Source organism: Lepidochelys kempii, chromosome 1 (assembly GCF_965140285.1).
Source record: "Lepidochelys kempii isolate rLepKem1 chromosome 1, rLepKem1.hap1, whole genome shotgun sequence".
NCBI lineage: Eukaryota > Metazoa > Chordata > Testudines > Cheloniidae > Lepidochelys > Lepidochelys kempii.
This window is the reverse complement of record NC_136380.1, coordinates 109,573,482-109,717,660: the sequence shown is the minus strand read 5'-3', so window position 1 is coordinate 109,717,660 and position 144,179 is coordinate 109,573,482. Positions and strand designations below refer to the sequence as shown.

At 43.7% G+C, this 144,179-nt stretch overlaps 1 protein-coding gene and 1 long non-coding RNA gene across 3 annotated transcripts; one reads left to right on the top strand and one right to left on the bottom strand.

The window, feature by feature from the left end:
• Window positions 1–82,683: 82,683 nt before the first annotated feature.
• Window positions 82,684–90,416, bottom strand: LOC144930714 (uncharacterized). The gene is made up of 3 exons (XR_013636031.1): window positions 89,552–90,416; window positions 84,599–84,690; window positions 82,684–82,814 (listed from the first exon to the last, which is right to left on the bottom strand). It is a non-coding gene; the product is annotated as an uncharacterized LOC144930714 (long non-coding RNA).
• ANKRD10 (ankyrin repeat domain 10) lies at window positions 89,516–141,047 on the top strand. Of its 2 annotated transcripts, none has more exons than XM_073349906.2 (6): window positions 89,516–89,822; window positions 97,562–97,714; window positions 104,622–104,713; window positions 122,036–122,256; window positions 136,344–136,439; window positions 139,341–141,047. In XM_073349906.2, the coding sequence occupies exons 1-6, from the start codon at window positions 89,622–89,624 to the stop codon at window positions 139,805–139,807; spliced, it is 1,230 nt and encodes a 409-aa protein (XP_073206007.1). In that variant the 5' UTR covers window positions 89,516–89,621; the 3' UTR covers window positions 139,808–141,047. The 2 variants fall into 2 exon arrangements, with proteins under 2 accessions (XP_073206007.1, XP_073206016.1); XM_073349915.2 differs by lacking the exon at window positions 89,516–89,822 and adding an exon at window positions 90,433–90,623.
• Window positions 141,048–144,179: the final 3,132 nt, after the last annotated feature.

Genomic DNA, 144,179 nt, shown 5'->3' with positions numbered 1-144,179 from the left:
CCTGAGCCCCCCTCACACCTTGCTCAAGACCCCAGCCCTGTGTACCAGTAAGTCCCTTAAATTACTTTCACCCCTGAATAACAGGATTGTCTTCACTTTGTTTTCCCTTTTGTGTTTAGAACACAGGATGCTCAGCCTGGATCCTTTGGGCCTAGACCTTTTTACAGAGACTACGGACCTCTTACCTTACCTTGTGGGGAACTGCTGGGTGAGTCTAGACAGTTTTGTGGGCTGCAGTGTTGTTTGGTTAACACTTACCATTTTTGATTGTTTTGTGCCTCTTTTATGTTTGCCACCCGCCAAAGGCTTACAACGAGAGGACTATATTCTGCACTCTAAGCTGGCTCTACAGCAATGCCTACAGCCAGCGAAGGATGTCTGTGGGGAGACAGATAGCCACCCTCACCCCCTGGGGTTGAACTAGACAAGGCAACCTATGACAGGGACCCTGGTACAGGAGAAGGGGGAATTGGGGTCACACAGCACCTCTAGTATGGGGGGATGACAATGAAATGGGGGAAGAGGACTGGGGCACACACAGAGTGCTTAGCATGTGGCAGAAGGGGGAATAGGGAGCACACAGAACCTCTGCCAGGGAGGGGAAAATGAGGAACCCATCTCTGGGGGGAGTACACAGAACCCCTGGCATGAGAGAGGAGATGGGGGTTGCAGAAATAAAGGGGGATCGGAGGGTGGCACACAGGGAGTTTATGTTGGGAATGGAGGAATGCAGGGAGCCTGTGGTGTGCAATGAGCTTCTTCAAATGTAACAAAGTGTGCAACACCCTAGTCAATGTGTTTATGGTGCAATAGCCAGTCTCTGTTCTCAGGCTTTTGCCTGTGATTGTGGATGGGTGGGAGGAGGGTTAATAGTATATTTGATAGGAATGTGGGGGTGTTTTGAATTGTCAGTGAGATTTCGAAAGGGTTTTTTATTAAAAAAAATGTATCTGTGCTCAATGACTGTGATATTTGGCATGTTTTACAAATTACAAAGGTGGAATGGGCCCCATCCTCACTCTCCCCATATCCCATAGCAACAGTTGTAATCTGCTGGGTCATTCTTGCTGTCAGCTCTTGGGTTGCATTCTCCAGGCCTGACAGCAGGACATTCTCAGGGGAGAGCCTGTGCTGTTGGAACCTGCTCCCTTTGGCAGTCGGCCAGGCACCATACTTGGCAAGCATTAGGGCCCACTGTAATATATCTTTGTTTAGTCAAGCTTTCATCTGATCTCTGGACTATTTTTGAAGCAGACCACGTGAGCGTATGGAGTCTCTATTTTTAGTGCTACAGAATAATTTGACAACTTTGTATTTATTTTTAATACACACAAGGCACTCAAGTGTTAAGGTGATAGAAACAGTTTACAGATTAGTCAATAAATATCACCATTTACCTTGGGATGAGTGTTTCGTGGATCACCACAAGTGCCTATGTTTAGACTATAGTCCTGTGTATCATCACTTAAGACCCACTTTTGCCACCTTTCCTCACATTCAGTAGCACCTTACTCCACAAGTACTGCTATTGAAATGAACTGAAAGCAGAGTAAGCGACACCTGTGCAAATCATGATTCATATCAGCTTTGCCTATCTACAGCACAGGTTTGCATTGCTCCTGCTATGCTAGCAGCTAGCCAGCAATGGCTGCCGTCAGGACAAATCCCCAGTGTACATAAGGCCTGAGAAAGGATCACATCCATGGTTCCCAAGAAGACTAAAAAAAACAGTTAAAGGTGGTCTGAAGTCAGTAAGAGTTTGCGTGACCAATGATGATTGGTCAGATCAGCCGTGCATCTTTATTTCCTTCATCTTTTCCTCCCTCTGTTTTCAAAGCCTTGCTAGAAACAACTGTCCATTTTGCTTCTCTTTAAATTCACTCAGTTAAAATGAAGAAACATGCACTGCTAAAGTAAGCAAATACATTGGGTACCTTGCACATTGGGTACCTTAAAAAAAGTCCTTACAAAGGCCTTGAGCCAATAACCCTACATGTTGTAGAAAGGCCAAAGAGAGCTTACTTCACAATTGTTAACAAAGGAGAAGCATGAGGGTTATTAAACATGTTGAATTTCCACACAGGACCCACACACAGTGACCCACCATCGGTGCTTCTGTCATTGTCATGCAACAGAGATGATTCACAGGGCCTGATTCTCATCTTACGCTGGCATAAGTCAAGAGTAACTCCACTGAAGTAAATGTAATTACACCAGTGGAAAATAATGCATGTGAGCAGGGAATTAACTCTTCAGCATTCAGTGGCCCTTAAGCCTCCCACTTCCATCAAAGCACTGGGGTACTATAGTTCATTTTTAAACACACTAGGCAGTATTATAAAGTCTTACAAGAACTGTGGTTGGCTCAAAAATGTTCATCTCCTTTTTCTATGTTTATCTAGGATTGTTTCTTTGGACAATTATGTGGGGGGGTTTTGTTTTGCTTTTATGTAAAGTGGACTTTAAAAGACAACCCTGCAGCCACAGCTTCCAAGTCTTTTGGTAGGTTTCCAGAAGTCATACTCCCGCTCCTTATGTGTAACACCTATGAAATGGAAATGCATTCTGCAGTTATAATGAGAAAGTCTACTTTAAAATGAGGCAAAATAGGTTTTATCGGGCTAGCTTTGAATTCAGGAGTTCCCAAACACTGCAGCCCTCTGAATCTTCAACACGCGACAGGTGCACACACAACCAGGATTAACTGGAGTGATGACAAAGTGAATTCATGAATCCTTTTATATTTAGGTATCTTTCAATTTGGTCCCTGGCCATTTCCCCCCCCCCTCCCAATAATCTCTGTCTGATCAGTGCAACATACCATTCTAATGGCTTCATAAGAAGGTTGCCTATAGGCACTGTAAGATTCCTACTTTACTGGTAGAAATAGGTTTGGAAACCAGAGGCTTTCCCAGTCATACTGTCTAGCTTTCTTTTAATTATTTGCATAGTCAATTCAATAGCATCAAGACAACAGATACTCTAACTGTTCGGTTTAGCAGTGACAAACCATTTAAATTACGTACCAAGTACTTTGGTCAGAAATCATCAAGTGATCCATCCCCAACAGGTCCACATGAACTGGTGCTTAACTTGAGTTGACTGAACATTTAGATGGAATCAAAAAAATGTTCAACATAACTTCAAATATCATGCTTTCGTCTTGAAACAAGAAGCTACACTGAATAGGACTCTTCAGAATGCTGCTTCCAATACCCCAGCAACAGAGTGGAAAGCAGGAACACAAAGCTCGTTTTTTCCAGGGTCATTTTGTTTTGTTTATACAGAACCTTTAAATCAAAGTATCTACATTTTGGGTTGCTGGAAGTGGTTGTAAATGAATTAGGGGGCTGAGGGACCCTAAACCAGCTAGAATTTCAGTTTGGACAAATTCTCCAAGTCTTCTGAATTTTCAAAGTTTACACCTCACCATCCTTCCCCTAACAGCCCTCACCAATCCCCTTCACAGTCATCTGAGACACTGCTGGGCTCACTGCAATGCTGTGACACAAGTTCTACTTGCCTAACCAGAGAGTAAAGATAACATAACCCCCCTGTTGGCATCCAGTACCCCAGCCCTATGGTCATGAAAATAACCCAAATTGCTCCCCACACATCCACCCATGTAGAGAACATGGATCGAAACAGCATCTAGATACCTGCCCTCAGCTCCCCCACCCAACACCTCTGATGGCTGCAACTCCCCCAACCACACAGCCATCCCTCCTTCACACAACTCCTGTCTTTCCCCTACGCCATCCCATTTCCTGTGCCACTCCCTGCCTCCAGCTACCTTCCCCTCATTACTTTCCTGACTCTCCTGCTTAACCCCTGGTCCCATGGCTCCGGCCTCCCCCCTGCAATCATCTTCTGGCTCCCCAGCTCTCGCCTCTTATCTCAACCCCTACCTCCAGCCCCTTGGCTCCCCAAGGTCATCTCCTGTCCAGGGCTCCTGGCTCCACCTCATCCCCCATCAGCTCCTGGCTCCCCAGCCCTCTTTCCACTGGCTCCCTGAAGCCAACTCCCACCTTTCAGTCCCCCAGAACCACCTCTTATGCTTCTGCCACTCAAACAGCTCATGTCCCCCAACTCCAGCCCTTCCCAGTCCCACTTCCTGGTTCTAGCCTCCCCCATCAGCACCTGCTCCCCAGAGCCTCCCATGCCCCTTCCCCAGCTCCCCATCTCATCCCCCCCAGGCTCCCAAACCCACCCTCCAGAGAGCCCCCATGTGCCCCTCCCCAACCCACCCCTGGATCCCCAGAACCTCCCCTCACGTCCCCCCACCCCCCTCCCTATCACCCCCTGGGCTCCCCAACCCCCTGCCTCCAGAGAACTGCCTATGTTCCCTACCCCCAGCTCCCCACAAAATGGGTATAAATGGTAAAGCAGAATAACCGGTACCAATTTGATAATCACCAGGTGTGCAAGACATGTTCAGAGGCAAAAAGGGTGTTGTAGGAAAAGAAACCTGACCCCTCTCTTACTTTATCTTGCATTCTCATATTAGTTGCTTTTCCAGCTGTACAACCTTTCCACTATTCAACATGTAAGTTACATTTGTTTTCTATACCCACTGCTTGTCCAATTTGGGTAAGCTATGCTGTTTTATCATTTATAACTGTCTTCTAACAAACTTGCATTTGGCATGCAAGTTCCAACAACGTTTACATCAACACTAAATTGGGTCACGAGAGAAAGACAGAGGCAAGGCCTAAGTGTGGGCCTTCTACTTTGCTGCCTGACATAACTATACAGAAGTCCCTAACTACTGCCTTGCTGAACTGCTTTGGCTTGAGTGTTACTGTTTAATGCCAGTGTGAAGAAACAGCACCACCAAAGCAACTTGATTTACTTATTTAACCTTGAGAAAGTGTCTGAGGATACACAGGGATAAGAGACCCGCAGCATAGCCACGGCTGGCCCTGGTTGGCTGATGGGGGCTCAGGCTGTGGGGCTAAAAATTACTGTGTAGACATTTGGGCTTGGGCTTGGGCTTGGGCTTGCAGGTTACCGGAGCTCACGCTCCAGCCGCAGCCTGAAAGTCTGGACAGCGATTTTTCAGCTCCAGAGTCCAAGCCCCCTGAGCCTGAGTCAGCTGACCCAAGGCAATCGCACATTTTTTATCCTTATATTGTCATAAGGTGACCATATTTCCCAAAGGGAAAATGGGACACAGCTCAGGGCTGGCCCAAGCCCTTTTCCCCTCTCCACAGGGCTGGCCTGAGCCGTTCACCCGAGCTTCCCAGGTGGGGCTGGCCCAAGCCGCTTGCCTGCCCCCTGTATGAGGCTGATGCTGGCACCACTGCTCGCTCAAACCCTGCCTTCCCCATGACCGAGTCTTTCTTCCTCCCCTGACGGGGCTGACATTGCTGCTTGCCCCCCCCCCACCAGCACATTCCTCCCCACCCCACTTTTTTGACAAAAGTGGGCATTTGTCCCACTTGCTCTTGCCGACTGATCAAGTTGGCAAGACCAAACAGGACAAATGCCCACTTTTGCCAAAAAAGTCAGGACAGCAGGGACAGGGCTTAAAAAAGGGACTGTCCTGGCCAAAACGGGACGTCTGGTCACCCTCTGTATTGACGTACTCTTAGGGTATATCTACGTTGCAGCTGGGAGTGAGCCTCCCAGCCTAGACAGACAGATGCCTGCTAGCACACTAAAAATAGCTGTGTGGATGTTGTGGCACCAGCAGAAGCTTGCTCTAGCCTAGTGGTTCTCAAACTTTTGTACTGGTGACCCCTTTCAACACAGCAAGACTCTGAATGCGACCTCCCCCCCCTTATAAATTAAAACCACTTTTATATATTTAACACCATTATAAATGCTGGAGGCAAAGCAGGGTTTGGGGTGGAGGCTGAGAGCTCGTGACCCCCCCCTCCCCGTAATAGCCTTGCAAACCCCTGAGGGGTCCCGACCCCCAGTTTGAGAACCCCTGGTCTAGCCATCTGAGCTCAGATCTGGGATTAGGGTAGGCGTGAGCTCGGGCAGCTAGACCGAGCCTCCGCTGGTGCTGCAACATCCACACCACTATTTTTAGCACATTACCTTGAGCCCCACGAGAACAAATCTGTCTTCCCAGGCTGGGAAGCTTGCTCCCAGCTGCAGTGTAGAATAGTTATCAGGACAATGCACTGCAAATGGTACCAAAAAATCCCTGTACAAATTGAGAACAATTCCTGCAAAATCAAACAAACACCCATTGTACAATTTCCTCATGATTTTCATAGAATGTCAGGGTTGGAAGGGACCTCAGGAGGTCATCTAGTCCAACCCCCTGCTCAAAGCAGGACCAAATGCCCAATTTTTGCCCCAGATCCCTAAATGGTCCCCTCAAGGGTTGAACTCACAACCCTGGATTTAGCAGGCCAATGCTCAAACCACTGAGCTATCCCTCCCTCCATTTTTTTCTGTTCTAGATCATACTATTAGCCAGACCAACTTCTACCCCAGTGATCAATATATACTTCTTTTTTAGCGTCATTACAGTCAGTATGTAAATCTGTGTCTACGGTTCAGGCACTTTTGGAAAACTGCATTATTAAATTAAAGTAGCTGACATGCAAAATAAATCTTGAGGTCATCTCTCAGGCAAAACTCCCATTTAAATCAGTAGGAGTTTTGCATGAGAGAATAGTGACTAAACATTCAGACACAACTTCAGGGTCTGCCCTTTTATTTTAACAAGAAACTAACAGCTTTTTTTGATTTCCTTATCAGATTTCTAGTTTTTCCTCTTAGCCATATATTGACACTCATAGGTGCTAGAGCTAGAGGTGCGGCTTGAAGTGGTTTCTATTCTGTACAGGGTTTACTGTTTGGTCCAATGGCTCTCAGCACCCTCACCATAAACATGGTTCCAGCCCCCCTGTTGGCATGACAGCTGTTCAAGAGAGGTTGCTAGTGGTAGGGTCTTGGTTTAGCATGGAGAAAAGTGTATTCCTCCCCTCAATGGCTGTACTACTTTAGCTCAGAGTTAAAAAGTAAGTCTCTTTGGCAGAGGCCATATATAGTATACTTCATCAGAAAAGGTGAGAGTTCCAGAAAGTTATGAGCAACTGGAAAAAGTGGATTATAAAGGAAACTCACAGGCACCTTTAACAACATCTGTTGCTACATCTGTTTCTCACTCCAGTTAGATACAGGGCCTATTTTTTTTATTTTTTGGAATATACACAGACAAATTCAGTTTCCTCTTTGCTTGAACATACTGTGTTCTTCTTATCGTATCCCTTTAGAGCCTGTGCGGAAGTAATAAAGTATATCTCTGCTTCCAAAGATATGTCTCGTGTAATCAGGAGTAATTCACTGAGTGGAATTACATCGGTCTTACACCAGTAAAGTGAGAAAACAGTCATGCTCATGGAGTGTTGGCCAACTTTTTCAGGGATCATCTCTCAAAATACTGATAGCATTCTTCAAGTAAGAATGTCTCTCCTCCTCCACCACAGCAGTGTCCCGCCTTCTTCTGTTGGCCCCTGCAGCGGCCTGTTCCAACAATTGAATTGGGTGTGGGGATCCACTGCTGTGGAGGCATAGATCCTCCATACAGATGGCCTGGCTTCCTACGGGACTCACATTCCATTCTACAGGACACTAGCCCTCCTTTCACCCCAAGGAGCAAAATGAAGGGAACCTTGTTGAGATTTTTCCCCTAGACCCGTCCTGTGGGTGTAATCGCAGGAGAGGATGATCTGGTCCCTGTGAGTGATGCTCTGCGCCTTTCCGGATTTTGCCTATTGAGGTCAATAAGGGTTTATCTTCAAAGAGACACTGCACAATTTTAAAATAGGTTTGGGCATCTGACCAGTCCAAAATAATTGGCCAATTGACCAGTCAAATATTGGTCAAATAATTTAAAGCACTAACTTATTAGAATAGTAACAACAGTAACACTACAGAGCAAGACTTTATGGTCTCCAATTGACTTAGCCATGGGCCTGGTCTACACTACAAAGTTGGGTTGATGTAAGTTGTCTTGCGTCAACCTATTTGTGCATGTGTTTACACTGAAATTGTCTCCAGACAACACAAGCACACTGTTACAGCAAGGCAGTAACCCCACCTGCCCAAGCAGCTTTGAGCCATGGTTGACCTACTGAGATTGACACCATGGGCGGCAGGTAGTATAGGCAGGGAAAGGCTGTGCCTCCCCAAACAGCCTTGCATGACCCTGCCCATGCTCAGCCCCGAAACCCCCTCCTGTTTGCTTCCAGTTCCCGTCCTGCTCTTCTGTGGCTGAGAGGCTGGGGCAGGTAGGTTGGGGCCAGTGCGAACAAGGCCTGGGGCTGGGGGCACTGGGGTTGGGGGCTGGGGCTGGGGCTGGGACCATGCCATGCCGCCTGTCCATCCGCCCAGTGCTGGGGGCACTGGGACCATGCTACCTGCCCAGCACTCCAGGGCTGGGAGCACTCCGGGGCTGGGGCTGGTCTAGCCACACCACCCGCCTGGCGCTCTGGGGCTAGGGCCACTTTGGCTGTGCTGCCTGCCCAGTGCTCCGGGACCAGTGGCTGCATGGGGGGTGGGTGTGCTCCAGTGGGGGGGGGGGGAGAAGGAGAGAAGAAAGAAGAAGGGGGCAGGGCCTCGGGCTGAGGGGGAGGAGCTGGGAGCTAACAACACTTTCACCTACTGCCCATGGTTGACGCAGCGCAAGTGTCAAAACTCTGTGACCTATGTTCACACTAACAGTCCTCCAGCAGCTGTCCAACAATGTCTGCTCAGGTCACAAATATGAACTCCATTGCCCAGAGGTCACAGAGATTTGAAGCCACCCTGCTCTTTAGAATCCCCACATATTTTTGAAATACCTTTTCTGGATTGTCCAGCTTAGTGAGCACACCTAGCAGCTCTTCACTGTTTTGAGCAACTGCCAAACCAATCATGCCCGCTCCGCACATTAGATGCCCTCCGGCCTGTGGGAATCTCCTGGGCCTGTGGGAAGAAGAGGCTGTGTGAGGCTTGTTCTGTGGACCAGCTGTAGAAATGTGGACATCTGTGAAAAAATTGTACAGGGGATGCAGGTGAAGGAGTAAGACAGGGATCAGCAGCTGTGCCATGTGAAAGTAAAGGAACTGTGGCAGGCATACCACAAGGCCAGGGAGACCTACAAGAGATCTCATGCTGAGCCCCAGACCTGCTGCTTTTACCAAGAGATGCATGCCATACCTGGTGGAGATCCCACCACCACCCTGCAGCTCCAGTACCTTTGAAGCGCCTGAGACACAGACCCCTGCAAGCCGGTGATGCATCAGACCATGAACAGAGAGCCTCGAGAGTGAATGTGGCAAACAGTATGGAGAAAGGCCCAGGAATCCCGCAGGAAAAGGAGCAGGATATGCACCAGGACATAATGGGGTTTCTCAGCCAGTAAACATAAATGCTTCAGATTCTTGTTGACCTACAGGTCCAACTATCATGAGCTTGTCTCCCTTTTCAGTCAATGGAGAACTCGATTTTAGCACTTCCTTATGCCCCCAATATTCCATTTGGCATTATGGCTGCATCCCTACTCATAACACTCTATACGGGGGATAGTAAGGACAACCACAGCTTCATATTCACTCACCTATGAGAGCTATGATTGGTGTATATGTAGCCAAAATGGAGAGGAATGTTTTCTACTGTTCTAATTTTAAAGTTCTGTTCTGTTAATTTATTTGAGAAGTTTGTATTGTATTTGCTTTTTAATTGCACATTAATGTTTTGCACTGCTTTCAGTACACAATACATTTCTAGTTTTGAAAATAAATTCACCTGTATCACATCATAATATACACTTCAGAGTGCCCAGCACTACTCAAAGTACCCACTACTTGTATTTCTACACGACCACAGAACTCATAGGTTCAGTGAAAAACTTATATACTGCAAGCACTGCATAATTCATAGGTGCATTAAAAGACAAAGCAGTGTGATATTCATAAATATACACCAAGCACTACACACTTCCTAAGAGTCCCAAAAACTGCAGGGCCAGGTAGCACTCCACACCACACTGCTGTGCTCTTTCAAGGCCTCCCTCAGCCACACAGCTCCCTGTTGAGCTCTTCTAACGCCCCTTGAATCTCTGGCTGTTCAAACTCAGCAGACTGCCGCTCCACTTCCATCCCAGTGGAACTTCCCCCACCTGTTCATCTCACATATCTTATACATGACACAACAAACAGCTATAACTAGGGCTGTCAATTAATCACAGTTAACTCATGCGATTAATTCAAAAAAATTAATTGCAATTAAAAAAATTAATTGTGTTTAATCATCTGTTAAACAATAGAATACCAATTGAAATTTATTAAATATTTTGGATGTTTTTCTACATTTTCAAATATATCAATTTCAATTACAACACAGAATATAACATGCACACTGCTCATTTTATATTACTTTTGATTACAAATATTTGCACTGTAAAATGATAAACAAAAGTAATAGTATTTTTCAATTCACCTCATACTAATACTGTAGTGCAATCTCTTTATTGTGAAAGTGCAAATTACAAATGTAGGTTTTTTTGGTTACATAACTGCACTCAAAAACAAAACAATGTAAAACTTTAGAACCTACAAGTCCACTCAGTCCTACTTCTTGTTCAGCCAATCGCTAAGAGAAACAAGTTTGTTTACATTTACGGGAGATAATGCTGCCCATTTCTTATTTACAATGTCACCTGAAAGTGAGAACAGCGGGTTTCGTGGCACTGTTGTAGCTGGCATCACAAGATATTTATGTGCCAGATGCGTTAAAGGTTCATATGCCTCTTCATGCTTTGGCCATAGTTCCAGAGGACATGCTTCCATGCTGCTGACACTTGTTAAAAAAAATTATGCGTTAATTAAATTTGTGACTGAACTCCTTGAGGAAGAATTGTATGTCTCCTGCTCTGTTTTACCCGCATTCTGCTATATATTTCATGTTATAGCAGTCTCGGATGATTATCCAGCACATGTTGTTTGTTTTAAGAATACTTTCACTGCAAATTTGACAAAATGCAAAGAAGATACCAATGAGAAACTTTTAAAGATAAACAACCCAAAGTTAAAGAATCTGAAGTGCCTTCCAAAATCTGAGAGGGACGAGGTGTGGAGCATGTTTTCAGAAGTCTTAAAAGAGCAACACTCCGATGCAGAAACTGCAGAACCAGAACCACCAAAAAAGAAAATCAACCTTCTGCTGGTGGCATCTGACTCAGCCAATGAAAATGAGCATGCGTCAGTCTGCACTGCCTTGGATCGTTATCAAGCAGAATCCATCATCAGCATGAACACATGTCCTCTGGAATGGTGGTTGAAGCATGAAGGGACATATGAATCTTTAGCGCATCTGGCATGTAAATATCTTGTGATGCTGGCTACAACAATGCCATACAAATGCTTGTTCTCACTTTCAGGTGACATTGTAATCAAGAAGTGGGCAGCATTATCTCCTGTAAATGTAAAAAAACGTGTTTGTCTGAGCGATTGGCTGAACAAGAAGTAGGACTGAGTGCACTTGTAGTCTCTAAAGTTTTACATTGTTTTATTTTTGAATGCAGTTATTTTGTACATAATTCTACATTTGTAAGTTCAACTTTCATGATTAAGAGATTGCACTACAGTACTTGTATTAGGTGAATTGAAAAATACTATTTATTTTGTTTTTTATAGTGCAAATGTTTGTAATAAAAAATAATAATATGAAGTGAGCACTATACACTTTGCATTCTGTGTTGTAATTGAAATAAATATATTTGAAAATGTAGAAAACATCCAAAAATATTTAAATAAATGGTATTCAATTAGTGTTTAACAGCATGATTAATTGTGATTAATTTTTTTAATCGGGCAATTAATTGTGATTAATTTTTTTAATCGCGTGAGAGCCCTAGCTATAACCATTGGAATATTGTTCTTATTGAGATCCAGTCTTGTGAGTAAACAGCGCCAGCATCCCTTCAACCTACCAAACGCACATTCAACTGTCATTCTGCACCTGCTGAGTTGGTAGTTGAAATCTTTTCTTGGTGCTGTCATGGTGGACAGCATATGGCTTCATGAGCCAGAGGGGCAAGGGGTAGGCTGGGTCCCCCAGGATCAATATTGGCATTTCAATTTCGCCAATGGTAATTGGCCAGCCGATGCAGCTTTCTGAACAGCCCGTGTTCTTAAAGATGCTCCTTCCCTTACTAGCCATCACTAATACTATTGAACCATCCCCAGTGATCCACCAATGCTTGCATAACCATAGAAAAGTAGATTTTTTTCTATTGATGTACTCTGTGGCAAGGTGGGCTGGTGACAAAATAGGGATATGTTTTCCATCTGTCACGCTATTGCAGTTTGGGAACCCCATTGCTGAAAATCCATCCACTATTTCCTGCACTTTGCTGAGAGTCATAGTCCTGTGTAGCAGGATATGATTAATGGCCCTACACATTTGCATGACAATAGCCCCCACCGTGGATTTTTCAACTCCAAAAGGATTGCCCACTGACCAGAAGCAACCCAGTGCTGCAAGTTTAAACAGTGAGGTCGCCATTGTGTTCTCCTTTGTCATTGTAGCACTCGTTCTGGTGTCCATGCACTAGATGATTCAGGTGAGCTTGGCACACAGATCCAGGAAGGTGGCCTTTTTCATCCGAAAGTTCTGCAGCCACTACTCATTGTCCCAAACCTGTTATTGCTCATTTCTCAGGCCCCGGATCAGCACTCCATGGTCTGCAACTGCTCCATTAATGCCAACAGCAACTTGGAATTGCTTTTCACTATGTCTCTCAACAACCTGTCCTCAAAAAATCATCATGCCTCCCCTGGCTGCAGTTTTTCCTGCAGCTCTGCAAATACTGGAGGATCATTCATGCTGTGTTTGCAACTTTCATTAAAATAGTGCCAGGCTTTGCAGGCTCCATGCTTCTGTCGGAGATGGTGAACAGCAAAAAGTGCTAAGCAGGTTTGTGGGATTTTTTTTTAAAGTGAAAAAATTATGGGATACAGGTGGCATTATGGGATGAAGAAAGTTGCATGATGGGAATTGGAGCCCTTGCACCCAGTCACTCCTTTGTGGCTCTTTTCCGCCAAAATTTCCCAAAAGACAATGAGTGCACCATATGGTGGCGAATGGCACACTGGGATACCTCCCCATGGTGAAATGCACTGTACATCAACACAGGCAGTCTCAGTGAGTATGCACAGTGCCAACACAAGCAGCCAAGTATGCACACAAATGAGCAATACAATTACTGTGGTGGCTTTACGTAACTTGTGCAACTTTCGCACCCTCGAGGCCAAGATGGAGTCTGCTCTGTAGGCAGCTCTGGCCAAGAGAAGGCACGTGCAGGAATGCAGCAGGGAAAGTCCCTTCCACCCCAAAGGCACCTGTTCCAAACCCCCCAAAGTGAACACACACACACTGGAAGAGTACAATGAATATAGGAAAGGGAAATATTTATTTACAGAGGGATCAAAGGAGAAAAATAACAGGGCGAAATATAGGTGGAGTGGTAAAACAGGGTTGCATTCAACACAAGGCCCCACAGGCCCAGTGGTACCACAGTCTGGAAGGGCAGACACCGAGCAATGTGTCTGCACACAAAGTTCAGGAGTCCTGGGCAAAGTTCCAATCTGGCAGTGAGTCTTGGGTGCTCCTGGTCATCTTCGGCACCAGTAAACTTTCCCCAACAAACCCCTCCGGTGCCCTCTTCTGCCCTTCTCTGCAAAGCCACACAGAGTGACCACGTCCCCACTTAACTAGCTAACAATGTCCTTCCTTATTCCCAATGCAAAGTCACAAGCCCCCGTACTTATGGCCCCATGCAGCTCTGGGCAGCAGTGAAACTGGGTCCAGCTCCAGCCTGTCCTTCTCGAGCGATTCCTCCCTGGCACAGTGCTCCTCCTGGCTCCTGTCCTGGGGTGCCCCTATTGGCCACTCTGTCCCTCCCAGGCTTCAGGCAGGTTCTTGGCTCCTTCGCTCTGTGAGAACCTGCTGGCTGCCGCCCTTCTGTCTGGAGCTTTAGACACACACATCCTTTCACTCTCCTCTCGCTCTCTGCTCCCCCCACCAGCATTTCCTCCTTCCAGAACTATCAGCCCTTCCCCGCTCAGGAAAAAGATTTAAAGGGGCCATGCTCTTTAAACCAAAGGGGTTACACTTGCATCACCCCACGTTTATGGCATGGACATAGCCTCACATTTTTCTGAGTTAAAATAATTCAGTTAAGTACCCTTGTTTTTTTGTAATTAGGCACAAATATCTCAACTGAAATGAAGTTCTAAAGCAGTGAAAGGATCATTATTCTGATTACCTTCTTAGCAATGTTAGGGTAGCATTTAAATGTGAACATTATTCAAGACTGAACAGCTGCAAAACAAAAATGAAGTTAAACAGAAATAAAACGAACACATAATAACTATAAAAGCAAAAGTTCGTTTTAAAATGCATTTATGCTAGGTAGCCAGCAGGCCAACTCTTGAAGCAGCTTAATGGCTGTGCATCAATTTGTGTTGGGGAAATAAGTTGAATGACTGTGAACCCTCTTCTCCCTCCCCACTCCATTCTGACTTCATTTCTGTATGTTTGTCTAATCGGTTTAGACTGTAAACTCTGAGACAGGGACTGTGTCTTCTAATCATATACATTGATGGCCTGGTATACAAATCAAGATATACATACATACAGTGTTTGTTCAAGAATATTTCAGCCAGGCAAGATAGTCAGCTTCCAATTAGTTCATCATTTTGTCAACCAGTGGCATCAGCATGTAGAAAAATGAGTGATCAAGACATTTAAGTAGGCTTGCTAACAAATGGCACCGTGATGCAATGAAAAAGGTAGGCGACCACCTACATCAGGGCATTCTTGCTGGAAAAATTGCCTGGTTATATAATAGATGGCCAATTTATAGTATTTGACCAGTGAACTGACTGGCTTTGCAAGCCCAGTTTAAAGTCACAAGTTTAAACTGGTACCGCTTTGTGTTTGGACCAGACCTAAGACTTCTATCAGACTAAAAACTAAGACCCAGACCCACAAAGGTATCTAGGCCTAAGAGATCACATCAGGATCCGGGCCTGGTCTACACTATGCAGTTTTGTTGGCAAAAGCCAGCTTTTGGTGACAAAACAGTGGAGGTGTACACTATACAAAGCTACTTTTGTCAGCAAAACTCTCCTGTTTTGCTGACAAAATAAAACCACAAGAGGCATAAAGCTTTTTGCGGCAAAGTTAAAGCAACGAAGTGTCAGTGTAGAAACTGCGGTTCCTTCGTTATGTTGCCATAACTGGTCTTCCCCAGTATCTCATAATGCCCACCGTGACCACTCTGCTCACTGTTGTGAACTCAACTATCCAGCTACACAGGCATGAGCTCCTCCCCTTTCAAAGCTCCATGAAGTTCTGACAGCTGAGCATGTCACTCCGCTCTGACAGCAAAGAGCAAATAATTAACGTGGAAATCCTGCTCTCTCTTGCAATGAGAAACCCACATCATGTGATGCTGTACCTGCCCCATGAGGCATTGCAAACCCTTCCCAAAGCAGCCTGCAGCCAATTGCACAGTGGGATAGCTACCCACAGTGCACTGCTCTCTGTGTCAATGCAAGAGCTGCTAGTGTGGATGTACTCTGCAGCCACAAGGACCATAGTGTGGACATGCAACAGTGGTTTAATTAAAGCATCATAAACTCTGCCTACCAAACTCTGTAGTGGAGACATGGCTTTAGCCTATGGTCTTTAAGCTAACACCCCAGTTTCTTTAAAGGTGTAGCAGGAATCATATCAGTGTGGCTCTGTCACAATATGACTTCAGATATGCTTATTTAAGCATGCAGTGAAAGTTGTGCAGTGTATCTGACTTGTAAATAATATGACAGGGTCGGGCCAGATGTCTACAGAAGAGTAATAGAAGGCAGATATATTAGCCCCATGCTAAGTAGGTCCCTTTTCCCTGGGTAAGGTAACAGGGAAGGTTACAGAACAATCAGGAACCTTCTGGAGACAATTAAGACAGACTGATTAGAACACCTGCAGCCAATCAAGAAGCTGCTAGAATCAATTAAGGCAGGCTAATCAGGGCACCTAGGTTTTAAAAAGGAGCTCACTTCAGTTTGTGGTGTGCGTGTGAGGAGCTGGGAGCAAGAGGCACTAGGAGCTGAGAGTGAGAATGCGGACTGTTGGAGGACTGAGGAATACAAGCATTATTGGACACCAGGAGGAAGGTCCTATGGTGAGGATAAAGAAGGTGTTGGGAGGAGGCCATGGGGAAGTAGCCCAGGGAGTTGTAGCTGTCATGCAGCTATTACAGGAGCCACTGTAGACAGCTGCATTCCACAGGGCCATGGGCTGGAACCCGGAGTAGAGGGTGGGCCCGGGTTCCCCCCCAAATCCTCCCAACTCCTGTTCAGACACAGGAGGAGTCGACCTGGACTGTGGGTTCAGAAAAACGGCCAAGCTGAGGACTGCCGTGAAGCTCCAAGGTGAGCAAATCCGCCAATAAGCGCAAGACCCACCAAGGTAGAGGAGGAACTTTGTCACAATAACTATTGCTCAATCCTTCAGTTCTTTCTCAGGCAAAGTCCCTATTAAACTCAATGGAATTTTTGCCAGCATAACAACTGTCAAAGTAGACCTTAATTAGTAATGTATTCAGTATTATTAAATATTAAGGACCAGATTTCCATATTCTTACTGACATGGAGGAGTGCCTTACTCATCAAGAAGACCCTCGGAAGTCAGTGGGATTACTCAAGGAGTAGGTACTACTCTATGCAAGTAATAGTATCAGAATCTGATCTCAAGACATTAATATTTTCCATTTTTTATGTATCCTTGTAACTTAAAAAACACAAGGCTGTTTTGAAAGTGTACTCCAGGGCTGATATGCAGAGCTGTATCTCAGAACAAATGTTTAAAGCAAAATAACCACAGGGAGAAGCTCTTCCGCCAACATAACTCTGTCCACACTAGCGCTTAGGCCCGTGTAACTTATGTTGCTCAGGGGGGTTGGGGGGTTATTCACACCTCTGAGCGACATAAGTTATACCAACATAAGTGCTAGTGTAGACATAGCCTAAGGAACTTTTGAGGAGTTCAATATTTTTGTGTTCAAATCGACTTCTCCCATTATGTTTGAGAGCATTGGTATGTAGTCCCAGGAAGAGCACAGGCGTTTTACAGAGGTCATTCTTCCACTGATTTAAATAGAAATAGCTTCTTTTTTTGAAAAAAAATTTATAGAGTCAGCCCCCTTAAGCCTCAAACCTTAAACATTTTGTAAGCTGAAAATTAGTTAAAACAAACAAACAACCGCCCCCCCCCATGCATCTCACAGTCCATTTCACCTTAATTAAAATGGTACATATCGCTGTGGCACGGATACTTAATTGTGCATGTCATAGCGGTGTGTATGTACAGTACAAGAAATGTTTTTTTCTGAAAGTTCAGACCTGAAAATAAGATGACTGTCAAGAAATGTTAATTTTCAGACTCACCAACACTGACTGTGCCCTTTAGTCATAAGTCTAAGGAAAAAAGGAGACTACGTGCTACACCATATTTCCTGTAACATATGTTTATGATTAAGGCGTTTAACTAACACAGGATGTGCTCAGATGAAGAGGAAGCTGCTCCTCCGAAGCAGCCAGTTGTGCTCCCAAAATCAAGCATAAATGAGTTTGCCAATGAGGAGCTTGTCATTAAGTCTGAATTCTTAACCCAGGCAGAGAGATATTAATATGTTGCCAGTAGGAGTGCAGAACTCCTTCACCTAGCCAAATAATCTGAATATACCACAAATTTTAAAAAATCCCTGCATATATAAAGAGGAAAATATCTCTGCAGCATGTTATTCCTTTGAAGTTTTGAATACTAAGCAGTTGTGCTGATGGATTGATTTCCTGGTAATTAAAGACTAGCCCTCTGATTGTTTTAAAAACATAGGAAGTGTGCAGCATTGGCAGGAAAAGGAGTGAAGGAGAAGCCTATACTGAGAAGGGTCTATCTGAAAGTATTCAACAAGTTCTGAACTGTAAACAAGAATACAGATGCCTTGTTGTGGGGAGGGAATATGTGACATATTCTGCTGAAAATCCATAAGGGCGGCCTACAGCAAGAGACAGCATAAAGCACCAGACTTTTAGAAGTTGGGCAGCAATTTTAGGTCAGCTTCATTACTCCATTTCTGCCCAGTGCACTTGGTACATGAAGCAAAACACAGGCCAGAACTAAGGTTGCCAGATGTCCAGTTTTCGACCAGAACACCCGGTCAAAAAGGGACCCAGGCATCTCCGGTCAGCGGTGCTGTCTGGGCTCTTAAAAGTCCAGTTAGTGCAGGGCTGGCAGGCTCCCTACCTGGTTCCGTGCATCTCCCAGGAAGTAGCCGGCATGTCCTTCTGGCTCCTAGGTGTAGAAGCTTCCAAGGAGGCTCCATGAGCTCCCCCCACCTCAAGCACCGGCTCTGCAGCTCCCGTTGGCCCTAGGAACCAGAGGGACATGTCGCTGCTTCTCGGAGCAGTCTGAGGTAAGCACCACCCAGGGCCTACACCCCTCACCCCCTCCTGCACCCCAACTCCCTGCCCCAGCCCATAGCCCCCTTCTGCACCCAAACTCCGTCCTGGAGTCTACACCCCACACCCGCTCCAGCACCCCAATCCACTGCCTCAGCCCTGAGCCCCCTCCCACACTCTGAACCCCTCAGCCCCAGCCTGGAGCCCCCACCTACACCCCAAACCTCTCATCCCTGGCCTCACCCCAGAGCCTGCACTTCCCTCCGGAGCCCTCACCCCCAACGCCTCAACCCCCTGCCCTAGCCCAGAGCCCCCTCCCTCACTCTGAACCCCTCATTTCTGGCCCCACCCCACAGCCCTCACCCTCAGCAATGATTTATGCATCATGGTGATTCTAAATAGAGGCATGAAGTTTTTAAAGTTCAAAATGAAAGACGATTAAGAAGAGTAAAATGTATTAGAACCTCAGAATTACAAATACCAGAGGTACGAACTGACTGGTCAACCACACACCTCATTTGAAACCGGAAGTACACATTCAGGCAGCAGCAGAGGGGGGAAAAAAGGAAATACACCACAGTACTGAGTTAAACGTAAACTACTAAAAAAATAAAGGCAAAGTTTAAATTTTTTTTTACAAGATAAGAAAACCGTTTCTGTGCTTGTCATTTAAATTAAGATGGTTAAAAGCAGCATTTTTCTTCTGCATGGTAAAGTTTCAAAGCGGTTCTAAGTCAATGGTCCGTTGTAAACTTTTGAAGGAAGAACCATAATGTTTTGTTCAGAGTTACGAACATTTCAGAGTTACGAACAACCTCCAATCCTGAGGTGTTTGTAACTCTGAGGTTCTACTGCATGTGGGTTACAGAACCTATTTGATAAAACAAGGGGAAAGTGATACAATACAAAGAGGGAACAAGAGAGGATCACATAGATGAAGAAAATTTTTTCAATATCATCTGTGGAGGGAGGAGGGAGCTGCAGCTGAATCTAAAATACAGACGAAAAGGAATTACAGATATCAAATGTCAGAGGCCAATGGTTTTAGAAAGAAAAGCTAATCTTTTCTGTTATTTAAGTCAATTCACAGTAGTCACTTTGACACACACTCAAACAAAGTGCGGAAAAGAGGCCTCAGATTTTATTTGTGTCTGTCATAAATATAAAGGGAAGGGTAAACCCCTTTGAAATCCCTCCTGGCCAGGGGAAAGCGCCTCTCACCTGTAAAGGGTTAAGAAGCTAAAGGTAACCTCGCTGGCACCTGACCAAAATGACCAATGAGGAGACAAGATACTTTCAAAAGCTGGGAGGAGGGAGAGAAACAAAGGGTCTGTGTGTCTGTCTATATGCTGGTTTCTGCCGGGGATAGACCAGGAATGGAGTCTTAGAACTTTTAGTAAGTAATCTAGCTAGGTATGTGTTAGATTATGATTTCTTTAAATGGCTGAGAAAAGAATTGTGCTGAATAGAATAACTATTTCTGTCTGTGTATCTTTTTTGTAACTTAAGGTTTTGCCTAGAGGGGTTCTCTATGTTTTTGAATCTAATTACCCTGTAAGATATCTACCATCCTGATTTTACAGGGGGGATTTCTTTATTTCTATTTACTTCTATTTTTTATTAAAAGTCTTCTTGTAAAACACTGAATGCTTTTTCATTATTTTCAGATCCAAGGGTTTGGGTCTGTGGTCACCTATGCAAATTGGTGAGGCTTTTTATCGAACATTTCCCAGGAAAGGGGGAGTGCAAGTGTTGGGAGGATTGTTCATTGTTCTTAAGATCCAAGGGTCTGGGTCTGTAGTCACCTAGGCAAATTGGTGAGGCTTTTTACCAAACCTTGTCCAGGAAGTGGGGTGCAAGGTTTTGGGAAGTATTTTGGGGGGAAGGACGCGTCCAAACAGCTCTTCCCCAGTAACCAGTATCAGTTTGGTGGTGGTAGCGGCCAGTCCAAGGATAACGGGGGTAATATTTTGTACCTTGGGGAAGTTTTGACCTAAGCTGGTAAAGATAAGCTTAGGAGGTTTTTCATGCAGGTCCCCACATCTGTACCCTAGAGTTCAGAGTGGGGGAGGAACCGTGACAGTGTCAATGCTGGATCAGCAGATGAGACAGTAGACAATTACCAGAGGTTGCTATAAACAAAGACATGGTGTGTGTTTTGCAGAACATCAGACTAGGTAATCATAACTCTCACTTCTGGCCTTAAAAATCTATGAATTGCACACAACCTCTGGTTAATCACCCAAACCCAGACAAACCATGATTTACCAGTATTTGATTCTGATTTACCAGTGTTTGAGTTTGAAAAAGACAAATCCGAAGGGCATTGCTGAATTGTAATCAGTCTTACTAGCATTTTTGACTAACCAAAAAACACAAGAATCCTCAACTGTTAAAATGAAATATTTTTGCAAACTGTGGAAACTGGTAGCAGAAGTTGTGTCAGCAAGAAGTGTCACGATTTTTGAAAGAGGTATCATTTTAGGCCCCCTACACCTTTATTGAAGTCAGATGTTTCATAAGACGGCTCACGCCTCAGTATGCAAGCACTAACAAAATTACAAAAGCTTACTAGACTAACAGTATAGACCATGAGGTCCTGTGGCAGGGCTGGTCTGTTCCATTAAGTGTAATAGGACCTAGGGGTCATCGCACCCCATATTTGTAGTATGTCCCCTTTTAAGGTTTTTTTTTGGGGGGGGTGTCTCAGTGGTCTAGGAAAATGAAAGGCAAATGTGGGGGGATAGGAAGAAATCCCAGGGGAATGGTCTGCATTAAGGTAATAGAAGCACACGTTTTCCCCTACAGGCCTGGGACCAGGAACCTTGTATAGAAAGCAGGGTTCCCCTCTCCCACCCAAGGAGAAGAAGCAGCTCTGGGACAGAGGGATAGACCAGCAAGAGAGGGCTTGCCTGCTCATGGAACTCTCTGAGCCTGGGAACGGCTGGGAGACAGGGACCAGGTGAATGAGAAGCTGATTGAAAGTCACAGCTAGCCTGAGGTCACTAACCAGCCCAACTAGGGGAGCTGTGGGCCTCCTGTTCCAAGGAGGAAGAAGCCCAACAGAAAACACCAGCCCTGAGAAGGAGGGCTGGGAAGATTTGCAAACTTGAAGAGAAGATCTATGGAGCAGGACTAAAACCCCAAGAGGGAGGGCTAAGACCCCTGGTCATAAAGGAGTGATATCTTGGGGAAGCTCAATGATCTAAACAAAATAGACTCCAGGATAAGGGGGGAATAGTGTTTAAAGACTCTGGAGGCGAGCTTCTTATTTCTGAACCCCAAGGGAGGGTGTTGAGGGAAAAGTTGCAGGTCCTTGCTTAACCAGCAGGGGGTCTATAGAGCAGGCATCGCACTATGACAGCCTTAGATTTCCTAGAGCAGTGGTCACCAACTGGTAGATCGCGATCAACTGGTCAATCGTGGAGCCTCTGACAGTCGGTTTCAGTCTCAGCCCCTGAGATTGTCAGATGGTCCAAACAGGGAGACTGGCTGCTGACAGTCCAGCGGTGCAGCAGAGCTAAGGCCAGCTCCCTGCTTACCCTGGCTCCGCGCTGCTCCCAGAAGTGGCCGGCATGTCCGGCAGCGGCTCCTGGAATGGGGGGAGGAGCAGGGGGTCTCCACATGCTGCCCTTGCCTGCAGGCACTGCCCCCACAGCTCCCATTGGTTGGGAACAGGAAACCATGGCCAGTGGGGGCGGTGCCTGCAGACGGGGGCAGTGTGCGGAGCCACCTGCCCCCCCCCACCGCCAGACATGCCGGCCGCTTCCAGGAGCAGCACAGGGCCAGGGCAGGCAGGGAGCCTGCCTTAGCCCCTCTGCACTGCCACCCAGGAGCTGCCTGAAGTAAGTGGAGCCCGGTTGGAGCCCGCACCCTGAACCCCTCCCACACCGCAACCCCGTGCCCCAGCCCCCCCACACCCAAACTCCCTCCCAGAGCCCTCACCCCCTCCTTCACCCCAACCCCTGGCCCCAGCCCTGAGCCCCCTCCCATACCCCCTTCTGCATCCCAACCCCCTGCCCCAGCCCCTTCCCAGAGCCTGGACCCCAACCCGCTGCCTAAGCCCTGAGCCCCCTCCTGGAGCCTGCACCTGCTTCCCAATCCTGAGCCACCTTCTGCACCCAAACTCCCTCCCAGAGCCTGCACCCTGAACCCCCTCCTGAACCCCAACCCCCTGTCCCAGGCTCAGCCTGGAGCCCCTCCTAGACTCTGAACCCCTCGGCTCCAGCCCAGAGCCTGCACCCCCTCCCCTTGTCCCAGCCCAGTGAAAGTGAGTGAAGGTAGGGGAGAGTGAGCGATGGAGGGAGTGGGAATGGAGTGAGTGAGGTGTGGCCTCAGAGAAGGGGTGGGGTAGGAGGTGTGGCAAGGTTGTTTGGGTTTGCGTGATTATTGTTATTTTCTTTGAGGTAGATCCTGAGTTGCACTTAAATTCAAAAAGTGATCTTGTGCTTTAAAAGGTTGGAGACCACTGTCCTAGAATAATGTAAAGGGGCTTATTAGCATTAACTCCTGTGACAGATATTGCAATCCCAATATAGTCTCTTTGGGGACCATTGTATTACATTTATGAACGGCTTATGTATGGCAGTATTCTTTTCCATGGGAGAAGGTTACTACAGCTCCTCCAAGAACTAAAACCTCTGGGGCGGGGGGGAGTGCTTCTAAGATGTGCTACTGAGACTAAACAACTCTCAAGAGGTACCATTCCGGGCAGTAGTTTGGATATACTGGTTCAAACTGGTTTTCCAGAGACTAGAAGACAAACAAAGGGCTTACGGTACAAAAGGATGGGTTTGAACTGACACAGGGCATTCTTCTGATTCAGCAAATGAGGGGCCCCAATCCTGTGGAAGGGTTGGAAAGACTTTGACTGACTAGGGCTTCATAAGACTGATGGGTGACTTCTGGAATGTTTGGTGAGTGCTTCAGCCTGTTTTTTATTTTTATGTTTTTTGGTAATGTTTCACCTTAAGAATAAATGTGATTATGTAACCTTCGGGTGGGCTAGAGTTTACTTCACTGCCCTTCCTCTAAGTGCCATAAAACAACTCCCATAGAAAAGCACAGGAGACCCAGAATTCAGTCACTGAGGATTTTCAGCAAGGATTGCACAGGGTCAACCTCCCCACCATCAAGTCCAAAAGCAATTAACTTAATTCTTAAGTACCAACTTTATGAAATCTTATAATTGTAAAGAAACATAATTAATAACAATAACAACTTAATTTTTGCAACATAACATGGCTACTTTATAACATACATCATTTTCACAGGTTTAGTCTGTATCAGCAAAAACAACAAGGAGTCACAAAGTTCAGGCACCAGGTTTGCCGAGATGGTATCGGGGATGCTATTCCTGATGGCTTGTGGTCCATCTTTGTGTGGAATGTTGGTGTAGAGGACTTCTACATCCATAGTGGCTAGGATGGTGTTTTCTGGAAGATCACCAAAGGATTGTAGTTTCTTCAGGAAGTCAGTAATGTCTTGAAGATAGCTGGGAGTGCTGGTAGCGTAGGGCCTGAGGAGAGAGTCTACATAGCCAGACAATCCTGCTATCAGGGTTCCAATGCCTGAGATGATGGGGCGTCCAGGATTCCCAGGTTTATGGATTTTGGGTAGCAGGTAGAATACCCCTTGTTGGGGGTCTAGGGATGTGTCAGTGTAGATTTGTTCCTGTGCTTCTTTAGGGAGTTTCTTGAGCAGATGGTGTAGTTTCTTTTGGTAATCCTCAGTGGGATCAGAGGGTAATGGCCTGTAGAATGTGGTGTCAGAGAGTTGTCCAGCAGCCTCTTGTTCATATTCCGACCTATTCATGATGACTACAGCACCTCCTTTGGCAGCCTTTTTTATTATGATGTCAGAGTTGCTTCTGAGACTGTGGATGGCATTGTGTTCTGAGGTTATGGAGCAAGTGATGCTGCTTTTCCACAATTTCAGCTTGTGCATGTCAACAGAAGCACTCTATGTAGAAGTCCAGTCTGTTGTTTCGACCTTCAGGAGGAGTCCACGCAGAATCCTTCTTTTTGTAGTGTTGGTAGGAAGCTTCCTGTGTGTTAGTGTGCTGTTCAGTGGTGTGTTGGAAATATTCCTTGAGTCAGAGACGTCGAAAGGAGGATTCTAGGTCACTGCAGAACTTTGTGACTTTGTCCTCACCCATAACTATTTCAGATTTGGGGACAATTTATACCTTCAAGTTAACAGGACTGCTATGGGTACTCGCATGGCCCCACAGTATGCCAACATTTTTATGGCTGACTTGGAACAACGCTTCCTCAGCTCTCGTCCCCTCACACCCCTAGTCTACTTGCGCTACATTGATGACATCTTCATCATCTGGACCCATGGAAAGGAGGCCCTCGAGGAATTCCACCAAGATTTCAACGATTTCCACCATACCATCAACCTCAGCCTGGACCAGCCCACACAAGAGGTCCACTTCCTAGACACTACAGTGCCAAGAAGCGATAGTCATATAAACACCACCCTATACCAGAAACCTACTGACTGCTATACTTACCTACATGCCTCCATCTTTCATCCAGACCACATCACACAATCCATTGTCTATAGCCAAGCTCTAAGATACAACTGCATTTGCTCCAACCCCTCAGACAGAGACAAACACCTACAGGATCTCTATCAAGTATTCTTAAATCTACAATACCCACCTGCTGACATGAAGAAACAGATTGACAGAGCCAGAAGAATACCCAGAAGTCACGTACTACAGGACAGGCCCAACAAAAAAAGTAAGAGAACGCCACTAGCTGTCACCTTCAGCCCCCAACTAAAACCTCTCCAGCGCCTCATCAAGGATCTACAACCTATCCTGAAGGATGATCCTTCACTCTCACAGACCTTGGGAGACAGGCCAGTCCTCACTTACAGACAGCTCCCCAACCTGAAGCAAATACTCACCAGCAACTACATACCACACAACAAAAACACCAACCCAGAAACCAAACCCTGCTACAAACCCTGGTGCCAACTCTGTCCATATATCTATTCAAGGGACACCATCATAGGACCTAACCACATCAGCCATACCATCAAGGACTCGTTCACCTGCACATCTACCAATGTGATATATGCCATCAAGTGCCAGCAATGCCCCTCTGCCATGTACATTGGCCAAACCGCACAGTCTCTACGCAAAAGAAGAAATGGACACAAATGTGATATCAGGAATCATAACATTCAAAAACCAGTGGGAGAACACTTCAATCTCTCTGGTCACTCAATAACAGACCTAAAAGTGGCAATTCTTCAACAAAAAAACTTCAAAAACAGACTCCAACGTGAAGCTGCAGAACTGGAATTAATTTGCAAACTGGATACCATCAGATTAGGCCTGAATAGAGACTGAGAGTGGTTGGGTCATTAGAAAACCTAAACTTAATTTCCCCAATACTAATTTCTCCCTACTGTTAATCACACCTTCTTGTCAACTGTCTGTAATGGGCCACTCTCTTACCACTGCAAAAGTTATTTTCCTCCCTTGGTATCTTGCTGTTAATTGCTTTAACTCATTAGACTGACCTCACACTTGGTAAAGCAACCTCCCATCCTTTCATGTATTTATACCTGCTCCTGTATTTTCACTCCATGCATCTGATGAAGTGGGTTCTAGCCCACGAAAGCTTATGCCCAAATAAATTTGTTAGTCTCTAAGGTGCCACAAGGACTCCTCATTATTTTCAGTTATACATAAACATAAAGAAAACAAATTAAATCTAAACAGGTCAGTTCCCACAAAAACATAGTGTGAAGTACCTCAGAGGTCCCCAAAGCTTAGGAAGAGTTCACTCGAGTCTCAGTTACTGTCTTTGGTCACCAAAATCTATATAGTCTGCTGAGTCAAAAGCACTGCAACAACATATTCCCTCCACTTGCTTATAGAAATCAATGCAGAGTCTTTCGCCTCCTCTGCTGAAATCACTCAGTTAGCTAACTAATTAACCAACCACTCAGTTAAGTCTATAGATTTAAAAAACCCTGCTGCAAAATGGCCTTTCTTAGTCTCTTTTGCTCCAATGCACAGGGAAGAATGGGACCCAGTAGTATTTTCTATTGCAATGTGCAATTCGATTAAACAACACTAGTGTATGCTGGGTGCATCCTTATGCCATACTGAGCTCAATGAGAGTTTTGCCTAAATAAGGACTGGATTTATCCCACAGGGCATTCTTTTTCTTCTGTCTCCCAACAATCACTTTTCCAGTCCTTCCCCATAGGCCCCGTGCAGGGAGAGGAGCAAGATGAGTTCAGCTGAAGCCCCAAATCCCGGCAGCTGACTCCCGTGGGGCCAAAGCTGAGAGACCCCACTCCCCACAGTGCAGAAGCCCCTAGCCGCACCACACCGCCATAGGGCAAAAGGCCCAAGCCCCCCTCCTCCCCCTAGTGTGGTAGACAGAGAATGGGGGGCAACTTCAAAAGAGCCACATGCCGTTTGCGAGCCAGTTTGGATGCCCCTGGAAGTTAACCCCAATTGCACATCAAGTGCCAGAAAATGCTCCTGTTCTCTGTCACACATTCATTGGAGTTTTTGCTGAAATAAGGCCTTATCTACCCCAGGATTTTAGCCACTGGCATAGCTGCATGAGTGCAAGCCCCTAGAGAAGACATTATTTACACCCATAGAGTGCAATTTTCCCCACTGGACAAACACTAGGGGTTTGCAACAGTGTATCCATATTGATGGCTAAAACCCAATGTAGACATGGCCCAGCTATCTTCACTCTCTTTTCTGTAGAAAACGGAAACTGCCTTTGTTATCTCAGCTTTCTTGGCTTCAATACATTTTAGCATACTTCTGTCTCTGACTGAGACACTTAGCAAAGCATAGAAGAGAAGGAGCTGTATAAGTACTAAAAAGTCATTTTGGGAGCTAGCCAAGAGTGAAGTAATAATAAAAAATAATAAACTAAAAATACATTTATACAGCTGCCTTTATAAAATGGCCCCAGGTAACTAGCAGTTCAGACACAAAAGCTGCCTCTAACATACACTCCACTTCATTTTTTTATTTAAAAATTAAAACAGATTCATTTCCTCAAATATCAAGAAACTTATCTCAACTTTGTTGTATAAACATTAAAAAGCACAAGCCCCACACAAATGAGTTATATTTAAGATCAGCCAACCAATTCACAGACTGACCAGAGTACTACACAATTAGGTACCCTATGTACAATAGGCCAGTGATCCCCAAACTGTGGGGTGCACCTCCCAGCAGAGCACGGAGGAACATTCAGGTGGGCGCGGTGGGGCACAGGCCAGTCCCCCACAGGGAGTGGGGAGGAAGCCCTACCCCAGCCCTCTTCTGCCCCCAGCTCTGCTCTGGACCCAGCTCCCAGACATGGTTCCACTTCCAGCCCCACCCCCCAGCTGCCCAGCTGTGGCTCCACACCTGTCCACAGCCCCGGCTGCCAGCATGGCTGCGGCTCAGCTCCCAGCCCCAGTCTTGCCCCTAGACTCCAACCCCGACCACGGCCCAGCCACGGCTCTGCTCCTGGCCCAGCCCTGCTCCCAGCCACAGATCCATCCCCAGCTGTGGCCCCGGCCTCAGTCCCTGGATCCCAGCTCAACCATGACTTCAGCTCCAGCCTCAGTCCCCGGCCCCAACCATGGCCCTGCTCCCAGTCACAGCCCCGACCCCAACCATGGCCCCAGTCCTGACTCCCAAACATCACTGGGTGCGCGTGTATGTGTGTGGACAGAAATAAGGAGGGGTGCAAAGTAAAAAGTTTGGGGATCACTGCAACAGGAGCTCTAGCTGCCGCATGTCAGCTTCAGTCTCTTAGCCCTGTCTGTAAACTCAGGCAATAGTGGTGTACACTCAATGATAATCTCTCCTAGATATCTCAAATCCGTTGGTCTGTCTTTCTCTTGGTAATCTGAGAGTATTATAAAGACAGACAAAAACAAAATGCTTGCAGGATAAATCTAAAATGTGGGTAATATCCCAGGATATTATCTTCTTCTGGCACCTGTGTCCCATTCCAATACCAGCATTACCCATCTGCCCAAGAGCAGCAGATTCCAGTGACTTGCAGGTTAGCTTCCCAGTGCAAGAGACATCAATGATGTGGATGTGACATTATATCCCATATTCGTCATAATAATATTATTGATATGATTATGGCATAATTATGATGCTGTAGTGGGGCAGTTGCCCCACTTTGGCAGACAAGGGGTTAATAGCAGCCCTTGGTGCTGCTGAGCATAACCCAGCCAATCAGAGAGGGGCAGAAAGGCAGCCAATCAGAGCCAGGCTGGGCCCAATATAAAGGCTGCAAAGCAGCAGACATCAGTCTCTCCTTGACAAGCAAGGGAGACGGACTGGCTCCTAGGAATAGTACCTTAGATAGAGCAGTGCTGGGCAGGCTCAGGGGAGCAGAGGGAAAGCTCCAGCCTGATAGCTGCTGGGCTGAGAAGGGGCAAGGGCCAAAGGGGAAGTGGGCCAGGGAGCATGAGCAGTAGAGGGGAGAGAAGTGGGTCAGGATATGGCTGCAGCCAGAGGGTCCCTGGGCTGGGACCCAGAGTGGTGGGTGAGTGGACCTAGGTCTGCCCCTTACACTGTACCTGGCTGTGGAGGAGCATGGCCTGATACAGACTGTGGCATTCCCTGAGGCAAGGGTCTAGACTTTGGGGCTGCAGTTGGCCATGAAGGCAGGTGCAGACTGAGGACTGTGTATACCCCCTGGAAGGGGAGAGCTCCAAGTGGAGCATAGCTGGAGGACTGTGTCCAGAAGAGGATGTTTCTTGACTTTAGCAAAGCTTTTGACACGGTCTCCCATAGTATTCTTGTCAGCAAGTTAAGGAAGTATGGGCTGGATGAATGCACTATAAGGTGGGTAGAAAGCTGGCTAAATTGTCGGGCTCAACGGGTAGTGATCAATGGCTCCATGTCTAGTTGGCAGCCGGTATCAAGTGGAGTGCCCCAAGGGTCGGTCTTGGGGCCGGTTTTATTCAATATCTTCATAAATGATCTGGAGGATGGTGTGGATTGCACTCTCAGCAAATTTGCGGATGATACTAAACTGGGAGGAGTGGTAGATACGCTGGAGGGGAGGGATAGGATACAGAAGGACCTAGACCAATTGGAAGATTGGGCCAAAAGGAATCTGATGAGGTTCAATAAGGATAAGTGCAGGGTCCTGCACTTAGGACGGAAGAACCCAATGCACAGCTACAGACTAGGGACCAAATGGCTAGGCAGCAGTTCTGCAGAAAAGGACCTAGGGGTGACAGTGGACGAGAAGCTGGATATGAGACAGCAGTGTGCCCTTGTTGCCAAGAAGGCCAATGGCATTTTGGGATGTATAAGTAGGGGCATAGCGAGCAGATCGAGGGACGTGATCGTTCCCCTCTATTCGACATTGGTGAGGCCTCATCTGGAGTACTGTGTGCAGTTTTGGGCCCCACACTTCAAGAAGGATGTGGATAAATTGGAGAGAGTCCAGCGAAGGGCAACAAAAATGATTAGGGGTCTGGAACACATGAGTTATGAGGAGAGGCTGAGGGAACTGGGATTGTTTAGCCTGCAGAAGAGAAGAATGAGGGGGGATTTGATAGCTGCTTTCAACTACCTGAAAGGGGGTTCCAAAGAGGATGGCTCTAGACTGTTCTCAATGGTAGCAGATGACAGAACGAGGAGTAATGGTCTCAAGTTGCAGTGGGGGAGGTTTAGATTGGATATTAGGAAAAACTTTTTCACTAAGAGGGTGGTGAAACACTGGAATGCGTTACCTAGGGAGGTGGTAGAATCTCCTTCCTTAGAGGTTTTTAAGGTCAGGCTTGACAAAGCCCTGGCTGGGATGATTTAACTGGGAATTGGTCCTGCTTCGAGCAGGGGGTTGGACTAGATGACCTTCTGGGGTCCCTTCCAACCCTGATATTCTATGATTCTATGTCGCAAGCCAGGGAGCAATGCGGGTCCCAGACAGCAGAGCAGACAATGGGTGGGACATCACCCATGGAGATAATTCCTGGAGCAACCAGCAGGAGGTGCTGTGGTGGTGAGTCTGCAACCTGTTACAGATCCATTTTGTACAAGATGGATCATGTAAGGTGTCATTGGGAAAGTTATGATTTGCTGAATATGATTATCCTATTTGTGTGCATATCATTATTTATCTGAAGTTATAAATATTGACTATGAATCTGTATTTCAAATGGGCTTACTCTGGAAAACACCCACAGCCAGTCTTTCAGGTACAACTGTGAAGAAGCCAGACAGTGTTAATGGTTCATCAAAAACAATGGGCTGTGGAATAGCTTAGCCTTCCTGTACCTGTTTCGGCCAGCCTGTAAGTAATGGCGGCTGTGACTCTGCAAGGGCATGTGACCAGACCACATGACTCTGAACTTCATCTTGGGTACCCGTATTTTCCCACAGACTGGTCTGGGAGCCACGTTTGAAACAAAGGGTTCCTGCCATATGGAAAAGCTGTATAAGGCAGGGAATTCTTCATTCCCCACAACTCAACACCTGAAAGATTTTATTTTTTATTTTCTGGAAGAAAAGGACTTGAAACAGGGGTGGGGAGCCCAAGCTGCAAGCAAGTGCAGCTTGGGCCTCAAATCTGCAAGCCTGCTTGTATCATCAGTCAGGATGAAAAATTCATATCCTGTCTTTCTAGTATCTAAACTTAGTAAACAAAGAAAATCGCAAACTAGGTAATCTGCTTTGATCTTTTTGCTATCACTTAAAATCTATCTTTTGTAGTTAAACTTATGTTTTAATCTAAACCAGTGTGACTTTGAAATGTCTAGGGAAAATCTTAGCTTGGTTTAACACAAGTGTATGTGCATGTTCCTTTTCACGTTGAGGGAGAGGCGGACTGAGTAACAAATTCATACTGGTCGGGATTTTGACCAGGGCAGGATGATCCAGTTTCCCAGCCTGAGACCCCAGAGCTGTGGGTTATTTTGGCTGCAGCCTCTCTATTGTTGTTTCATGCAGTAACTGGCCAAAGCCTGCATGCAACTGCAGCTGGGTGTGTCCCTGCCTGAATGTATGCTGGTGGGAGTGTAGGAGTGGGAGTGGGTCACAGCTTGTCTCAGCAGCATAGTGCTGAGAGAACCCAGTCTGGTGAGTCAGAGGGCTCAGAGGTACCGCAGTTCCAGGTGGCACCCCGGGAGGACACCCATCACAGTGGAGTCTGAGTAAATGTAACTTTTTTATTTTCACATACACAGTCCTGAAGCAGAGCTGGTCAAACAGCTTGCAGGTGATCCCTTCTTTCAGGAGTGGCAGCCTAGTGTTTGGTTCCCAGGGAGCAACTCTGCCTCAAGAATTGGTACCAATCAGAGACCCAAGCAGACAGCAAACTCCTTGGCTTGCTCCCACAGCTCCTTTTCCAAGGGCCACCTCTTCTGCATAGAGCTTTGCACAACTAAAACTACTAACAACAAAATGGCATGTCTGTCCAAGACTGAACACTTGCACACTAAGGAAAACAACTTGGAAGACTATGTTTAACAGTGACACCCACTATCACAATAGTCATACATAATTGACCAGAAAGGGGCAAATGCCCAAAACAATTCTACGATATATCAATACCATTCCATTCTTAATAGGATTTAACTTTAGATATTTGACTTGAATATCTCAGTTAAAACTGACAGCAATAAACAAGACTCAATAAATCTATGTAATTGGTATAACAGTGAATCCAAAATATAGAAGTCAAAACACACCAAAAAATGAACAGCCAAATCCTGCTCCACTACAGCTACTTTGCAATGCCTGCACCAACTGCCTCCCACCCCTAGCATAAGGAGAAGGAGGGGCATGAGGAGGATGTGCAGCAGAGCAGAGATCCGCTATAGCAGGTCCTCCACTGGTGTAAGGTCCCTGAGGGACCTTGCACCAGTGACATAGGTTAGGGTTGCCCAAGTGTAGCCCCTAAACTGCATGGGGACTGGGCAGCTTCAACCGCCTCCCTGTGGTTCCCTTGCCACTCCATCTGAGTACAGCTTGGATGTAGTGGAGAATCAAGCCCTGAAGGTCTAACCAAAAAAGTAAAATCCCAAAATGGAATCCAGTGGCACCAATCTCTGGCACAGAAAGGATCCAAACCAGTTTAACCTAATTCCAGACAATACCACAAAACAGGTTAACTGTATTAAATGCTGCTAAAGGCCAAAGAAACCAAGTTTTTTAAAAAACAAAACAAAACCTCCTTCCCCCATCAGATGTATTTAAACCTTTAAGATTTCAGGTTAGAAATTAGCCCTTTGGACTATGTGTCCAGTTGGCCTTTCCCTAGTCTCCAACTGTGTGCACACACACCATTTGCATATACAGAAGCCTTTTTGCACACAAACTTCTGCACACACTTACTTATTTCCATGTGCACAATTAGAGAAACTTTTTTAATTGCCAGCTGATGAACCATTGCATAAAAGCACTGAAATCTGAATGATGAATTCCTTAAGAATATCTCTGCTTATATATAGTTATTTACTCTTCTAGTTTAAAGGTGAAGTGGTATGTTGTACAGCAACAGTAATTGTGATAGCTAGGCACCAAAATGCAGTAAATTGAGAGTAGCAATAGAATCAAAGCCAAAGTGTGCTCCACTCCTGCTCTCCTAGATTTCAGTCATGTGGTTTTTTGTCTGGCATTTTTTATTTTCCCTCTTTCACTGCTTTCCCTTCATAATCCTCTTTTTCCTCAGTGTGTCCCTTCCTTCTGTGTCGCTCATCCTTTGTTCTTCTTAGGTTCTCTTATTGCAAGTAGGCTTCTGTGTGGAAAAAGTTCTCAAAACCAGATATTTGACCATATCTATAAGGAAGATGTCTATTCCTGCTGCCACCTCTGTCCCTTAGCTTGATCTCATTCTTGACTGAGAGGGATACAGAATGTTGGCAGAGGATAGATACTAATGAAGTATGGTCTTTGCCACTTCTAGTGGGTGGTGTGTTGTATATGTGTGGTCTTTGGGGGGTTTTTTTGGATTAGGGATGGGTCAGTCATTATTAGTATTCAATCTATTTGCTGGAAAACTAACCAGTAAGGCTGTAGAAATTTTTCTGTAAAACCTTCGGGGGGAGGAATAGGGTTGTTTTTTTTTCTTTCAGCAAAAATTTTCTATTTTTAAAGAATCTGGTTTGGCTTTCTGATAAATCACCCAAGCCAAAATGTTTTGGTTCTTGGTATTTTTGACCATAAACTTTCAGTTTTTGATAGCCATATCAAATGTTCTTTGGGGAGGGATTCAAAGCTGTTCTACTGGACGATCTATCACACACTTGAGAGGTGTGGACAGATTTCTCTTTTTCAGAGAAGGCATTCCTGAGTTTGGTCACTCATGTTTTTGATACATTTTTCCCCACCCATGATGGTTGTCAGGGCTCTAACTCATGGCAGTGTCTCAGGATATCGAGTGTTGGTGTCTGAGATTGGTCTAAATCTTAAGAGGTTGAGTGGCCCCTGCTTTTTGCCAGTTGGGTATTCTTTGTCCCTAAGACTTTCTTACCCACACAATTTCTAGCTCTGGAGTTACCGCTGGAGGTGGGCAACTTTAGTTTCAGAGCAGCTCACCAGTCTATATTCTAATGACAATATGTGGAATCAGCATATCCTGTAGTGGGCCACCCTTCAGTTTCTTGAAATGTACTAACCAGCTGCAGCGTCCCTGAAAGGAACATTTCATGTCACTTCAGCTCCTCTCCAGGCAGACTGTCCATCAGTAGAGTCTGCACCAGTAAAAACTGATACAGATGCTGAATTAATCTGTTCATAATTGCCCCAAGTGTATAATATTGCCATCTCAATCAGTGGTGGATGTAAGATTGGCAGATGGATTCTGTAGCATAACGAAAGGATGAGAAGCCAAAGAAGTGGGAATGGGGGCAGCTACTGCAGTTTAAAAAGAGAAAGTTCTTGTGACTGTGGGATGCATGTTACACACCCAGACACAGAAACCTTAATTTGATTCCTCTTTAAGGACCTACAATGCCAAGATAAAGTAACATAATCAACAGAAGTCAAAGCAGTGCAAAAGCATGTTTAACATCTAGTTGCAGATAATGGAAGAACACTCAACAGCAATGTTGATAAACGAACCTATAAACCACTTGAATGATTTTACAAAGTCACTGCACAGCTAAACCATCTGACAACATGCAGTTGTTTGGGTCACTCAGACATTTAACCCGTGTGTCCTTCAAAGGAGTAATATGAACTAATTACTAAACATTATCCAAAAGCATTAGCACTGCTGATGCAGAGATTAACTATTCATTTTAACACGGTGAAGAATCCTCACGTTTTCATGTGACATTCTAGAAGTACAAATACAGTTTTTTACCTGGGGAGACACATGGTTCAAGTTTAGGGATTTGAAGTAGAATGTTAATCATAATTCATGTCACAGCTGTACTTCCTGTTCTCCATGCAATTTCCATGGTCATGTGTGATAGTAAAATGGTGCAATATATTTAGCATAAATTCAAGTTGGACCCCCTTCCTGAAGGAGCACTGAAATTACAAAGTTGCTGGGTTAAGAAACAGTTCAGGGTTTTTTGTTACGTTTTTTGTTTCAAGTTTTGCTCCTCAGAATGAATTAATAAAATACCACATTCCATTTTCCACTCCCTTCTCGAGACATATTTCTTCCATAAAGCTTTCCAAAAATAACCACTACAAGATTCCAAAACCAACTTGAAGTCATAACAGTACCTCCATGTGTTTGCACTGATTTGTCTTTGTCTGAATTAGATTATAATACTTAGGAGCCAGGAAGAGTGTCTCCTCAGGTCTGTATAACTCCACACCCACTCTCAGCAGGCAACAAGAATTAAGATATCTTTCGTGAGGAACAACAGGTAAACAAATATGTATTGCTTATATACATGTCATACCTGCTATTGATGAGTCAAGCACTCAAATCATAAATCAAGCTTCCAAAATCATGAGATTTAAAATACTAATTTGGGGGTGTTTTTATTTGGGGTTTTGAGCCTCTAGGTCACATTTTCAAGCTTTTCTCTGCAATCATGAAACTTACTAGGGCTAGACACTTCCTTTTTTTAATGAAAGTTGGGATTCCCTTGTAATCACTTCACATCAGCTGGGACCTTTAGAGGAAAAACCAGATATTGCAAGTCTTCCATAAAATCACAATTGGCAACACTGCATTATATTACAAATGGAGTAGAGGTGAAACTACCAGATTGATGGCAGTGAAAACTGAAGTCCTATATCTGTGTCCAGATATAGGACAGAGCTAGCTTTCCTGTGCCACCTTGCCAATGAGTGTCAATTCTAATCTACAATAGGCCGCCTCTGTGGGTGAGTTCACTTGCTATACCCGTTAAATAATTTATCCTCCACAGAGACACTGCCAACAACCAACTGCAGAGGTGGTGGTTTTTATTGTGTGTTAAACTATTGCCTACCCTAAGCCTTCAAAAATCATGAGTCAACCCCCCCTACCCCCAGTCAGGATATTGGTTTAAAAATAACAAGTGTTGAGGTGGTGGGTGTTTGCCTTCTGGTTGTTTAGACTTTCATGTTCAGATATTCAAGCTTTCTTCTGCAATCCTTTTAACGATGGCTGAGAGTTTCACGCAATCATGATTCCAGGTGCTGAGGCTTTACAAAAAATGCCAGATATCATAGCAAAAGTACTGCCAATGTTCATGCTTCCACTGGCTACCATGAACATGGACTGAGACCAAACTAATTCACTCAGGCCACAAAACGGTCATCAGATGGCAACTTGTGCTGGCCTCCTCTGACCTGCTCTGGTTCTCACCCGTTCTGTCTAGTACCAAGAGGCAAGGCTCCATGTACCATGCAGCACATTGTATATGCTAAGGCCTCCATCAAAGCCCTAAATTTGTGGCATTTCTGCAGTAAGTATGCAGCATTTATATGAATGTGGCAATAGGAACTGAATTACAATATTGATTTACTAGCAGTGATTCCTTCGTTAACTGAAGGCCTACAAAATCATTTGATTAACTGTCTGCTTCTCATTTGGAAGAGCAGAGAAAAGGCAGTAGCAGAGGGTAAAGCAGTGTCTTGAGGGGAGCAGTGGAGGCTTACAGGAGGAAGCACCTGGTGTCTGGGTTCCAAGCTCTGCAGAAGTGGAGTTCTCCACTTCTATTCTGTGCCAGTCAGCAATTGTGGGATGACAACTGCCTTAGCCTGCAAGACTTCCCCCCCAATCCTTCCCAAGGTATGTAAACCCCTTCTGATCCTCATGCCACTAGACGCTTCCTGGTCCTTCACACACTTTGCCAGCCTCTGCTCCTCTGCACCACCTGTGGTGCACCTAAAATGGTATGTGGGCAAGTTGCAAAGCTATAAAATGGTAGGAAAACTGATAGTTTTTAAGATGTATGCAGTACAGATTTGTGACATCCTGGCCAAAAAAAGGTAAATTATATAGCTGTGAGTGTAAGTACATGGTGCACAGGGCCTTGACTAAAAGTGGGGGAATGCATAGCCTCTTATTACTGCCCTCTACTATCTAGTCTCCCTACCCTCCTTAAGCGTAAGCATTTTACTGTGAAAGCTGTCTCTCAGTGTTCTGCCTGCATATGGACTAGATCTACTGAAGTCAAATGATTGTCTTCTGTTTACAGAAAACTCCCATGAGCTCTGACATTCACTCTGAATGACATGGAAATTTCCTGCTTCCTTAAGAGTAAGTCCCACCTCCCCACCCCCCTTTTTTGCTGCTCAGAGCAGTTTTCCAAAACTATACCCTTCTCTTGTAACCATTCAGTGTGGCCTTGAAAATGCAGTACACACTCTTCAAGGAACAATTTAATATCACGCTTCAAAATATCTTAGTTGATCCTGTTTGTCGTCAGGAAATTTTGTTGCATGTATCTATATCATCTGAGTTGCTAGACTGGCACCTATTGGCAATGATAGATAAGGCAACTTACTAAGTGATTAAGCTCTTGCGTTTGTTTCTACTATTGCCTGGTGTCAGAAGGGAAACAAATTTGCTAGAAGTAGTTTACATTCAGAACTGTAAAAATCTCAAGATGCCCACTTAACAAGAATGGACTCTACATTAGCACTGTCTTTGGAATTTCCAGACTTCTAAAGGTTGATCAAAATGGCTTCAATTTTTTTCCAAATACTTTATGAATACCACAAACTGAATAAAATAGAATATTAATTGGCTACACAAAATGAGAGAAGGTTGGTTTGAAGACATTTGGCCAAATACTACTCTCAGTCAGGTGGATACTGAAACAAAAATAGGAAGTTAATTTGTGGGGTGTTTTTGCAACTCTAAGCTCCCTTTCTGAGAATATTCTAGCAAACAAGTTTGCTGGCTTGGATGTTCATAGTGGGGGAGGGGGGGGAAGGGAATTTTAAGAAAATATTTTCAGAAAGTTTTTAAATCATAAGTGAACATTTGCACCAGACAAAGCCTTGTCTACATGAACAGTTAGTACATAACAAGCCAGGGTGTAAATGTGGCATGTGGCACCCACTAACTGCATGTGGGCACTCATGTGGCACCCACTAACTGCATGTGGATTCTGCTGCTTCGGTAAACTATCAGTTCCTAGTATGCTTTGATCTACTCTCCTTTGAAATGGATCCACACAGTTAGTGTATGGCATGCTAGTGTCCTGTAGATTTACACCCCAGCTTGCCATATACGGACTGGTCATGTAGACAAATCCTGAGAATCTCAGTCTGTGACGCTGTCTATCCTGGTGCCAGCCCAGGACAGGGCTGCAAGCTAGTTCGTTCATATACTAATAGAAATCAAAGGAGTGTCAAAAGGTTAGTATAATCAGGCCAATTCACTTGTGTTTAGTTCAAAGGAAATTTTAATGATGTCTTCACTTATCTATAACCTGTTGATTGCTATCACATTATATGTACATCCCTGTAACTAGTTTTAAAATGAGAATGTCCCTGATGTGTAAACTTCATGAAAACTAATGAAGGAATGTTGTTTGCTTTTACATTGTGTATACCCTTGAATTAAGTTACCCATCAAATGCAACTGGAGCCTTGGAAAGGTAAAAGTCTTAACTTCAGAGCAAGGGCTATTGTGTTCAACGATGGGAATTCACAGACTCAGTCTGCATTTCCTCCTCATCCACATCAAAGGAAAAAGCACCTGCTTAGAGACTGTCAGCTTGTCTGCTGGAGAAGAAGATATAAATATGGAATCAAAGAATAGTCCTGAATCTGACTGTTTAGACCTTACAGGGAAGATACTAGATGAGAAGTTGAGATCCCCAGAAACATCTGGGTTCCCTGAAAAGACTTTTGGAAAACTAGCAGTTTATTACATCAACTGCTATAATTTTGGACTTATAAACTTTGACTCATCTGTTAAAGCAGATAAAATATTCTTAGCTAGTAAACCTCTTGTTTACTATAGATCATCTGTCAGCATTGTCTTTGGTGTGAGATCCAAAGCACCAATTGATCTGGAGTAAGCAACTGATCCTTTTGGGTTGGGAATAACCTGCTGTGATGTGACTTTCGGTTTATGTAACCATTATCATGAAGTCCAGTTTGGCTGGCTGGCAGGATAGGCTGGAGTGCCTAAAGGGATTGTCTGTGACTACATGGTAAGATTAATGTAGTGATCCAAGAGTTTGCATTTGTTACTGGTTTGGTGAAATCTAACTCTAGAACACACCACCAGTTTGGGGTGTCTACCCTGTTTTCTGACAGTCTGATCTGAGAGTGGCACTCACTATTCGTTGTGAGCCACTCTAGACAGCATGACACTCATCCAGGCCCAACCCCAAAAACACATGTGAATAACTTTACTTACATATGTAGTCCCAAAGAAGTCAAATTGACTTATGTTTAAGTTTTGCAGGGTCCTGAGCCAGAAAACAGAAATCATATGATGTGACTAATCAAAACAAATATCCTCTTAAGTTTCAAATTCACAATAAACTGCCCACAAATAACTTACAAATGCAAATTTTATTCATAGAAATCATATGGTGAACTGTGGGGGAAAAAATCCAAGTTAGTCACAGGTATTTCACAAACAAAGACAGGCATTCATGGAGGGCCAGATTCTCCGGTCCACTGAGGCCAGTTTGCAACATATAACTGTGGCAAAGGGGTCTAAATATGCTAGGAGATAAGGGAATTATTCACAAACTTACAAAGGGGAAATCCACAGCTGTCAGGGTGCCACTCCTGGGCTGCTTCTGACCCTAGTCATCCCACTGTCTCCAGCAAAAGTGGAAGGGGGGGGGGGCTATAGAGATCCCTAATGCCTGATTCTCCCATAGTGTAAGATCTATGGAAGAATTTACTCTAACTTCTTATAAAGATCAGGGATCTGTGACTGGCTTCCTGCAGCCACCATACCTCCTCATGTCTGAGGTGTGCTTGACTGTATTGGATAATCAGGACCTAGATAAGTTATTAATTACAAAATTATTCACCAATCTCCTTTAATGGAGCCACTCTGGATTTTCACCATTGTAGCTAAGACCAAATTTGTAGCATTCATGGCTGTGAAATTAAATCATGTCACACACTTATCTTTTCCCAAAGCATGCCATAAATTTAGTAAAACATACACAATTTGATGTCATCCCATGCCCCAAAGCAAACATACAATATAACCTCTTTAAAAACAAACATACTATAAAATGCTGCAATCCCTATTGTTTTATTCTGGAACCTAACCTCTTGGGGGGGCAATACACACGTCCTGGTGCAGAATAGTACAGGAGTTGCATGATATTTGATCTAGTCATAGTGCAATGTTTTTGGAAACTATTGTATATGAATATTAAATATTCTCTGGGACCCTTGTCTTTCACTCTTTACTACAGATTATTTTAACAGAAATATCCAGCCACTATGGGAAAGTGGTTTGGGATTGTGGGTTAAGCAAACTATCCCTGGGGCCACTAGCCCCGACAACATCCTACCCAGTTGCCAAAGTTTTGTCTCCACTTTCTCTTCCCCCTGTGCCCCCCTCCAAAAAAAAAACAAACCCTTCTACAATGCAGTTATGTTTTTCAGCACAGAATTTGGCAGCATATTGGAAATTAGGGGCAACATAAAATTAGTAATACAATCAGTACCATATTCCTTGTGTCTAATTTCCATATTTAATTCAGTAAAAATCTAATTTTTTAAAAAAATCTGAAATTGCTGCAGCAGCATTTCTAATTTGCTCCACGGAGTGTCACATCAGCAAGGTGTCTTGCTGAAGAATATGGGTCAAGCTTGCCATGAAGTTTGTGGGGCCTATAAGGGGCAGAGACTATGCCACCTTTCCTATTAACATACAGCCAGCTTACTACTTTTGAGCCTAAGAGTTATTTGAGCTATGTCTGCATAGTGGACTTTTCAATTTATTTTTGTGGCAAAAATTGTCTGTCTTCCTCTCTTGCCTAAGTTTGTGGGTGGTTGAATGTACAATTTTTGAATGACTAGACTCACTGCCACATTATTATGTGTGGAAATTGAATTGATTCATTAATGGTTATAAGGCAATGTTTGATACATGTCATTACATGTAGAGATGAAAACTCTCTTGTTTTCTCATTCAGTATGTAAGAATCAAAATTTAACTCTATCATTGAGTATAGTGGTGGAGGGCCGTAGGCTTCATGAGGCCTGTCAGGGTAAACTGCTGGTGGGCTGCGAGACAGTTTGTTTACATTGACTGTCCACAGGCGTGGCTGCCTGCAGCTCCCAGTGGCTGCTGTTCGCTGTTCCCAGCCAATAGGAACTGAAACCCGCAGCTCTAATTGGCCGGGAACAGCAAACCGTGGCCACTGGGGGCTGTGGGTGGCCATGCCTGAGGACGGTTAATGTAAATAAACCGTCTAGTGGCCTGCAGGTTGCCCACCACTACTCTAGACAGACATTTTAAAATCAACATTATTGATAGCAGCATATAGATCATTGTGTAACAGTTGATTCCTTGTGTATAAAACACAATTTCCTGGTCTTAAGGGACAAATCACACAGTCCTCACTCAGATAAAGCTCCCACTGATTTCTTTGGGAGCTTTGCCTAGTACAGACTTCAGGATTTGAACCTAAAGGCACAATTCAAAACAGAAAAGAACGTGGTCACAGCAGCGGGATTGCTTCATACAACCTCTGAGTTTTCATACATTTCTTAAAGGAGAAAGGAATATTGGATTATCTGGGAGGTTGTTCCAGATGTACAAGGTTTTGCGAAAGACGGCTGTGACAGGAAGACAGTGGTCAGGAGAGAATCTTGAGCAGAGGATATAGTGATGGAGATCAGGGCAGAGATGTAGGCAGGAGAGATGCTACCAAGTGTTTTGGGTATTAGAATAAGGAGCTTAAACCAAATATAGAAGCAAGTATAGTCCCTGCATCACTGTAATGTTCTAGGATGTAATCCAGACAAGTGTGGGGTTGTTACCTCTTATTCTGTAACTGAGTGCCTCATGATGCTTTGCCACTGTAACTCTCTGCCGGGAACACTTACAGTCAGCAACATGTATGCAGCTCACATCCTGAGTGGTGCAGCTCATGGCTCCTACTGGCCACGGTTCACTGCTCCAAGCCAATGGCGGCCACAGGAAGCAGCGGCCAGTACGTCCCTGGGCTCGTGCCGCAGTTCCAGGTGGCACCCCGGGAGGACACCCGTCACAGTGGAGTCTGAGTAAATGTAACTTTTTTATTTTCACATACACAGTCCTGAAGCAGAACTGGTCAAACAGCTTGCAGGTGATCCCTTCTTTCAGGAGTGGCAGCCTAGTGTTTGGTTCCCAGGGAGCAACTCTGCCTCAAGAATTGGTACCAATCAGAGACCCAGGCAGACAGCAAACTCCTTGGCTTGCTCCCACAGCTCCTTTTCCAAGGGCCACCTCTTCTGCATAGAGCTTTGCACAACTAAAACTACTAACAACAAAATGGCATGTCTGTCCAAGACTGAACACTTGCACACTAAGGAAAACAACTTGGAAGACTATGTTTAACAGTTTTCAGAGTAACAGCCGTGTTGGTCTGTATTCGCAAAAAGAAAAGGAGTACTTGTGGCACCTTAGCGACTAACCAATTTATTAGAGCATAAGCTTTTGTGAGCTACAGCTCACTTCCTCAGATGCATATCGTGGAAACTGCAGCAGACTTTATATATACTACCAACACTACAGAAAGAGGGATTCTAGGTGGACTCCTCCTGAAGGTCGAAACAGCAGACTGGACTTCTACATAGAGTGCTTCCGCCGACGTGCACGGGCTGAAATTGTGGAAAAGCAGCATCACTTGCCCCATAACCTCAGCCATGCGGAACGCAATGCCATCCACAGCCTCAGAAACAACTCTGACATCATAATCAAAAAGGCTGACAAAGGAGGTGCTGTTGTCATCATGAATAGGTCAGAATATGAACAAGAGGCTGCTCGGCAGCTCTCCAACATGAGTTTCTACAAGCCATTACCCTCTGATCCCACTGAGAGTTACCAAAAGCAACTACAGCATTTGCTCAAGAAACTTCCTGAAAAAGCACAAGATCAAATCCGCACAGACACACCCCTGGAACCCCGACCTGGGATATTCTATCTACTACCCAAGATCCATAAACCTGGAAATCCTGGGCGCCCCATCATCTCAGGCATTGGCACCCTGACAGCAGGATTGTCTGGCTATGTAGACTCCCTCCTCAGGCCCTACGCTATCAGCACTCCCAACTACCTTCGAGACACCACTGACTTCCTGAGGAAACTTCAATCCATCGGTGATCTTCCTGATAACACCATCCTGGCCACTATGGATGTAGAAGCCCTCTACACCAACATTCCACACAAAGATGGACTACAAGCCGTCAAGAACACTATCCCCGATAATGTCACGGCTAACCTGGTAGCTGAACTTTGTGACTTTGTCCTTACCCATAACTACTTCACATTTGGGGGCAATGTATACCTTCAGATCAGCGGCACTGCTATGGGTACCCACATGGCCCCACAGTATGCCAACATTTTTATGGCTGATTTAGAACAACGCTTCCTCAGCTCTCGTCCCCTAATGCCCCTACTCTACTTGCGCTATATTGATGACATCTTCATCATCTGGACCCATGGAAAAGAAGCCCTTGAGGAATTCCACCATGATTTCAACAATTTCCATCCCACCACCAACCTCAGCCTGGTCCAGTCCACACAAGAGATCCACTTCCTGGACACTACAGTGCTAATAAACAATGGTCACATAAACACCACCCTATACCGGAAACCTACTGACCGCTATTCCTACCTGCATGCCTCCAGCTTTCACCCTGACCACACCACACGATCCATCGTCTACAGCCAAGCTCTGCGATACAACCGCATTTGCTCCAACCCCTCAGACAGAGACAAACACCTACAAGATCTCTGTCAAGCTTTCTTACAACTACAATACCCACCTGCAGAAGTAAAGAAACAGATTGATAGAGCCAGAAGAGTTCCCAGAAGTTACCTACTACAGGACAGGCCTAACAAAGAAAATAACAGAACGCCACTAGCCGTCACCTTCAGCCCCCAACTAAAACCCCTCCAACGCATTATTAAGGATCTACAACCTATCCTAAAGGATGACCCAACACTCTCACAAATCTTGGGAGACAGGCCAGTCCTTGCCTACAGACAGCCCCGCAACCTGAAGCAAATACTCACCAACAACCACATACCACACAACAGAACCACTAACCCAGGAACTTATCCTTGCAACAAAGCCCGTTGCCAATTGTGCCCACATATCTATTCAGGGGACACCATCACAGGGCCTAATAACATCAGCCACACTATCAGAGGCTCGTTCACCTGCACATCCACCAATGTGATATGCCATCATGTGCCAGCAATGCCCCTCTGCCATGTACATTGGTCAAACTGGACAGTCTCTACGTAAAAGAATAAATGGACACAAATCAGATGTCAAGAATTATAACATTCATAAACCAGTCGGAGAACACTTCAACCTCTCTGGTCACGCAATCACAGACATGAAGGTCGCTATCTTAAAACAAAAAAACTTCAAATCCAGACTCCAGCGAGAAACTGCTGAATTGGAATTCATTTGCAAATTGGATACTATTAATTTAGGCTTAAATAGAGACTGGGAGTGGCTAAGTCATTATGCAAGGTAGCCTGTTTCCTCTTTTTTCCTCTCCCCCCTCCCCCCAGATGTTCTGGTTTAACTTGGATTTAAACTTGAAGAGTGGTCAGTTTGGATGAGCTATTACCAGCAGGAGAGTGAGTTTGTGTGTATGGGGGTGGGGGGGATGTGAGAGAACCTGGATTTGTGCAGGAAATAGCCCAACTTGATTGTCATGCACATTGTGTAAAGAGTTGTCACTTTGGATGGGCTATCTCCAGCAGGAGAGTGAATTTGTGTGGGGGGGTGGAGGGTGAGAAAACCTGGATTTGTGCTGGAAATGGCCCACCTGATGATCACTTTAGATAAGCTATTACCAGCAGGACAGTGGGGTGGGAGGAGGTATTGTTTCATATTCTCTGTGTGTATATAAAGTCTGCTGCAGTTTCCATAATATGCATCTGAGGAAGTGAGCTGTAGCTCACGAAAGCTTATGCTCTAATAAATTGGTTAGTCTCTAAGGTGCCACAAATACTCCTTTTCTTTTTATGTTTAACAGTGACACCTACTATCACAATAGTCATACGTAATTGACCAGAAAGGGGCAAATGCCCAAAACAATTCTACGATATATCAATACCATTCCATTCTTAATAGGATTTAACTTTAGATATTTGACTTGAATATCTCAGCCCCCATTGGCCTACAGCAGTGAACTGCGGCCACTAGGAGCCACGATCGGCCGAACCTATGGATGCGGCAGGTAAACAAACAGGCCTGGCCGCCCAGGGGCTTTCCCTGCACAAGCGGCAGAACACGTTTAGGAACCACTGCTCTATTCCATTTTATATTCTGTTCTGTCCCAGTTCTTAAACTGTACTCATCCCCATGCTATATGCTGAGCAAGTCCTCTGATGTAACTTAGGCTGCTCTATTTTACACCATCTGCCGAAAGCCCTGAGGAGCCATTATGGCAGGTGAGAATCCATGAGTGTATGGAAACCCTAGCTATGCTCCTTCACAGCTACACCCTCCACAGCAGTATCCAGGAGTTCGTGGGAATGGGTGCGTAGGAGCCACTCTGCTGGCTCTAGCCTACCAGAGGAATCCCAACACTGGGGTGATCTTCCAATAGACAACTACAATGGCCTAAAGTCCAGAATTTACAACTGGTGAACTGCAAATAGGCTGGGCTGCGCTGCACCCTAGGATGTGGGCCAGTGCATACAATATAGATCTTGGCTGATCCTTTTAATTTGGCCTTTGTTTAGTTCTTCCCCGTGCCCCAAATGAGGAGATTATCTATATCAGATTAAATCCCTATGGCTCCCTAGTGAATTTCTGAGTACTTATTCCTACAAAGCAAGAACTTTTACCGTGAAGTTAAGGGTTTAAATAACCTTTTTTTTCCCCACCCAAACCCCACAAACTTTAGAACTCTTCCACTTGCCAAACTAGCCCCAAATATTTGAAATTATGTAAATGCATTGTTTATGGTCACCCAAATGACCTGTACTTCAACTGAGCTATTAGCCCTCAATGAATTTGACCCGAGAATGTTACCAGAAAACCCAAACCCCGACATGAACTGGTTCCCTTTCTAGCATTCTCAACAAAGAGATCAAGAACTGGCTGAGTATGGAGACTCCTGCCACAAAGATTCCAGTTTAGTTCTGGATCAAGATAGACATACTGACAAGGCAGCAAGGTGAAGATTGCACTGCTGCTAGTGTCCCTGCTGTACCGGTTAACAGAGGGCTTTAGACTCCAAGGATGTCAGTCAAACTGGCAACTTTCACAAGCACTAAAAGAAGTTTGAAACTAAATTTTAAAAAAGGCAGAAATGTCTTAGCTAGACAGTGACATAAGGAACAAATATACTACAGCTGATAGTTGTTTAGGCTAAGGCCTGTGAAACTGTAGTACGGTACTACAATTAGCATAAACTGCATTAGATAAAGAAAAATCCACTGAAAACCACTGTTAAATGTCAAATTATGTTGCTAACATTTCACTAAACTTTACTGGTGGAAAGAAATAATCTATTCTGTCCCTTCCTCCATTCATAGAATATCAGGGTTGGAAGGGACCCCAGAAGGTCATCTAGTCCAACCCCCTGCTCAAAGCAGGACCAATTCCCAGTTAAATCATCCCAGCCAGGGCTTTGTCAAGCCTGACCTTAAAAACCTCTAAGGAAGGAGATTCTACCACCTCCCTAGGTAACGCATTCCAGTGTTTCACCACCCTCTTAGTGAAAAAGTTTTTCCTAATATCCAATCTAAACCTCCCCCACTGCAACTTGAGACCATTACTCCTCGTTCTGTCATCTGCTACCATTGAGAACAGTCTAGAGCCATCCTCTTTGGAACCCCCTTTCAGGTAGTTGAAAGCAGCTATCAAATCCCCCCTCATTCTTCTCTTCTGCAGACTAAATAATCCCAGTTCCCTCAGCCTCTCCTCATAACTCATGTGTTCCAGTCCCCTAATCATTTTTGTTGCCCTTCGCTGGACTCTCTCCAATTTATCCACATCCACCTTGAAGTGTGGGGCCCAAAACTGGACACAGTACTCCAGATGAGGCCTCACCAATGTTGAATAGAGGGGAACGATCACATCCCTCGATCTGCTGGCTATGCCCCTACTTATACATCCCAAAATGCCATTGGCCTTCTTGGCAACAAGGGCACACTGCTGACTCATATCCAGCTTCTCGTCCACCGTCACCCCTAGGTCCTTTTCCGCAGAACTGCTGCCTAGCCATTCGGTCCCTAGTCTGTAGCTGTGCATTGGGTTCTTCCGTCCTAAGTGCAGGACCCTGCACGTATCCTTATTGAACCTCATCAGATTTCTTTTGGCCCAATCCTCCAATTTGTCTAGGTCCTTCTGTATCCTATCCTTCCCCTCCAGCGTATCTACCACTCCTCCCAGTTTAGTATCATCCGCAAATTTGCTGAGAGTGCAATCCACACCATCCTCCAGATCATTTATGAAGATATTGAACAAAACTGGCCCCAGGACCGACCCTTGGGGCACTATATAACCATATAACCATACGGGGCATAGCTATTGGGAAATCTTTCAATTACCATTTTGCATATGGCACCAAATTTCCATGCCATCTTGAGCCAAACTTCTCTCCTATATGTATTTTGTGTGTGCACATAGCATTACGGTGAGAAAAATCAAAGTGCACACATACAAAATGGTTGTAGTTTTTATTTTTTGTTTAAACAGATCATTATTTTAATAGCAATAACATACTCTGTGGTGACTGGAATTTACAGGATGCTTTCAGAGTTACTATGATGGACAGAAAAAAGAGCATAAGGGCTTTCAATGAAAACACTAGATTGTGAAATTAATCCCTTCACACAGAAAGAACTTGCAGAAATTTCAAGAATATATTTTTAAACATCAAGTGATCATCTTAATATCTGAAGCAGCTGAAGACATTAGATATTAAGGATCTTGCCTCAACATATTAGACAGCGTCTTTCATGTCCTGCCTTAATGCTTAAAATATCACAGTGCCATTCCTTTGGAGTTATGTAATTATTGTATGTTGATATAAATAATGGCTGTGGTTTAAGCCTCCCTGTAAAAATGTTCTATGTAGCTTTTAAAGTCTACTCTTGTAAACAATTTAGGAACGGAAGCAACAAAATTAAATCAAATATATTTTCTTCAAAATGTCAGCTTCAGTTTCAGAAGACATATATTCAAATACGAGAACAGTTTGTACATTAGAATTAATGGCTTTGATAAAATAATGTCAATACTAATATGAGAGCAGGCGTGGCACTAACTGATGTAGTAAAGAACACATAGAAGTTTCCGGTCTAATCTCCAGCTACACTGTAAACTCATGCTCTTGTCACTTAAAATGTTTGCTTTTAGGGCTTGCATTTTGCACAGGTACTCTCTGCTCAAAGGTGAACTGCTTCAGAAAGCTGAACAAAAGCAGCTGCACACTGAAAAATGTAGTGACGGTTCGGATGGCATGAGGCTAGGCCTCCATGTTAATAGACCACAATGTGTTTTCAGCTGAATCAGGCAGTGATCCATTCTCAGTCCACCTACCCAAAGCTACTGTTTTTGCATGAACTTGTCTACTGAAGAGAACCAGATGAATTCAGTCAGGCATGGTACAAAGTACAGTATCTTAAATAATTCCCTTAATAAAACATGTTGAACCAGATTCTGATCTCCATTAGTCTGGTGTCAAGCTGTTACAATTCCACAGGTTTTAGTGGGGTTTGTGATAAGGTGTTCACCCCACACCAGAAAGGAAGGTGTTAAAAGCAGCCTGGGAGGCTGCGCAAGGAGCAGCCCGTTGGAGAAAGGCTGCACACAGCAGCCAATCAGGACCCAGCGGACTTACAAAAAGGAACTGCAGGGCCAGAGAGTCAGTGGCTGCAGGGAGCCCAAGGAGAGAGAATTGTGTTTCCCTGGGCTGCAGGAAGGGTAGCACCTTGGACAGAGCAGTTACTGGTAGGGACCAGAGGAACAGGAGGCTGCTATCTACAGAGTCCCTGGGTCGGGACCCAGAGTAGTGGATGGGCCTGGGTCCCCCCACCACCACTTGCCACTGGGGAAGTGGCTGGACTGTTGAACTGGGATACTCCCCAGGAGTGGGGAAACATGGATGGTGACGCAGCCAGAGGGCTGAGTTATGAGAAGGACACTGTGGTTCCTGAGCTGAGACAAGTCTGCAGGCAAAGAAGGTCACAGGAGAGGCCCCACCGGGAGGGGGTGCACTGGCTGAGAGAGTTAATCCCTGAGAAAACCAGAAGGAGGTGCTGAGCTGGTGAGTGAACTCTGTCATGGGGTCACTGAAGATTTATACCAGTGTAATGAGATCAGAGTTTGGCCCTATGCACTGGAGAGAGCTCGAGGAGGTGAGACCAGTGAAAAACAAGATGGTGAATGTGAAGAGTTGAAGCTAGTGCATATGCTTTTAAAGTTTATCTTCTCTAGTTTAATTGTATCTGCTGGGCATTGTAAAAAAATAAATCTCATGCTGCTCCAGATGAAATCTAAGTCTACTTACATAGAAGGAGCAGCAAATGAAAGCCTGGAAGCCAGTGGAAATGATGGAGCGGGCTAACATTCATTAGTGCATGAATTCACAAGAAATGTCACTGATTAATATTGATCAGGCTCTGCCCCCATATACACTCCCTATGGGTATTACACCTCAGGGCTTTTCGGAGTGAAAAGTGAGTTCACATTTCCCCACAGATTCGGGGAATGTCTCATTTGTCTGTAGCAAAGGATAATATTTTTAGAGAACAAATAGTTTACCATAAAATAGAAGCAAAAGGTTTCATTCAAGCAAATTAGACATTAACTTAATGCACCAAAGTGGAAAAAGGGGCAGGGAGAGAGAGTCTGCTGTTCCAATAAATTTCCAAAAGACAGTCTTCATCCAGATTCTCTAAATTAAATATTTCCTAATCCACTTCAAAATGTTGTCCTGGTACATTTGAATAAAACTGTAACCTGTGGAGGTAGGGCTATTGTAATCTTGGTCAATGGGAGTTTCCAGGTCAGAATTAGGTTTTATGGGCCGGAGCTTCAGCCAGTGTAAATCACAATAGCGCCATTTACTTCAGTGGAACTATGTTGATTTACACCAACTGAGAATCTGGCCCTATATATTTTGATCCTGACATCAATGGGGGGCTGTGTCTGAAATCTATCCAGGTTTATAAAATTGCTCATCACCAGATTATCAGAGGGAAGTGAAACCAGGATGTGCTAAGAAATTAGAAGAAAAAAATTATAAGATGTCTTTTTTCAGACAGTTTTTAAATGATAATTGTTTTTAAAGAGTTGATGGGAGGCAGAGTAGTACAACGTTTTACAACTGTACTCTCATGAAAACAGACTACATTCAGACTGTGTCTTAGCAATTTCTCTGCTTTTCAAATTTCTCATGTGACACAGCTTCTTTCCAAGAAGGACTGAAATTCCCAACATTTCTTGATGATTTAGTTCTTAATAGCAAAGAATCTGCAAAATTAATCAATCTCTGTTACAGCCGATAAATCTGGAAAATTGCATTGAAATCAATGCAATGACAACAGTGGAAGTACCAAGATATTTCAGATCAGAAACTGGGACTTTTGAGTCTTACTCACATATGTATAGATACAGGCCATACTATAATCTCACTGGGGCCTTCTTTCTTTTCGGGGGGAGGGATAGCTCAGTGGTTTGTGCATTGGCCTGCTAAACCTAGGGTTGTGAGTTCAATCCTTGAGGGGGCCATTTAGGGATCTGGGGAATTGGGGACTGGTCCTGCTTTGAACAGAGGGTTGAACTAGATGACCTCCTGAGGTCCCTTCCAACCCTGATATTCTATGATAATCCTTAGACTACAGCATGGGTGTCTTTGAAGAGCACTAGATTCACAGAAGCTGGTTTTCTTAAAGGAGCTATTGATGAGATATGAGGTACGGAAATGGGAATAGCTCATATGAAACTGTTATAACTCTTATTCATTAGTTTTGATCATTTATTTTTCAGAGCCTGTGCATTTAAAAATGTTTTCCTCTGTAAGCAGTATAACCTTTTGTACCTACATATAACCTATATTTTAGTCTTTATGTTCTACCCATATGCCTAGTATTCATGACTATCACACCAGACCCACTTTTTGGGAAAGGATCTCTTCATTCTCTCACTTTATGAGAGCTCAGTGGGAAACAGTTTTCCCATCCCATGAGAATTTTTGAAAGAATTTTCCCATCTCGAATTGGGACAAAGTCAGAATCTTGAAAACTTTTGAGAACTAAAAATCTGACTTTTTTTTGATAGGGTCAGTTGAAACATTTCATGTTGATTTTTACCTTTAAATTTGTTTTAAAAAAATAAAACTAAAATTTTGAAACAAAGTTGTTAATTTAAAGTTTCAAATTAAACATCAGAACTTTTCATTTCAAAAACGTTGAAACAAGACATTTTGAAAATTTAAAACCTTTTTTTAAAAAAAAATTCAAAATGGGAAATTCATCAAAAGTTTCTACCAAAAGTTTCACTTTTAATAAATCGGCATTTTCTGTTGAAAAAATATTTTGTCAAAAAATTTCTGACCAGCTCTACTTTTTATCCGGTGCCTCCAACCTGTCTTGTTTTTATATTCAAGTAATCCCCTAGTCTTAATAATAATTCATTGCTAGTAATTTAACAACAGTCTTAATTAGTTACATAGTTAACAGATTTAAAGAGCATCTTAACTCAGGTCAGTCTATCACCCCCAGTGGTTCTCAACCTATTTACCATTGTGGGCCGCATATGTAGCTTTCTGTGTGTAACTGTCCTATATATTCAAATCATAATCATATCTTTAGCTATAAAGTCATTGCAATGGACAGAAAACCATCCAAGAGAAATCAGACGACCTAATTTAGCATTATTTAAAGATGTTATCACTTTAAAATCATGACTAAGGACTAGCTGATACATAAAACTTGAATTGGTTTAACTAAAGTTGTTATTTAATTTATTTAATTTTACCAGTGCAAGTATCTAACAGCTGGTCAATAGTCTCTGTGAAATGAGTATGTGTGATGTCCCAGGCTGTGCACCCAGCCCTGGGAGTTCCCAGACAGCTGCCACATCCTGGCCTCCATCCAATGGCTACTAAAACCAGGTGGGCTGGGAAGCTGTCAGGGCTATAGCCCCAGCCAAGGCACCACCAACTGGACCTCTGATTGGAGGCTCTCCTGACTCCACTGATTGGTCCAACTATGCTATTTAAGCCAGGAGAAGGAAGTTTGTCTGAGCAACAAGGTGGTTTCCTGTTGTGGCTGCATTGTACCTTGCTTGTGCCTGCCTCCTGCACACACAACCCTGTTCCTGCCTTACTGCCATCTTTGCTTCTGTTCCCACTGAGCTTGATCCTTGTCTCTCCTTCTGCCCTTATGTCTCGTCTCCAATCCTCCTAGTCCTGACTCCAACCCTGACCTCTGACTTCTGACCCTGACTCTGGCTTGACCCCTGACTTTGGTAACTGGCAGTGCTGACCATTGACTTTATTCCCCAACCTGTATGCCTGCTCGGCCCACTAGACCTGACCGCCTACATCCCAGTCCATAACAGCATGTTGGTCTCTGCCCAGCTTTGTGAATAAGTGTCCATATCCCAAAATACTTCATAACTGGCACCTGACCTCAGCAGAGAGCCCAAGAAGTGAATGGTCATCAGAACTGACCTATCCTCTAAAGGTATTGCTGCACGATAATTGGGGACTGTAATTTCAGTATGTGTAGACATACCCAAGCTAGCTTTTATCTAGTTGATGACTGAATGGTTATGCACGTGTCAAATCTTAATTCTCTGTGAGTAAGCAGTTGAGTTATTTTGATTCTGGGTTTCACTTGCTCAGTGCAAGAGACTTGACAGAACTACAACATTCCCATGAGTTAGCCAGCTAAAAGATGTCAAATTTGACCCAAAATAAAATGTTTATAAATGAACAGAAGAAATTATAATGGAAATGTTGCTTCAACCTTAACTACAGCTTTCCAAGATCAACAGACTTTAAAAAAACAAAAGAATTCCCCAAAAAAACCTAACAAAAAAACCCCCAAGCCCCCCCCATTTTCTTTGCAACAGAAACTACCACAAGATGGTTCCTGTCATACAGCCTTTCTCCAGAACAAAAATGTATCTTGATGATGCAGACTGACTTAACCTTTACTCACTCACACCAACATTTACAGACAAACTTGAGAAATGTGGGCCACAACCATTGTGAGATGTATGTTACTAGAGGTACTTCATCAAACAACTCTGAAGGAAGAATCACATAATCCCTTAGCCCTGGTCTACACTAGGACTTTAGGTCGAATTTAGCAGCGTTAAATCGATTTAAACCTGCACCCGTCCACACAGTGAAGCCCTTTATTTCGACTTAAAGGGCTCTTAAAATCGATTTCCTTACTCCACCCCTGACAAGTGGATTAGCGCTTAAATCGATGTTGCCGGCTCGAATTTGGGGTACTGTGGACACAATTCGATGGTATTGGCCTCCGGGAGCTATCCCAGAGTGCTCCATTCTGACCGCTCTGGACAGCACTCTCAACTCAGATGCACTGGCCAGGTAGACAGGAAAAGAACCGCGAACTTTTGAATCTCATTTCCTGTTTGGCCAGCGTGGCAAGCTGCAGGTGACCATGCAGAGCTCATCAGCACAGGTGACCATGATGGAGTCCCAGAATCGCAAAAGAGCTCCAGCATGGACCGAACGGGAGGTACGGGATCTGATCGCTGTTTGGGGAGAGGAATCCGTGCTATCAGAACTCCGTTCCAGTTTTCGAAATGCCAAAACCTTTGTGAAAATCTCCCAGGGCATGAAGGACAGAGGCCATAACTGAAGGAGCTGAGGCAAGCCTACCAGAAAACCAGAGAGGCGAACAGCCGCTCTGGGTCAGAGCCCCAAACATGCCGCTTCTATGATGAGCTGCATGCCATTTTAGGGGGTTCAGCCACCACTACCCCAGCCGTGTTGTTTGACTCCTCCAATGGAGATGGAGGCAATACGGAAGTAGGTTTTGGGGACGAAGAAGATAGCTCACAGCAAGCAAGCGGAGAAACCGGTTTTCCCGACAGCCAGGAACTGTTTCTCACCCTAGACCTGGAGCCAGTACCCCCCGAACCCACCCAAGGCTGCCTCCTGGACCCAGCAGGCGGAGAAGGGACCTCTGGTGAGTGTACCTTTTAAAATGCTATACATGGTTTAAAAGCAAGCATGTGAAAGGATTACTTTGCCCTGGCATTTGCGGTTCTCCTAGATGTAGTCCTAAAGCCTTTGCAAAAGGTTTCTGGGGAGGGCAGCCTTATTTCGTCCTTCATGGTAGGACACTTTACCACTCCAGGCCAGTAACACGTACTCGGGAATCACTGTAGAACAAAGCATTGCAGTGTATGTTTGCTGGCATTCAACCAAAATCCGTTCTTTATCTCTCTGTGTTATCCTCAGGAGAGTGAGATATAATTCATGGTCACCTGGTTGAAATAGAGTGCTTTTCTTCAGGGGACACTCAGAGGAGCCCATTCCTGCTGGGCTGTTTGCCTGTGGCTAAAAAGAAATGTTCCCCGCTGTTAGCCACAGGGAGGGGGGAAGGTTGAGGGGGTAGTCACGCGGTGGGAGGAGGCAAAATGCGACCTTGTAACGAAAGCACATGTGCTATGTATGTAATGTTAACAGCAAGGTTTACCCTGAAAGAGTGTGGCGACTGTTTTATAAAATGTGTCTTTTTAAATACCGCTGTCCCTTTTTTTTTCTCCACCAGCTGCATGTGTTTCAATGATCACAGGATCTTCTCCTTCCCAGAGGCTAGTGAAGTTTAGAAAGAAAAAAAAACGCACTCGCGATGAAATGTTCTCCAAGCTCATGCTGTCCTCCCACACTGACAGAGCACAGACGAATGCGTGGAGGCAAATAATGTCAGAGTGCAGGAAAGCACAAAATGACCGGGAGGAGAGGTGGCGGGCTGAAGAGAGTAAGTGGCGGGCTGAAGAGAGTAAGTGGCGGGCTGAAGACAGGGCTGAAGCTCAAATGTGGCGGCAGCGTGATGAGAGGAGGCAGGATTCAATGCTGAGGCTGCTGGAGGATAAACCAGTATGCTCCAGTGTATGGTTGAGCTGCAGCAAAGGCAGCTGGAGCACAGACTGCCACTGCTGCCCCTCTGTAACCAACCGCCCTCCTCCCCAAGTTCCATAGCCTCCACACCCAGACGCCCAAGAACGCGGTGGGGGGGCCTCCGGCCAACCAGCCACTCCACCACAGAGGATTGCCCAAAAAAAAGAAGGCTGTCATTCAATAAATTTTAAAGTTGTAAACTTTTAAAGTGCTGTGCGGCATTTTCCTTCCCTCCTCCACCACCCCTCCTGGGATACCTTGGTAGTCATCTCCCTATTTGTGTGATGAATGAATAACGAATGCATGACTGTGAAGCAGCAAAGACTTTATTGCCTCTGCAAGCAATGATTAAAGGGAGGAGGGGAGGGTGGTTAGCTTACAGGGAAGTAGAGTGAACCAAGGGGCGGGGGGTTTCATCAAGGAGAAACAAACAGAACTTTCACACCATAGCCTGGCCAGTCATGAAACTGGTTTTCAAAGCTTCTCTGATGCGTACCGCGCCCTCCTGTGCTCTTCTAACCGCCCTGGTGTCTGGCTGCGCGTAACCAGCAGCTAGGCGATTTGCCTCAGCCTCCCACCCCGCCATAAACGTCTCCCCCTTACTCTCACAGATATTGTGGAGCACACAGCAAGCAGTAATAACAGTGGGAATATTGGTTTCGCTGAGGTCTAAGCGAGTCAGTAAACTGCGCCAGCGCGCCTTTAAACGTCCAAATGCACATTCTACCACCATTCTGCACTTGCTCAGCCTGTAGTTGAACAGCTCTTGACCACTGTCCAGGCTGCCTGTGTACGGCTTCATGAGCCATGGCATTAAGGGGTAGGCTGGGTCCCCAAGGATACATATAGGCATTTCAACATCCCCAACAGTTATTTTCTGGTCTGGGAATAAAGTCCCTTCCTGCAGCTTTTGAAACAGACCAGAGTTCCTGAAGATGCGAGCATCATGCACCTTTCCCGGCCATCCCACGTTGATGTTGGTGAAACGTCCCTTGTGATCCACCAGAGCTTGCAGCACTATCGAAAAGTACCCCTTGCGGTTTATGTACTCGGCGGCTTGGTGCTCCGGTGCCAAGATAGGGATATGGGTTCCGTCTATAGCCCCACCACAGTTAGGGAATCCTATTGCAGCAAAGCCATCCACTATGACCTGCACATTTCCCAGGGTCACTACCCTTGATATCAGCAGATCTTTGATTGCGTGAGCTACTTGCATAACAGCAGCCCCCACAGTAGATTTGCCCACTCCAAATTGATTCCCTACTGACCGGTAGCTGTCTGGCGTTGCAAGCTTCCACAGAGCTATCGCCACTCGCTTCTCAACTGTGAGGGCTGCTCTCATCTTGGTATTCATGCGCTTCAGGGCAGGGGAAAGCAAGTCACAAAGTTCCATGAAAGTGCCCTTACGCATGCGAAAGTTTCGCAGCCACTGGGAATCGTCCCAGACCTGCAACACTATGCAGTCCCACCAGTCTGTGCTTGTTTCCCGAGCCCAGAATCGGCGTTCCACAGCATGAACCTGCCCCATTAGCACCATGATGCATGCATTGGCAGGGCCCATGCTTTCAGAGAAATCTGTGTCCATGTCCTGATCACTCACGGGACCGCGCTGACGTCGCCTCCTCGCCCGGTATCGCGTTGCCATGTTCTGGTGCTGCATATACTGCTGGATAATGCGTGTGGTGGTTGATGTGCTCCTAATTGCCAAAATGAGCTCAGCGGCCTCCATGCTTGCCTTGGTATGGCGTCCGCACAGAAAAAAGGCGCGGAACGATTGTCTGCCGTTGCTCTGACGGAGGGAGGGGCGACTGACGACACGGCTTACAGGGTTGGCTTCAGGGAGCTAAAATCAACAAAGGGTGTGCCTGTACATCAAGGAGTATTTCAGGCAGGACTGCACGGAGGGTTCCAATAAGAAATGGTGCACCAAAGTTATCGTTGTTATTGGAACAAGGAGGTTAGCCTGGCCTCTGATTGATACATGGCTAGATTAACCTCGCTGCGCCTTCTCTGTGACTGACTGCAGTGTGATCTAGACAGGGGAGGAGGAAAATGAGTACAAAACAAATCTGGTCTATTTCTTGTTCTGACCCACTCCATCTATCCTTTACATCTTTGGCTGGCAGCAGACGGTGCAGAAGGACTGCATGCCATCCACATCTCATGGCTGCTTGGCAGAAGATGGTACAGTACGACTGCTAGCGATCTTCATCTCTTGCCTGCCTGGCATAAGATGGTACAGTACGACTGCTAGCAGTCCGTATCGCCTGCCCGCTCACCATAAGACGGTTCAATAGGACTGCAGGACTAAAGAGAATGACCTGGTCAAGTCACTCCAAATTTAGTCCCTGCGCCCATGTCTGCCCAGGCGCTCCCAGCCGACGTGGCCAGGAGCACCTCGGACACGACGAGGACAACTACCAATCGTATTGCACCGTCTGCTGCCAGAAGGCAATGGGTTGCTGCTACTGTGCAGCAAAGCCGTACCGCGTCTGCCAGCACCCAGGAGACATAGGGTGACGATTACCTGAGCTGGCTCCATGATTGCCGTGGTATGGTGTCTGCACAGGTAACTCATGAAAAAAGGCGCGAAACGATTGTCTGCCCTTGCTTTCACGGAGGGAGGGAGGGAACGGGGGCCTGACGACACGTACCCAGAACCACCCGCGACAATGTTTTAGCCCCATCAGAGTGCTCCATTTTGAGTGCTCTGGACAGCACTCTCAGATGCCCGATTGTTTGCCATTGCTCTGACGCTGGGAGGGGCGCTTACAGGGTTGGCTTCAGGGAGCTAAAATCAACAAAGGGGGTGGCTTTACATCAAGGAGTATTTCAGGCAGGACTTCACGGAGGGTTCCAATAAGAAATGGTGCACCTAAGTTATTGTCGTTATTGGAACAAGAAGGTTAGCCTGGCCTCTGATTGATACATGGCTAGATTTACCTCGCTGCACCTTCTCTGTAAGTGACTGCAGTGTGATCTCGAAGAATGAGTCCCCTAGACAGGGAAGGGGGGGAAGCAAATCTGGTCTATTTCTTGTTTTGATCCACTCCATCTATCTTTTACATCTTTGGCTGGCAGCAGACGGTGCAGAAGGACTGCATGCCATCCACATCTCATGGCTGCTCGGCAGAAGATGGTACAGTACGACTGCTAGCAGTTCGTATCGCCTGCCCGCTCACCATAAGACGGTTCAATAGGACTGACTGCAGGACTAAAGAGAATGACCTGCTCAAGTCACTCCAAATTTAGTCCCTGCGCCCATGTCTGCCCAGGCGCTCCTGATCAACCTCACAGAGGCGACCAGGAGCACCTCAGACATGACAATGACGGCTACCAGTCGTACTGTACCGTCTGCTGCCACAAGGCAAGGGGTTGCTGCTCCTGTGTAGCAATGCCGTACCGCGTCTGCCAGCACCCAGGAGACATAGGGTGACGGTTACCTGAGCGGGCTCCATGCTTGCCGTGGTATGGCGTCTGCACAGGTAACTCAGGAAAAAAGGCGCGAAATGATTGTCTGCCCTTGCTTTCACGGGGGGAGGGAGGGAACGGGGGCCTGACGATATGTACCCAGAACCACCCACGACAATGTTTTAGCCCCATCAGGCATTGGGATCTCAACCCAGAATTCCAATGGGCAGCGGAGACTGCGGGAACTGTGGGATAGCTACCCACAGTGCAACGCTCCGGAAGTCGACGCTTGCCTCGGTACTGTGGAAGCGCTCCGCCGAGTTAATGCACTTAGAGCATTTTCTGTGGGGACACACACGCTCGAATATATAAAACCGATTTCTAAAAAACCGACTTCTATAAATTCGACTAATTTCGTAGTGTAGACATACCCTTAGAAAGATAAGGCCCAGTAAGAAGTGTCATACTGGAGGAACTGAAAACCCCTCAAACAGCTTAATACATTTGGACATTTCAAAAGGTTGGAGGGCATCAGTAATGGCATGAATTAGGTCACTTCACCTTTTATCGTTTTTTGTTTGTAGGAAATGTTCATGTCCTTTTCTCTTTTTAAATATCTTCCCTTTTTCAAGAAAGATTGTTGGATTATTACCTTCAGATCTCTCTATAATGAATCAAGTTGCATGTTTTGTTGCTGTTTCATATTCAAATAAATGTGTTACACAAATGTCCTGCTTTAACATTCCATCTAAACAGTAAACAAAATATATAAACAGTAACTTTATACCTGATCCTTAATATGTGAATGCTTATTTGCTGTCTTTTTAAGTTAAGTATGATTAGTTACATAGCTCCCCTAGCAGTAGCTGTGCGTTCCAATCAGATGAGTCAAAATGTGTATTATACAGCACCTCATGTCTCCTTTTTAATGTCTGCTTAAAAAAACCCTACAATTTCCATTGGCTCATGGGAAATGCATACACATTAAATCTCAAAGGATTCCAAAGCACTGTGCAAATAGTATATACAGGAGTCATTTCACCCATCACTGAAGTGCAGCCAACTGTGGGGTGGAACACGACAAATATTTAATACTACACAGCAATTTATGACAGAAAGTGACAACGACTACATAGATTCACATATCTAGTGAATTTTCAGGAGGAATTCAGGGACTACTCAAACTTGAAATTGGACAGGACCCTATGCATATACCCCTTCTTTCACTAATAGGATCTTTAGTGAACACATGTGGTCAGGACCTCTGATTTACATTCCATCTAGAAGGTAAAGATAAATGGGAACATGAATTTGGCATTACTGTATTTCAGTAGGGGTCTATCACAGTGGCCCCTACAAGCTGATCTAGGGTTGCCAACTGTCTAATTGCAGAAAACTGAACACCCTTGCCCTGCCCCTTCTCCGAGGCCCCAGGGGATTAGGTGTTTGGGGTGCAGGAGGGGGCTCTGGGCTGGGGCCAAGGGGTTTAGAGCGCGGGAGGGGGCTCAGGGCTGGGACAGGGAGTTGGGGGGAGGGAGGGGGTTCGGGCTGCAGGCTTTCGGCACTGCTGATCTCCTGGCCAATGGGAGCTGTGGAGCCGTCACTCGGGGTGGAGGCAGCGTGCAAATAACCCCTGGCCACCCCTCCCCCTAGGAGCCAAAGGAACATGCCAAGCACTTTCCACAAGCTGCATGGAATCAGGCATGGAGCCTACCTGCCCCGCTGCAGTCAACTGGACTTTTTGCGGCCCAGTCAGCTGTGCTGACCGGAGTTGCCAGGGTCCCTTTTCGACCAGGCATTCCTAAGCTGATCTGAGTTAGAAACATTGCTCTTAGCAGGGCCTCGTTCATTGTTGTGATGATTCAGGCCTGATCCAGAGACAAATGATGACAGTATTGATTCGTTACAGAGATTGCTTTATACCATAATGCCAGCATTGTGTCTCTCAGGTAAAACTAATCCCCAGTCTAGCCAGGTAAAGTGGGAGGGGGAAAGAAATGTGACCTGTCAAAAAGCAGTACAATAAAACAGACTCCCTCTTACTGTCTAGGCCCTGGATTCTTGTTCACAGTTGAGCATGGGCCAACTGAATCACAGGTGTTAACTAGATGAATGGAGGCAGAATTTACAAGCCTGATAGATGAGGGGATGGGTCACTCTTCCCAAACTCATAAAAGATGTCACTTTAAGAACTGTAGTGTACACATCTATTTTTATTTATTATACACCCAATCAAATGACTTGCTAAATAGTGGGGATTTTTAAAGGCTTTTTCATGCAACAGTAAACTTTTTTCTAATAAAACTAGGGTTGTCTTGTAACCCAACCCTAGTTTATTCAATAGTTAGACGTTCTGCAATCATCACTCCACATGAGGCAGTCAGGCATGGGAAAAGATGCGGGGAGGAGTTGGCTCTGGCTTACAACATGCAGCTGCTCTTGCTACTTTCCTACAAGAGAGCAATACATCAGTAATTATCTGAATGTCAGACAGATTCCCTGCTTTCCTTGCCAGACAAAACTATGAGAACTGAGGACTGGGAAGGAGGATAAAGGGCTTTCAGTTTGCTGCTTTTCCATTCCCTCCTTCTTTTCCATGTGTGCAGCTACTCTTACTTTTAATTTACTGGTCTTTGTGCCATGAGTGGCCTGAAAAAACAATCAGACTTTGCCTTAGGACTCCACTGTTAATGCTTCTGTATGAACTAAATTAACCATTTGATTATTTCTAATAGTTTATCTGTTTTCATCATAACTTTTATGCATAGGGCCCTACCAAATTCATGGCCATGAAAAATGCATCATGGACTGTGAAATCTGGTCCCCCCCCCCCAAAATGAAATCTGGTCTTGTGTCCTTTTACCCTATACAGATTTCACGGGGGTGACCAGAGTTTCTCAAATTGGGAGTCCTGACTCAAAAGGGAGTTGCAGGGTTGTTTTTGGGGGCGGTCACATTATCGCCACCGTGACTTCTGTACTGACTTCAGAGCTGGGCGGCTGGAAAGCGGTGGCCCTTAGCCGGGTGACCGCTTCTGATGGCAGCGCCCCACCAGCAGCAGCGCAGAAATACCAGGCCTCCCTTGCTTCTGCGCTGCTGCTGGCGGTGACTCTGCCTTCAGAGCTGGGCTCCGAGCCAGCAGCTGCTGCTCTCTAGCCGCCCAGCTCTGAAGGCAGAGCTACCGCCAGCAGCAGCGCAGAAGTAAGGGTGGCACTACTGCAACTGTCCCTGCAATAACCTTGTGATCCCCTCACAGCTCCTTTTTGGGTCAGGACCCCCACAGTTACAACACCCTGAAATTTCAGATTTAAATAGCTGAAATCATGAAATATACAATTTTTAAAATCCTATGACTGTGAAATTGACCGAAATGGACCATGAATTTGGTAGGGCCCTATTTATGCATAAATTAGTGAAGTACAGTGTTTTGAGCTACGTGTTTATTTCCTATTCTATTTTAGGATGATTCACAAAAACAGTTTTAACTTCAGCAAAGAAGCTTTTTGAGTAAAGGGAATACTACATAAAAACCCCCATGAAAACCAGATTATATACTAAGTGATACAGTAAACCACCCACTCTTGTGGTTCAAAGTGTTTCCAGAGAGAGGTATTAGCCCTAATCTTTGAACTAGTCTCTGAAGTTGGTTGTTAGGATATAGATATTCAGGCCTGTCTGCAAAGGCCTGTACTCTAAGAATTTAGGTGTATTCTTATCACTTGGCTAGTGATAGAGGTATAAAAGAAAGAATCAAAATCACTGTCTGCTGGTGTAAGGGCCTTCTCTTACTGTGACAGTTTGTGGCCCTGTGCTTAGGCTCAGGCCTTTGGCTAAGCAGCAGAGGCAGCCATAAGCTGGGAAGCGAATGGTCACATCCTCACATTCCAAACTAGTCACATTGAAATAAGGTGCTATTGGGCTGTTAGGCACTATCAGGACAGGATTGTATTCCTATCACCTCCAGAGAAAGGGAAGTGCCTAGAAAATGTAAAAGGAAACTTAGTTTGATAGCATCCTGTCTGGCAAGAACTCACTTATCAATAGCTGGGATGTGAAATCCTCACTTCTGCATTGTTTTGTCATTATAGTTCCCACTTTGCTGTTGTTTGTCTGTATAATCTGTCTGGTTCTGTGATTGTTCCTGTCTGCTGTATAATTAATTTTGCTGGGTGTAAACTAATTGAGGTGGTGGGATATAATTGGTTACATAATCATGTTACAATATGTTAGGATTGGTTAGTTAAATTTCAGGAAAATGATTGGTTAAGGTATAGCTAAGCAGAACTCAAGTTTTACTATATAATCTGTAGTCAATGAGGAAGTGACGGGGTGGGGGTGGGGGTGGGCATGTGGGTGTGTGAGATGGGAACAGGGAATGGGGGTAAAAAAATTGGAATCATGTTTTGCTAAAGGGGGAGATGGGAACAGGGAATGGGGGTAAGAAAATTGGAATCATGTTTTGCTGAAGGGGGAAATGGGAACAGGGAATGGGAGTAAGGAAGTTGGAATCATGTTTGGCTAAGGGTAGGAATGGGAACAGGGACACAGGTGTAAGGCTCTGTGGTGTCAGAGCTGGGAAGGAGGATACTAAGGAAGGAAACTGGAATCATGCTTGCTGGAAGTTCACCCCAATAAACATCGAATTGTTTGCACCTTTGGACTTCGGGTATTGTTGCTCTCTGTTCATGTGAGAAGGACCAGGGAAGTAAGTGGGTAAAGGAATAAGCCCCCTAACATTGGTGAGTCAAACTCTACACTAGAAACATTTCTGGAGAGTTTCCAACTGTTGCTAACACCACTTCCTGGTATCTAAAGGAAAGCAAAAAGAAAAGGAGTACTTGTGGCACCTTAGAGACTAACCAATTTATTTGAGCATAAGCTTTCGTGAACTATAGCTCACTTCATCGGATGCATGCTGTGGAAAATACAGAAGATGTTTTTATATACACAGACCATGAAAAAATGGGTGTTTATCACTACAAAAGGTTTTCTCTCCCCCCACCACACTCTCCTGCTGGTAATAGCTTATCTAAAGTGATCACTCTCCTTACAATGTGTATGATAATCAAAGTGGGCCATTTCCAGCACACATCCAGGGTTTAACAAGAAAGTCTGAGGAACGGGGGTGGGGGGGAAGGGGGGAGAAATAAACAAGGGGAAATAGGTTACGTTTTATAATGAATCAACCATTCCCAGTCTCTATTCAAGCCTAAGTTAATTGTATCAAATTTGCAAATTAATTCCAATTCAGCAGTCTCTTGTTGGAGTCTGTTTTCGAAGTTTTTTTGTTGAAGGATACTCACTTTGAGATCAGAAATCGAGTGACCAGAGAGATTGAAGTGTTCTCTGACTGGTTTATGAATGTTATAATTCTTGACATCTGATTTGTGTCCATTTATTCTTTTATGTAGAGACTGTCAGATTTGGCCAGTGTACATGGCAGAGGGGCATTGCTGGCACATGATGGCATATATCACATTGGTAGATGTGCAGGTGAACGAGCCTCTGATAGTGTGGCTGATGTTATTAGGCCCTGTGATGGTGTCCCCTGAATAGATATGTGGGCACAGTTGGCAACGGGCTTTGTTGCAAGGATAGGTTTCTGGGTTAGTGGTTCTGTTGTGTGGTATGTGGTTGCTGGTGAGTATTTCGCTTCAGGTTGGGGGTGCTGTCTGAAGGTAAGGTCTGGCCTGTCTCCCAAGATTTGTGAGAGTGTTGGGTCGTCCTTCAGGATAGGTTGTAGATCCTTGATAATTCGTTGGAGGGGTTTTAGTTGGGGGCTGAAGGTGACGGCTAGTGGCGTTCTGTTATTTTCTTTGTTCGGCCTGTCCTGTAGTAGGTGACTTCTGGGAACTCTTCTGGCTCTATAAATCTGTTTCTTCACTTCCGCAGGTGGGTACTGTAGTTGTAAGAATGCTTGATAGAGATCTTGTAGGTGTTTGTCTCTGTCTGAGGGGTTGGAGCAAATGCGGTTGTATCGCAGAGCTTGGCTGTAGACAATGGATCGTGTGGTGTGGTCAGGGTGAAAGCTGGAGGCATGTAGGTAGGAATAGCGGTCAGTAGGTTTCCGGAATAGGGTGGTGTTTATGTGACCATCGTTTATTAGCACTGTAGTGTTAAGAAGTGTATCTCTTGTGTGGACTGGACCAGGCTGAGGTTGATGGTGGGATGGAAATTGTTGAAATCATGGTGGAATTCCTCAAGGGCTTCTTTTCCAGGGGTCCAGATGATGATGAAGATGTCATCAATATAGCGCAAGTAGAGTACGGGCATTAGGGGACGAGAGCTGAGGAAGCGTTGTTCTAAGTCAGCCATAAAAATGTGGGCATACTGTGGGGCCAAGCGGGTACCCATAGCAGTGCCGCTGATTTGAAGGTATACATTGTCCCCAAATGTAAAATAGTTATGGGTAAGGACAAAGTCACAAAGTTCAGCCACCAGGTTAGCCGTGACATTATCGGGGATAGTGTTCCTGATGGCTTGTAGTCCATCTTTGTGTGGAATGTTGGTGTAGAGGGCTTCTACATCCATAGTGGCCAGGATGGTGTTATCAGGAAGATCACTGATGGATTGTAGTTTCCTCAGGAAGTCAGTGGTGTCTCGAAGGTAGCTGGGAGTGCTGGTAGCGTAGGGCCTGAGGAGGGAGTCTACATAGCCAGACAATCCTGCTGTCAGGGTGCCAATGCCTGAGATGATGGGGCGCCCAGGATTTCCAGGTTTATGGATCTTGGGTAGTAGATAGAATATCCCAGGTCGGGGTTCCAGGGGTGTGTCTGTGCGGATTTGATCTTGTGCTTTTTCAGGGAGTTTCTTGAGCAAATGCTATAGTTTCTTTTGGTAACTTTCAGTGGGATTAGAGCGTAATGGCTTGTAGAAAGTGGTGTTGGAGAGCTGCCAAGCAGCCTCATGTTCATATTCCGACCTATTCATGATGACAACAGCACCTCCTTTGTCAGCCTTTTTGATTATGATGTCAGAGTTGTTTCTGAGGCTGTGGATGGCATTGTGTTCTGCACGGCTGAGGTTGTGGGGCAAGTGATGCTGCTTTTCCACATTTTCAGCCCGTGCACGTCGGCAGAAGCACTCTATGTAGAAGTCCAGTCTGCTGTCTCGACCTTCAGGAGGAGTCCACCTAGAATCCTTCTTTTTGTATTGTTGGTAGGGAGGTCTCTGTGGATTAGTATGTTATTCAGAGGTGTGTTGGAAATATTCCTTGAGTCGGAGACGTCAAAGATAGGATTCTAGGTCACCACAGAACTGTATCATGTTCATGGGGGTGGAGGGGCAGAAGGAGAGGCCCCGAGATAGGACAGCTGCTTCTGCTGAGCTAAGAGTATAGTTGGATAGGTTAACAATATTGCTGGGTGGGTTGAGGGAACCATTGCTGTGGCCCCTTGTGGCATGTAGTAGTTTAGAAAGTTTAGTGTCCTTTTTCTTTTGTAGAGAAGCAAAGTGTGTGTTGTAAATGGAAAGCAGTGTTTCTAAGGCAGTTCTTTGATGGTATCAACAAAATAGTGGACGATGGAGATTGACCTAGTTTATCTGGACTTTAACAAATCCTTTGTCAGAGTCCCTCCCAAGATGCTAATAGGGAAACTACAGTAAGCAGGAATGGAGTTGGGAGTTGGGAGGTTGTGATGGAGTAAGAACTGGCTAACAAAGACTACGAATAAGTAGTCAATTTTCAAAATAGAACAAAGGTAACCAGAGTTGCTACTGGATCCATACTACGACTTGACTATAATGTATTTATTATGATCTAGGAAAGGAAGCAAAATTTTCAGATGACAAAATGATTTAGGAAATTTAAGACTCATAAAACATGAGGAACTCCAGAAACTTAGGTGAACAGGCAACATGAGAGCCGATAACTCAGCAACAACCAATTCAAGGTAACATGTGTTGGAAGGAATAATTTAAACTATTTATACATATGGCTAGATTTTAACATAATTGTAACCTCTCAGCAAAAAGACCTAGGCGGCATTGCAGAAAGAGGAGAGGTTTTTCACAATCTGTGTTCTGGCACAGTAAAAAAACAGACACATAATGTTCGTACATACAAAAAATGGGGCATAGAATTATACAGGTAAATCACACTACTATCTCATCTGCAGAATTGTGTTTTTTCACAATTTTTTTTAAAACCAAACTTTTATTTCCCCTTTCTGAGGTTACATTTGTTAGGCTCTGTTAGGGACACAACACAAGTTATCTGTCTCCAGAGTCACAGACTCTATTCTTCCTCAATAGCTAACCAATATATAATAAATCAAGGGAAAGCAAACGCAATTAAAAGAAAACTAACCACCATCATTACTACTGTCCATAAATTCTTCTGTTCCTTCTTCATCCTTCTTAGAGGGCATCTGTAGCGAGGAGGTGTGGCCTCCTTCAGAGAGTGACAGGGAGTGACCACAACATGCCCACTGGTGGGCAGAACAAGGAGAGCCATGTCCACCCTGCCGGAAGCGGAAGGGTGGAACAGGAAGCTTAAGCCCAAAAAGCAGGCCCTACAGCTCAGTTGGGTTGGTGCTGCCAAGGGTGACAGACACATCCCACCAGCTGCTGGAACCTCTAGAGGAACCCCGCTGTACTGAGGACTGGCCAGATCTCCCTGGGCTGCTGGCCAACCGAGATAATGAGGAGCTTTTGGGGCTGCTGCCTGGGGACTGGCCAGAGCTTCCCAAGAAGATGGAGGACCTCCATGTTATAGAGGTTTCAGAGTAACAGCCAAGTTAGTCTGTATTTGCAAAAAGAAAAGTGGCACCTTAGAAACTAACCAATTGTGGCACCTTAGAGACTAACCAATTTATTTGAGTATAAGCTTTCGTGAGCTACAGCTCACTTCATATAGGTATCAAAACCCGGGTATGTAGGAAGTAGCCATGGGGAACTAGACAACTGTTTGGTTAAGAGCTGGCCTGATTCTAGGTCAGTGTGTTGCTGGCAGATCCCCGCTGACCCAGTGGTGGACCACTCTGCCACTGTTAGGGTCCTGGGCTGGCATGCAATGGAGTCAGGTCGGCCCGTGTCCTCCTACCCTCTGATACCCCACCCCTGGGGTGGCAGCCTCCCCATATTAGGCCAGCAGGCCCGTGTTAGTTTACTGTCTGCCGAGCTATGACCCTAGCCTCTGCTGGTGCTCACCCTTACCTGAGCCCCTAAACTGTGCTGGTGCTCACCCTTATCTGGGATTTATAGACTGCTTATCTGCTTTGCCCTGACTTCAGGCCAGAGCCTACTCACTGTTTGCTGCACCACCCTGACTGAAAACCTGGGGCTCATAGACTGCCATTCTGTGCTGCCCAGCTGGAAGCTAATTTCCCCCTTTTGAGCTCACCTTTAGAGGGATGTGGCAGCGAGGAGGCGTGGCCTCCCTCAGAGAGTGACAGAGAGGGACGGCCACACAGCCTACAGCATACTATGGGAGTTAGGCACCACAATACCTTTGATGATCTGGGCTCTTAATACTGTTATAGTCCCCAGCACAGTAACAAAGTCCACCTGCTCCGACTGATTCAGATTGAGGCACAGCTCTGTCTCATTTTCACAATTGGTGGAGTTTTCCCTTAAAGAAACAATAGAAGCAGAATTCTGGAGCAGAGAAGGTTCACCCTGAAACACCAGCCACCAGCAGATCTGGTTACTACTTTTTACACACACACGTAACTGTGACCTACTGAATCAGTAAGATTGATTCTACTTGATCATGAAAAATCAGGAATACGTTCTGTTGTGTATATAACTCAATATGTATTTATAGCATTTATTGAATCTTTTTATCTTTTTGATTTTTTTAATAAATTAAATACTAAAACATATGATGAAGCTCATGCAAGCCAGGAAATTCAAACCAAAAGGCTGATGCTGTTATTAAATTATATATTGTGTCTTTCTTTTGCCATACAAGGGTGTCGTTTTCAGGTTAGCCTTCACTTTTAATTTCCTTCTTTATAACATATAATGCACGCAGACTAAATTAATAACTATATGTGGTTATTTGTCTGGGAAACCAAATATATAATATAGAAATAAGCCTGACCACAGAATGTGGATCCATTTCCAAGACCTCTGAACTATGGAATGGAAAGACTTCTGTGTGAAAAGAATGGGACTGTTCAGACAAGAAAGGAGACTATTAAAACGGACTATATACAGATACACAAAACAACAAATGGTACAGAAAAGGTAAATCAGGAATTCCTGTTCACCCTTTTGCATAATACAAAAAGGCAACACAGTTAAAATAAAATACTTTTCTACATAGTGCATAATTAGCCAATGGAATTCATTGCCACATCATTAAGACTATAAGCAAAGCAGGATTAAAAAAGGATTTCAATTTATTTTGATGCCATTGTTCTGGATAATGAGAACATCCAGTTACATCAGACAGAAAAACTGTAAGAATAAAAAGAAGGAATATAAATCTTCTTGCTCCAGGTCATAGGCTAACCATTAACTGGTGGTAGTTAGAATGAACCTTCCTCTGGAGAGGTTAGTCCATAATTGTCCACCTGCAAGTACTTGGTATGGGCTACTGTCTAAGCTAAAAAAAAGGAAGAATGGTCAGAGGCTAGAATACTAGCCTACTTCTTAGAAGTCCTAAGTTCATTTCCTTGCTCTGCCATAGATTTCCTGCATGCCCTTGGGCAAGTTATTTAGGCCCAAATCCTCAAAGGTATTTAAGCCCCTAACTCCCATTGATTTCAATGGAAATTAGATGCTTAAATATCAGCGAGACTCCGGGTGTTAGTCTCTCTGGCCCAGATCCTCAAAAGTATTTAGGCATCTAACTCCCTGATTTCAATGGGAGTTAGGTGTTCAAATTCCTCTGGGCCGCAGGTCCCTATTTGTAAAATGGGGATAATAGCACTTCCCTACCTCACAAGGGTATTGAGAAGATAAATACATTAAAGATTGTGAGGTGCTCAGCTACTACAGTAATGAGGGACATGTATGTACCATACATACAGAGGATACTGAAATTAGATGGACCACTTGCCTGAACAAGTATGGCAATTTCTATGTTCCACTGAAGAGATAAAAGACACTTTAGTAGAATCATAGAAATGTACGGCTTGAGAGGTCACCTAGTCCAGTGCCCCACACTGAGACAGGACCAAATATACATAGACCATCACTGGCATATGTTTCTCTACCCTATTCTTAAAAACCTAAAGTCCAAGTGGACATGAGGTTTTAGTTTAGCCTCATTCTTATTATGACCAAAATTGCTTCTAATATTTGCTGCACATTATTATAGCTATAAATGTAAACAGTACTGAAAAGGTTTTATTTGATTACTTGTCAGTGATGAGCCCAATAATGTACAAGACACCAATAATGACAGTTCTCCCCTTACAGTTTCCAGGCTAAGGCAGGACTATATTTTAATAATATTCTTCACTTTCTGAAGGCCTCTTATGACTTTGTTTATTTGCCAAGATCAATACAATATTTTGACAGCACAATAAGAATCAGTGTTTTGGCTTTTTTAAAATTAATCTAAATCTGTTTTCTCCATTCTTGAGCAATCCGTGTGATATGTTAAGCACATATTGTCAGTTGAAGCTGCTGCTTATGCTGAACCAGTACCCTGGAAAACACCATCTCCCCTCAAAAAGAAAAGGAGTACTTGTGGCACTTTAAAGACTAACCAATTTATTTGAGCATAAGCTTTCGTGAGCTACAGCTCACTTCATCGGATGCAAACTGTGGAAAGTACAGAAGATCTTTTTATACACACAAACCATGAAAAAATGGGTGTTTACCACTACAAAAGGTTTTCTCTCCCCCCACCCCATTCTCCTGCTGGTAATAGCTTATCTAAAGTGATCACTCTCCTTACGATGTGTATGATAATCAAGTTGGGCCACTTCCAGCACAAATCCAGGGTTTTTTTCATGGTTTGTGTGTATAAAAAGATCTTCTGTACTTTCCACAGTATGCATCTGATGAAGTGAGCTGTAGCTCACGAAAGCTTATGCTCAAATAAATTTGTTAGTCTCTAAGGTGCCACAAGTACTCCTTTTCTTTTTGCAAATACAGACTAACACGGCTGTTACTCTGAAACCTGTCATCTCCCCTCAGTTACTTTCAGTATCTAATCAGATTCAGGGAAGTTGTAATCCAGAAATAACCTTCTTGGTAAGGTGATCAGATAGCAAATGTGAAGTCAGGACAGGGGATGGGAGGTAATAGGAACCTATATAAGACAAAGCGCTGAATATCAGGACTGTCCCTATAAAATTGGGATATCTGGTCACCCTACTTCTTGGTGTTGGAACCTTTCCAGCCACTGATGTCTCAGGGAGAATTTGAAAACATCTCCATTAAGCAATAGTTCTATATATCAATTTATTTCTGTTTTCCCTTATCACTAAGATTATTTCCATGCAAAGAGGAATTTTGAGGTGGAGAATGTGTGTGAGGATGTGACTTTCTCAGCTTATTTACTATGGTCAGTTTTCAGGGTTGTGTTTTGTTTTATTCTGGTTTGTACCTGAGCTTTATCTTTGGGAATTTGAGGGATACAGTAACACAGATCTGGCAAAGCTAATCCAAGTCAACCTCACATATCTCCAAAAGGATGTATCTTTTAGTATTAAATTATCTAGCACAGTGTTTCTCGACCTTTTTGATACCCAGGGACCAGCTTGCTGCCTTTCTGAACTGTGTCAGGGAGATCTCAGGGACCAGCAACAGTCATAGAATCATAGAATATCAGGGTTGGAAGGGACCTCAGGAGGTCATCTAGTCCAACCCCCTGCTCAAAAGCAGGACCAATCCCCAATTAAATCATCCCAGCCAGGGCTTTGTCAAGCCTGACCTTAAAAACTTCTAAGGAAGGAGATTCCACCACCTCCTTAGGCAACGCATTCCAGTGTTTCACCACCCTCCTAGTGAAAAAGTTTTTCCTAATATCCAACCTAAACCTCCCCCACTGCAACTTGAGACCATTACTCCTTGTCCTGTCCTCTTCTACCACTGAGAATAGTCTAGAACCGTCCTCTCTGGAACCACCTCTCAGGTAGTTGAAAGCAGCTATCAAATCCCCCCTCATTCTTCTCTTCTGCAGACTAAACAATCCCAGTTCCCTCAGCCTCTCCTCATAAGTCATGTGTTCCAGACCCCTAATCGTTTTTGTTGCCCTTCGCTGGACTCTTTCCAATTTATCCACATCCTTCTTGTAGTGTGGGGCCTAAAACTGGACACAGTACTCCAGATGAGGCCTCACCAATGTCAAATAGAGGGGGACGATCACGTCCCTTGATCTGCTCGCTATGCCCCTACTTATACATCCCAAAATGCCATTGGCCTTCTTGGCAACAAGGGCACACTGCTGACTCATATCCAGCTTCTCGTCCACTGTCACCCCTAGGTCCTTTTCCGCAGAGCTGCTGCCTAGCCATTCGGTCCCTAGTCTGTAGCTGTGCATTGGGTTCTTCTGTCCTAAGTGCAGGACCCTGCACTTATCCTTATTGAACCTCATCAGATTTCTTTTGGCCCAATCCTCCAATTTGTCTAGGTCCCTCTGTATCCTATCCCTGCCCTCCAGCGTATCTACCACTCCTCCCAGTTTAGTATCATCCGCAAATTTGCTGAGAGTGCAATCCACACCATCCTCCAGATCATTTATGACGATATTGAACAAAACCGGCCCCAGGACCGACCCCTGGGGCACTCCACTTGACACCGGCTGCCAACTAGACATGGAGCCATTGATCACTACCCGTTGAGCCCGACAATCTAGCCAACTTTCTACCCACCTTATAGTGCATTCATCCAGCCCACATTTCTTTAACTTGCTGACAAGAATACTGTGGGAGACCGTGTCAAAAGCTTTGCTAAAGTCAAGAAACAATACATCCACTGCTTTCCCTTCGTCCACAGAACCAGTAATCTCATCATAGAAGGCTATTAGATTAGTCAGGCATGACCTTCTCTTGGTGAATCCATGCTGACTGTTCATGATCACTTTCCTCTCATGTAAGTGCTTCAGGATTGATTCTTTGAGGACCTGCTCCATGATTTTTCCGGGGACTGAAGTGAGGCTAACTGGCCTGTAGTTCCCAGGATCCTCCTTCTTCCCTTTTTTAAAGATTGGCACTACATTAGCCTTTTTGCAGTCATCCGGGACTTCCCCTGTTCGCCACGAGTTTTCAAAGATAATGGCCAATGGCTCTGCAATCACAGCCGCCAATTCCTTTAGCACTCTCGGATGCAACTCGTCCGGCCCCATGGACTTGTGTACATCCAGCTTTTCTAAATAGTCCCTAACCACCTCTTTCTCCACAGAGGGCTGGCCATCTATTCCCCATGTTGTGATGCCCAGTGCAGCAGTCTGGGAGCTGACCTTGTTAGTGAAGACAGAGGCAAAAAAAGCATTGAGTACATCAGAGTTTCTCAGTGACCACAGACTGGTCACTGAGAAACTCTGATCTAGCATGAGAGGGGGTATCTCTTGTGAGGAATTGGATGAGCACTAATAGGTCAGCAGAGGGCAGTATGATGGATAGTCTAAGGCAGGGGTTCCCAAACTTGGTTTGCAGCTTGTTCAGGGTAAGCCCCTGGCGGGTCGCGAGATGCTTTGTTTACCTGAGCGTCTGCAGGTACGGCCACTCCCAGATCCCAGTGGCCGCGGTTCGCTGCTCCCAGCCAATGGTAGCTGCAGGAAGAGGCAGCTCCCATTGGCTGGGAGCAGCTCCCATTGGCTGGGAACAGCGAACAGCAGCCAGAGCGGCATACCTGCGGATGCTCAGGTAAACAAAGTCTCGCAGCTTGCCAGGGGCTTACCCTGAACAAGCTGTGAACCAAGTTTGGGAACCCCTGGTCTAAGGGTAAATATGCTGCTGCTAATTTCCTTCTGCTCAGGAGGTACATAGGTCAACATGAGAGGAAGGTTCCATGGCAATTGGCCGCTGAAGCAGGGTGTGTTGTGGGATCTTAGGGAGCAGTGTGGAGGCTATAGTGAGTTGGTTTAATGCTTGTCTGACTAATGATGCACAGAGAATGCCACCAAAGACTGTTCAGGACAAATGTTTATGTAGCTCAGCACTCCAGAGACCCCATAAGGGGGGGCAACAATTATATGATGAACGTTAGTGCCTTGCAGTATTACTATCATGAGCATCAGTGTAATGGACTTCAGATGCAGTCCAGCTGGGAAACCTAGCCAATACAGAATGGAGGCATGAAGTGCCCCAGCTAAAATTCTATAACGCACCATGGCATCATTTCAGAATTGAAATTCTGCAGGTTTTGGCTGACATTTTTCAGATTTTGAGTGTTTATCTTTTTGAAAAGTTGAATTTTTCTGTGGAAATCAGGTGGTTTTCACGAAAAATGTTGTTTGGTTGACAACCCAATTTTTCACTGAAAAACAGTTTTGATGGGAAATTGTTTGACCAGCCCTATTCCTGATTTGTTTAGAGATAAGAGTCATACATTGTCTGAGAAATCAGGATCTCTTATCAGATCCACAAGGTAGTTCACACTCTTTGATGCTGGAAGGAAATCTAAAAATAAGATGCTTGGCTCTGCCAGTACTTTTGAAAATAGTTGCTTCTATATTAAGAAACTTTAGGCTGCTAACCCCAGAAAGACAAAGAAAATTCTGGTCCTCTTGGTATGTAATTACTAAAATATTTATACTTGTATAAACAAATTACAGAACACCAGCAATGTTTAGATCTGCTATTTCAGGCAGCTACTAGTCAAAAGAAAATTGTTTTGTCAACACATCCTTTGTAGGTTAATAAAAGCTGCAATTATCTAAAACACTCCTCAACCTAAAAATAGTATTAAAGGATATTAATAGAGATCTAGTCTTTTTGCCAAGGTTTAAAAATCTAAAGCAGTTGTTAGATCTTTTGGCTGAAGCTAAATGCAGTTCATCACTAATTTATCTGAGTGACATTAAGATATGGTTCTAGTCTTAAAGGTGACTGCCCCTTGTGTATAAAGCAACAAACATCAATCACAAAAGTTTCTAAAAGTTTCTGTGGAATCAATGAATCTAAGACAGTGGTCTGGATTCTAGTCCTTTTTCACATAAATGTTGTGTATTATTTGTATTTTATTGGGTATCAACAGAATTGTTCACTAGGTTCCAGTGACTTACATCAGTGTAAATCCATTTTCAGCAGTGGGGTTACACTGGTGTCAAGTGTAGGATTTAGCCAGCCGTCTTTTTACTAGTGGTGATAATGCGTGACAAGGGAAGAATACAGCTACTATTCCGATTCCAGGTCCAGACCCCAGTCCTGCAGACATTTATGCAGAGGAATAATCCAACTCATTTCAGTTGGAATAAAATTATTCACTTCCATAATTGTCTGCAGGACCAGGGCTTAATGAATTTCTTTAGTTTGTCAAATTTGCTTTTGTATTCTTTTAGGAGATGGTTTAAACACCATCTTCCTGTCTCCTCTGAGTCCATTGCTTGCTGCCTGTGCCGAACTGTGTTGTTGACAAGAATGAATAGGTTTGTATTTACTCCTTCTTATAATACTTACTCCTTTTCATAATACAAGAACAAGGGTCCACCAAATGAAATTAATAGGTAGCAGGTTTAAAACAAACACAAGAAAGTATTTTTTCACGCAATGCACTGTCAACCTCTAGAACTCCTTGCCAGAGGGTGTTGTGAAGGCCAATATGATAACAGGGTTCAAAAGGGAGCTAGATAGATTCATGGAAGATGGGTTCATCAATGGAGATTAGCCAGGATGAGCAGGAATGATGTCCCTAGCTTCTGTTTGCCAAAAGCTGGGATTGGGTGACCAGGCATGGATCACTTGATAACCTGTCTGTTCATTCCCTTTGGGACACCTGCCATTGGCCACTGTCAGAGGACAGGATACTAGGCTTGATGGACCTTTGGTCTGACCCAGTATGGCCGTTCATATGTTCTTAGATTATGGGAACTGTAACTCTAAATTTTCTATTTGTGACTTTCAAAATAATCTAGAAGATTGCTCTATTGACTTTCAAATCACTTAGGCACTTTTGAGAATCCTATCCTACAATCCTAGATTCAATGTAGTATTAATTAGTATAATTTTTAAGAAAGTTAAATGTTAACATTTTTTGCTTTTTAATAGCAACCATTCTCCCCTGAGGAGGACCTGAAGTACCACTGCTCAAAATGTGAAAGTGCAAGCAGCACACTTTGTCTAGACTAGGGGGGGGGGTCCCTAAATGGGAATTATTATTAAGGTACTGTGAATTACAGCATTTTCCTCTGGGAAAAGAAAGAATATTTGCTAAAAGTTAGCATCTCTCCTCTGGGGCAGTAGGAAGAGAATATTGCTGTGTTTGTGTTCCTCTAAGCATGAAGGTATAGTACCCCATTAGCAGAAGAGAATGCATTGTTTTCTTCACATTGAGGGAGAGACGGACCAAGTATTAAACCCATATGCTGGCCAGATTTGACCAGGGCAGGACTGTACTACTCTGGGATCCCAGGCGGGGAAACTGGTGGTTAGAGAGTCTGCCCTTCATGCAACTGAAGCTGGGTGTGTCCCTACCTGTATGAATGCTAGTGAAAATGCAGGCTGGAGGGCTTTGCAGCTTATCACGGCAGTGCAGTGTGAGAGGGAGCCCAGGCTGGTAAATCAGGGGGCTCAGTGGTACCCCAGTTCCAGATGGCACCCCGAGGGAAACCCGTCACACCCACCACCCAGTTCTGTCTACAACTAAACTCCCACAGGTGGAGCTGCACCTATAGAGAATTACAGGTCCCCTTGCTGCCAGTGTAGGCAAGCACAGTGCAGTTGCATTAGTGGAAAATTATAGGTCTCCTTTTTATACTGTGGTCAAGGCCTGACAATTTAGGCTAAAACCCAGGTGCCTCATTAGTTTATTAACTCCTCAGGGCAGGTATTGTCTCAGACTCTGTATGGTGGCCAGTACAATGTTCCTTATGGGAGACTATGGCAATACATAAAATAGCTAGTGTTGTTTCTCAGTGTGCTACAGTTGCCTCCCTGCTGGGGCTGCCACCGCCTAGGGAACGCCCCATGCTGCGATCCTGCTTTCCCCGTACCCCCGCCCATTCCCATATCCCCTTCTCTTCCCCATCCCCTTGAGTGCTGAGCAATTCCTTAGCTGAAAGCCTTCCCCTGCACAACTGATTTAAGTGTCTTTCTGCAGCTGGGTGTGTCCCTATCTGTGTGTGTGCTAGAGGAGGCTTGAGGGCCTGGCGAGTGAGTCCAGGCTCGTGGAACAGGTGGGCTCAGTGGTACCCCAGTACATCAGGTGGCACCCCGGAAGGGGGGGCAACCCATCACAGACATATTCCAAAAAGTTTCTTTACATAACATAATAGCTAAGGCCTGGGCTATGTTGAAACTCATTTATTGTGGAGTAAGCAGTTTGTCCCCAGCGGAAAATAAGGATCAGCATGTGTGTCAGATTTTTCATGTGCATGCAAAGTTCATGCTCGTGACATAAATAAACAGTATGGAAAATTACCAGTTGTATTGTGAATCTTATTTTTAAAAGTGTGATAGGGTATAGGCTACTTCATTTTTAATGCTTGTTTAAATGTTTTGTGTGTGTTTAATTTTATTTAAAAATAACCAAAGGAAAACAGTATCATCATCATGTTCCTATTATGCCTCTGCCATTTAGGGCAATGACGAAGCTCCTCCACTCCTGTCTGTTTCTGACAAGTCTTTCAGTGGTTCCCCAGCGGTGCCCCAGGTTTTTCAGCTCGGCTTCCATAGCTCTTCACCATGTTGTTTTCACTTGCCTTCAGGTGTCCATCTTATTGCTACTCTGGTGATGGAATCAGCCCTGGTCTACACTAGGACTTTAGGTCGAATTTAGCAACGTTAAATCGATTTAAACCTGCACCCGTCCACACAGTGAAGCCCTTTATTTCGACTTAAAGGGCTCTTAAAATCGATTTCCTTACTCCACCCCTGACAAGTGGATTAGCGCTTAAATCGACGTTCCCAGCTCGAATTTGGGGTACTGTGGACACAATTCGATGGTATTGGCCTCCGGGAGCTATCCCAGAGTGCTCCATTCTGACCGCTCTGGACAGCACTCTCAACTCAGATGCACTGGCCAGGTAGACAGGAAAAGAACCGCGAACTTTTGAATCTCATTTCCTGTTTGGCCAGCGTGGCAAGCTGCAGGTGACCATGCAGAGCTCATCAGCACAGGTGACCATGATGGAGTCCCAGAATCGCAAAAGAGCTCCAGCATGGACCGAACGGGAGGTACGGGATCTGATCGCTGTTTGGGGAGAGGAATCCGTGCTATCAGAACTCCGTTCCAGTTTTCGAAATGCCAAAACCTTTGTGAAAATCTCCCAGGGCATGAAGGACAGAGGCCATAACAGGGACCCGAAGCAGTGCCGCGTGAAACTGAAGGAGCTGAGGCAAGCCTACCAGAAAACCAGAGAGGCGAACAGCCGCTCTGGGTCAGAGCCCCAAACATGCCGCTTCTATGATGAGCTGCATGCCATTTTAGGGGGTTCAGCCACCACTACCCCAGCCGTGTTGTTTGACTCCTTCAATGGAGATGGAGGCAATACAGAAGCAGGTTTTGGGGACGAAGAAGATGATGATGAGGAGGAGGTTGTAGATAGCTCACAGCAAGCAAGCGGAGAAACCGGTTTTCCCGACAGCCAGGAACTGTTTCTCACCCTAGACCTGGAGCCAGTACCCCCCGAACCCACCCAAGGCTGCCTCCTGGACCCAGCAGGCGGAGAAGGGACCTCTGGTGAGTGTACCTTTTAAAATGCTATACATGGTTTAAAAGCAAGCATGTGAAAGGATTACTTTGCCCTGGCATTTGCGGTTCTCCTAGATGTAGTCCTAAAGCCTTTGCAAAAGGTTTCTGGGGAGGGCAGCCTTATTTCGTCCTTCATGGTAGGACACTTTACCACTCCAGGCCAGTAACACGTACTCGGGAATCACTGTAGAACAAAGCATTGCAGTGTATGTTTGCTGGCATTCAACCAAAATCCGTTCTTTATCTCTCTGTGTTATCCTCAGGAGAGTGAGATATAATTCATGGTCACCTGGTTGAAATAGAGTGCTTTTCTTCAGGGACACTCAGTATAGCCCATTCCTGCTGGGCTGTTTGCCTGTGGCTGAACAGAAATGTTCGCCGCTGTTAGCCACAGGGAGGGGGGAAGGTTGAGGGGGTAGTCACGCGGTGGGAGGAGGCAAAATGCGACCTTGTAACGAAAGCACATGTGCTATGTATGTAATGTTAACAGCAAGGTTTACCCTGAAAGAGTGTAGTCACTGTTTTATAAAATGTGTCTTTTTAAATACCGCTGTCCCTTTTTTTTTCTCCACCAGCTGCATGTGTTTCAATGATCACAGGATCTTCTCCTTCCCAGAGGCTAGTGAAGCTTAGAAAGAAAAAAAAACGCACTCGCGATGAAATGTTCTCCGAGCTCATGCTGTCCTCCCACACTGACAGAGCACAGACGAATGCATGGAGGCAAATAATGTCAGAGTGCAGGAAAGCACAAAATGACCGGGAGGAGAGGTGGCGGGCTGAAGAGAGTAAGTGGCGGGCTGAAGAGAGTAAGTGGCGGGCTGAAGACAGGGCTGAAGCTCAAATGTGGCGGCAGCGTGATGAGAGGAGGCAGGATTCAATGCTGAGGCTGCTGGAGGATAAACCAGTATGCTCCAGTGTATGGTTGAGCTGCAGCAAAGGCAGCTGGAGCACAGACGCCCAAGAACGCGGTGGGGGGGCCTCCGGCCAACCAGCCACTCCACCACAGAGGATTGCCCAAAAAAAAGAAGGCTGTCATTCAATAAATTTTAAAGTTGTAAACTTTTAAAGTGCTGTGCTTAAAGTGCTGTGTGGCATTTTCCTTCCCTCCTCCACCACCCCTCCTGGGATACCTTGGTAGTCATCTCCCTATTTGTGTGATGAATGAATAACGAATGCATGACTGTGAAGCAGCAATGACTTTATTGCCTCTGCAAGCGGTGATTAAAGGGAGGAGGGAAGGGTGGTTAGCTTACAGGGAAGTAGAGTGAACCAAGGGGCGGGGGGTTTCATCAAGGAGAAACAAACAGAACTTTCACAGCGTAGCCTGGCCAGTCATGAAACTGGTTTTCAAAGCTTCTCTGATGCGTACCGTGCCCTCCTGTGCTCTTCTAACCGCCCTGGTGTCTGGCTGCGCGTAACCAGCAGCTAGGCGATTTGCCTCAGCCTCCCACCCCGCCATAAACGTCTCCCCCTTACTCTCACAGATATTGTGGAGCACACAGCAAGCAGTAATAACAGTGGGAATATTGGTTTCGCTGAGGTCTAAGCGAGTCAGTAAACTGCGCCAGCGCGCCTTTAAACGTCCAAATGCACATTCTACCACCATTCTGCACTTGCTCAGCCTGTAGTTGAACAGCTCTTGACCACTGTCCAGGCTGCCTGTGTACGGCTTCATGAGCCATGGCATTAAGGGGTAGGCTGGGTCCCCAAGGATACATATAGGCATTTCAACATCCCCAACAGTTATTTTCTGGTCTGGGAATAAAGTCCCTTCCTGCAGCTTTTGAAACAGACCAGAGTTCCTGAAGATGCGAGCGTCATGCACCTTTCCCGGCCATCCCACGTTGATGTTGGTGAAACGTCCCTTGTGATCCACCAGAGCTTGCAGCACTATCGAAAAGTACCCCTTGCGGTTTATGTACTCGGCGGCTTGGTGCTCCGGTGCCAAGATAGGGATATGGGTTCCGTCTATAGCCCCACCACAGTTAGGGAATCCCATTGCAGCAAAGCCATCCACTATGACCTGCACATTTCCCAGGGTCACTACCCTTGATATCAGCAGATCTTTGATTGCGTGAGCTACTTGCATCACAGCAGCCCCCACAGTAGATTTGCCCACTCCAAATTGATTCCCAACTGACCGGTAGCTGTCTGGCGTTGCAAGCTTCCACAGGGCTATCGCCACTCGCTTCTCAACTGTGAGGGCTGCTCTCATCCTGGTATTCATGCGCTTCAGGGCAGGGGAAAGCAAGTCACAAAGTTCCATGAAAGTGCCCTTACGCATGCGAAAGTTTCGCAGCCACTGGGAATCGTCCCAGACCTGCAACACTACGCGGTCCCACCAGTCTGTGCTTGTTTCCCGAGCCCAGAATCGGCGTTCCACAGCATGAACCTGCCCCATTAGCACCATGATGCATGCATTGGCAGGGCCCATGCTTTCAGAGAAATCTGTGTCCATGTCCTGATCACTCACGGGACCGCGCTGACGTCGCCTCCTCGCCCGGTATCGCGTTGCCATGTTCTGGTGCTGCATATACTGCTGGATAATGCGTGTGGTGGTTGATGTGCTCCTAATTGCCAAAATGAGCTCAGCGGCCTCCATGCTTGCCTTGGTATGGCGTCCGCACAGAAAAAAGGCGCGGAACGATTGTCTGCCGTTGCTCTGACGGAGGGAGGGGCGACTGACGACACGGCTTACAGGGTTGGCTTCAGGGAGCTAAAATCAACAAAGGGTGTGCCTGTACATCAAGGAGTATTTCAGGCAGGACTGCACGGAGGGTTCCAATAAGAAATGGTGCACCAAAGTTATCGTTGTTATTGGAACAAGGAGGTTAGCCTGGCCTTTGATTGATACATGGCTAGATTAACCTCGCTGCGCCTTCTCTGTGACTGACTGCAGTGTGATCTAGACAGGGGAGGAGGAAAATGAGTACAAAACAAATCTGGTCTATTTCTTGTTCTGACCCACTCCATCTATCCTTTACATCTTTGGCTGGCAGCAGACGGTGCAGAAGGACTGCATGCCATCCACATCTCATGGCTGCTTGGCAGAAGATGGTACAGTACGACTGCTAGCGATCTTCATCTCTTGCCTGCCTGGCAGAAGATGGTACAGTACGACTGTTAGCAGTCCGTATCGCCTGCCCGCTCACCATAAGACGGTTCAATAGGACTGCAGGACTAAAGAGAATGACCTGGTCAAGTCACTCCAAATTTAGTCCCTGCGCCCATGTCTGCCCAGGCGCTCCCAGCCGACGTGGCCAGGAGCACCTCGGACACGACGAGGACGACTACCAGTCATATTGCACCGTCTGCTGCCAGAAGGCAATGGGTTGCTGCTACTGTGCAGCAAAGCCGTACCGCGTCTGCCAGCACCCAGGAGACATAGGGTGACGGTTACCTGAGCTGGCTCCATGCTTGCCGTGGTATGGCATCTGCACAGGTAACTCAGGAAAAAAGGCGCGAAATGATTGTCTGCCCTTGCTTTCACGGGGGGAGGGAGGGTGGGAACGGGGTCCTGACGATATGTACCCAGAACCACCCGCGACAATGTTTTAGCCCCATCAGGCATTGGGATATCAACCCAGAATTCCAATGGGCAGCGGAGACTGCGGGAACTGTGGGATAGCTACCCACAGTGCAACGCTCCGGAAGTCGACGCTTGCCTCGGTACTGTGGAAGCGCTCCGCCGAGTTAATGCACTTAATGCACTTAGAGCATTTTCTGTGGGGACACACACACTCGAATATATAAAACCGATTTCAAAAAAAACGACTTCTATAAATTCGACCTAATTTCGTAGTGTAGACATACCCTCAGTTTCCATCCTAAGCACATGACCAATCCATTTCCAGTGGGGGAGGTTTAGATTGGATATTAGGAAAAACTTTTTCACTATGAGGGTGGTGAAACACTGGAATGCGTTACCTAGGGAGGTGGTAGAATCTCCGTCCTTAGAGGTTTTTAAGGTCAGGCTTGACAAAGCCCTGGCTGGGATGATTTAACTGGGAATTGATCCTGCTTCGAGCAGGGGGTTGGACTAGATGACCTTCTGGGGTCCCTTCCAACCCTGATATTCTATGATTCTATGATTCATGCCTCCTGGCAATGATGGTGCTCAGATCCTCTTGGCTGCACTGTGTCCATAGATCTTGGTTTGAGATTGTTCTAGGCCAAAAGATCAACTGGGTAATGCGGCATACAACATAAGACATGCCAAGAGGCATTAAATGGACACTCTTCTCATCCCTTGAAGACCTGGACTTCGCAGATGATGTAGCTGTCCTATCACATACCCAACACCATATACAAGAAAAAATAACTCGACTCAACCACAATAAGACAGATATCATAACCTTTAATATTGCCTCACCATCACCAGTACGGATAGAGGATTATGTTCTCACCAATGTAGAAACATTCACATACTTGGGCAGCACCATCAGCCAGAATGGTGGAACAAGCCAGGACATCTGGAAAAAAAAAAATCAATAAATCCAGGAACACCTTCAGGAGCTTAAATACCATCTGGAAATCATCAAAATACAACACCAAAGCAAAACTCAAGATTTATCAGAACTGCGAAAATAGTATACCATCACCAAATGACTGATACAGCCAAAAGGCATTCATTAGACTTAATAGATAAACACATTTTATTTCATTTAACTTATATAAGTTGGTTCTCCTGTAGTTGAATGCCTTTGCTCCTGGTTTTTTTTTCTTCTTAAACCTGTAATTTCTTGCTGTTTTCAGCAAATCTGGAGACTTTCTGACATTCATAAATGTCATCACAAGACATACTTCAGTGTACCTATACCTAGCTTTGCTTTCACAATACGTTCACTTAATCAGTTCCTTTCTTTCCTCCCAAGCTGAGTCACTAACCTGCATACTGCAAAAGGATTTTTATTTGAGACTGGAATTGAAAGCATGAAAGATACAAGTTTAAAAATGTGTGGTATTTTTTTGAAAACTTCCAGCATCTTTGATCAGCTTTTTGCTCCTTTGAAATTATTTTTCTAATTTGCTGTAAAATGCTGTACTCATCATATAGCTTATTAAAATCAATCTCAAGGTTAAGAACTTCAGCCCGCTTCTCAGTATCAAACCATTCCACTTCATTGTCCAGTAAGAGGACTGACACGTTTGGAAACAGATGTCTCCATCATACCATTTCTAACGATATGCACTGCATCTTGACAATCCCTTATCTGCTTCCTCCTCAGATTTTCACCTGTTCTATAGAGATTGCGCAACATAGCCTGCACTGATGGTCCTCTTTCCTTCTCTTTAGTTTAGAATGACAGTCTAATTCTATACAATTGGTATTGTTGCATTCTAGCTTTTTGAGTGCTTCAAAAATACTCCCATCAGGTTATGTAGGAAGTAAATTTAACAAAGAGAGATTCCTGATCATCCTCACTGAATGCTTCCCAAATAATCTTGGCATAATTTTCCCCCTCTGAAATAAATATGCTTTTAATACAGAGTGGATTGATTTTAAATCAAGGCAATTTAAATCAGCTATTTAAACCAACATATGGATTTAAAAGCCTTGGTTTAAATAATTGATTTTAATCAATATTTCTATTTTATTTCAGTTATTTTACAAAGAAAGGTGCATTCTCATTGGTTGATATAACTATTACGACATATTGATTTACAACTAAAAAGAACCTTTACACTAAATTTGTGCATCTTTTTGCTACTGTGACATTACCTAGAGTACAATCTGGACTGTTGAACAGCTGTGTCCCCTCAGTACTCCAACCTGGGGAACCTTTTACACTGCTTTAGTGTGGGAGCAGCCACTCCTGACCTGTTCACTCAGAGCCTCCAGCATGTAAATTACTCCCAGCTATATCGTAAGAGTGATACAGTTAGCCATGCCTAAATTATATTACAGAGCAACATCATCAAATTCCAAGTCCTAGACTTGTCCCCAGAAATGTGTGTCTTGTATTGCCCAGTACCCTCATGGACAATACAAACTCATAGAAAGTCCGTTGTTTCATTAACAGAAAATGATATGCACAAATCTTGTTATCCCAAATGAAGTTTCCCAAACACTTCAGTCCAATCACACACTGGTGTAGGTAAAACAAGTTATTAACTGCAGAAATTTAGATTTTAAGTGATTACAAGTAATGAGGCATAAAAGTAAGAATTGGTTACAAAGAAATAAAAGGTAAAACACAAACTAATGCCTAACTTAACAAACTAAGTGAATTTAAAGCAAAAGGATTTATCTTACCACATGCTTACAGCAGTCTAGTTGGATTCTTGTCAGCCAGGACCCCACCCCCAGTTCAATGATGCTTCCTTTTCTTTCAAGTGGTGTTGATGCTGTGAGTAGAGAAGAGGGGAGAGAGGTGATTTGGGGCTTCTGTTACTCATTTTTATCTTTTTCCTCTTCTTTGAGAATCATCTCCAGCTGGGGTTCAGGAGACAAAGTCTGGGGACAGGAATTTTCATGGATTCAGCATATTTATTTTTGATTTAAATATTTTAAGAAACTATAATAAATTTAGGCCTTAACAAATTTTGTATTAAATTCAGATTTCATTATAAACAGGCTTATTTTTAAAATAACAAGTAAATCCTATTTAAATAAAAAAAACCTGATTTAAAAAAATAAATTCAAAAACATCCTGTATTTTTATCCACGCTGCTTTAATGCAGCCCAGTGTGGTAGGACTCATTCCATTGCAGGCAGAAGGACAGATACCTCATTGGCACATTATGAAGAAGTTTCTTATACGCATAAGAACTACCATATTGGGTCGGATCAATAGTCCATCTAGTCTAGTATCCTATCTCCCAGAGTGGCCAATACCAGAGATCCAGGGCAGGGCAGTTTTGTAGAGATCCACCCAGTCTTCCCCTCCTGGTGTCTGGCAATCTGAGGCTTAGGGTTGCCCAGAGCATGGGGTTGATCTCTAATCAGCTGGACTAATAGGCATTGATGGACCTATCCTCCATGAACTTATCTGGTTCTTTTTTAAACCCAGTTATGCTTTTGGCCTTCACAACATCCCATGGCAATGAGTTCCACAGGTTAATTGTGCATTTTGTTTGAAAAAGTAGTTCCTCTTGTTTATATTAAACCTGCTGCCTATTCATTTATTTAGGTGTCCTCTGGTTTTTGTATTGTGGGAAAGGGTAAAAAACACTTGTTTCCCACACTAGTCAAGGTTTTATAGACCTCTATCATATACCCCCAATCATCTCCTTTCTAAGAACAGCCCTAATCCTTTTTAGTCTGTCCTCTTATGGATGCCATTCCATAGCCTTGATCATCTTTGTTGCCTTTTTCTGAACCTTTTCCAATTCCAGTATATCCTTTTTGAGATAAGGCAGCCATAATTGGCACACTATGAACTTATATAGTTGGCATTATGATATTTTCTGTCTTATTTTCTATCCCTTTCATAATAGTTCCTAACATTGTTAGCCTTTTGGACCATTGATGTATATTGACCTGACATTTTCAGGAAACTATCCACAATCACTCCAAGATCTCTTTCTTGAGTGGTAATTTAGAACCCATCATTATATAGGTATAGTTGGGATTATTTTTTTCAACATGCATTACTTGGAAGTTATCAATGTTGAATTTCATCTGCCATTTTGTTGTCCAGTCACTCCGTTTTTGTGAGATTCCTTTGTAACTCTTCACAGTGTGCTTTATACTTAATTATCTTGAATAATTTTGTATCATCTGAAAACTTTTCCACTTCATTGTTAACTCCCTTTTCCAGATCACAAATGAATATGTAGACTGCACATGTCCCAGAACAGATACTTAGGGGACTCCACTCCACTGTGAAAACTTACTATTTATTGCTACTCTTTCTGTCCTACCTTTTAACAAGTTATTGATCCATAAGAGGACCTTCCCTGTTGTCCCATAACTGCTTACTTAAAAGCCTGTGGTGAGGGAACTTGTCAAATGCTTTCTGAAAAAAAAGCACACTATATTATTCCTGGGAGAATACTGTGCACGTGCATAATTAATGAGCTGTGCATATTTTTAATTTTTTGTAGGGAAAAAAGCTTCTGCCAAAATGTTGCTGCAGTTCCAGCTTTTGCTCACCAGAGGACGCTATGGTGCAAGAACAGCAGCCGCTCCCAACAGAAAATAACTTCTGCAGTTCTGCCTTTTGTCCACCAGAGGGCGTTGTAGAGATAGAACAAAGCAGCAGCTCCCAGCCAGCCAGGGAAGGAGCCCGCTTTCTTCACAACACCTGTAAGGCCAGGTCAGGAGAGAGGGGCTATGGGGAGAACGACAGGGTGGGGTGCTGGGGGAGAGGGGTCAGAAAGGGGAGGACAGACTGGAGAAGGGGCTGAATGGGAGTGGAGGCACAGAGCCACAGGCGGGAGGGAGGTGCAGGGCCACATGGTGATGGCAAAGGGGGTGCAGAGCTACATAGGGGAGTGGGTGGGTGGGGGCACAGAGACACATGGGGATGGGGAGGAGGTACAGAGCCATATGGGGAGGGGGGTGTCTGAGTGGGGGTGCAGGACACATGGGGATAGGGGCAGATGTGCCTGACTGAATGGGAGAGGCTAGGGGTCAGCTAGGGTCTGCATGGGGGAAGCTCCCTAACAATCCTTCCCCACCCCCCTAAAATACCTGTTCCATACTTTTCCCACCCATACCCAACAACCCTCCAAGTTCACACCCAGACTCCTTCCCAGCAATTTACTTCCCTCTCCCTCAGCTCCTCTGTTACCCCTGACTCCCTCAAGCCTTTGCAGTGCTTCTGCAGGGTGTGGGAAATACGGTTCTATATTGTAGTTTAAATGAATTATTACTCAGAGTTCTGTATTAATATGCCTAGTAAGGAATCTATTTATCAAACATTTCCTGAATCTTTTTTGTTGTTTGTATTGTTACAGACATACTTGCTGACAGGTATTTTGAAACAAATGACCAAAAATAATTGAAACTGGTGTGATTATATTGTGTTATTTTGACAAATAAAATATGCAGAATTTTGCAGAATTTTAAAATATTGTGCACAAAATTTTTAGGCACAAAATTCCCCCAGGAGTAACTGTATTGACTGTATCACCCTTATTTATATGCTTGTTGACATACTCAAAGAATTTTAATAGATTGGTAAAGCACGATTTTCCCTCACAAAAGTCATGTTTTCCCAACAAATTGTGTTTATCTTTGTGTCTGATAATTCAGTTGCTTTGTTATAGTTTCTACCAATTTGACTGGTACTGACATTAGATGCACCAGCCTGTAATTGCCAGGATAGGCTGTGGAACCCTTTAAAAAAGTTAGCTTTCATGCCATTTTTAACAGTTATGAATTACATTGCACTTGCATCCAATCTGAACCATTCTGTCATTCATTTGTTTTAGCTTCTGGTAAACGGACTTGTTTTTTTCCAAAGTCAGAGACGTTATTAGCTACACAAGACCACACACTTTATATAAGGTCACTTTCTTCTATGTTTGAAATACCTACAACAATAGCATTACTTGTCTCCTCATTATCGTGGTAAAAATCAAGTAAGCCATTTTTAAATCCCTTCCATCTTTGAAAAATAACCAACAGAAATCAGGAAACATTTGTTTCCCCTATTGGAGGGATCTGTTCTGACTGAGGAGAAAAATGTTCTAATTTGAGATCATTAACTAAAAGTTGCTTCAATTTCAGTGCCACTTTTAGGAACTCTAGGTGCTTTTGTAGGTTCAGAAGACTTGGGTTGGTGGGTGTTTTGTTTTTTTGCACGATTTGTGAATCTGATAGACATTTTGGAAGCCACGTGTTGCGCCAATCTTGATTAAAATAAATGATCAGTCACGCCATGGTAAATTTCTTGTATTTCTTCTGCTGTCACTAGACTTTCCTGAAGTGTGTCCTCTTTGATTTTTTTAAAAAAAGAGTTCATTTCTGATTTTTCACAGCATCTTTGTGTTTTATACATTCCACATGAATGGCAAGAGCTCTTCTCTTTTCATATTTAATTGAAAATATTTGATGACACAAAATACATTAAACCATGAATTCATCAGTTTTGCAAAGGCAATTTTTATACCCAGGGTCCTTTAAACTGATGAGTGGTGTAAGTACAATAGTCCTTTTTCTTTTCACAATATCTTGGAACCAGGATGTTTTGAAGAGCTGCAACCACCATATCATCCATTTTGAAAAATGGATCTGTTCCTTTTGAAAGTGCAAAATTCTGTTCTTGCTCAGGATCCAGAATTATGTTTGGTTGCTGTGAGAGAGCATTGATTTTATGGTAGCTACATAATGTAAGTTGCAGCAGCAGTACAATTGGATGGAGGAGAGATGGCAAGTGTACATTTTCTCACCACTTCAGACACCAGCTGGACTATAAATAGCCTTGGCAGAATTCAATTTTTTAAATAATTTCAACCATTTATTTTTAAGCTTTTTTCTATTTAACAACGTAACTGTTCACAGCTGTGGGAAAGGGGAAGATCCGACAATGGAACTGATGGCAGTGGATACTGAGAGTCAAAAAGTTAGAACTTTATGACTCAAAAACACAAATTCTCAATATCACATCAATTGATACAAATTAAACAGCCTTAAAGCTAATTGTGATAAGGTCTCCGGCAGCATTTTTCTTACTGTGCCTAGCATAGATGCTGGAACTAGCGCTGCTCCTGCACCCTAGGGCTTGAAGTGGTTTCCATTATATACAGGATTTACAGTTCACTTCAGTAGCTCTTGGCACCCCCCCCCCCTTGCCTAGAGGTAAAGTTGCATTATGGACGGATATAGTTGGTTTGGGTGACAAAAATCGACTCCCCAGGAACGCCTGACACTAAGGCGAGGCTGCCCATGATCAGTCTGAGGCACCGTTGCACGCCCGCCCTGGAGCGGCTCCTGTGACGCTTCTCTGGGCTGCTCGTTGCCGCCCCCAGCTTAGTCCCCTCGACGCCCTGCGCGGCGCCGGGCGGGGTGGCCGGAGCGCGCGGGATCGGACTGTCGTCATCACAGGGCCAACGCTCCGATGCTGCGCGCGCTCCCTCCAGCTCCCGGTCAAGCTCGCGGCACCAGCGGCTGGCGGCCTGCAGGCGGTGACAGGGGGAGGGGCCGCAGGAACACTCAGAGCGCGCGCGCGGCCCCCGTCCAACCGCTCCCCTCCCCGCCGCCCCGCGCGCTGGCCGCTCCGCCCACGCCGCTCGGGGAGGAGCCACGCGCCCGCCCCACCTGGTTCTTTGTGCTCGGAGTCGGTTCGGGACTCGGCAGCAGCCTAGAGCCTCCGTCGCCCCCTGTCACCATGTCGCTGGGAGTCGGCCCGGAGGCGGGATTCTCCAGCGAGGAGCTGCTGATCCTGCGCTTCCCCCTGCACCGCGCCTGCCGCGACGGGGACCTGCCCAGCCTGTGCGCGCTGCTGCAGGGCTCGCCCCGCTCCGACCTGGCCGTCGAGGACTCCTTCTACGGCTGGACGCCCATCCACTGGGCCGCGCACTTCGGCAAGGTGCGGCCCCGGCCCGGGGAGGGGGCGCTGCCCCGCGGGACCCCAGGCTCGCACGGCGCCATCTTGCCGTGCTCGCTGCCGCGGGTGGACGGCCCGGGAACCGCCACCCGGCTCAGCGGGAGTCTCGGTGCCGTCCCCACCCCCCAGGGAGCGCAAGGGAGCGGGCTGTGGGGGGCGCTCCTGTCGGCCCCGCGCTGGGGGGGGACGTGGGACGGGTCGGGCTCTCGTGGGGGGCCTGTCCACGTCCCGGGAGAGAGCCGGGGCCGCCTCGGCATCGGGCCCGGAGGAGGGGCGGCGACTCGGGCCCCGGCAGCCGGCGCTTGCTGATGGGACGAGGAAGCGCCGCAGCTCATCGGGCCCGGTGCCCCGAATGAGCCCGGCCGGCCCCTGGGGCGCTCGCCGCCCCCTCCCCGGCGCTTTATTGACAGGGACAGATCCGTGGCCCCTGGCCAAGCTTTTCGAAAGGTGCCGGGGTCACTGGCAGCGGCTGCGGGAGCCAATGGGGAGGAGGAGGGGGCAGGTGCTCCTCCCCCAGCGCGCGGGGGCGGGGCGGGGTATTGAGTTACCTGAGGACCCACATTTTCGTCGCCCCCCCCCCCCCCCCCCGGTCTAGTAACGGTCCTTCTTGCGCGCGCAGGCTCCACCTGGAGACTTGGCTCTGTTTTGGTGCCCGTGTTGTGACGACCGGCGTGTGCGCTGGGAAGGAGGCGATCGCTGGGCGGAGCGCGGCCCAGGGGCCCTGCGTGTGAGCGGCGCGGGGGATCTGTGCCCTGGCGGCTCCCTCGCTGCCGTGCCTGGGAGGTGAAAGGACGCGCTGGGTCGCGCCACCGCCGTTGTGTCGGGTCTGGGTCCCCGGAGACAGTTGTGTATTATAACTGCGGGCAGGACGTGGCCCCGTGTGAAGGAAGCGTGGTGGCCCCCAAACATCTGAACGTTAACTCCCTTATTTTCCCCAGTCCCTGAAAATGGTTCTTTCCCCTCATCTTTTGTGACTTTTTCTGTCTGTAAGCCTTATTCCGGCTCTTTCCTTTCTTGTATTATGGGGGGCAGGGCAGCCGTTTGTGCCTTTAACCATTGCTTTTTATATCAGGCTTTATAAGGTTCTTAAAGGAACGTGTAGAGGGACCAGTCAGGCCTGCAAGCCGTGGCCAGACATCTTTCTTTAATGAAAATACTAAAGGGAATGCAGAAGATTTGTTTGTATACAGTTTTGCATACAGATAGGATACATGAAAACATAACTAATATTTTAGTGCTCTTAGATTGCTGCACTTTTGGCAGTGTGGCAAGTCAGAGCAATTAGCTCAATTAAAAGAGGCTAAGCCTTTGAGGAGAGAGCCAAGAGGGCAAGCCAACAAAGAGGATAAGCAGGACATGGTTAAATTAAGGCGCCTCAATTCAGTTCTCCAAGGTTGGGACAGAGCTGGTTCATTAAACCTCAGTGAATTCCTTTGCTGTAGCAGAGCCTTGCTGTATCTGGGTTTATGAAGAGTTTCTGTACGCATTGATGTAGTATATTTCAATTACAAACCTTTTCTTATATTTGTGTTAGGGGAAAATACAATATTTTAAATAGACATTTATCAGGTAATTAGTTCCAGTTATTTTTGTACCAGATCACAAATTTGGGAACATCTTTTATTAGATAAACATAAATACAGCGTGTTGCTGAGAAATGAAAACAGCCACTTCCATTGAACTTATGCACACACTTTTTTTCCTGCTCTTGTGTTTTCTTGAGTGGCGCTTATTCTAGTTCAAAATTATCATAACTGGAGGTGAAATTAATTGCATTTCTAAACATATTGTGGATTTTAAAAACATTTGTTTATAAAAAAAATAATTTACTGCACCTGACTCTCCTCCCTATTCTAGCCCCTTTCTGCTGCTCTAGAAAAGCAAAGAGGCCATAAATGTGACAGATCTTCCCACCCCAGCTACCGATTCTCTTGGCATGGGTCAGTCACCTAGTGATGTGAATCCAGCTCCTAGGCTACCCTCATCCCCATGTAGGGGATGTAGCTGAAACATTATTGTGCTCTGGTCATCCCTGACCGGTGGAGTACTCCTTATGGGTGCCAAAGCCATCAGGCAAACCTTAGACCAGCATTCTTATGTATGTTGGGACTTGTGTAGAACAATTTCCAGGATTGTAGCGCCCCAGGTTGCTCCTTTGTAGACACCCACTCCCTCCTGCACCAAGCAGGTACTGGGTACAGAAGAGACTCTGCCTCACTATCTTCATAGATCATTTAAAAAAAAAAAAAGTAGATGTTTTGACTAATATCAGTAAACAAGAACTGTTATCTTGGTGACTGCCCCCACAAGGAAGCAAACTGAAATGGCTAGTTTTATTAGAAAGAGACTAAATTTTTTTGGAGGGTTGGGAAGGTAAGGAAGGGATGACCAGGATCAATATTTGTAAATGGAAAAGGTTAAAGGTAGTAGGAAGATAAATGCAGTATTCTAGTTTCTAAGAAAGTATTACAAATAGAGAACAGTTCTAAAACAAAAAACAGTAAGAAAACATATGATTAATTGTAATAGCAGGTAACTGTGCCCTGGTATTCATAAGGTCTGAGGGCTCATTTGTCAGTATGGACCTCCACTGGTAGGATTTGGTGTTGAAATATGTTCATGAATATAAACCACAGTCAATCCCAAGCTGCTCCTTTTTACCTTAGATACCTCTGGAGCAGTCACTGTTTTCTGTGTATTCCCTGAAAACTGAGATATGCTTGTCTCCTGGGACACTAAGGGATTCCTGGAAAATCAGCTACATCCAAATTAGAAAAGGAGTACTTGTGGCACCTTAGAGACTAACAAATTTATTTGAGCATAAGCTTTCGTGAACTACAGCTCACTTCATCGAATGCATCCGATGAAGTGAGCTGTAGCTCACGAAAGCTTATGCTCAAATAAATTTTTAGTCTCTAAGGTGCCACAAGTACTCCTTTTCTTTTTGCAAATACAGACTAACACGGCTGCTACTCTAAAATGCATCCAAATTAGTTAGTATTCAAGAAAATATTGTCTAGTTCATTTATATAGTGCCTTGAATTATGCTGGGTGTTGTACAGAGCTGTAAGATAGGTCAATATATGATCTAAATAGCCAGCATCCAGACAAGGGAATTGAGGGCAGGAATACAGCACCAAGATAGAGGTGGGTTTTTGTTTTGTTTTTTTAAAATGCTTTCCTTCTATATTTATGTGGTGGTTTTGTTTTTTGTTTTTTTTTTAAATCCTTGACTAATTGGCCATATTTTTTCCATGACCATATCAGCTTGCCTCTTACTTTTTTAATACTTGATTGTTTTGTGATCCTTGACTGTTGTTGTTGGACTATTTTACTTTTCATATATATAATGTAAGGTAAGTAAATTCTATTCCTCTTTGGGCTGCAACTTAAAAAAAAAAATACGTAATCCAGTATCCCCCTTCCCCCATCGTGTAAGTGTAAATCCCTGGAATCCCCCCCATCTTCCTCTGATTAACCCTGATTCCCAATCCCCATTGTAGCTATATCATAAACTTGAAAAATTTTTTTTTTTTATTTTTTTTATTAAAGAAACCAAAAAGATGACCAAAACCAGTGCTCAGTGTTCGAGTCCATGGGACAAGAATAAGGGATTCTGGCCTCTTCCTGACTAGCAGCTACTTCCATTTTCTGATGGAGTTGGGACTCCGAGAAGCAGGTCTCTCAGTCCATGAGGCAGAAGGCCACATGTTCTGACTTTCAATGAAGCGCAGCTACTCATCCTCTCTATTATTAGATTTCTTAAAATTAGAGAAGAAGTTTAAGAAAAAAAAAAGAACCATTTTAAAAATAACCTTGTTGAGTTACAGGCTTTGAAACCATGTTAGTGTGGGTTACAAATCAACCTTAAATGCTAGAAGAAGGGCACTGGTTCTGCAGTTGCATTGCTTTTCTCTGGAGTTGACAGACTGTGACCTACGTGTAGCTCACAGTAAGTGGTCATTAAGGTTTCCCTGCCTCTCTTCAGGCCAGTAATCTGGATTTATATGATAAAAAAAGAAAAATCCTTTGCTCTTGGCAGAGTGAAAGATTAGCACTTTCACTGGAACCTTTAGATAGCTTAGTCTTTATGTTGCAAAATCTCCTACAATTGCTAATGCTGGTTCAATTTCGCCTTTGTTTGTAACGTTGGTGGATGGGCCGCTGGCTGTAACTGATGTCTTAAACAAATTATTTACCCCTGCTTGATTATGGTAACCCATCAACAACATTGGGGGCCTTGGTGTGTGAACACCAGTGGAGGCTAACCAGTGTTGGTAATGGTGGTCAAATTTTGCAGAGTTCACACCACTACTACAACTGTATCTTTATTACAGCATCTTTAAGTTCGTTACCCCTTGATATAACTCTTAATTATTACTGCAGTTGTTTTAGCATCTATTTCTTTTCAAAGAATACCTTCTCCCATGTTGAATGTTAGGGTTTGTGGGAGCTAGGCTCATTAGCACTATACTTCTTTGCTCACCCCAAGATACTTTTATTCGTCGATTCCAAGGCCAGAAGGAACCATTGTGATCTTCTAGCCTGACCTCCCATAAAACATAGGTCATAGAACTTCCCCAAATAATTCCTAGAGCATATGTTTTAGAAAAACATCCATTCTTGATTTAAAAATTTATCAGTGATGGAGAATCCACCACAACCCTTGGTAAATTGTTCCAATGATTAATTACCCTCACTTAAAAATGTATATGTTATTTCCACTATGAATTTGTTTAGCTTCAACTTCCAGCCATTGGATCGTGTTATACCCTTTTCTGCTAGAGTGAGAGTCCATTATTAAATATTTGCTCCTCATGTAGATACTTATAGACTATAATCAGTTTTCCCCTAAACCTTCTCCTTCTTAAGCTAAATGGATTGAGCTGTTTGAGTCTGTCATTATAAGGCATGTTTTCTAATCCTTAATCATTCTCTTGGCTCTTCTCTGAACCCTCTCTGTTGCATGGTGAGTTACTATATTTCCTTTATACCCAATCTTAAATCCACTGAGAGTTTTTAATGCATTTTATTTCCTGTATGCTGTTTATACATCCTGTTTTCTCAACAGAGAAGTACAGTTAGTAATCAAAGTTCTCTTAAAACTAAATCTATAAATTCGTAAATTACAGATTGAATTTTAACTTTTTTATTAAACTGGTAGGGACAGTCGCTAATGCCATAACACATTTGCCCAATTACAGTTGAAGTTTAGAAAATATATGTAGTGATCATGTATTTGTTAAAATTTTCAAACCAAGATGCCTGATTTTAGTCATTTGACTCGAAAACTTTGATCTACATGCTCTTTACTCTTTAGAGTAAAATTAAGCATACTACAGTGATGCCTAGTATAAAACAAATGTATGTTTGCACATAAACTAACTTCCTAACGATTCCTGTTCCTGAAGGCCAAAAGTTGGTGCTATTGCGTGACACAATTTTCCAACCACTTTTCTCTAAGCCATTACCTTTGCAATTCTGCTACCCCCTACTAATCTGACATCTTTTCAAAGCATTCTCATAATTATTTTAATGTTGAAATATTAAAAATTTCAGCATAGTATGATATGAGATTGAATGTCAGAATGCAGTAACTCCTCACTTAATGTTGTAGTTATGTTCCTGAAAAATGGAACTTTATGCGAAACCATGTTAAGCGAATCCAGTTTCCCCATAAAAATTAATGTAAAGGGGGGGGGGGTGGTTTAAGTTCCAGTGAAATTTTTTTCGCCAGACAAAAGACATTATATACATGTACAGTATAAGTTTTAAACACCGTTTAATATTGTACACAGCAATGAATGATTGTGAAGCTTGATTGAAGTGGTGGAGTAAGAGGGCGGAATATTTCCCGGGGAATGCCTTGCTGCTAAACGATGAACTAGCACTCGGCTGAGCCCTCAAGGGTTAATACATTGCTGTTAATGTAGTCTCACACTCTACAAGCATGGACTGAGGCAACACAATAGATGTAGGGCTGTAGCTGCAAACCCTTCCCTGCAAAAACTGAACATGATGATGAGCCCATGCTATCCAGCTGGAGCATACCGATCCCTCCTCCTGACAGCATATGCACAGCTGTAAAGGTGCTGACTTTCCAAAGTGCTGGGGGGTGCGTGCATGAGTGAGCGAGACAGAGAGGTGCATTGCCCCTTTAAGTACTCTGATCCCACTTCAAGTATGTTGCCCTTTTAAGCAGATCAAACAGGAAGCAACCGCTTCCAGCAAGCTCCCTTCCTTCTGTCCCTGAGCCCTGTCCCCCTCCTCTGCTTGGTAGAGAGGGGTATGGGGGGGAGGAAGGAGCAGGGGGACATCCTGATATCAGCACCCCTGTCCCCCACCACCCTCTGGGCAGAGGGCAGGATCCAAGGCAGAGGGAAGGATCAGCATGGCAGTGGGGGGAGGGCCACCTGAACTGCTGCTGGGCAGTTGCCAAGCCACATACCTTACAGGGAATTTAGGGGAGCTGAGGGGGGGGCTGCTGGCCCCCCCGGTTCTAATCCCCACAAGGAGGGGCTGTTCTTTCAGAGAATCCTGCAAGCAGTGGACAAAGCAGGCAGCTGCCAAACTTTGTTATAAGGGAGCATTGCGCAACTTTAAACGAGCTTGTTCCCTAATAGATCAACAATGTGACAACGTTAAGTGAAGAGTTACTATAAAGAGAAACTGCCAAAGTGATCATATTTGAAAAGACAACCAAAAAACCCAAACAGATCCTTTTGCTATGTTACCACTGAATGCACTACAGAAATCTTAAATGGAAAGAATTGTAATGCACATACTCTTCAGCGTTTTTGTGTTACTTTTGTCAATGAACTCAGCAAGGGCACTGAAAAGTTAATAAGCATTTTACTTTCTTTTTAGAGTTTGGGTTTCCAAAGCTGCAGGGAAATAGTAAAGTAGAATTTTTAGTTGCATTTCTTTATTGCATACTCTTCATGCGGGTCCCTTCCTTTTAAACTTTCCTGAGAACATTTAAGTTCACGGTAGGTTTTAGTTTATTGAATAAACAAAGTTCTAGCAAATGCTACTTGACCGTGTCTGTTTAAAGTCGCATTCACAACTTTCCAGATCAGAAACTTAACACCTTTTCTGACAGAAGCAAACATTATATAAATCCCTACTATAATCATCTCTAAAGTATCAGTTTTTTCCTTATCAAATTAATGGTGTTGGGTTTGTTAAAGATTTTTTGGCAAGAATTAAATTTCTCTTGGCTACTTCTTTAGTGACTGAGCCCTGGTCTACACTGGGGGAAGAGGGGGGGATATGCAACTTCAGCTATGTGAATAATGTAGCTGAAGTCGATGTACTTAGATCGACTTACCATGGTGTCTTCACCATGGTGAGTCGACTGCTGCTGCTCCCCCATTGACTCCGCCTGCGCCTCTCGCGATGGTGGAGTACAGGAGTCAACGGGGGAGCGCTCAGGTTTGATTTATCACATCTAGACTAGATGCGATAAATCAATCCCTGCTGGATCGATTGCTGCCCGCTGATCCAGCGGGTAGTGTAGACATACCCTGAGAAACCTGGAAGAGGTGGTGAAGGCCCAGTTTATTATTTTGTTAGTCATGTTGTTCAGCCTGCTTCCACTAATGGTCAATTTAAACTGATATTGTTCCACTTTCTCCTTTAATTTAATCAGTGATCTGTAAAGTATCAGGGTATATTTGATGGGTAATATTTCTGAATTATTTTCCCCTTGTCTATTTAAGCTGGAGTGTCTAATGCAATTAGTGAGAGCTGGCGCTACTGTAAATGCCTGTACAACACGTTTTGCCCAAACACCAGCCCATATTGCTGCTTTTGGAGGACATCCTCAGTGCCTGATCTGGTTGGTTCAAGCAGGGGCCAACATAAACAAGCAGGTATGGATTAATGTTGGGTTTGATATTTGTTTAGTTTTTTAAAAAATACTCACATAGGTCTGGATCCACAAAGGGACTTGTGCTGAGTGTTGCAGTGCCTAACTTCTAGGCACCTAAAAAGTCATAGGAACAGTGTTGCAATCCACAAAGCCTGAGTTAGGTGCCCAAACCTGGTACACGATGAATGGGGAGAGGATAGGCATCTTAGAATGTGATTCCCAAAAGCTAGCTGGCTAGGCGAGGAGCAACCTAAACTAGCCAGTGGCAGATGTGGATGGGAGAGGTTTCTTAAGCTCTACCCTTTTAATGGAGATAGTAACCTACATCCAGGCTGCAGAGAGGTGCCTAGCTCTGCTAGGAACCCACCATGGGAGGGTGGAGAGAGAGACTCTAAAGCCTCATGGTTAGTGCATCACTTAGGTGGGAGATCCAGGTTCCAGCCCCACTGCTCCAGTGACTCAGCCAAAGCTTCAACAGCAGAGATTGAAGTAGTCTCACATTGTAATATCCCATAGCTCTGGAGTTAAACACGCTGCTTAGAAGTAGGAGACACCTATTCAAATCCTTTCTCCCCATCATGCAGAGTGGGGAACTGAACTTGGTTCTCCCACATCCCATGCTGAGTGCTCCAATCATTGGGCTGAATGTTATAACGTGAGTGGATTTTGAATGATACCACACACCTACTGGATTGGGCCCCGAACACAAAATAGGCATTCACTTGTCTTTCCTCTTGCCAGTTTGTGGATTGCTCTTGGGCTTAGGTGGGAGTGAGGTAGCAGTGCACTTTCCCATGGGCAGAATCATATGCACCTAGGAAATATTTATGCTGAAAACTTAGGCACTGAGTGAGTTCAGGTGCCTACAGGATTAGGCAGCAGCTGAGCAGGAGTTTTATGGGTTGCAATGAGGCCTGAAAACGGGACTGAAGAATCTAAGTACCTTTGTGGCTCTGGGCCAGTCCTTAATGAAGGATAGTTCGGAAAAAGTTTTAATTATTTGTATCTCATGCATTAACTGTAGAAAGCATAAGTGTCTTATAAAATGAGATTTATAAAGAAATTATAATGACAGTTTTAGTAAATGTGTTTTAACTCAACTGAAGATTTGAATAACCCATTTTTCTGCTCCAAGATTTGAGCTGTGGCTGCTGTTTTCAGTAAAACTGTCTTTATCAAGTTGCTGTGGTATTAGCAGCATGACCACAATTCTGTTGTTACAATGCATCTCTTAAACAGATAAGAATGTAAAAAATACAACTGTAAGTCAAGCCACCATATCTAATTAAATAATGGAAACCACTAGTCAATGCAACATGATTCAATCAAAATTCTAACTGGTATTAATAGGAGCTGACTGAGATTATTTTAGGATGTACTTGTTTTCATAATATTTCTCTTCTGAGGCTAAAGGTCTTATAAAATTCAACAAGTGACTTCTTTAAACTGTTTTTAAAAGACACACATTTTTCAGCATCATAATATCAGTGGTTGAATAGATTTTATCTGAGCTACTTAATCTTCATTACTGTATTGTGAGGCCGGACTAAGACTTATTTGTGGGTGGAGGATGGATTAGTATAATAGGCAGTGAAATTGTGTGGGTGACTTTTGTACTCTGGAATTTTCTTAACAGTAATAGAGACAAGCAGTAATAATTACAGATTTGTACTGTTGTGACTTTGCAAAAAAATGTGGTTATTAATGCACAGCAAGCATGACCATAAATCCCTTTAGTGCTGAACAATGTGCCATATATATTCTAGCACAGTGGTTCTCAAATTGTGGGTCAGGACCCCAAAGTGGATCACAACTCTATTTTAATGGGGTCGCCAGGGCTGGCTTAGACTTGCTGGGGCCCAAGGCTGAAGCCCAACCCCCACCACCTGAAGCCTAAGGGTTTCAGCCCTGCGTGTTGGGACTCAGACTACAGCTCCCAGGGTCAGTGGGGCTCAGGTGTGCTCAGGCTTCAGTCCCCACTCCTGGGGTCATGGTGCAGTGAAGTTTGAAAATCGCTGTTCTAGCAGCAGTGAAAACATTTATTATAATGCTGTGGAGTGGCAATTAATATAAACAGATATATAGATTTAAAAAAAGAAATCTACAGTGGTGGATCAGAAATTTTACAGTTGCCTAGGTAATACTTCACTATAAAATAAATAAATAAAGGGGTTACTTTCACTCTGTTTATGCTGTATAATATTTACTATGAAACAAATAGGATGTGCAATATTGTCAAGTTAACTCCGCTGTAGTAACGTTAACTTCTAATGTAATTTTTTTAAAAGAAAAAGTTGCACAGTTAAAATACAACTTTCATTTTTAGATTTTATGTGAGAATTTTAATATCCAAATGGTCTCGATTGTTAAGATGAATGGGATAGGAGAGCATTTACTGAGGTCACATTTTACTGTGTCTTAATAGAGGCTTGCATGAGGGAAAGAGGTTAGATTTTGCCTTGAGGAAGGACTGTGCTATGATTGTTTCAATGAGACATGAACAACTTCCCACACAAAAGTTACCCCATCATCAACCTCTGGAGCTGTTGTTCAGAAAGGTGCATTTTTGTTGCCACAAAAGGGGCTTAATTAGGATCTGCTGTAACTGAGCATCCTCAAACTAAGAACTGAATTTCCAGATTTATAGCTTTATTATCCAGCTAGCTTCTTTGCTTGTCTCAGTATAGTGTGATGAGCCTTCCCTTGTAGTAACAACTGATTCATAGAAAGGGTCTGGATGAGAAGTGCTTTTCTTGCTGTACTCTGTGCAGCCTGTTGGCCACTGGAAAAGAGAGATTGGTTCTTCCTGTTGACCCATTCTATCTGGTAATCTATCCAGAGTATTGTACCTAATAAAAAGAGTAATTTTGGAGGTAGGGAGAATTCATTAATTTTCCCATAAATTTGATCTCAGATGTCCTTCCGAAAGAATAAAATTTACTTGCTAGTTTTCAAAATTCAGGTTTGTTTGTTTTTTTAAATTCAGGAATGGGGAATAACTTTTTTCAATGGTAAGTGGGTTGTGTTTTCCAGTCTGATGTAAATATCAACATGCTTGAGTTTTTTCCTCATAATCTAACAAAACAAACCAATCATCTTCTAGTTAAAAATAATTGTAAATAATTTCATTGCTCCGGAAGAGTGTTTCAAAAGTACGCCTCTACCCCGATATAATGCGACCTGATATAACGTGGGTTCGCATACAACGTGGTAAAAGCTCTGACACGCTGCTCTGAGCAGCGTGTTAAGCAGGCCATGGCCAAGGGGTTGGATAAGGGGCAGAGGGTCTCGGGGGCGGTCAGGGGCTCTTCCTCCCCCCCCTCCCCCGCACAGGGTCTGGGAGGCAGAAGCTTCGGGGGGGGGCACTTTTGGGGGCCCCGCAGTCCCAGAGTGGCCTGGGGAATTAGCGGGAGGCCGGGAGCAGCCCACTTCGCTGCCCCAGCCCTGTTGCTCAGGGGAGGGGGCTTGGAGGAAGGGATCCTGCCCCACATTCACCGGCAGTGGCGGAAGCGGAGCAGCCCGGCCCCAGCCCGCTCCACTCCGCCAGCTCCCAGCTGTGGTGCTCTGCTTCCCGCTGCAGGTGAGTGCAGGACCTTTCGCCAACCCCCCTGAGCGACACGACTGGGGCTGGGGCAAGGAAAGCGGAGGCGGCTAGGGTCGCATCGCTCTGTTTTCCGCCACCGGTGAGTACGGGGGGCGTCCTTTCCCCAACCTCCCTGCACTTGCTGGCGGTGGGAAGCGGAAGCTCCCCCTCCCGCCCCCATACTCACCTGCAGCGGGAAGCGGAGTGCCACGCTGGGAGCTGGTGGAGTGGAGCAGGCTGGGGCCACGTTGCTCCGCTTCCTGCTGCTGCCGATGCGTGCCTGTCGGGGCGGGGCATGTGGATAGGGGTCAGAGCAGTTGGGCGACAGGGAGCAGAGGGGGTTGGGTGCGGGGGGGCCTGGGGGTGATTAGGGACGGGGGTCTCTGGAGGGGGCGGTCAGGGAACGGGGGCAGAGCAAGTTGAATATTACGCGGTCCCACCTATAACACTTGGAGATTTTTTGTCTCCCGAAGACCATATTATATCAGGGTAGAGGTGTAGCAAGTGAATAGTAGTTATAATTTAAATTTTGCCATCTTAAGTACAGGATTTCCTATTAAACAAATGCTGTAAATAAGCACAATGATCATATTTTCTGTAATTCCCTTAATCCACTAAATGTCTGTAATTAGAGCGGCATTACCACCCCACTCCATGGTCTCACGGGTGTTTGAGGGATTTTTTTCTGGGACAGCAGGGAAAAAAACTCCTTGAGCCATCTAAGGAGCACACCTCTGTCTAATCCTCTTAATAAGACATTCAGCCCTCTCATGGTCTATAAGGGGACTCTGGGCTGAATGGTAGGTCATAAGGCAGTAGCAAAGCCTATTGGCTCCTGTGCACTTAAGGGTTTATAACAGCAGTTCTCAAACTTTTGTACTGGTGACCCCTTTCACACAGCAAGGCTCTGAGTGCAATCTATTTAACACTACCATAAATGCTGGAGACGAAGCGAGATTTGAACTGGAGGCTGACAGCTCGTGACGCCCCCCCTCCCCCATGTAATAACCTCACGACCCCCTGAGGGGTCTCAACCCCTGGTTTGAGAACTCCTGGTTTATAAGCTTCTTACCAGCCCTGGGTGCTATTCTGCAGTGGAAGAAAAGCTCCCCACCTCCGCTTCTTGGGATGAGAGTTGGACCAGGTCTCTTGGGATTTGCTGTGGAAGTCATGTTAGTTATGTCTTAGAGAAAATTCCTTCCTTTTCATTTCTGTCAGATTTGCCTGAGCAGGTCAGTGTGGAGTTTTTTGCCTTCCTCTCAGCAGCCCAGGGAGCTGGTGGGTTGGTTATGTTGTAAAATTCATTTTTGTTCCAGGTTGGCAGGTGCTTACTGCAGGTAAGCATGCAGTGGGGGGGCGTGTCTAGTTTCCTGATAAATCAGAATTGGAAGCAGATTAGGAGAAGGCGTCTCCTAAAGAAAATGGGAAATGAGATAGGAGCTCCTAATGATCAATACAATGAGGCCCCCTTTTCCCTACTCCCTTACCCTCAGATGAGAGAGGGTAATGAGTCTCGGCACCAGTGCTGGTTAATGATGTTGGAGGCTGATGATAGCCCTCCAGTGGGTGTGGAACTGATTACACTAGGGTTGGTGGCCTGCACTGGACAAGTTATTGCTGGATAGTAGCCTAGCTCAACCACATTCTTGGTGTCTTGTCTGTTTTTCTGCATTGTCTGGGACAATTGCTGTGTAGCAGATAAAAACTCCGTTCTATCGGTGTAACTGGCCAGCTTTCCTGCTTTTCTAATCAGTAACATATATTTTATTTCATTGGTTGTGAAAATAATGCAAAGCAGCAAGCTGAAAACATAAGCTGAAATCCTGTTCTGACCAATACCTCTGTCAGCTCTTGTTTTCTCCTTGATCTTTTGGCCACTCCTCCTGTCTCTGTCTGATGGGGACACAACTCACGGAGATAGGACATCTTTGTCTGTGCCCTTGCCCAAGACTGAGGGGGATGGAGGTTCCAGAGAAACTTTGTCCTTCAGCACCTTCTTTTAGAAGTTATAGGATTGTCTTCTCTTTGAAAAGGTCGGTGTGACACTATGCATATAACAGTAACCTTAACAAAAAGATTTACTTAAAATGGAGAATGGAATTAAAACAAACCATGCTTAATGTCAGCTGAGCACGGATATGACCTTTGTAAAATTATCCTTACCATGACACAAACTATTGACAGACTCTAAATCAGGTATATAAAACATACATTCCACTATCCGGAACTAACCTGCAAGCTGTCTTTGTGTGGCCCACAAGGCATAACCAGAATGTGCAGAATCTTGGTTTTCATTTTTTAAAAAATCTAGTTCTCACAGTTGCAGAGATAAGGTTCCAAACGTGAACAGAATGTAACCGATGCAGTGATGTCTGTCTTACTCTGCAGATACCCTGAATCAATGACTAAAAGAGCTGTGAACCCCCGTATCCTTTATTAATTGCATTGGATCATCAATTCTAAAACCCAGTGATGATCCTTATCAGTTAAATAGTTAATTCTGACATTTATCATCTTAACAGATAGAATGGTGGGTAGGAATGAAGCACCTGGGGTAGGAATTGGGAGTTGCTGCGGTGCAGGACATGCAGAGAGAACAAGAGACTTGCAAAGATTGGGAAAGGGGAAAAAAAAACACAGGGCAGGAATAGTGGTGGCTTTAAGGGAAGCATATTTTCTCACTGAGCGATGACTGCAACAGTACAGCACTGAAAAACCAACTGAACATTTACTTCAAGCCCACATTCTCCTTATGATCTCTGGGTACATTTACTGCTGTCAGTGGGAGATCCGTGGCACATTGTGGGAAGCATGTAGTTCTGAATTCATAGTGAGCCCATGGATCATAATCAGAATTCAGCCCTCTCCTACAAATGAAACTGACACCACTGCTGTAGCTTGCCTGTCAAACCTGTAAAGGCTTGTTGGGCAGAGAGAGGAGGGAGAATTGCATGAAAGAGAATTTGTATTTTTGCTGGGCTGCTTATATAGCAACAATTACAAAGGGGCTCCAATCCTGATTTGGATCTCTGAGCACTACTGTAATAATGGATGATGATAGCCTCAAAGAAGGATCATTCCATAATCACATGATATTAGTTTCCATATGAGGCAGCCAAAATAGAGAAACCCAGAAAAACCTTTACAATACTATTAAAGTAGTGGTCACATTCACAAATGGATACTGGCTACCTTTACTAATCCATTTCTTTAATTCATATCAGGAAAAAGCCACTAAATGTTTAGAAATAATGTAAGTTTTATTTTATTTTATTTATTTATTTTGGAGCAGTTATACCTGACAAAATGTGCTCTGTCTTTTCAGGATTATGTTGGTGAAACCCCTATTCATAAAGCAGCACGTTCTGGTAGTATGGATTCCTTAAGTGCCCTTGTAGCTCATGGAGCTCAAATAGAGTAAGTGAGGTTTTTTGCTTGGTCGTTGTGTGTCTAACTAACTAACATAGGATAGCAAACCTAGATACTAATAAAACTGAAAAAAATCAGAACAGCAAACATCTTATTAAGAAAATTTCAGTTAGACATGTCCATTTATTGTAAAACTTAAGGTTTTTAACATGTCTTGTAATAAAAAATATTGCACTTGTAGTGATATCAATCAGTGCAATATATGAAACGGAGTGTATATTTAAGTTATTAAAACCATATTTATCACACCTCTGTAAAATGCCCCAAAATTTTACATCTTGTCTGTTATGTAGTTATCTATTACAACACTTTATACATCATATTAATGAATACATTTACAAAAGAGCTAGAGCAGAGTTATTTGCCAAAAAAACTTTCACTTAGCTATTAGTGTAATAATTTTTGTTAGTATATATTGTGTATTTGCACTGTTAACTTTTTTCTTTAAAGGTTTATATACTGCAAAAACATTCAGAAAATTTCACAAACTTTTGCAACTTACAGCATGGACAAAATGGATGCAGTTTTCACCTAGACATGTTGAGTATAAGCTCTACGGCTTATAATACTGTAAATACTTTAGCACTTTGTTTATAATTAGAACTAGCTTTATTATTTAATGATAATTAGTGTGTTTTGTATTTTAACCTGCAATGTGAATCTCTGAGTTATAAGTGAAATAAGAATCTGAGTTAATTTCTTGTTTAACCCTTTGGTTTCCATCTTACTGTTTTTTGTAATGCTGCATCAATGAAATCTGCCTTAATTAGTTTTTTGTTACAGTACTATATAGTGTCCAGAAAGCGTAATTTACAGTTTAATAATATTAAACACAACTATCTTGCTAGTATAATGGTGTTCAATTAAAAATTGTTATGCAAACTCTGAGTAGAATCTTGACATGTTACTTGAAATCAAATTTAACTTTATAAATTCCCGTTTTGAACTGAATACATCTGAAAGTGAATGCTTGAGGCAAACTGGAATTAAAATTTACTGTGGAATTGAGGAAACCTTAATTATCATCATCATCAATTAGTATGTGATCAGTTGATTTTGAAATTGGCTGAAAGGATAATGTTAAGTGGTATAGAAATTTATAATAAAGTACTTGAAATAAATAAGATTCTAGAAGTAAAATAAACTAATGGTTAGCACTAATAGGGTTTTCCTTATGCAAGCAGTACAATTAAGAAAGACGGCTCTAAATTTAAATCATTGCATTAATCTTTCCTGATATTGACATGTCGTTGTGCGTTGTAGGCAAAATATTGTTATAAACTTTTGTAGAGGGTATCTAACTTTGCCCAAAACTATTGTTGGTCTTTCTAATGTAATCTAAAGTGCAACAGAAATAGTGCAGATTTATGATAATTTTATGTAATAGATTACCAATTTTGTCTATGTGGTATTTCAATATTTATACAGTGCCTTCAGTGTTCCATGGGGCTATATAGACAAGTAAAGTAACAGGCCTTGCCCTGAGGGGATTATTGTCTAAGGCCTCAGTTTTTCAATCTGATTTGCTTCTGTGGACTGTTACTCTGCATGGACCCAAAGTGAATGTAGTAGGACTCTGTGTAAGCCCACAAGTCTCTGTTTGTAGATCAGTTAGCAGGATCAATACCTTAATTTGATTCATCTGTTTCATATGGAGTGAAATCCTGGGCCCAGTGAACTCAATGAGAGTTTTGCCATTAACTTCAGTGGGGCCAGGATTTCACCTGTAGTTTTTCAAATTTAAATGCCTAAAATTAAGCCCCATATTTAAACATCTGAAAAGGGTATTGATTTTTAAGCATCCAGGTTTGAATCTGGACCCACAGTTAATAGTCTTGTTGATTATGTAATAAAATGCAGAGTACCTTAAGTATTACATTTTTATTCTTATCTATTCTATGTCTTAAAGAGAAAAAATGGACTCTTCCCACTAGCTATACTAATTAATTCAACCATGGATATAGTAAATGAAATGATTGACTATATGGAATCAAAAGAAGTTTTATTTTTAAATACGGAATTATACACATTGAATCAAATACATTGATGAAGTAAAGCAATTATAATTCTCTGGTTTTAGTTAACTGTGCCCACAGGTACTGGGGGTGAACTTGGCCCTTGGTTCATAGTAATTTGCACTTCTTATTCTGTTTTCTATAAATAAATTCTTGTTTATTTCTTTATACAGTGTTTTTGTTACTAAAAACTGTAGTTGCATGAAGATGCAGAGAATACAACTATGACTGCAGATAGGCAAATATAAAGACACCTGATGTAAACAGGTATACAATGTATGCTGAATTTCACATCATTTACTTGTGTTGTATGGGAAGTAACACAAGGATACTAAGACTCCATTGTTTCACTATGGACTTACTACTAGTAGTAGTATAATATTTTCATCAGGGTATCTCTTATTAAAGCCTGATAATTGAAATAGTGCTCTTTTAAAATTGAGTGCAAAAGCTAACTTGGGCTACCACAATGTTTGATAAGTTTTTACAGTATTCTTGTTACTCATTAAGTTAAATTGGAAACTAACTAATATTGACCGTATTTAATTTTATCCTTGTTGGACAGATGATGATAACTTGAGTTTGAATAAATTTACTTTCTTGAAGTTCTTCAAGTTTACTTTATTTCCAGTTTGGTAGTTCACCACTCCTATAAAATAAATTCAATATGTTGCAGTCTAAACTGGACTAAGATTTGTATTATTTCCCTAATTGATGAAAGAAAATATGGGTCTCCATTCCTGTGTAAATTTTTAATTGTAAAACAATATTAAATGTACCCCATTGAAAATAGTTTGACTTTTTTTGGTGGTATTTGCCTTCTCATATTAGCTGAATCATACTCTGTGCACAGGATGTCCTATATCCATAGAAATGATTGCTTCTAACTATGGTTTTCATGGATTCTTGAAGAGGGGGAAGCAGGTGGTCACAATGTCCTCATATGAGTGAAAAGGTTTGCTGTGTAACTGACTTATTAATATGGATAATGCTTTTTAAAGTAATCCATAATTGCTGGATTTTTATTAAAATGGCATAATAGCACAATTTATATATTTGTCAAAATTGTGCACATTAAAAATAATGATGAAACAAGTATTCACAAAACTCTACAAAGAAAAGATTTCTTGGTGCCAGGTTTTCTTTTGACCTTTTAATATATCTTTTTTCAGACCCAAATTATTTTATAACTTCTAAAAATACACTTTTATAACATTTCACTCATTTAAAAAAGATACCCAAATATAAATGCTGAACACGCATTGTTGGATAAATGGGAAAGAAATACACATCAGTATATCTGCTGTTATTAATGACCGTGATCATTTAAAACGGTTTCTGGCACTTTGCATCTGTGCATCATATCACACATTTCTGATCACATCATTCTTTTTCCTGTTTGTATGAACAGTTCAGGCTTCTGCAACTGCCATTTGAGCAGCCACGCTGTACTACTTCAATGACTCAGTCTTGAGTTGGATTGATGGAAGAGACCCCCCTGCTAATGGCCAATTGTTGATTCATCTGAATCCTGCTATGGTGGCGAGAGAACTCTTGACTTGAGATCATGGGGTAGTTTGAGATGTGTTCATTAAGATGAACACGCTAAATCTTGCTATGGGCAGTTGTTTTGCTTAAATTGATAAAAAGGAAGAAATTCCACATGTTCTTTCCATACTATGTTCTTGAAATATTCAGATATATTGTTCAGGGTTCTTGAATACCGAAATACAAGTGAAAGCTTCATTTGTTTGAGGAAGAGTTCTGTAAAATATTGTAGAAAAATAGTTTGTCAAGCTGTCAAAGCCTGGTAGTGATGCGCCAGTACCATTGTCTATGGCCATTAGAGAAAAGTTACAGAAGAAAAAGTGTTTTCCTTCCTGGTTTGTGATAACTTAATTTGGTTGCCAGGGGAAGATATCGAAGTACTGAGATAGACATGTCAATGGCCAAAGTCAAAATGAGACCAGTGGCATTTGAAACTGTGAAATCAGTAGTACATCTGCTTCTGTTGGGTGAATGACCTACATCACAATGATACTTTATGCATTCAGCTCTAGCTGACACAAAAATTTCAGCTACTTTCTCACCAGAACTTTTGCCTGATGTATTGATTATGTATTAATTCCCAGTTAGCATTCTGTGGTTTGCCAGGGCTCAGCCTTGAGCTTGAAAAGAGTTCTCAATATGACGAGAGCCCTGATGTGTACAGGAAAAATACTTACTTACACTTAGGAAGGGCCTTTTTACTTTGTAATTTTTTATCAATACAGTTAGCAAGATCTCTACCTACTTTACTGGGTTGGAGTGTTTGTGATAATTCAGAATGGTCAAGACTTCTGGCATAAAAGCATTCATATACTCACTCCATCCTTTGCAGAGAAACCCAAAGTATCAGTCATTATCTTTCTTAATGTGTTATGCTGATGCCCACTGTGCTTTAGTTCCTTTTCCTTATTTGAACTTCCACACCACTTCTTCTCCAGTAGAGTATACCTGGCAATACTGGCACTCAGTATAGAAGAATTATCCTAGTAGTTTTGTTATGCCCAAATACTTCTAATTCTTATTGCTTATTTTCCATCTTACTGTCATTTAAATGCTTCTTAGCACAGTGTTCCATATTTATGGTAAACCACTACATAGACCTTTGCAAACTTTAGACCATCTTGTAGGTACCTCCTTTCCAAATTCAACTCCTCACCTTCCCTGTGGCATCTATACCTCTGGGTTACTTAAAGTAATTTAGGACATTATCAAGAAGATGCAATCGAAATTAAACTATTTTGTTACACAGATCTTGTTAGGGTCAATTTCAAAGAGGTTTTTGAAAATACCAAAACCTTAAGCCTGACTCTGTATTCAGTAGGGAGACCAGACCACCAGGTTAATGTGCTCTTGGAGGCCTCTTTTGGTAAGTGGGGGCTGTTTCATTTTGGAGTAATGGGTGCTTTAAGCTTGGAAGCTTCCTTACATCACAGTCCATTAGGCTGGAGAGTCACACACATGGATAGCTGTAGTCAAGTCAGAAACTGAATGTGATTGGGCTTAGCCTCCTTGCCAGCCAAAAGTGACAGAGGACCTTTTTTTCACAGCTGTAGTTATTTGGGTATTCAGTAATAGCAAAAAGTCCAGGAAAAAACTTGCCTTCAGATTCTATTAAGATAAGAATTGGGTGTCTTTTCTGGTAGCGGCATGCTCTTAAATATGAGACGGGACAGCCATAGTTATCAGTATTATCAGATACAAATGAGAGATGCTGCCATTTGAGAGAGCCTGCTTAAAGTCCATAGAGCAGCGGTTCTCAAACTGAGTCAGGCCCCCAAAGTGGCTCCCAACCCCATTTTAATGGGGTCGCTGGGGCTGGAGTTAGACTTGCCGGGGGCAGAGTCCCACCGCCGGGGGCCAAAGCCAAAGCCCGAGGGCTTCAGCCCTGGGTGGCTAGGCTCAGGTTACAGGCCCCCATCCTGGGGCTGAAACCCTTGGGCTTCGGTTTTGATTCCCCACCACCCGCCCCACTTCCTTGGATTGTATAGTAATTTTTGTTGTCAGAAAGGTGTTATGGTGCAATGAAGTTTGAGAACCCCTGCCATAGAGGAAAGGAAGTCCTCCATCCAAGCAACAACAGAAATCTTTTTCCATGCCCCTGCCTAGAACTCCACTGGAAAGGATATATTATATTGGCATAAACCTAATTGAATTGTTAACTGGTTTCTCATAAACTTCTTGATTCTTTTGCTTAGAAAAGGGAGTTTAGATGCTGCTGTGTGGTAATTTGCTACATTTTTTTTTTCTCAAGTGGGTTTAAGTACTTGCTCAATTGATTACTTGAAAGTACAGATAATAGGTTTTTGTCTTCAAAGGATGTTGTTGATCATGGCTCTGGCTTCTTGGAGTGTTTTTAGGATTCGTTGTTATGGAAATGGACTCGAAGATGGAGCATATTGGGCTTGTTCTCAACATGCAGGTCTTCTTCAGATAGACTAATCCAGATGTAGGGGAACTTTTCTGTAAAATAAGTTGATAGTTAGTTACAACAGAAAGTGCTGGTTTCTGGAATCCAGTGGAGAGACCTCAGGATGACCAAGAGAATAGTGATTTGAAAATGTTCATTAGGGCGTTATTTTAGCAGCTGCTGTGGTGGGGAAATACCCTGTTGGCCACAAAGATCAGGTTCTGACTAGCTGTAGGCCTGTGACAATAAGAGAAGGGGTAGAATTTGCTGTATTTGTTCTGCTGATACCCTCTGCCTGAGTGTATGATTTTAAACTCGTACTATATTTCACTGCAGCCTCTGTTGCTTTAATCTCTACAGGTAGTTTTTGCCAAATTTAGTTTTGTCATATTTTTGTCTGCAGCTCTAATTTTGGCTTTCTCAACAGATCTGATAATGACTGAACTTACTCCAAAGAAACAACTGGCATAGAAAAACATGAAGCAGTCCCACAAACACAGAAATTTTGTTTAATTGGTGAAAAAAGGCTCTGAAAAACCTTTTGTGTCTGTGACTTCACTATAGCTTGTGTCTGTGACTTGCATAAAAGCCTGACAGATGCTTTATCTCTGACAAAAGCATATCTGCCAACTGCCTAGAAGTACATCACTGGCCACTGTTTTGAGAACCATTGCTTTAGTATATTAATACTCATATTTTAGAAGTTTGGGTTTTTTTCTGTCTTGTTTTATATATGGTAGTGTGTGGCAGAGCTTGGGGGTTTTTTGGTTTAGTTTTCTTTGAGTTTGTCATGAGAGAGTTCTTGCTCATCTAAATCTTGCTCATAAACCTTGCCAGTTTTGAACCCAGAAGGTCTTTTGTCAGCTTAACTTACATAATCACATCCAGTCATCTTGTTGCAGAAGGTATTCCAGTGCTCTCTGAATCTAAAAATCTTTCCCCGCTAGTGGAAACTAGTGGATCTATCATTTGGTCTGTAATTAACTGCCATTGGTGCAATTTTGCATTGTATGTCTATTTCTTCATTGTATGTCTACTTTCACTTGACATTTAAGAAAAGTTTCTCTAAGAAGATGACCTACATCAATCATATCATTTGTTCTACTTCATGTCTTCAATTTTTATGTTAAATACTCCCCTCAAGTATAACTTGTTTTCATATAGGTTATTGTCCAAGAGGGTTCCCACACCACATGATTCAGGCTTTCTGACATGAGAAATTTTCTTGGTTAAACTGTCTGTCTATATTTTGCCGTTGGTCTTCTCTGTGTATATTGAGCAGTGTTGAGGTGGTGATTGTTGTTGAAAACCATGCACAGCCTGTCCTTTTGTGGCATGTAAAAGCTCTGCTTCTTTTGCAGCAGCATTTTTACTACTAAGCTTCTCAGGTTTGTGTGTTGTCTTGATTTTTGAAAACTATTTGGTTGGTGGTCTTTCCTGAGTGGGTTTGAGACTTCAAATACAACTTTCTTGCCTTTTGATAGATACAAACAAACACACACCCCTTGCAATTTTTACTTTGACACCTCCTTAACACACTTCCGTTATAGAAATAAGTCTTAACTTGAATTTCTAATCTGTCTCTAGTCACTAAGTAGCTGCAGCAATAATATTTACTCTCTTCTGACTTGCTAATGTAGATCATCCAGTTTGACCTTGGTACATATATTTGACATAGCAGAAATGGCGGTACTTCATCAGTTGCATTTGTAACAAGTGGGTATTCTGTTGGAGCCTGGGTTTCTCTTTTAGTCTATAACTTCTAGTATTCTCCTGTGAACGTTCCTTGGGGTCAATCTGGCAAAGTACTGTGGTGATGCTGTAAAGCCTCGTTGAGCATTGCTGTTGACAATCTGGGAAGTTTCTGTGATCTTTTTCCTTTTTAGCGGAGAAAACCTTTTCCATTATGGTGCAGTGCTTAGGTGAACAGCTTACCACTTTGAAAACTATTGTAGTCCCTTTTATCTGGTCTTTGAACAGTGTTTAGGAAACACTTATTGTGTAATACAGCATATGTGGAAAATCTGTCAATTTCTGCTGAATGTTACAGCTCCATGGTTCCCAAGCTACCATGGCCCTGACATAGATTTAATGTATGAGAATTGCCTTAGTGGAATGGCACTCCACTCCTCCTCCTAACACACTCTGTGTGGAGATGTAAGGGGAGACTCTGGTCAATGATTTAAAAATATTTAAAATAATTTTCATTAAAATTCAACTTTTCATTATACCATGACACTGGATGTGAAATGAAAACTTGGCACCAACTTCTCATGTCTGTGTGTAGAAGCCCAGTATGTATTTCCACCAAAACATTTCACAACGTCTTCAGCAAATCTCAACTGCCATTAATTAAGAGTGTTTTTCCTTTTCTACTATCACTATCTGAAGAACATGCATTTTAAAAAATGATTTTGCAACTTCTGTACTTGGACACCAAAGGGTTAAAACATTTTAAGTTTAGTATTTTAAATATTTTGCTTTAGAAACTTTAGACTAGTATACTGATGTCTGTAGGAAAAGATTTTTCTCACTGTCGACATATTAGTGTTCTGATCCTTTTTTAATCCTTGTCTCTGCTAACTTTTGTATAAGCATAGTACTAATTCATTTGAGATACAGCATATTAAATTTAAAGTAACTGAAGCCATGAGTTGATCAGTAGTTTTTAGCCCATACTATTTAAATTTCGTCAAAGAACTTCACAATTAAATTGGCTTCAGCATGAAAGTAGTAATGTTTAAAAGCCAGAAAGGCTCTGTGTCTCATTGTTAAGGTGGTCACATGGTGATGGCTTAAACACAATGACTAACGTGCTACTGCACTCTATGTATGTTAATGTAACTTTTAATCTTAATGTTGCCTGCAAATATGTGATCCCTTATGATATAAGTTTCCTGTTTATGCACCATTGCCCGTTTAAATCAAACAGAAGATTCTGAAACTGTAAAAACTACACATGTCAATGTTTTACAGCTACGTAATTCGAATTGACTTGATTTTTTCAAGTAATCCTAGAAAGGGGGAGCATTCCATATAGAAACTGCTGAAACTGCCACAGGTGCTTCTCCGAAAACCTTACAGTTGTGGCATTGAATGTTCAGTATCGCTTCCTTTCTGCACACAAGGCATACTGTTGAGGTATTTGTTGCGGTGATTGGTTTTAATGCTAATCTAGGAATTCAGATATAGAATCTATAGATTTGCATGCTTTTGCTTACCCTAATTTACAATATCTACATTTTTATTTGTAAACTAACAATAAGTAAATTGAGATCAGTATTTTTTAACAGAAGTATTACATTGATATACAAAAACTGTGGTTTATTTTCCTAGATTGTCACATGGCATTAACAAAGAATAGGTGATGTGATAATCACTCTTTAAAATGGTAGTTTCAGGGAATTTTATATATATATATTTTTTATATTAAAAAGTTGGATTATTTTTTGTAGCAAATACTTGCTCTATTTTCTAAAGGATGTGACATTATAAGTGGAAGATTCTTTGAGGTACATCTTTTAAGACTACTTACAACTATTAAACTCACTCTTTTCCCTAAGACAGCAAAAATCTGTTCACTTGCAGGAAAGAATTTGATCACACGTTTCTTTTTAGTAAATTCAGTTGCAGCATGAAGCTCTTCAAAAAGTAAAGTGTTTTTACTGTAGGAGAAAAATGGAAACTCAAAACATGAGTGAAAACCACAAACCTCTTTTATACCAAGAGAAGTTATAGTTCTGAAGACACCTCGTGTTGCATGAAGCAAAATGATCAGGTGAAAGGGAAGAACTCTATTGCTGAATGTTGTCCGTAACTCTTCAGGAGAAGGTATACAAATAAATGTATTTCTCAAGTCAGAGGATTTAAGCATTTAAATTCAAAAACATGCACAGTTTATGTATAAAATTCCTGTGTTGCCAAATAGCTCAAGAAATATAAAATGTAAACAAGCAAACATTGCAGTCATCCAGTTTTATTCATGTTTAGACTATACCTCTCATGTAATTAAATTTCTCGTTTGGTTTCTCCATCTTGTATAGCCTCTTTCTGAGATTTCTCTCTCCATTGTATTCATCCTTACTCTCCAGAGCAAAATGGAAATATCTGTCTTTACATTAATCCAAGAACCCCCCGGGTTACTTCTTGTTTGGATCCCTTCTAAGGAAAGTATTTTGTGGTGTTTCTCATCCTCCTCAAAACTTTGTCAGTTGGGTAACAAATTGCTCTGAAGGGAAAGCATGTCCCTGTCTACAAGCCCAAGTTCACAGAATCAGAGAAATATAGGATTGGAAAGGACCTTGAGAGGTCATCTAGTCCAACCCCCTGGCCTGGGGCAGGACCAAGTAAACCTAAACTGTCCCTTAGAAACCTCCAGTGACAGGGGTTCCATAACCTCCCTTGGAAGCCTGTTCCAATGCTTAACTATCCATGTATTTAGAAAGTTTTTCCTAGTATCTAACCTAAATGTCTTTTGCTACAGATTAAGCTCATTATTACTTTTTCCACCTTCAGTGAGCATGGTTAACAATTGGTCACTATTTTCTTTATAACAGTCCTTAACATATTTGAAGAGTGTTATCAGGTTTCCCCTCAATCTTCTTTAGTCCAAACTTAACATGCCTAGTTTTCTTAGCCTTCATCATTTTTGATGCTCGCCTCTGGACTCTCTCTCCGCATCTTCCCTAAAGTGTGATTTCCCACAACTGAACACAGTGCTCTAGCTGAGTAGACAGGGACAGTTACATCCTGTGTCCTACATATGACACTTCTGTTAATACACCCCAGAATATTAACTTTTTTTTTTTTTGCAACTGCATCACACTGTTGACTCTTATTCAATTTGTGATCCATTATAACCCCCAGATCTTTTTCAGCAGTATTACTATCTAGCCAGTTAGTCCCCCACATTGTAGTTGAGCATTTGATTTTTTTTGTTTTTTGTTTTTCCTTCCTTAAAAATAGTATTTTGTACTTGTCTTTATTGAATTTAATCTTGTTGATTTCAGGCCAGTTCTCCAGTTTGTCAAGGTTGTTTTGAATTCTAATTCTGGCCTCTAAAGTGCTTGCAACCCTTCCCATCTGTAGATTTCATAAGCAAACTCCTCATTCCATTATCCAAATCATTAATGAAGATATCACATAGTGATGGACCCCTGCTGGACTCCGTCGGATACATTTTCCCAGTCTGACAGTGAACCATTGGTAACTACTCGGAGTACGGTCTTTCAACCACTTGTGTACCCACTTTATAGTAATTTCATCTAGACCACATTTCTCTAGTTGGTTTATGAAACTCTCATGTGGGATTGTGTCAAAAGCCATATTAAAACCAAGATGTCAGATCAATAGCTACACCCCCATCCTCTAGGCCAGTAGCTTTGTCAAAACCAAATTGGATTGGTTTGGCATGATTTGTTCTTGACTAATTCACGTTGGCTATTACTTATCCTTTTATCGTCTAGGTGCTTAAAAATTGATGTTTAATCATTTTGTTCCAATATTTTTCCAGGTATTGAAGTTAGGCTGACAGGTCTATAATTCATCAGGTCCTCTTTATTCACATTTTTTAAAGGTAGGTACTATGTTTGCCCTTTTCCAGTAGCCTGAGATCTGACTCCCTGATCTTCCATGAGCTCTCAAAGGTCCTATTTTGACTTATATTGGTTCCCTCTTGTTGCTAATATTAATTGTGTTGAGTGTCTGTCACCATTAATCTTTTTAGCAAAGACTGAAGCAAAATAAGCATTAAACAGCTTAGCCTTCTTAATGTCATCTGTTGTTAGTTCTTTTTCCCCATCAAGTAGTGGACTTACACTTTTCTTTGTTTCTCACTTGCTCCTAATGTATTTATAGAATCTTCTCTTACTGATTTTTATGTCTGTTCCTGGATGTAACTCCTTTTGTGCCTTTCTGATTGTGCATATACATGCTTGCTATTATTTTTTACTCCTCCTTAGAAATTTGTCCATGTTTCCACTTTCTGTAGGATTCCTTTCATTTTTCAGGTAATTAAAGAGCTCCTGGTTGGAGCAATGTTGGCTTCTTACTATTCTTCTTATCTTTTCTTTGCATCAGGATAGTTTGCTGTTGTGCTTCTGATATTGTCCCTGAGAAAGCACTAGCTCTCCTGAGCTTTTTCCCCACCTTAGATTGTTTTCCTATGGGACCTAACCTACCAGTTATCTGAATTTTAGTCTGCTCTTTTTTTAAAATCCATTGTCCTAATTCTGCTCTTGCCACTCCTTCCTTTCCTTAGAATTGTGAAAGCTGTCATTTCATGATCACTTTTTCCCAAATTGCCTTCCAACTTCAGATTTGTAACTAATTCCTTCTTGTTAATTTGAATCAATTCTAAAGGGCTGTCCCCCTGGTTGGTTACTTCAGCTTGTGAAACAAGAAGTTGGCCCCAGTATATTCTAAGAATTTATTTGGCATTCTGTGTTTTGCTGCATAACTTTTCCAACAAGTGTCTACATGATTAAAGTCCCCCCCTTATTATCTTTGGATATTTCTGTAGTTTGTTCTAGAATCATAGAATATCAGGGTTGGAAGGGACCCCAGAAGGTCATCTAGTCCAACCCCCTGCTCGAAGCAGGACCAATTCCCAGTTAAATCATCCCAGCCAGGGCTTTGTCAAGCCTGACCTTAAAAACCTCTAAGGAAGGAGATTCTACCACCTCCCTAGGTAACGCATTCCAGTGTTTCACCACCCTCTTAGTGAAAAAGTTTTTCCTAATATCCAATCTAAACCTCCCCCACTGCAACTTGAGACCATTACTCCTCGTTCTGTCATCTGCTACCATTGAGAACAGTCTAGAGCCATCCTCTTTGGAACCCCCTTTCAGGTAGTTGAAAGCAGCTATCAAATCCCCCCTCATTCTTCTCTTCTGCAGGCTAAACAATCCCAGTTCCCTCAGCCTCTCCTCATAACTCATGTGTTCCAGACCCCTAATCATTTTTGTTGCCCTTCGCTGGACTCTCTCCAATTTATCCACATCCTTCTTGTAGTGTGGGGCCCAAAACTGGACACAGTACTCCAGATGAGGCCTCACCAATGTCGAATAGAGGGGAATGATCACGTCCCTCGATCTGCTCGCTATGCCCCTACTTATACATCCCAAAATGCCATTGGCCTTCTTGGCAACAAGGGCACACTGCTGACTCATATCCAGCTTCTCGTCCACTGTCACCCCTAGGTCCTTTTCCGCAGAACTGCTGCCTAGCCATTCGGTCCCTAGTCTGTAGCTGTGCATTGGGTTCTTCCGTCCTAAGTGCAGGACCCTGCACTTATCCTTATTGAACCTCATCAGATTTCTTTTGGCCCAATCCTCCAATTTGTCTAGGTCCTTCTGTACTCTATCCCTCTCCTCCAGCGTATCTACCACTCCTCCCAGTTTAGTATCATCCGCAGATTTGCTGAGAGTGCAATCCACACCATCCTCCAGATCATTTATGAAGATATTGAACAAAACCGGCCCCAGGACCGACCCTTGGGGCACTCCACTTGATACCGGCTGCCAACTAGACATGGAGCCATTGATCACTACCCGTTGAGCCCGACAATCTAGCCAGCTATCTACCCACCTTATAGTGCATTCATCCAGCCCATACTTCCTTAACTTGCTGACAAGAATACTGTGGGAGACCGTGTCAAAAGCTTTGCTAAAGTCAAGAAGTTTAGTTCATCCTCTTTACAGCCTTTTGAGACACTTGTCAGATTGGATTCCATATTCTGTGTTGTAAAATTATAAGTACAACAGTTCCATCACACTGCCATCACTAGCAGGAATCTTTAACCAATGCCTTTGGGCTCTTTTGAAAGAGATGTCAGAGCCCAAGGTTCAGGCCTATCCGGGTTTGGTCAGAGCCATGTCTAAAATTTGGTTTCAGAGTGTTCTGTAGTGTTCTAAAAATTTGGGACAGTAGATTAGGGGAAACCTGAAGTCTGATAGAACTCCCTTCCCTGCTGTCCGTAGATTGGCATGTATTCTTAAATGTCTTTGCCCTTCAGGGTTTGATCCATGAAGTCAGGGATGGTGTCCCTAGCCTCTGCTAGTCAGAAGGTGGGAATGGGTGATGGGTTGGATCACTCGATTACCTGTTCTGTTGATTCCCTCTCTGGCACCTGGCATTGGCCACTGTCGGAAGATAGGATACTGGGCTAGATGGACCTTTGGTCTGACCCCATATGGCCATTGTTATGTTCTTAAGGCCTTGTTAGAATCGGTGTTGTTTATGAAGACTTACTGCTTTTTCAAGTAGGTATGAGAGTGTGAAGTATTCTCTTCATCAGTTGACCAGGCACCTCTGATTGCATCATGGCCGAGAATCTGAGTCACTTTAGAGAAATAATCTACCTTGTATTCCTTAGTACTAGCCTCCAGTAAATCTTCTAGTTGGAAACAGTTTAGCCTCTTTTCTGTTTTTCAGTGAACCCTGGTATACAGTCACATTCCACAGTCTTGGATTTGCCTTCTATTTCCCAGTCATCTATACTAATTCAGAAATTGATACAGGTCATTTAGTTACTGTTCAGTGGTAAGAGGCACAGTCCACCTCACTTAATAGTTAAAAGGAGTATTCAGCTTGCCACTCTACCCCTCTTTCCCTTCCTGTTAGAGGAAGCGTAGAACTCTGACTCTCATCTGGAAATGTCTTTTGGAGACTTTAATATAGGAGCTCGGATCATAATGACTTGAGAAGCAAGTTGTAGCCAGACTCTTAGACACACAGTGTAAGGAAAGGTATAAAGTGTAGGGAAAGGCAGGGTATGCTGCAGTGAGTCACTCCCATCCTGGACATAGTTAGTGTTTTATGTTCATGTTAGCACAAGTGATGGGCAGAGCTAGCTACCAACAGCTGTGAAAATCTGCAGCACCACTGGCTAGCCACGGAAGAGAATACCTACTGCAGCCCCTGAAGGGGTATAGAAAGAGGATGTGCTTGCTCCCAAGGTGGTATAGACCAGGTCAGCACCAGCCCCCATCCAAGCTAGTGCTTTTAAAGGTACAGTGGAGCTCTTAGTTTTTTTTAATATGTAGTCATGCTCTGACTCGGGGCCTTTAGAAGATTCTGTGAGAATATTGCGATTCATTGTCTACCCAGATTCCTGTCAGTGGTGGATGGCAGCAGCTTTCACCAGTCTTTTCCATTACATTGCTTGGAAAACCCATTTGCTTGCTTGATGAAGGTTAATTTTGCACCTGTAAGGTGTGTGACCTCTATCCAAATCCTATAACTATAATAATCCCTATGGTTCTTTCCTGTCTGTTCCATGCAGATTGCTAATTGAGTATTTTAAGTCTTTCCATCAGTTAGCTTCCATTAGTATTTCAGAGTGCTGTGGCTTCTTTGTCACTTTGTGCTCTTGTCAACAAACTTCCCTTCTAGATATGTCTAAGAAAAGATACCCAAACTTGGTAGGCCTGTTTAGGTTTATTTTTTACTAGGTTTTTTTATTCTTTGATGGTCTCTTTTGGATTCTTGGAACCCCCTCAGTCAATTCCAGTTTCTGTCCACTTCTTTCTTCCCATTACTAGCCTCCTTAAATAGGGAATTCCCATTTGCTTTATTTAGTTAAGATCTGACTCGAAGTTTTCAACGCCCACCCCCTTCACACCTCCCCCCCCGATGTATTTATGAGCTCTTTGGTGCAGCTACCAGATTTTTGTTGTTTTTTTTTTTCTTTTTTTTAATAGTACCTAGCACAGCAGGGCCCCTAGGTGCTACTGCAATACTACTACTAGTAGTAGTCTGATAGCTCTTTCATAGAAGGCAAAGTGCCTGGATCTTCAAGTTAGGGAGAAACCATTCTTTAAAAAAAAAAAAAAAAATTCACTTTCTCTTCTCCCCCATTAATTTAAATAGTTTGGGAATTAGTAACTTAACACCTCTTTCAGGAAAATGAAAGTAGTTGTGCCCTTCTGCAGCCTTGCCATGTGGTGTTAAAGGGCTAAGCATCTTAATTTATACATCTTCCACCTGGATAGTCTTTCTTGCTCCCTCCACCACTTTGGGAAATGCTGGTGTAGCTCTTCTTACCATTTTACCCTCCTTTCTTTACTGCTTAGAGCAGTGAAATAGTTTAATAACGTTTTTAAATGTCAACATTGTTATTTAGCATTATTTAACATTATTCTACGTATGTCACATTGGTATAATTTAGAGCCTGTCTATAACTTGCTCAGTTCCTTTGTTTTCATGTATTTGGCAAGAGCACTTTATTATACTTCACGGGAATTTCAACAAAGGAGACAGTTCAATGGATTGGCTATGTTAATCTCTTAAATTATCCCTCTGTTGGTCCCTCTACTTATTTTCAGGAACTTAAAGTAATAAGCTTCTTGCCCAAACTACGAAATCTAAGAAGTAAAGATACAGTTTTCTGGCTGGGAAGTTTTGTTTCACAGTGTATCTAGTTAGGAAAGATTCATCAGCATTCTCTGTTCCTCCCTCTAATTCTGCTGCTGCCAACTCCCCTTGTCTACACTTTTTTGTAGCAACGTTTTCTTATTACACTTTAATGTCCATATTTCTAAAGACAGGCTTACTGTTGTCAGAGGCCATTCATGTAAATGCTTATCAGTGGGGAAGGGCAAAGGGAGAACTCTTTCAAATTGAAACTTTCGTCTGTAACCGTGGATGTCCTAGCTGGCTTTATTTAATTCATAATCTTGCTAAATTAGAAAATTCAATGCCAGTGTTCCATCTTGGACCAATCTTGAGCCAAATAACAGAAGAAGTCCCCAACATTTATAATGTCACACACTTTGAAATAAGAAACGAGCAAAAAACAAATCCTAAGGAAAGCCTAACTAAGCATAGCTTTTATATTTTATTGTTAGGAAGATGAGTGATGTTAATTATTGTTGTCTTAGATACCGGAATGCCATGGACAATTACTAAGTCATGTTAAGTTTGTTTTGAGGGTGGTTTTTACTCAAGATAAAGAAATAGATTGTCAAAATAAGCTGCAGAAGGTGATAGATTTCAAGATTTAGATTTAGGAGTCTGAAGTCTGTGTAAAGGTCAGATGCTTCAGACTGTAATTTAGAAATTAAGCATTTTGAGATGTTTAAATAGGAAGATGCTTTTTTAAAGACACATAGTATATTGATTTTATTGAAAAGTATATTGTCTCCCAAATTTTGCTTAGAAGCCAGATATGTGCAAAGAGCTAAGTTAGTTTTATAACTAAGATTGATAGCAAATTTCCATTAAGGAATTATTTAAGTTCTTTCTCTCTCATCACCTGCAGATAGTTAGTCAGTAAGAGCAGCAGCAGCAGTCAAGGTGGGTTGATGAATGAGTGTAATTCAGTTTCTTTGTATTGTGCAGCTTGAGAAATGCCAGTGGACTGACAGCAGCAGATCTTGCGCATACCCAGGGTTTCCAAGAGTGTGCCCAGTTTCTCTTGAACCTCCAGAACTGTCACCTGAACCGTTTCTTTAGCAATGGCATGTTAAATGGAGGTCCCAATCCAGTCAATGGTGGGACAAGTCGAAAGAGATCCTTTGAAGATGTGGATTCTGCTGGAGTAAAGAAAGCTAGGATTGAAGGTGAGACTTCAGAGGTAAAAGTGGGAGGGGCAATATCACTGTTGACTGTGAGAATAACAGAAGGTACTCTGGGCTAGAAAGTTTATTTTTGACATCCCTAAAAAGGGATACATGAATCAAATATGAATAAAACAATTATGAAAACAAGACTGGTGGCCTCCTTAAAGAATTACCTTTGAACGTTCCCACTCTTAGCGAGTACATGCCTCACTTCTGCAAGTCCCAGAGCTAGATGGACAGGAAGTAACTTGGAAGGAATGTGTGCACTCTCTTCTGACTCAGATGTTGATTCATAAAAGGACTGTGAAGCATCTTTTAGCGTCTTTCTGTCATAAAGAATATATAGTCACAGAAATATAGGGCTAGAATGGACTTGTAGAAGTCATCAGATCCAGACCCCTATGCTGATGCAGAACCTAGTAAATGTAGACCATCCCTGACTGATGTTTGTCTAACCTGTTCTTAAAAACCTCTAATGATGTGGGTTCCACAACCTCCCTTGGAAGTCTATTCCAGTGCTTAACTAACCTTGGAATCAAAGATTTTTTTTTTCCCCCCTCCTAATATCTAATGTATATCTCCCTTGGAGCAGATTAAGCCCATTATTACTTATCCTACCCCAGTGGACATGGAGAACAATTGATCACCATCTTCTTTATAACAACCCTTAACATATTTGAACACTGTTATCAGGTTAACCCAGTATTTTAACATTTACTTATGGATCAAGTTTTCTAAACCTTTTTATCATTTTGTTGCTCTCATCTGGGCAGTTTCTAATTTGTCTACATTATTTTCCTAAAGCGTGACATCTAGAATTGGACATAGTACTTCAGCTGTAGCCTCACCAGTGCCAGTAGAGCAGGACATCTGCCTCGCTTGTCTTACAACACGGGAGGTAATTGTCCAGTCCTGCTTGGCACTGGTGAGGCCTTAGGTGGAGGCCTTCTTAAAGTACCCAGAATATAAATAGCTGCCCTCACAAACAATCCCACTGTTTTTCTGTCTGCCGTATGCCGTAGTTGGGAACGTTTTCCTTTCCCTTCAGCATTATGCAGTACTTCCCAAAAAAATCCTACATAAATAGTTTAATGGTTTGTTAGACAAGGTTTTCCACCGGCAAAACTCTGTGGAAGGTACTGGCCAGATTTGGCTGCACTCCAAAAAACGTATTAAGGTCCTAAGGCTTCTCCATGACTGCCACCATTCTCTGTAATGGCCTGGAGATTCAAGCTTTCGTCATCAAAATTGGGGTTAAGTAGGGATGTGTTATTGCCCCAACTGGGTTCTCCATCTATTTAGCAGTCATTTTGGCCCTCTTTTTAAAGGTTGCCTCCCCAATAGAGTTGACATTCAATACAGAATGGATGGGCGACTTTTTAATCTTCGAAGTCTCCGCTTGAAGTCTAAAGTACTCAGTGCATCTATTATTGATCTTCAGTGTGCTGATGACTGTGCCATCCCTGCACCCGCTGAGAATTACCTTCAGTCCACACTGGATTTTTTTGCACAAGCTTACTGAAGCTTGGGACTCTCACTCAATAGTGAGAAGACTAAAGTGATCCATCAGCCTGCTTCAGGCCTTGCACACAATCCACCACAAATCACCATCGAGGGACAAACTTTGGAGACAGTTGAGCACTTCAGCTACCTCGGTAGCCAACTTTCTCAAATTGCAAAAATTGACAGTAAGATCCAGCACAGGATCCAGTTCGCAAGTGCGTCCTTTGGGAAATTGCTCCGATGTGTTTTCACGGACCGTGACCTACGGCAGGATACCAAGGTCTATAAGACTATTGTTGTTCCTACACTCCTTTCATGGTTGCGAAACCTGGGTGACCTATCAACAGCATCTCAAGAGTCTGGAGAGGTACCACCAACAATACCTCCGAAAGATCCTCACATCAAGTGGGAGGATTGCTGCATTAACGCCAGTGTCACCAGCGTTGAAGCAATGATCCTCATGCTCCAACTCCACTGGACTGGACATTGTGTCTCAAAACAAGACCTCTGCTTTTAACTTGCTCATTGTCGGAGATCCCGTGGTCAGAGGAAACGCTACAAGGACACACTGAAAGTGTATCTGAAGAAAACTGATGTGGACATCACAAGCTGGGAGGAGCAAGTCCCCAACCGACCTCCATCAGGCAGTGGTCCACTTCAAGGAGAAGCGCCTTGCCCTCAACAATGCAGAGAGAGAAGGAAAAAGAGAGAACTTTTTCAGCAGGCAGCTGACCCACCAGGAAATCTCTGTACCTACTGTGGGCAGATCTGTGGTTCCAGGATCAGACTCCTGAGTCATCTCAGGACCCATCTGTAAATCCATGGTAGAGATCATCCTCTAATAGCGGCATTGCTGATGATGAGACAAGGTTTTGTTTATTTTCAGAAGTCACAGATATTAGTGATCCAGCAGGGTTCCTTTTGTAGCATTGCAAAAAAGCAGAGATTCACAAGATGTGATTCTTTCCCTTTCAAATGACTGAACTGGGCATGAGCAATGTCTTTATGTACTTGAAAGAAGATAGTTTTGCAAAAATCCTGGAACACCTGCTGGCCCTTCTCTAAAAGAGCCCCAAAAGACAAGCCAGACCAGCAAGTGGTATTCCAAAATTACTTCCTTCAGCCCTGAAGTTGCAAAAGCCTTTGCAAAAAATCTTTTTGGCATGAGTGGTGTGTCTGTGAAACCCACTTCTGCACCATATTTTGCTAGATTCTCAGACAGAGAAGTCAGTCTGTGCAGAAGATAGCCTTGTAGGAACCCTTCAAGAAGTTTCAGAGGCTGCAGTATCTGAGATTTTGGTGGAAACTAGGGGTAGCACTTCTCTAGGTTCTGTTGACTTCAAAAATTGCTCTGTGCTAAGGTGAGGCTCCAAGAGGTTCAGCCAGACCTTGTTGCAGTTGGCCTTCCCAGATCTTAGTTGTCCTGAAGGAGAGAACTTCCTTGTATCTGGGCCATTTGGTTTAGTCTCCTGCACTAAGGCACTCATCTGATGCATCCAGCATGATCTCCAAGAAATGCCTCTAAAGGTGTCAAAGGACGGCTTTCTGAAGATTCTACACCATCCTCTGTGCCCAGCTGTGATTATTCCTTATTGGAGTTGCTAGCTTTTGATTGCCCTACCATTGTTGCCAAGGTAGTTTTGATGAAGTGGGGAATTTTTGCTGCTAATTTTTATGAGTACTGTGTGCGCTTCAGTTTCCCCTATATGCTGCATGGATAACTAGGTGGTTGGGAAAAGGCTGTTTACTCTTGGGCAGTCGTGTGAATAGCACCTGGCTCTGTCGGGTTTGGGGCCTAGGTCAATGGATGGTCTGTGAAGACAATGGCAAATCCAATCACCAAACTTTTGGTACCTAGCAGCTAATGACCATGAATGGTCCACTGCCTCTGGAGGAAGCTAGCCATATTTGACCAGCTGGACAACGACTGACTGAGGAGGGGCCTAGTAGAACTGGCCTGGGAACTTGAACAAAGAGGATGGAGAGAGAGAGCAGGAGCCAAGGGTGGACACTGCTTTGCTGGGTTTTGGATAACCAGAGTGGAGCATGCTCTAAATTTTGTTTTCTTTACGCTAACCAAGGACTTTCTGTGCTATGTTCCAGACATCTAATAAACACTGCTGTTCTTGCAGTGCCTGCCAAGTCCCTACAAATGCTGACTGTGGGGGTGCATTACGCCCTTTGGGTGTACAAATCTCTCTGGGGTGTCCAACTCAGGTGGACTCACTGAAGAGAGCTCATGGTGTGAAGCAGGGGTGCTGGAGGTTCTGAGGTTCAGTTCAAGGAGACAGGGAAGCCAAATGTCTTCCCCTAGTGAAAGAGTGAGATCCTAAGGAGGTCTGGCACCCTGAGGGGAGTCCTCCCTGGACTGTTCTAGAGCACTGGACCTTTGGCTCCATGACCGGTGGTAGCAGAGGATGGCTTCTGAATGCACCAAGAGTTGGTTGCTGAATGCACCAGGAGTATGTTGCAGTATGTGACTAGCAGCAATAAAACAAAAGTAGTCAAAGGAAATAGCCAGAAAATGGTGTATTACCATCTTCCTAAGAAGGAATTGCAAACCTGTGCATAGAGAGAGGATTAGGTGTTGGAAACTGATTGCATGGCTGGAGAAGAATGATCAGTGTAAGAGGCAGGTTCCAGCCCCAAATGTGTGTCCAAGAGGGTCCAGGGACAGCACCAGAGAGAGCAGCCAGGGCAGCAGCAGGGTGTCCACAAGACCCAGTTCCACCATCTAGCCTAGGGGTCTTCATGGGGAGCAAGGTCATAAACAGATTTGAAGCAATGGGAGTTGGAGCTGAGAGAGAAGTTGCTGGAAGACTGCAAGAAGTAATGAAAGCATGAATAGGAGATGAAGAAGCAGAGGAGCAAGAGGACCCACATAGGGGTAAGTGAGGAGAGGCCATGGGATGCCAAGTCCACAAGGAATCTAGATACCAAATTGCTGCCCCAGTTTAAGGAGGCAGGGATGTAGATGCCTACCCCACTGCCTTTGAAAAGGCTTGTAATTTGAACCAGGTTAACCCTGTGGGCTGGCTTCGCTGTCTCACCCCCTTACTCGGTCCCAACCCATATAGGCTTACAGCCAGATGGATGGAGTTGATATTGGGGACTATGAACTATTCAAAAAAGCTTTGCTGCTCAAGTTTGAATTGACTCCTGAAGCATTTAGGAAAAGGTTTCAGAGTGTGCAAAAGACTTAGAATGTGACCTACTTGGAAGCCACCATCCTGATGGGAGCGTATTTTGACAGATGGGGTAAGAATGCAGGGGTCACCATGCTAGAGGGTTTGTATATCCTAATTGGGTTGGAGCAAGGCTATGAGATGGGCTTCCTGTTCACTAATCGTATTGTCAACCTATCAGAACACAAGGATTTGCACAGTGCGAGTCAATTGGCGGATGAAGAGGTTCTCCCAGGGACTATTCCAGAGCTGTTCCAGAGCACTGGACTTTGTGGATCTGTGATAATAGTGCATCCTTAATGCACTAGTTCTAGAGAAGGCAGGTGCTAAAGTTTTATGAGTTGGTGATGTGAAGGGTTGGAATTGAGAAGACTGACTTCTGCTCCTTGCTTAGTTCCCATTTCCTTAGGAAAGCCAGATTCTGGCACAGGGGCTGGCAAAAATTCCCTTTGTCTCAGACACTGCTGAGAGATCTTTAACTTCAGTAGTGTCTTTAGGAAGACAGGTATGGTTTAGGAATTCAGCATTTCCTCTGAGACTTAGACGCAGATTTTGGATCTCTGTTGTAGGTGTATGGACCACCTTAATCCAAAAACAAATGAGATCCTGGAGAAGCTGAAAGTGACTAAATCAACTGCTTCAGGCCTCAGCCATCTATTTATGGGTCAGTTCTGCATAGAAATTCAAACTAGAAAGTGTCTTACACCTTTCAGAGCGGATAGATGAAGGAGCTTCACTTCTTCTTCAGGCAGCATTGTTGCCAAGCAGCAATTTGAAGATGAGAGAGATGACCCTGTTCCAGGCTTTAGGGAAACAGATCCTTCTATGTGCCTCCCTTTTTGAGACCGTTTGTCCTTAGGGGTTTTTTTTCTTTGACATAGTAAACCATTTTCTTGGGCTGATGGAACCAGAAAATTTATCAGACGGGGGTCTGACTTTCAGTTCCGGGTTGTGTGTGTGTCTGGTTGTGTGTGTGTGTGTGTCTGGTTGTGTGTGTCTGTCTCTCTCTCTCTCACACACTCAGTCTCTTTTCTCTTCAACGATCCCTCTCATAAGAAACTTATAGGACAAGGTTTTGGCGTTAGTAAAATTTATGAGAAAAGAAAATGTCAGACCCTTACAGGAGAGAGGGATTTTATTCCCAGTATTCTTCCTTTCATAAAATTTACCTGCAAACTATTCTAGACTTCCCCAAAAACAAATGCCCAAGGGAAAATCAGATTCCATATGGTTTCTTCTGGGGAACATAACTCCTTTTTGGTCCTGCATTGGTTTGGGTCCCTTGTTTACTTGCTTACTTACGCAACTTGATACGGTGAAAGCACAAATAGTACCACAAGTTCATGATGTACAATGATCATTACCAATAGATGGCACTATCCTTTGGGAGAGTGGTATCTCCTAAGGTGTTCACCAAGTCCTTGGTTGTGATCATAACTCACATGCATCATCAGGGCTTACAGACCTTCCATACCTAGATGACTGGCTTATAGGAATTTTATTTTAACATGGGTTAAGTTACGCCCTAAAGAAGTGTTTCATCTTCAAGACTCTCTTGGTCTGAGTAAAGAAAAAAATCAGACCTTATTCCAGTTAAGATTTTTACTTTCATAATATCTACCCTAAATTTCACAAGGGATTTAGCTTTGTCTACCTCGAGGCAAGTTGACAGAACTTACTAAGGCAGTTTTCTGAAGAAGTTGGGCTCAGTTGCAGTCTGCAGACTTGTCACCCTGTTTGCATGTCTGCAGATGAAACCATTACAAGGGTGGATTAAATCAAGTGTACAAAACGAGTACAAGCTGTTCAGGTTTGTTAACTTGTCTTCCTAAATTGCTGATATATTCTCTGGAGGTGTCAATCACCGAGATTCTATCAGGCAGACAAGATGGTTCTTGGACCTCACCCAACATTTCTGACAAAGGTTGGACCTCTGTGTGGCGTTTGGAGAGAAATCCAAGGTCAAGACATCTATATTCAAAAGTGTCTAAATGACTTAAGTGATGCATCCAGTCCTGTTAAGAATTAAGTAATGATGTTCTGCTGGAGCACCCGAGAGAATACTCTTCAACAAGCCGTGTCTATACTGTAGCCATGTCAGAAGTCTTTTGGTGCTTGGTTTGCCACTGCATAAATCACAATTCTTCGAGTGCTTGCTCGTGTCCATTCCATATGAAGTGCGTGTGCGCGCCACATGTACTGGTGCCGGAATTTTTTCTGTTAGCCGTATCTGTAGGGGACCGGGAGTGGTGCCCGCATGGTGCAGTATAAGGGATGTTGCCGGCTCCCCTACCCTCAGTTCCTTCTTGCCGCCAATGATGGTGCTGGAACTTCTGCTGCTGCTTTGGCTAGCTTTCGCTTAGTTCAGTGTGTCTCACGAACATTTCTTTGTAAAATAGTTGTATATAGTTTAGTATTTACCCTTAGTATTAGTTCTAGTTAGTTGGTCCCGGATGGGACCCCACCTAGGGACGGGGCATGCCCGATACCCAGGCTTTAAACCAGGCAATGGTTGTAAGTGGCCCATGCCCATCAACGACCCACACTTTAGTTGTTTAAGGTGTCTAGGAGAAGGACACATAAGCACTCCTGATGGAGTTAGCGCTGACCCCGGCACCAGAGCAGAGGTCCAACTCAGCCCCAAGCACCACAGTGTTGGTACAGAGCACCCTGCTGGTGCTGTCTACGAGCTGGCACTGCTTCCCCCCACCCCTGGCAAAGAAACCCAAGAGGTCCACAAGGGGAAGATCTCCCACTTCCTGTAAGGGAAAGGAGAGGGCTGGAGGAGAGCCAAGACCTGTGCTGGACGGCTGGACGCCTCCATCCGGGAGTCGTCCTATCTCATATCAAGCGGTCAAGACCCTCCTCTACTGTGCCTGTCGCATCGGACAGTGATGAGGGCCTCCATCAAGTTGAAGTCCCATTGATGCCCGAGGCCCTGCAGGCAGCGCAGGAGAACCTGATGCTACTAGTGCCGCCCACACCAGCTCTTGCGGTAACCAAGCTAAGTGGTAAACCCATCTTGGGACCATTCAGAGTGTCCCCGCCTCAGCAGCGCTGCTCCCCATCACAGGGGACATCCCGCCAGCGCTTTGCTGCATGGAGCTGTCATGCCTCGGACTTTGGGAGGCAGGCTCAGAGAAGCCCTCTTTGGTCTCTGGACCCTTGGCACTGACAGTGGGATTCGAGGCGTGGCTCACTGGTAACCTGGCGCAGACCTGTGGAGGCACACGTCCCCCAGCATGAGTGTCAAGACCGACCCATCGGGTTTCCAGTGTCTCGGCAGCGGTCCTGTGATTGATTGGAGGAACAGGGTCACTGGTCACCCGCCCAATGGCACCCATCACTAAGACACAAATCCCTTTGATCAGGAAGATTCTATCGACAACCGGCACGCTTCAACTCCTGGTCCCACTCTAGATCTTGCTACAGGTCAAGCAGTGTGAAGTGTAGATCTACCAACGCAGATCTGCCAAACGACGAAGATCCCTGGGGTCCCGCAGAAGGAACTCATCCCGATTGGATAGGTCAGCGTCGAGGCACTGCGGTGAGGAGGGCCACCGAGCCAGCCAGTCATGGTCATTCCACAGTGTCCGTTCTGTTTACAATTCCAGTGCTGATCAGGAGTCCCTGGTAGCAGGACAGGTCCTGGCACCAGTGGTACCATCGACCTCATAGGCACCGCAACTGACCCCATGGCTTCCGGGCTAATGGCTGGCAGTGTGGTATCCCTGGAATCCATGGGGGTTCACCCAGTCTTCCCAGGCCGCCCGATCAGTGGTGGAGGCCTCAGATAGGACATCGGCCTCAGCATCCCACCTTCCTCCGGAGGTGGAGGCTCCACAGGGGAAGACTGGCCCCAGGCCCATGAGGACCTAGGGGAGCAGTCAGTTGGACTACCAAGGGAAGTGTTGGAGCTCTCAATGCTAGCTTTGTCCTCCTCATCGCCAGACGCTTTTATGGGTCCCCCTCACCCAGTTCTGCAAGATGATGTCACGGCTCATCAGGAGCTTTTGAAGAGGGTTTGCCTCTACCCTGGGGCTCCAGGCAGAGGAACTTGAGGAGCCGTCAGACTCACTGTTTCAACATCCTTTGCTCCACAGCACCCGCTAGAGTGGTTTTACCCCTACACGAGGGGGTATCAAAAATAATTAATGCCCTATGACAAACCCTCTCCTCCCTGTCACCCATCTCAAAAAGGGCTGAGTGCAAATATTTTGTGCCAGCTAAAGGCCATGAGTATCTCTATACCCACTTGGCCCCAAACTCCCTTGTAGTTGAGGCTGTTAAAACAAAGGGAGGGGCGGGGCAACCTGGGGGTATGCCCAAGAATAAAGACTCAGAGACTGGATCTGTTTGGGTGAAAAATTTGTCTTCCAGCCTTTAGTTGAGCCAAGCCCTCCTTGGCCACTATGACTACAATATGTGGCAGTCTATGTCCAAATTCGAAGTCTCACTACACAAAGGGTCCAAGAAGGAATTCCGGGCCATCCTCAAAGAGGGCACGGCTGCAATGAGAGCGGCCCTCCAAGCAGCCTCGGAAGCAGCAGGCTTCACGGCTCATCTCCATGTAAAGGGCATCCTGGCTGCTCCTCTCGGGTCTGTCAATGGAGGCTCAGCAATCGATGCAGGACCTCCCCTTTGACGGCCAGGCCCTGTTTGTAGAACAGACGGACGGTAACCTGCATGGCCTTAAGGACTCCTGCACTACCCTGAAAACTCTGGGGCTGTATGTTCCAGTCCAGCCCGTAAGTGGTTCAGACTGCAACAATCTCAGGGCCAACGGAGTCAAACCCACCAGGAGCCAGCCCCCCCCCCCATAAGAAAAGTATGGGCTACAAGCACCACCCGAGCCCCCCACCTCCTCCCTCAAGATTGCGCTCGAGGGCGATGTGCCAGACTTTTTACCCCGGATTCGTCTGTCCTGCTGTTTTCCAACCACCTTTCTTTCTTTTTTTTTCTTTCCACATGGACAACTATAACTTCAGACTGCTGTGTCCTCAATACTTTGGCGGAGGGTTATACCCTACAGTTTACTCCCACCCACCCCATTCCCCATCCCTCTTCAGGGACCCTTCTCACGAGAGTCTCCTCGCACAGGAGGAAACGGGGTTGTTACAACTGGGTGTGATGGAAGAAGTTCCTCTCGAGTACAGGAACAAGGGGTTCGTATATTCCCGGTACTTAATCCCAAAGACGAAGGGCGGTCTGCGGCCCATCCTGGACCTGATGGACCTCAACAAGTATCTAAAGAAGCTAAAGTTCTGCAAGGTCTCCTTGACTTCTATCATCCCCTCCCTGGATCCAGGAGACTAGTATGCCACCCTCGAATTGAAGGATGCATACTTCCACATAGCGGTCTTTCAAGGTCACAGACACTTCCCCCAGTTTACTGTGCGGCCCCACCACTACCAGTTTGCAGTCCTCCCGTTGGGCCTGATGACAAGCACCTAGGGTGTTAACAAAGTGCATGTTGGTGGTGCCTGCTTACCTCAGGTGTCCAGGCATCCAGATCTACCCATACCTTGATGACTGGCTAGTCAAGGGCAACTCCAGGTCTTAGGTCCAAGAGATGTCCTGGTGCTACAAGCCACGTGCCACTCCCTGGGCCTACTGGTGAACGATAAAAAGTAGACGTTAGTTCCGGTGCAAAGGATAGAATTCATTGGAATGGTACTCTACTTGACCTGCGCCAGAGCATTCCTGTTGCTAGAAAGATTCCAGATGTTGACAGACCTCATCACGGAGGTCTCCACGTTCCCCCTGCCTACAGCCAGCGTTTGCCTGCGCCTGCTGGATGACATGGCAGCATGCGCCTACGTTGTCCATCATGCCAGGCTCTCAATGTGACCCCTGCAGCAATGGCTGGTGACGATCCATTCCCAGTCCAGAGATCACCTGAACAAGATCATTACCATTCCCCCAAGGGTACTTGCCTCGCTGCGATCGCATGACTATCTTGGAGAGGGTTCCATTTGACACCCCCCATCACTCCATCGAGTTGGTATCGGACTCCTCAGACTTCGGCTGGGGCGTGCACCTCCGTGACCTCCAGACCCAGGGTATGTGTGACATTACACATAAATGTCAAAGAACTCAAGGCCGTCCGCTTGGCATGTGGAGTCTTCCTACCTCACCTGTCAGACAAGGTGGTGAGAGTTCTGATGGACAACATGGTCTCAATGTTCTACATCAATAGGCAAGGGGGAGCATGTTTGTTGACTCTCTGCCAAGAGGCACACTATCTTCGGGACTTCTGCATCAGCCATGAAATCCATCTGGAAGCTTGTCACCTCCCTGGCGTCAAGAACACACTAGCAGATCACCTTAGCAGGGACTTCTCTTACTGTGGTTGCTCCACCCAGAGGTAGCCTGCATGATCTTCTAGAAGTGGAGAACTCCCCAAGTGGACCTGTTAGCCACCAGACTAAACAGGAAATGCCACCAGTTTTGTTCGCAGGAAGGCCTGGGCAAGGACTCCCTCTCTGATGCCTTCCTCCTGTCGTGGTCAGGGAACACGATGTACCCGTTTCCTCTGATTCCTCTCATCAGCAGGGTCCTGGCAAAGATCAAGAGAGGCAAGGCACTGTCTTAATCTACCTGCTTCATCTGAGGAGCCAGGGCCTGGCACACACTTCCATTAGTGTGCATCTCGCGGCCATCTCCGCTTTTCACCCACCGATCCAGGACCAGACTGTGTTTTCTCATGACATAACGGTCAGATTCTTGAGAGGCTTCAAAAGACTCTTCCCGCAGGTGTGGACTCCTGTCCTGCAGTGGGATCTTAACTTGGTCCTCTCTAGGCTCACCTGCCCACCCCTTGAGCCGCTGGGTTCCTGCTCCCTTTCCCACTGTCTTGGAAGGTCGCGTTGCTGGTGGCGGTGACGTCGGCAAGATGGGTCTCTGAAATTAAAGCTGCCCTTAGGACCTCCATACACGGTCTTCTACAAAGATAAGGTTCAGTTGCGGCTCCACCCTGCCTTCCTGACAAAGGTTGTCTCCACCTTCCATATGAACCAGGACATCTTCCTCACAGTGTTTTGTCCCAAACCGCATAAGACCAGTGAGGAGAGGCGCCTTCACTGCCTGGACATCCGGAGGGCCTTGACTTTCTACTTAGAATGTACCAGGCCTTTCCGAAAATCGACTCAACTCTTCATCACTACAGCAGATAGGATGAAGGATCACCCGGTGCCCTCGCAGAGGATTTCCAATTGAATTACCTCGTGCATAAGGACTTGTTACAACCTGGCGGGGGTTCCACCGCCACCGATTGTCAGAGCCCACTCGATAAGAGCGCAGGCATCTTCGGCAGCCTTCCTGGCACACATCCCTATCCAGGACATCTGTAGAGCTGCAATATGGTCCTCTGTTCACACATTTACCTCTTATTATGCCATCACTCAGCAGGCCAGAGATGACGCTGGGTTCGGCAGAGCTGTGTTGCGATCTACATGTCCATGAACTCTTACCCACCTCCAGGGGTACTGCTTTGGAGTCACCTAATGTGGAATGGACATGAGCAAGCACTTGAAGAAAAGACAGTAACTGGTGTTCTTTGAGATGTGTTGCTTATGTCCATTCTACAATCCACCCTCTTTCCCCACTGTCGGAGTTTCTGGCAAGAAGGAACTGAGGATGGGGGGGAGCCGGCAGTGCCTCTTATACTGTGCCATGCGGGTGCCACTCCAGAGGGCTCCAGAGCCAGTCCGCTATGGATATTGCTGAGGGAAAAACTTCCAGCACTGGTGCATGTGGCGAGCACACACACTTAATATGGAATTGACATGAATACCACATCTGGAAGAACACCAGTTACGGAAAAGGTAACTGTCTTTTCTCTCTACAATGTAGCAAGAACAGAGGCAGTTTGGGGAGCACAGTGCTTCTTCCACTGGCCAATTAGCAAGGCTCCATGGAGGCAAAGCCAGGAAGGAAAAAAGGGCATTGCTTGTCTTACATAACTCCTGTTCTGTGACTGTATAGCCTCTATAGAGCACCACACTGGGTCACCCTCTCTCCCTCTACCGTTTTTGGAGCCCAGTTACGTTTAGGTGTTCTGGAGGCAAACAGGGAGAGCATTGGTGAGGGAAGGCCACCTGTACTCTCTGGGGCAAGTAGGCTTGATGTCCTAGACTACAACTGTCACTACTGACTTCCAAAGGTTCTCTTATAGTATGAAAATCCCCTTCTGAAAGGCTCTGACTCCTATATTGTGGCTCTGGAAGCAATACTGTTGAGAATAAGACGCTTGAGGTAAATTAAGCCAATTTTTCCCTTTGTAAGCAAATGGCTAAGCTACATTAGTTTGACATACACGTTCCCTGCCTGTGCAAGGATGCAGCGGGTGCATGCATACGCATTAGTCATAATTATGCTCCAGAATGTAAACTTTTACTTAAAAGCAAAATTGTCTATAGACTTTATGGTTCCAAAGAGAGCATTCAGAATCTGAATCCAATATAATGGTGTCTGATTCCAAGCTAGAAATGTTCTCTGAGAAGTATGAATTGCTCTCTTTCATATCATTGTGCTAACTGAAGCCTAATGATGGGTAATTGAAATGTCAACTATTTCTCTTCACTTCACCAGAAAAATCAATCTAATGTACTTGAATGTAATGGGGTGTCTAGTTTGTGTTGAGTCGTAGTCAGAGTTTAAGGCTAGAAGGAATGACCAGATCATCTAGTCTGATCTTCTGTATACGATGGGCAACAAACAGCATCAACACACACTAAAACCAACAACCAAAGTATTACAGCACATAGGAGACTAAAACTACTATGTTGCCACTGACAGAAAATAGGAGAAACTGAGTGTACATCAATGCCTGAGGTCCCTGCAATGGCAGGGAATTGATGAAGTGAGATAATCCTGGCAACTGACCTGCGCTCCATGCTGCAGAAGGCAAAAAGACCAAAACCCAAAGGTCACTGCCAATCTGACCTGGGGGGAAATTTCTTGGCCAGACCCACATATGGATCTGATCTCCATCTGTGGCCATCTCTGATGCTTCAGAGGAGGGTGACCAAAAAATCCCCACCCCAGGATACATTGGGGGCAAGAATCCTTTCTTGAGCCCTGTGGGTGACCAGCTGAAGCCCTAAAGTATGAGCTTTAAAAACACAAGATATAAACTGGAAAGGATCCCCAGGGCTGCTAAGCCCTGCCCCCTGCCAAATCATTAATTCTCCCACAGTTGGTCACTTCTGATCCAGAGTTCCATTCAAGCACCCCTCAGAATTCTTATTTTATGACCATACAATTAAAGTTTCCATATAGCAGGTTTTTTCTCATTTTAATAATGAGAATATTTACACTTCAGTTTATTGGCTTGGCTACAAGTTTTTAAATGTGCTCTGGAAACTAAATCTAACTTTTTTTTTTTTTTTTAACCAGCTCATAGCTTTGATGGCTTAATACCAATGATGAATGGAGGAAATGAGGATGATGCTGACAATATGCACATTGATAAAGAGGTTGCTGTTGTATCAGGTGGGAGTGGACAGTTTCCTGTTAACTACAACAACATTCAAATGGTCGAAGACACCAAACAACAGGAGAGTGGTTCTGTTGGACCAAAAGAGATTGAAATTTACACAGTTTCTGCAATGCAAACTCCCTGTCGTTGCAAGAATCAATATGCATTTTATTTCTAATTTAAATATAAAACATCCTTTTATTTTTTGCACACTGTTGTCCAGAGTCTTGCAAACTATTGTATTACTGTAACAGCTATTATATTTGGGTTTTTAAGTAGATATCAAAGATTAGCTGTTTCATAGAACACACTGCAAGGGTATAAGGGAAACCTTATTGATAGATCTAATCTAAATAGAAGTTCACTATGGCTATTTCACTTTTATTAAAGGCTTACATTTCATGTGCCTTGTTTTTAGTTACTATGTTTGCAGCTTAAAGGAAAATTCGGAGGTATTTTAAATGATTGATTTCATTGGTACCAAATAGACTTACTTTTCCTTGTACAATATTGGCAATTATATCCTAATGGTTTATATAGTTCTTGAAACAGGGTGATATCTCTTAGCTAGTTTCAGACTTGCTCAACATATGCAAATAATAGTCCAAACCTAATGACTGTGTATTCAACATTTGTTCAAACACCGCAATATGACTGTAGAAATCATATTGTGAACAGCTATTGCTTTTGTTTTATGTGGATAAAAGACTATTGATGCCATGGGACTTTCATTGAGTTGCCATTTGGAACAATCTTGGAAACCACTCTTTGGATTTTGTATCAGTCTTCATGAAATCAGCCATATTGTTAGTAGTAGTGCATATTAGTACTTTAATTTTTTCAGGGGCCGCTTGATCAAGATGCTTTTTAATAACCCAAGAGTGTATATAGAGTTATGCTGTCTTAAGAAAAATTGTCTTGGGTCAGCTTGTCCATCCACTTGGTAGGTAAAGGGAGGAGTTACTATTTTAGTGTATTATTAAATTTTTAAATGAATATTCATGTCGTAAGTCATACTATAATAAAATGTTTCTGCTTGATACCATAGATCGGATTCACCAAATTATATTAAATGGACATTAAAATATGTAGGGATTTAAAAAAACAACAACAACCTTTTCATTAGTTTGAAAGTAGATGAAAAGCTCCAGTGATAGTTGCCAAATGTTTATATTTATTGAAAAGTAGTTGACTTTCTCTTTCATAAATATTGTGTATTGTTTTAGGTGCTTATTTTCAACAAATATAAAAATGCTGTAATTATCACTAGAACTATTCACGATATGCTTTTGAATATTCACTAACAGAAATGCCATTGTTAACTTTGTTAACAAAGCTAGCCTAAATTACCAATTTTAAAATGGGACTCTGCACTTTTTCCAGTTAATAAATATTTTATCAAATTTTTAATGTGCGTCTTCGTCACAATATTAGTAGGCATAATATGTTGAGTGTTTTTTTTTTTTTGAACTTGACCTCCAACAGGATTCTATGGCTAATAAGTTTAGTTAATGTGATTATTTTAAGCAGTGTAGGGATAAGCAGGAAACTTCAGTTGCTGCACTTAGTGTCACAGATAACTCTCAGTTCATTCACATCCTTGGCATTGTGTGTTACTATAAGTGAAATACCAATGTCATATTATATATATCCGTTTATATTTATGTGGAGAACCACAACTTTCCACTTCTTCAGTGTAAAGCAGTGGTACTCATTACCTTTCCTTCAAACAAAGACCCCGTGTTTTAAAATTTGGCAATTTAGTAAGAGAATACTTAACTGCCCTGAGCTAGAAATAAAACAAATGATACTTTTCTGCACAAAGATTTATGCATTAATATGTACATAAATGTATGTGCATACGTTCAGAAAGACCTAGAAAACAAAATGTAAAATGCTCAAATATCAAAATACAGAGCTAGTTTCTAGGTTTGCCCTGCCTATCGTTAGACAGACGTGCACACACAATAGGTAATTTTAGGGCACACCCAGTAATCTATTTTTGTGCTAGTACTTTCAGTACCACTACAAAAACATACATTTGAAACTTGACTGAAATTTAGTTTTACAGACGAGGTAATTAGCGTACTAATTACTAAAATTCAAATGAGAAATTGCTTAAACCAGTCTGTTTTTTGCATGCATATTTTTAGTATTTCTTGTTTTCTGTTAGTAATCTTATGGTCTTCTGTGCATTTTGCTGTTGTATGGCATTTTGCATGTGGATTGTACAGATGTTACAAATCTATCATTAAGAAAAAACATATTGTTCCCGCCTAATATATTCTCAAGTAAACCACTAGTTATACTGAAATTAATTGTTTGATATACAACCTTAGGAAACATTTTATATTAGTTTCCCTATTGACACAAGCTTGTTCATATTGCCTGCTTCAACATGTATTGTTACCTGAGATCTGTCACTAAAGAGGAGGCAAGAAACATAATCACCACTGCTAAAAACTGTAGTCCACTCAAATTTAAGTTCTTGCACATAGATTCTTTAGTTGCAGGTGGATTTTAAATTTGTCCTGTTTCCCAAAATACTGTTTGGAATGTTGTCTGCTTTGTTACTCTACACTTGTCACTTAACTTCTTTATTTTTCTAAAATTCGCAGTGTCTTAGAAAGATTAGCATAGCTATATATATATACATTTCTAATTTAGTTAGCAGTTATGTTTTTGAAATTAAAATTAGCTTTCAAATTTACTGGTCAGAGTCAGATTATACTACTTTTAAACCACCTATGTTGACGTGGAATATAAAAATTAGGTTTGCACTCAAGTGTCTTTCCACTCTCACCCCCAAGTTTCTGTGCATAGGTTTTGAAAAACAAAGTGGAGTGCAGTGGAGACATTTTGATGTATTTCCATTGATTCTCAATTTTTGGTGACAGATGTATTTCTTAATGCAGATATGAATAGCAGTAGCTCCGTTTTGAATGCATTGACAAATGGATGTACCATCAATGGACATTTGGACTTCACCACCATAACACAGTTCAATGGAATGGATTCCAGGCATGAAGAATGTTTAACGTTAAGACCTAATGGAATAACTTCTGGAGCAGCTTCTGCCAATAGGCACATAATTCACACCTGTAATGGCACTGAAGAACCAGAAAAAGCCATGAATACTTCTGCCGATATGTGTGGTTCACTGCATCTGAATGGAAGCCCAAGTAGCTTTGTGTCTAACAGGCCCTCATGGGCTGAAGATCTTGGAGATACTTTGCACTATGGGCATTATCATGGTTTTGGGGATACTGCTGAAAGCATCCCTGAACTTAACAGTGTTGTTGAGCATTCCAATTCTGTTAAAGTTGAACAGAAATATGATAATACTGTCTTAGGCACAATGTATCTTTATCATGGTTCCTAAATCAACATCTTGTTTGTCAAATTCATATTGAAATTGCTAGCAAATGTTTGAGAGGGACAAAAAATCCTCATCTAGCATTAAATCTGAAAAATGCACCTATTACTATTTTTACACTTTGTTTATATAAAAAGTAAATCTTTCATTTGACAGTCTTATACTATAGTTCTAATTTGTTGCATGTATGAGGCTTATCTAGTGATGCAAGTAGGTGGTGTTACAATTAAATGTTTATTCTTTGCATTTTACTATAGAATGTTGTGGTTTTGTACTTGTTCGTTTATTTGTTTTTTTTTTTAATTTTATTTCCAAGCTAGTGAACACTATCTTTCCCCTTCTTAAAAGTGTTTTCCCTCTTATTAATATGATCAAACTGTATTGAATTTTGTGCAGAAAACAAGTTGTGTTTGTGTATCAATCTTGAAGTAAATATTTTCCTTTTTTGTATTTTCTGCTGAAGCTATGGTAGCGATATCAATGCCAGCTGTCACTATGCAAGGTTTGAAAAGTGTTGTTCTTAAAGGAGCTTCTCTGATTTACGAATTTGTATGTTTCTTTAATAGAATTGGAACTTCATCTTTTCGTTCTATGACAAATGAAATGTTAAAAATGCAAAGACAAGTTAGAAACATTTTTCAATTTAGTGTAGCATAGGAATTCTTTTCTCCATTGTTAGGGCCCTTTGCATTATAGAGGTGGAAAAGCAGATTACCTATGGTCAGTTGCAAGTGAGAGTGCTTCAGCATTGGTTCTGATTTATGGCTTTTTTTTATTTTGCTTCTCTACTTTACTTATGTGTTTGATATTTTACCATAGCTCACAGCCTGGATGCATGTTGGCACTGTTTTTGCTTTTTATGCAATTTAAAATTACTGCTACTTGTTATAGAAATAGTCAGGTCAAAATATTTGACTGATTTTGATATACTGTACATATATTTTGTTTGCTTTGTGTTTTTTACAACTGTTTTGAAAATCTAATGCCGTGTATATCTAGCCAGTTAAGATACTTTTAGGGCTTTGTTCACTGAAAATACATTGTATTTAAATCCTGTTACACAAGTAAAAATTCATACAAGTGCTCTGTATACACATTAATAATGTAAGATACTACTTTTGTGATTTGATAAAAGAATGGTGGGAGAATATATTAAACAAGAGAGAAACCCAGTAAGCTTTGAACTGTATCAATTTGTTTTGTTTTGTTTAAAAGGGACATTACAAATTGAATTTTAAAAAAATAATTCCATATTGTATCTGGATTTATTTTATTTAGAAGTGACACATTCATTGATTTATATGAACAAGTGTTTAATAGATTTAAAGTCAAATCTCACTTACCTATTTAATCCTTCTTAACGCCTGTGTGGAATTTGTTTATTTTCATTATGTGGAATTATAAAAAAGAAGGTAAATAGGCTGGCAAGTCATCTTTGACTGAGTTTCTTTGTTCTTTCAAAGATACTAGTACATGTTTTCTACATTATGTGTAAAGACTCTATCAGTCCTGAGTTCCAAAGAAAGATCAGAAATGTTAGTTTTGTGTTTCACCCTGAAATTGTGTAGTACTTAGTTTTCCCTTAAACATTTCATTAGGAAAAAGTCTGAAAAACTCAGTATTTTCTAATAGAACTTACAATATTGTTTCATATATCACCATTCCGATATAAAATACCACAAAGCAAATTAAAGTGTAGCAAGTTAGATACTAGTTGAGTTACAATGACAGTATAAGCAAATGGAGCAGTTGGCCAGAATAATGCAGGCACTTAACTTCTGGTGACAGATGAGATGTGCAGGGGGACCTAAATCTCACCGGAAGCATGGCGCCTCTAGCATGCTATAATTTTGGTCAAACTAACACTTCAGACTTATTAACTTAAACCTTGATTAAGACATTTTTTTCCAAGTGCTATTTTAGAGTTTTACATATGATTTTGTTTATATTCATTTGGACAAATCAAAGCCCTTAGTATTTATAGTAGTGTGCTGTCTGAATTTTCCTCCTCAGGTTACAACTAATCTTGCACACATGTTGCTTGGCCACATTTTATAGTTTTTCAATGAGGTTTTATGTACCCAAGTGAAGTATAACTCAAGACTTAAATTTCCTGCCAGACAAGCTTTTAAGGAAATATATACTATATTTGGCTTTCATTCACTATTATTTAAACAGATTTCAGACACATTTTTCTTCCAAAATATTTGACTGAATAACTTGAGTATCTCTATCCTATCTGTGAAAAATTTTCTTCAAACCCCTCTTCTCCTTCAAATGCTTATTGCTTTCAAGACTAAATTTCCAAAACTGAAACTAGAGGGTCTTGATTGCTGCTTGTTGTAAATTCTCAAGATGTCTTCTGAACATTTTTAGTATATGGAAGGTCCACTGAAGTCCTCAAAGCAAAACAAGGTTGCAAGAGTGCAGTATGTGAGTTCAGAAGGAGATAGATGAGGAAACTTTGAGTTTATATACTGGAATTGAAAGTGAGAAATATAGGCTGTTACCATAGCCCTGTTTTCACTACTGTACAGAGGCTGAGAATTGGAGAAAGGTGGAGCATACTCCTGGTCTCACAGATTGAATACTGATATGAATAGTTAAAGGCTATTTGACTATTTTAATTATTAGTCTCAAATTTGCTGTTTTGAATAGGAGGATGAATTTTGCTATCGTACATGTTTGTAACTCCATTGACTTTAATAGTATAATGAAAAGCAAGTGTAATAAAAGCTGCTTCTGGCAGAAAAAGTGTAGATGGATTTGAACTATATACAATCAAATGGCAAAAAACATTTACACGGTTAGTTTCCCAGTGACAGCTCATGTCCTTCCAGAATGTTGAGTTTAGCTTAACTTAAACTGAAAACCAAGAAATACACTGTTACAGTAAACGTGCACCCAATCTTGCCTCTGCCCCCATGCCGCCGGCAATACCCACTAGGAATTAGCTGCATACACTGCAGCTGCATTCACAGGAATGTAGCTATATTGAATGGTATATGCAATAGGTGGGACTAGTTTGTAGAAGTCTGTTTGTGAGCTGAGAAAGTGGAAATTAGTTTTCACACTACAGAGCTGTAATTTTATGAGGTGATTGGGGTTTGCTCTTACCCAATCAGTGTAAGGAAAGGGGAGGATGCGTACCCTAGAGATGGAACTAGTATGCATCATTTTATTGCAAGATTATGTAGGTTGTCTCAGGTTGGTGCTGAGCTAGTGCCAGGTATGGTCTCTCTGGCCTAAAGTTGGGGCTGGAGCAGGTAGGGTCCCTCCAGCCCACAGTTAGGTGTAGGGCAGATGGGGCACCTCATCCTAAAGTTAGGATTAGAAGTAGTTTTCCACCCTTCTAGCCTGGGCTAGGATAAGGCAGGTAGGGTCCCCCTGGTCCAGAGTTAGGGATGGAGGTACCCCAGTATAGGATTGGGGTGAGACCAGAAAGTGTCCCAATGAGAATGAGGGCTTGGGTTAAAATTGGGCTGGAAAAGTGGCTCAGGCTTGGGTTACAGTGAAAGTCAAGTAGGGGCCCCCAGCCTAGGGTTTGGGCAGGAAGGGTACTATGTTCTAGGGTTAGGTGTTGGGAGTAAATAAACTTTCACAAGTGATGGTTTGGGCAGGTACAGTCCCCTAGGGTTAGGGTTGGAACAGGTAGGGCCTCCCACCCTAGGTTTAGCATTAAGGCTGAAAAAGTTTCTCAGGTTATGGCTGGGGTAGCTAGTGCTCCCAGGGTTAGGGTTGGGGCAGTTAGGGACCCAAAGTCTACGCTTAGGTCTGGAGTAAGTAGGGTCTCAGGCCCAGCATTATGGTCAGGTGTCTAAGCATGGGGTTAGGCCTATAGGGTCCCTATATACTTCATGGATCCCTGAAGGCAATTTATCTAGTGAACCAAAAAAGACCTCCTGCTCTTTAGAGGGAAAGGACCAGAAGAAATACATCTATCAACCGATTCTGGGGGACAACAAATGAAAAAACATAAATGGAAGTGAGGGTCATAGGTTTACAATCAGTGTTTCCGAGGGGGACACCAAGCCGAGATGCCTGGACAATATCCACTGCTCCTCAAAAGTTCAGGGAGCTAGTCGATGCCACTCAGAGAAACACTTCCTAGAGACTTGAACAAACAAGTGCACAAAATCAACCCCCACAGTCTTGGTCACAGGTGAGCCCTCCATCCAATTCCTTCCTTCTGGATTGGATATATGGCCCATTAGCTGAAAGCCAGAAGGAGGTCGACAAGGAGGTTCTGCAACTTTGTGGGCCTATGGATAAGATGTGCATAAATAAAAAGGTGTGGGGAAAACTGAAGATAGAACCTCAACAAGACATTCTGGAAGAGGCAGAAAAGGGGCAGCCCACTGTCAATATGCATGTGCCA

Excerpts from the sequence above, each read along its gene's own strand:
- ANKRD10 (XM_073349906.2), top strand. The coding sequence starts at position 89,622 with ATGTCGCTGGGAGTCGGCCCGGAGGCGGGATTCTCCAGCGAGGAGCTG. Across the intron at positions 89,823-97,561 it reads GGGCCGCGCACTTCGGCAAG|CTGGAGTGTCTAATGCAATT; the intron begins GTGCGGCCCCGG and ends TGTCTATTTAAG. Across the intron at positions 122,257-136,343 it reads AAAGAAAGCTAGGATTGAAG|CTCATAGCTTTGATGGCTTA; the intron begins GTGAGACTTCAG and ends TTTTTTAACCAG.